The 108,046-nt window shown below is 27.8% G+C and overlaps 6 protein-coding genes across 7 annotated transcripts; 3 read left to right on the plus strand and 3 right to left on the minus strand.

Annotated features, from left to right (window-relative positions):
* Positions 1–361: 361 nt before the first annotated feature.
* LOC132931682 (uncharacterized protein CG3556) lies at positions 362–14,632 on the minus strand. Its single transcript, XM_060997612.1, has 8 exons — positions 14,414–14,632; positions 4,240–4,560; positions 3,983–4,120; positions 3,140–3,300; positions 2,073–2,256; positions 1,657–1,927; positions 1,044–1,269; positions 362–959 (listed from the first exon to the last, which is right to left on the minus strand). The coding sequence occupies exons 1-7, from the start codon at positions 14,529–14,531 to the stop codon at positions 1,053–1,055; spliced, it is 1,410 nt and encodes a 469-aa protein (XP_060853595.1). The 5' UTR covers positions 14,532–14,632; the 3' UTR covers positions 362–959; positions 1,044–1,052.
* Positions 6,305–14,154, plus strand: LOC132931683 (uncharacterized). The gene is made up of 3 exons (XM_060997613.1): positions 6,305–6,474; positions 10,345–10,506; positions 13,714–14,154. The coding sequence occupies exons 1-3, from the start codon at positions 6,424–6,426 to the stop codon at positions 13,894–13,896; spliced, it is 396 nt and encodes a 131-aa protein (XP_060853596.1). The 5' UTR covers positions 6,305–6,423; the 3' UTR covers positions 13,897–14,154.
* A 14,075-nt stretch (positions 14,633–28,707) lies between the features above and the next one.
* Positions 28,708–38,166, plus strand: LOC132918092 (uncharacterized). The gene is made up of 3 exons (XM_060979178.1): positions 28,708–29,069; positions 36,501–36,707; positions 37,808–38,166. Exons 1-3 carry the CDS (start codon positions 29,040–29,042, stop codon positions 37,994–37,996), a joined length of 426 nt encoding a protein of 141 aa, XP_060835161.1. The 5' UTR covers positions 28,708–29,039; the 3' UTR covers positions 37,997–38,166.
* A 2,868-nt stretch (positions 38,167–41,034) lies between these two features.
* LOC132917591 (SWI/SNF-related matrix-associated actin-dependent regulator of chromatin subfamily A-like protein 1) lies at positions 41,035–46,514 on the plus strand. 2 transcript variants are annotated; one of them, XM_060978396.1, is made up of 13 exons: positions 41,035–41,520; positions 42,313–42,690; positions 42,750–42,865; positions 42,933–43,042; positions 43,100–43,234; positions 43,350–43,527; positions 43,642–43,811; positions 44,543–44,704; positions 44,866–45,027; positions 45,562–45,669; positions 45,751–45,925; positions 45,987–46,172; positions 46,241–46,514. In XM_060978396.1, exons 2-13 carry the CDS (start codon positions 42,357–42,359, stop codon positions 46,373–46,375), a joined length of 1,971 nt encoding a protein of 656 aa, XP_060834379.1. In that variant the 5' UTR covers positions 41,035–41,520; positions 42,313–42,356; the 3' UTR covers positions 46,376–46,514. The 2 variants fall into 2 exon arrangements, with proteins under 2 accessions (XP_060834379.1, XP_060834380.1); XM_060978397.1 differs by lacking the exon at positions 41,035–41,520 and adding an exon at positions 42,198–42,215.
* Positions 46,515–46,727: 213 nt separating this feature from the next.
* Positions 46,728–66,314, minus strand: LOC132917590 (dynein axonemal heavy chain 5). Its single transcript, XM_060978395.1, has 31 exons — positions 66,277–66,314; positions 65,501–66,196; positions 64,965–65,136; positions 64,763–64,908; positions 64,219–64,591; positions 63,946–64,151; positions 63,654–63,874; positions 62,963–63,248; positions 62,759–62,897; positions 61,727–62,131; positions 61,417–61,653; positions 61,060–61,311; positions 60,294–60,488; positions 60,048–60,207; positions 59,667–59,980; positions 59,474–59,596; positions 57,686–58,380; positions 56,987–57,232; positions 56,492–56,810; positions 56,000–56,226; positions 55,501–55,723; positions 55,253–55,429; positions 54,936–55,103; positions 52,647–54,857; positions 52,330–52,522; positions 51,860–52,121; positions 51,555–51,794; positions 51,262–51,429; positions 51,024–51,165; positions 50,240–50,551; positions 46,728–47,070 (listed from the first exon to the last, which is right to left on the minus strand). The coding sequence occupies exons 1-31, from the start codon at positions 66,312–66,314 to the stop codon at positions 46,777–46,779; spliced, it is 9,840 nt and encodes a 3,279-aa protein (XP_060834378.1). The 3' UTR covers positions 46,728–46,776.
* A 12,452-nt stretch (positions 66,315–78,766) lies between these two features.
* LOC132917374 (EF-hand domain-containing protein D2 homolog) lies at positions 78,767–99,218 on the minus strand. Its single transcript, XM_060978092.1, has 4 exons — positions 98,736–99,218; positions 81,313–81,460; positions 79,396–79,530; positions 78,767–79,302 (listed from the first exon to the last, which is right to left on the minus strand). Exons 1-4 carry the CDS (start codon positions 98,948–98,950, stop codon positions 79,171–79,173), a joined length of 630 nt encoding a protein of 209 aa, XP_060834075.1. The 5' UTR covers positions 98,951–99,218; the 3' UTR covers positions 78,767–79,170.
* Positions 99,219–108,046: the final 8,828 nt, after the last annotated feature.

A 108,046-nucleotide genomic window follows, 5' to 3' on the forward strand; every position in this document is an offset into this window, starting at 1 on the left:
TAAATCTTGCTACAGTTTGAACAGGTTGATATCGGTTTTTAAGTAAAAGAATCATTTTGTCAAAGTTTAAACTTTATAAAAATTCTGTTGTTACGTCCAGTGTACCACTTATGTTAGTTGCAACACTGCGTGCATACAATTACTACATATTATGTATATTAGTGTATTATCATATTATATTTTTCTCTTAATAAGAACTAAACCTGAAAAACATTGATAAAGATTGTTGATCCAGTCGTGCAGGGAAGTCATGTAGCTACAGCACAATTCTATTGAAGAAGATTGAAAAATTATGCAGGAATTTAAAAATAAGACAGGTAAAATTATAATGTTTTCATTTAAAATAAATAAAAGCAATTGATTGTGTATTCAGTATAACTATAAATATTATTTTATCTTAAATATTGGAAAATTATTTATAATAAGTAAGAGAGGATCTTGAAAGATAATGTTTTCCACAGCCTTTCAAAGTTTTCGGTTATAAATACAATAAGTTATGCATTATGATATTATGCTTATACAATATTGCATGTATATTATATATTAAGTGACGATAAAGTGACTAAGGCAATATATTTATATGGTTAGTACAGTGTATGTATATATAAATATATATAACATATATATGTACGTAAGCCACATTTGGCAAAATACAATTAATTATATCATATCTAATAGGTAATCGTATATAAGAAGCGTATAAACAGTGGTGAGTAGGTAAACAATTATAATATTAAAGTAGTTTGCAGAAAAAAAATGTTGTTAACTTTTGTTTTTATAAGCGTAGGTACAGAGAAAAATAACTTTTGACACATAGTTTTCAACAAGTCTAAAATGAATATCACTTAATCCCTAGAAAAAAAAGATATATTTTATTAAAAATTATTATTTCTGTTAATTATTGTCGACCATAATATTTTAAATGTTGTATATAAACATCCGAAATCCCATTTGTCGTCCTGAAATAAAATGATTAATGCGTTATTAATTATTAGATAAAAATAAAACAAAAAATAATATAGATTGTTAAAGATAAGACAAACCTTTAAAATTTAGAGCTTCTTATACCAAAATAAGTAGTGTTCGCCATTTTGCACGATTAGATCGTCAACACCGGTCGGAGCTACTAGTTGATTGCTCGGAGGATTTTGCGGGTCAGGACATGATCTCAGTTTGTACAACAGCCAAAAATGATAACTCATTGGTTCTTCTTTAAGTCCCGATAGGGTGTGCACGTAATGACCATTTGGCCATTCCGTAGCTGAAAACCTATATAAAAATCAACTATTATGTATCCAAGTTTTGATAAGTAAATATTTCTGATTAGTTTAAAACAATTTTTTATTTTAACTTTTAAGGTTAATAATTGAAATTAGAGGGGTTTATTGTTGGCCAATGAAATAGTAGCACACAAACTCAATCAACTAAGTTTAGTAGTTCAAATTCTGTTCAATTTAAATGTTTAATGTAGCTTAACTATATCTTTCAATATTCAATATATTATGAAGAATATTATTTTCAGAAATTTTAACTAAAATAAAAACTCAATACATTTTGAAAATATTTAAGTGTTTCTCTGTATTTAAGTACCTCTATATACACTATAGCTAGGTATTTTTGGCATCACCTACATAACGGTAAATTTATATAACGTACGTGAAAGCGCTGTCTAGGTCAGACGCTCTTTGCATGATCTCGTAAAACGTGACGTTATGATCGGCTGTGATGTTAATTGATCGTTTTTCCGTGATGTTGCTGCCGATCCACAGCGAATAGCTGACCGTCACGTTTGTGCCGCTGTCCGAAATCTGTGGCAGATGGTATTCGTCGGTGGCAACGGGTTCGCTCACGTTGACGGATACCGGACGTTTGGTGTCGACGGCCGACGGGTGAGGTATGATCACCGCGGTACCGACGTTGTCCTTATCTATATATCGTTATTCACCATATATTATAATTAAAGGCGTATTGCTAACCTAACAGACGTGTATAATATGAATTAGGACGCCGGCTCATCACAACCCGCGACTAACCCCGTCCCCCTCCCGCAAGCAGACTTCTACAGCACTCACCAGCTCCGGGTCGGACCTCGCAGTGGTCGGCTATCCCCTCGGCGACGCCCGACACGCGCGCCAAGGCGATTATCACTTCGGCCGTTGTTGCGATGTCGAAGAAAGCTCCGTCGGGTCCTTGATGGTTTAACAGCCAATCAACTGCGTTTGTCCGGTTCCACGTGGCTTTGCCTTCTTGTAACGCCTGTATATCAGCAGCAGAACGGACAACGAATTGTAATTATTATTTATGAACAGCAATTATTTATTTAGGTATTATATCAATAATAATATATATAAGCAAGTTGATCCAGTCGTCGACTGCAGCCATAGATACGTGTCCGTATACATTGCAGTGGCGGATACAGTTGGAAGGGGGCTTAAAAAGTGATAGAGTGCAAAGAGGTAGATTGACCACTCCAAGCACGCTATTTTTGTTTTGCTTTATTTTCCCTTATTGCGTTCATTTGGAGATTGATAAATGATAATAATACAAGTTAATGAGCAATATAATAGTAGACCAATAAAGAAGACCGGAGCTAATGATAGATACACTCTTCATGTTTTTTTTCACACTTATATAATTCTGTTTCACGTTTATCTAATGTCCTTTATACGTTTAATAAATATGTAAGTTATTAAATAGTATCTACTCAATTATTATCTATATGATTAACTAGTAGTTTGGTACAAAAGTAAAAAATGAAAAAAAATTGTTCTCTCAACTACACCCAAAAGTTAAAATATTTTGATTGAATATTTGAACCAAATAATTTGGCTAAAATGTATTTTATTTGATATGTATCAACTTAATCCAATAACCAACTTGCCCCCGCCTCTATGTGACTAAGTTTAAAGCTAACATGTATTACGTTTAATTATATACATACAGTAGTGTGCTGATACCAATAATATGACAATATAAAATATTTAATAATATAAGAAATGTGCAGTTTATTTTATAGATTACACATCCTATAGGAACATAATTGTATAAGTACAGCTTTTGGCACTCTTCTCTACATATATAGAATGAATATCTTCATCTACTTCTGAAATTTGTATAGGTTATGATTTATAGTACTCACTCGGATTGCAAGTGCAGTCGTGTGAAGACTACCAAATCCTCCGTCCGGTTGTTGTAGCGCTATCAATGTCGCTAATGGTTTCTTTAGTAACGGTTTCACGTTTCGGTTGCGATGATCATGTTCTACACACTGAAGGGCTAATATAGCCACACTCAATGAATCTAAAAATAAACATACATCGTTATTCGTTTATTTAGAAAACATAAAATCGGCCTATTAAAAATCAAAATAATAATATTCAGTGATCGTTTCACAAAATGTTAAGCCAAAACGTATGATCTTATAGAATGATATTACTACACTGGGACTGGGGTTAGATACTTAGGTAACGATAATGAATTTACAGTGATAAAAATAATACACTTGTTACTTGCATTGTGTAGTATAAATGATAGGTGCAGAAAAGGTATAATGTCTTAAATCGTGATAGTTATTATTTTACTATATAAATATAAAATTCTTGTAAATAATAACTTATTATAAATTAATTTTTACATTTTAAATCGTTTCGTACTTTGATTTATATCTTATTTTACTCAATTTTATAATAAATAAATTTGTAGGTAAGTGCACCGGTATGTTTATTGTGTTATTCAAATACTTTTTTATTTTTTCTAATCGTCAATCACTACGGCTGCAGTTATTATTATAACTTGAAGGCGGTTTTCGGTGTCATAATTGAATAGTAACCAAATTCGATATACCTATATATATATTGGCTAAATATTAGAAAATTCACACTTCTATTATTATTTTATGATATAGGTACGGCTATAATAATAGGATTATTAAGCTTATGGACGTATAGTTATTGTTTTTCTATTATATTGTATTGTAACTGACCCACTGTGTGCTTAGTATTGGCTATCTCCATTAGTCTTCTAATATGTCTTTTTCTGACATGTGTACCCGATTCACACGCCACTAAGGAGCTATACGAGAAATCCAAATCGGATATAGTTTCATGTTGTAGCAACGAGCCTGAAAAATAAAACTGTTGAATTAACACCACGTTGTACGTTTAACATCAGAAATACGATTTCTAGAATCGATTACAACTTTTACTAACTACCAATGGCAATTTTTTATATAGTTTTTACCAATCAAATCGTGTCCGTGGAATTGTCTTGGATCGTGACAAGCACTAGCCAACGCCATTGAATACGTCGCAATGTTGGCTACGGTTAACGCTTCGTCTTCGTCGTCTTGTTGTTGAAGAGTAACTGAATCTGGGTCGTGGTGTTGCCATAGTCTGGCCAAAAGCTCTATTTCCAGTTGTTTGGCGCTCAGTTCCCGTTCTAGACGTCCCCCAGTTTTCGTCATCTCCATTGCCACGATGGCCTGAGCAGTGTCCGTTCCGGTTCCCCATCCCCAGTCTTTGCTCCGTTGTAAAGTAAGCCAGTCAATAGCTCGTTGTAATTCTGTAACACAATAAAATATATTAATTTCCGTTCAAACAAACGTGGTTTTAATGAAAATCCAATGACCGGATACGATTAACGCTGAGGGTACAACAAATTACTGCACAAAGCGTCGATAAACATACAGACTAGTGTATTATTTTATTACTTGATGATAGCTTTGTTTAGCGAGTATTGTATTTTTTCATTTTCCAAATTAAAACATTTTATTAAAGTATTGATTGTTAAAATGGATTGTAAACTATAATGTATTAATTGGATTTTGCTATAGCATAATAAAGGATTGAAATAACTAATAAGTAAATAAAATTGCATAACTAGTGAAAGCTCAGTTATTTAAATTTGTATTTTATGGTAAAACAATAAATTTATGAGGCTATAAATAATATTATATTATTATATTATTAGGTACATTCATTTGTACACAAAATATTTTCTATTATATTCGATAAACATTAAATAATTAACAATATTTAATAAACAACAAAAGATAAAATCATACAGGAGTACTTAATAAAACCCAATTAAATAAATATCGACAAACCATTACTATTTATTGTTAAATTTTCGAATTTATGAATATAATATTCTAGATTGCATTTGTAAGTTTGAAATATTTATTAAATTAATATTATTAATTAAGTTATCATATTTTATTAGTTGTTACATATATTATATGGTAGAATCTATTAGAAATAAATGTGTCGGTTTCAAAAGATGTATCTCTAATTAACTGTTGTGTTGTAACTATATTTTATACATTTATGTGCGTGTAAAAAGTATGTTAGTAAATGATTAGAAATTGTTCTGAAATATGTATTAATATATCTTCAGAATGTATTATAAGCAAATATATATAAACAGTATTGAATTTATTTAGTATTTAATTTATTATTCATCATCAAAACACGAAGTTTCGAGTTAAAATTGACTCATACTAATGTTGGACTGAATACAAACCATTCAGCAGGTGTATATAATATATATGTATGTATATATAATATTATTTACTTAGTTTATCAACATCAGTGTAGTTTGTATTACGCAACAATGATAGTATAACCCACTTATGTGTAGGTAACGTTACCTCCGAATCAACGTAAATTCTAAGGATGTAAAGGTCTAATATAACATATCAAACGTCAATATTGCAGATACGAAATTATTTAGCATTAATTGTCATGTTAACCGCATTGTCCGCAACCACCATCATCTAAAACTACCTAAATCAATGCATACATAAATCACTCCTGTCACTCTCCGTGTCTAATATTTGGCGATTTATGTGATGGATTACTATTGTGATATCACACTTAAGTCTTGTTCAACTCTGTCAACACAATATATGCCCTGAACGATCGTTATATGACTACACAATTCACTTTAATTAATTTATTGATTACAACAATTTGGGAGCTGTATTACATACAATGCGCGTGCGTGATTTCATTTAATTGTATAGTTGATCGAGTATACAAATTCTGATTATTCGAACTATTTAAATTGATAGTTAATATGTATTAGTATGTAAATTACCGGTTTCTTAAAATTTAAAATAATTAAAGTGGTTTAATATGAGTCATTTTTTTTATAATTTGCACGATAATATAATATGTTTAAATTTATCATGTTTATTATAACCGTTATAATACACTATGACATTATGATGCACTAACTATATTGTAGTCTACAACCTCGCCCATAAATGACATAGATAAGTAATGTGTGAGCATCGGCAGAGTGCTAGTTTTATACCACTCATTAGTTGTTAATATTGCTATAGTGAAGAATAATATTGTATAGACTGTAAATTGTAATATCAGTTGTTTTTATATTTAATTAAAAAAATTTTAAAATTAAATCATGACTTCGTTAATTTCATCTATAATATTTCGTCTTAAACTGGCACAAGTAGTGAGTATTGCATTAAAAAAAAAAATGTACAATATATATTTGGTTCTGGTTTGATTAAAATAATATTGAAACTCAATTTTGCGATACAACCATTGTCCTAATACTTTTATGAATATTATAATTATTGTAGGTTTATAAAATTTGATTTTTTTTAAATATTATATAATAAGTAATAAATTATGATACTTGATAATTAATTATAGTAATATGATACGTTATTTTACATAGGTAAAGGTAATTATCATTTGTGTAATAACTTATTAAGGTAATATGCTGTCAACTATAATACTATTGTCTATTTAGCCATATAGGTATTATAATATATTGTATAGGTATAGGTATTGATTATTAAATAAATTAGGTAATACAAATATATTCAGTATTGTTAGTAACATAATATACTTATTTGCATTAGGAAACACGAAGATTTAAGAACTAAGTGATACGAGTACATTCTTTATGATTCCTACCAAAGTCTTATTACATTCTTAAATTCTTAATTAAGAATATATAAGAATTAAATAATAAATTCCAACCATCGGTAAACTATTCATGAGACATGTATTAATTATTGATGGTTATATTCACACCTAGGTAGAGAAATAGATATTATACAGTTTACACTTAGATAAAAGTATGAAACACGACTAAATTTATGGTCTTAGCGTTTATGGCCAGGGTTTATTTTCTTATCAGTTATCATTGTTGTAAGAGTCATATGGTGGTTCTATATATTGAAAATATATTTTTATAATTATTCAATTATTGTTTGAATTTTTTTTTCGTTGATTTTGTTTACTAAACTAAAAATATTATTACGATTTATTGTGATCTGTTTTTGTTATGTATTCATGTATCTAATGGTTATCTATAATTCAATAATTGAATAGCTTAACAGATATTTTATAAGTAGGTAAACATTTTTTCGCGAATACTCCAATAATTTAGTTCCATTCAATGTCTAAAATTAAACAAAACATGAAAATTTAAAATTTGGTTGTTATAATTCATGATAATAGTTTTGTCTAGCTTATTTAATTTTGATTCTCGACGATATTGTGTGCATATGTGTGTTGAGAAATTGCATGGACAATTATTATTGGACACAAAATATATAATTTGTAATGTATATAAAGTATACATCAATACTGTATTGACAATAATGACAATACATCATAATATATTAAGCTACTTAATAATATGCTTAATTTAAGAATAGTACCTACACAAAAAACAGTGAAATATAGTTTATGTAATATTATTTTTCACGTATGTTGTATTAAAAAGAATTATTTTTTTAGAAAAATTATGTTTTTGTATGTAGATATAAAAAATATTTAATGAACCAATATATTTAATATGCGTGTATTAAATTATTGTTATAATTTTTGTAGGCCATAATTTTATAAAATATTAAAATGTACATTGCTCATAAAAATATCGGAGTATGATAATGGTTTTTATGGCAAATTTAGATTTATAAAAATTGTGTTTTCAATTAATTTCTTTTTAAGATATGTAATATTCAATGACCAATCGGTATTTATATTTAAAAATACAATAGTCACAGTTATAAATTTAACTTGCTTCATAATGCTATTGTATAATTGTATATTAAATTATCAAGTCCAGATAACGGGGTAGAGGTATGTCTCTGGGCTCCACGTTTGTAGCCACATATTATATAGTCACGTGGTCACGTCAGCTTAAAATATTATCATTGAAAAATTTAAGTGGTTGTTTGAAGACTATTAATAACACTAATTTTTACAGATTTTGTAAGATAATTTTATTCAAAATTACATAATACATACCTATAGTATATGATATATTGATATTCGGAAATATAGATAGAGAGTTCGGATAGTAAAGTTGTCCTAACGTCTAATGTGGGGACTTGTATACTAGAACAATTACCATTTATCATATCGTTGTCAGGCAGTCTATTCGACTATTTACTATTTTCAAAATATTCATACTATATTTTTCCTGAAAATGATGAATGTCTTCAATGACAACAATATACATAATATTTTAATAAATATTTTTGTAATATTAAATATTAATATCATGTTGGTGATTTGGTCAAAGTTAATTAAGTCATATTTAGTTATATTATATACCACTAATAGTATCAATATATATAAATGCGTATATATTTAAATATATTAAAAAAATAAAATAAAAATATATACTAATAGTATAGTTTGAAATAATAGAAACATCTGAGTGGAGCAGAGAATAAATATGGGAAAAGCATAAACAATTTCATTGCTTCTAAAAATGGCTAGATTTTTGAATTTTTCCAACATTTTACTTATAAATTTAAAAAAATTGGAAATTTCAAGTATATACAGTTATTTGTTTTTAAAAATAGTTTAAGGAGAAATATATTATCATTATAGGCTTAGAAGTAAAAATTTGAATTTGAAATGAAAGAATTTTTTTATGAATTTTTATTACGAAATAATGTGTATACATGTCGTTTTCGTGAATTTGACGAAATTTTGTTAAGATTTTAACTTAAAATGCTTACAAAAAAATGTTGTAACTATACATTTTTGAATATTGTTTTAATTAGTAAAGGTAAATGAGCAATTTTCAAGCATTTTTACGTACATTTTCTAACGGTATTTCTAGAAGATACTCAACACAATTTATAATTTTAAATTTCTATAAATATTTAAAAAGTATTAAAAATATTTTTTAAATTTTCTCATACATAGAAATTCATGATATTATAATCATTTGGTGATAATTTGAAGTATTTGGAGTTATTTATTTTTGAATTACAATAAAATAAAAATCAATTTTGTCAAACACTGTCGAATAATTTCCGTTTTTCCACAATTTTCAGTTTGTTTATCCCAATTATTTTGAAAAGTAGTAGAATATCTTTCTTTTGAAACCCACAAGGTATCAACTAAGATCTAAATTTGAAAACCAATGTATTTTTATTGCCCAAAAGTTGATGACAGATAAAAAAAACATACATAATTGTAAAATTAGTATATTAATCGCTCCTATAAAAATTCAAAATAGATACCAAACGGTGAAAATCATAATGATTATTTAGTACAATAATTAACTATAGTAATTTTAAAATAATAGAATTTTTTTTTAGTAATTTAGAGAATTAATAATTGATTAATCAATAAAAATTAAATGTATTTGTAGTTTTATGTAAATTTTAAATTATTTTAAGAATAAAATAAAAATGTGATATAATTAGAAATAATAGGTAGCTTTTATTTTAAAGTGATCGTGTTTAACTATTAAATTATATATTTTTAATGAATGCAACATTTTAGTATTTGACTTTTAATGAAATGAATGATAAGTTATTGATGAATTTTATAAATTAATTGATCAATGGTGATATTACTGATATTATTATTATTAGTGAGTACCTACCTAATTCTAAAGTTAGGTGTACATCGATTTATCTAATATCGTAATGTTCAATCCGGGATAAGAATAGGAAATTAGGACTGCATTTTTTTACATTGGTTGCGAGGGAGGGTTATAATAACAGATCATATTTTACTAAAATGTGTTTGAATAGATTTATCATTTCACAAATGTTAAGTGTTCGAGAAAGGGTTGATGATTAAATAAATAGAATTATGTACAAGTATACTTGTAGGTATACAATTAATCGAGTTATCTTAATATTAATATTTTAGTAATTTAATATGACTCGTGTGAGTTTTATACGTCAACATTATTTTTACTGTTTTCTATTTTATTTGTATTAATAATTCTTATTTTTAATTGAACGAGAGTCTAAGAAAAAATTAATAAAAAATTTAACTGAAAATGTTAACATACATAATAAATTATAATAATATATTTATTTTTATTTTTTAGATCCTTTCTCTTGGAAGTATCATACCAGTGTTCGCGGAATTGTCTGTTACCTTTTCACAGTTCACTTCAGATTTCGTGTACCTAACGTTGTACAGTTATCTGGGCATTAGTATTATCACTCTAGTGAGCTTATGTATAGCAGAACCAATCTCCGATAAATTGGTAAATATAATATATGTATACATTACTTAACGTACACATTTCTCAAATAACCTAAAAGGTCAAAGTTTATATTTATACAACCTGCCCTTAAAGACCTAACCTTTAACATAATACACACGCATGTAAATTACTGTCATTGCAGGTTTTATGGGTACCCCGGAAAACTCTGTTGAAAATCTTTAACTCTCGTTAACTCCTTCCCCATTTTCCCCATTCTGTATTTCGTCTCTTTACACTTTATACGATGTGCATGGTTTAAAGTTCGAGTATATTAAGTATATACTCGGTAAGTAAATAGCCCGAAGGTTTTATCATAAATTTAAACTGAAAACCTCATGTGTAAAGAATTATTAATGAACTCGGGGTCACAAAATCCAACGATTTTTTTTACATAAATAGTGTATATCTACGTTTTGAGGTAAAGCTTCAATAACATAGAATTTAAAAACTTGATTTATCGTAAACGATTATTGTCTATGACACTTATTATAAAGTTTGAACTTATACAAATAATATATATAAATATAATATGGCTTATAACCTATATTTTTTTATTGATGCTTTGTTTCCTAAACAATACTAAAGGTACTATACAGTAGGTATACATATAGTAAGTATTATTATACATATAATATTGAAAAAATAAAGTTAAACATTTTAAAATTTTATTTTATATTTTGTTTTGTCGAAGGTCTTCTTTTTTCATAAAAATATATTTGATTAATGAGAAATGTTTATCATCAATACTATTGAATCTCGATATTTCTTGAGTTGACATTATGACATTTGCAGTAAAAAAAAGTTTATTATAAATATAATATTTAACATAAAATATTATTTATAAAAAATAAAATAAAATATAGATAACGATTGTATTTATCATTGAATGAGATGTAGGGGAGGTTGTATAGAATTTAACAACGCCCTTAAAGTAAATAATTTATTTTATTATTTTTTTATCACAATATTATAATTGTCAAGTATTTATCTATATCGGACAATAAATTGTTTAAATATTAGGAAAGAAATTTCCGATTGACCTCGATAACATTTTATATGACCTATGAACGTTTAAAAGCACATGTGTAAAGTCACACAAGTCCATCCACTACACCCCATAAATAAAATACTATGAAACATGACGTATTATAGGTCGTAATAGTGTAATACTATAATAGTCATGCATATACGAATAAATATTTAGAATAAATGTAATACTAAACATTTCTTTAGTGGGATAGTAATTTATAATGGTGTCCATTTACGGAATTCTTAACTAAAATATAATATAAACTATTAGGTATGTGAAATAATTATCCATTTTGCGAGTTTACTAATAATTAGTTTTCCTTTTCCGCTTTTGAAACAAGTGAAATTCTATCATAGTTATTCATTAATTGCAATAGCTCAAAGGGCAAAAAAATTATATTTAATTAGACATAAAAAATAATTCATCATATAAGATTGTTATTTTAGTGTTATATATGTTTTATTTAAAAAAATTGACTTTAGGTAGGTACCTTTATTGTTATTATTAACGGCTCTATTTTGACCGTATGATTTATTTTCAATGTTAAATCTTATCAGATTATAATTATTTATATTTTCATAATTCGCCCCTTTTGGCGATAAAAATGTATGACCCCCGAATTCATTGCTCCATTAAATTAGTATGTATAGAATTTACCCACCACTCATGATTTTTACATATTAAATAATTTTATTTTAAGCCGTAGGAATATAGATTTTTAATGTATTTTTACAAATACTTTTATTATTTTGTACCTATGCATTGCAATTTTTTATATCTTTTACCGATTGTCGTTTGATGGTTATAACCAATATTTCATATAATAATAACATATCTAATATTAGTATTTAGAATCAATGCTATTATATTTTGACAAAACAGTAATAATATAATGGATTGTAATATTTTAATAGGTGTACGTTTTTCAAACTAGACATAAGTTATGTATGCATTTATTTTCTATGTAACGAAATTCTATAAATAAACACGCCGTAATACGTCATAAAATTTTCACACGTTAAATTGTTTAAAGGCGCCCGCTTTAATAATATAATAATCCGGTTAATTCGACGACGTTACTTGCCGCCACCGTAGTCAACGCACACGCACACACAGGAAAAGGGATGTCGAACACATAACGAAGGGTTAATATGACCCTATATGGTTATTGATATATATATATATATATATATATTATAAACACGCACATACACACATAAATTACACGCGTCTGTGTACAGGGAAAATTAATGAGCCAGCTATATTGGGTGTAAAAAATTCATTGTCACATGCTGCCGAGGGAAAAACTCGCGTGTTGAACAACCAAAGTAGAGGAAGGAGGTCCGTTATAATTTCGTATGTTATTATTATATTTTGCCGGCGTGACAGAAAATTGGATGCGAAATATAATAACAACACGCGCGCGACCCACACATACACACACACACATACTATAGCTAGCCCGACGATCAATATCACCCGGCTGATTGTTGTATGTTTCGCAAAACACACCGCGGGCCTCTGCGGTATGTTCGATATTTAATAAAATTATGTGGGTATACAGTTAGTACTTGAACGAATCGAAATTAAACAGAACTTATGTCCCGGAACGTGTTTATATATAATATGTACCTATCCGCCCAGTCAATGACGTATTTATTGGGAGGCAGTGGGCAGTGAGTATCAGTCAGTTATATTCACTAAAAACGTGATATAATATACGAGTATTATTAATAATACACCAAAATAGAAAAATATGTTTTTTGAAAATGATAGAATTTTTAATTTTTTATAAGTATTTAAAAGATATTTAAAAGACATGCATGTGTTTGTTGGTATATATACAAATTTTATGTTATATATATATATGATTAAATGATCTTATTATATTAAATCAGGGATGACTGTTTGGAGCGAAAGTCCGTTGTTTTATGAAAATTAAACCTGTCTCTCTCTCGAGTACTTTCCTCCACCCTCTTAATTAAATATTCTTAAATACGTATTTGAGTCACGTCATACTGAAAATCAACTGTCCGGATATGTTTTTAGTTTAATTTTCACGGCCCTCCCCTCGCCCAAGTGCGCACGTGCTCGGACGTTGTTTCACAATAGTTATGGTTATTATATTACACTGTCATTGTTTTTGTTGTTGCTACACCGAGTTTTTTCATTTCTAGGCTCTATACTCTTCGGGTCTGGCCGTGATCCTGCACCTAATATCGGCATTCTTTATCATTAAAGACGTGTTCGGCTACGAGGAGCTATGGGGACTGCGGATCATCAGCGGACTGTGCACCGTAGCGAACGCCGTGGCCTACGGATGGGAAGTTTTGTACGCGACGAAATTTATCCATCACTGATGATGACCCGCCGATGACGGCTCTCTACGCCGGAAAAAAAGAAACGACGATCAGTCGAAAATTCAATATATTTATATAATATGTATCTTTTTTGTTCTCTCCTATATAGGTACTATATTATTTAATTCTCCGTCGCCACGTTATCGTATAGTATATATGATGTATATAAGACAGAATAATGAGTGTTGCTATCGTATTTGTACAGGTATACCAATATATATTATAATAATATACTATTTATAATACGTTTCCTTTTAATGATTAACATAATTATTTATTAATTTATCACAAACAGCTGATGCAGCAAACGTTGTTTTGCCCCAAAAAATTGTTTTATAAATTATAACTGTATACGCCGCATTGGCCGTGAAAAGAATATTACGAGTTAAGACCTTCAGAAAATTAAAAAAAATTCTGTTGAACAATGAACATCATATATTATTTATTGAACGAAAAAAAAAATAATGTATTACTCATGTCATCAATAATAGTTCATTATTAATACTGTCGACCTTACCTGATTTGTCTTTGACTGCATTTTGGGCGGCGGCCAGATGTGGTACGACCGCAATGACAACGGCGGCGATGATTATCGCGGCAGCCGGTGGCCACCGTGGTCGTCGTCGTGTAGCCATATGACTACGGTGGTGCGACTACGCGGTGGTGCCGGGACATTGAGCCGACGTACTTCGCGGCGTCAGTGGCGGCGGCGGCGGCGTCAGTGAGGGCTCCCGACCAGTTGCGCCGCGTGCGCGTTCGATAAGCTGCCGCCGTCGCGCCGAAGCTGCTGGCCACGCCTACCCCACAACGGTCAACGCGACGCCACCGCTAGGCATCTGTGGCGCCTGTACGTCGCCGCACCGATCGACAAGCGGGCGCGCGCTCCTCGCGGGGGTGAGTGAGTAGTAAGGGGTTGTAAGGGGGAACATAACCTAGATCGCATTACTTTTTATTTCTTATACCCTCATCCCCGTCCGACGAGTGGTAGCCGATGCCGTCATATACGGTGCGCACACCTCTGCTCGTCCACCGCAGACGCAGCAGCGAGTGGAGATACAAATATGATAAGGTTTGCCGGAGGGATGTCTGCTGTACGACCGACGCACTTGCCCGATGAAGTAAATATATATGTATAAATGCGGTTTGGGGATGTGCGTGGTGGATGAAGGAGAAATGAATATTTCCGGCACGATTGAAAATCAATTTGCCCTCCCGCGGTTAGGTCACAAATGCTGCACGGTTAGAAGAAATGCCAAAAATGCTGTAAAAAGAAAAAAACGAAGATTATATTAATATACGCGCATTTCGTTTATTAAATCGTATATATATATTTTAGGTACACCGACGATAATGATGAAATATATACGATCTTTGAAATATTACTGGCATAATGTCGTCGTTTTAATATATATTATATATAAGTAATGCAGAGGTATACCTATAGGCACTTGGTCGAAATTCCTATGAGTATGAAATTGCTCTTATATCGCTAACGCGATATTGATGAATTCTGCCGCCACTGCACCATATATATTGGTACGAATATACAGAAATACTTATACATACATAAATTTATGTCATGTATATAGCCGTTGTTGGATAACATACCGTTGAGAAAATAAAATATCGACGAATATCGTGAACAATAATATACAAGTTTAAGTTATGTCTTATACATATGTTAATACTTAATATATTATAGTGACAGGAATATTGTATACATCTTGTACGTAATATATTATATAGTACATGCGTATTCAAAGTCATTAGCAACAGTTGTATTTAAATATATATTAGGTATTTGAAGAAATACTTAACTATACCATATATGTTACTAAAACTCTGTAGTCTATATATTATATAACCCCTACATCAGTCTGAAGTAATATCACCTTCGCGATTACTTAATATGTACGAATAATATTATTTATTTGTGAAATTGTACGCTTTACTTTTATGCTTTTACTTTTTACTGAATTAATCGTAAATAAAAAATACGACAACATTGAAAATATATCTCAAGATTAACACTCATCATTATCGATCATCATTCACTGTACATCAAACATTTTACCGTTGTGTACTGGTTTTAATGCTATTTATGTATCAAATAATCAATAACTTATCCATTAATTCAACGTATATATTATACGACTATTTACGAGCCGCGAGGTATCATTATATTATAATATGAAACACGTCATCAACTTTCGACGCCTTTGCATTATACAAAATAATCGTAGCTCGATCTCGCCCCGAGGATTTTCGGAGGATTTAGCCTTTTAAGGTAAACAAAACTTCGTGGGATTTAAACTTTTGGTGTGTGGACTATTTGATGTTGCTATAAAAATATCAAAATATAAGTATTTATCTGGCACCAAAATGTCAATAATATAACGATCATAGGCGTAAATCGGATACACTTATTGTGGTAGGGTTAGGATGAGCCATAACAACCTAAATCACTATACTTAAATACAATACAACTGTTTTTCTTCGCTTGAAAACGTATAGAGGTACTTGTATAATGCGAAATTCTTTAGTTTTTTTTTTAATTTTATTGGAATATGTTTAAAAACAATGAACGATTTTGTCGTTTAATCTTTAAAAAAATTATAATATTTTCGATTTACATATCTAAAGTCTGATAATATTTAATATAAGGACTTTCAAAAATTAATTTTATTGAAATAGGTAAATAAAGTTAAGAGTAAATAAGACAGATTAAATTTGTATGAGCATTTGAACAAATCTTGACATAATTGGTTATTGAAATAAAAAAATAAAAATTTCTATCAAACAATATTAGTTAATATGTTATAAACTAAAATATTATGGTATGATAAGATTTCAAACTTTCTACCATTATTTATAATATTATTATCATTTATATTTTTTTTTTTGCAATTTTATTTTATATTTTAGATAAATTTTAATATTTAGGTATCAAAAATTGTTTTTTAATTTGTTTAGGGATTTTGCAGTGTTAAGTCTTGTTAATGTGATCAATATTCCTTATAAAATATTACTTAAAGAAATTTAAAAATATCCAGAAATTATGAGCTTAGTTTTATTTATCAATAAAAGTAAAATATTATTTATTTGTGTTGTCACGGAATTTTTTTTCGTGTATACCTTATACTATGATTCTCCCTGTATAGTTGTTAGCTGTATAACGGACCACATACAGAAAATCACTCACCGATTATTCTAAAAATTATTATTACTATTCACGTAATATGCAAGTAATTTATATGGAAATAAATTATGAATTATTTTTAACAAAATATTTTTTAATTTAAAAAAAATATTCTACATACCTATAACTTTTTATATGGAAATTATTATTCTATGTTTGTAAAAGAAAATATAAGAATTATTTTATTTTTGTCCATTTTCAGAGGTTAAGCCTCCAAAGCACTATTCCTGATTTCCACCAACAATAACGACAAGAATGCAATTAATTGTGCATGTGCTCAATGTAAAACAAATTACAGTGTATAAAATCAATATTTTAAATTACAACTACCTATAGACTATAATTTATATATTACGTATACATGCAATTTGTACATGTATTATGTATTTATGTATTGACCAGTATTGGATAAATAAATAATTAAACAATGGTTGACATTTATAAGTAGGTATAGTTATTATTCAATATTGATATAAATATGTAAACTATTCTACATATTTTATACATCTAATATAATTGAATAATAATATTATATGCGGGTACGACGTCTTCTAAAGGACTAAAGAACAATATAAAATTATTTTTTTTAAATGAATAGAACTATTTTTTAAAGATTGTAAACGATTATTTTCCATATTACAAAAACATAAAAAATGTAAATACTCATTAACTATTGGTCTGAATTTGAATCTAGATACATTAACTTAAAAAAAAAAAATCATATTTACTTAAAAATGTACAGTATGAGGGAGGGCATCGTTTTAAAAATATGTGTGTTGCTCGTGTCACTTGTTAAATATGATATAGAAAAATATAAGTATTTGGAAATATCGTTTTTAAAAGTTATAAAAACTAGAATTTGGATAAATTAATTATAAAAATATGAAAGGGGTGTAAACATGGACGCATAGTAGACAATTCACTCTGTAGATCGTGAACTTCGCATGACTGGTAGGTAGGTATAGTAGGTATGTGGTTTAGTAATTCTTGTATAGGAAAGAGCTGTGTAAATATGCTAATTTGGTCGGTATTGATCGTATTTAAGCCTTGAGTCATCGGTCACGACAAACACAATATTATGTATAATTATTTATTGATTAAGTTATATATTTTATTATATATCCCGTTTGATTGTACAACAAGTAGACATAAATATATTATTAATATGACACAATAAACAGAAATCATGTCCATACAAATTACATTAATATTATTCTTATGTATTTTTTTGATTGAACGCATATCTTTGGAATTGTCGTTGACGACATTTATGTATAGGGAAAATATTGACGATAACACTTAAATTGAATATCGATGCATTTTACCGAATAATAAAGTGTATTGGATTACTTTTAAAGTTTAATGTAACTTCGATGTGGTTCAAAGTTGCTCTAGAAAGCGTATGACATGGAACTTATTAATAAACTTTTAGGACTCATTCATACAGCACGTTACCTGTATACTTGATATAGTAGTAATAGTTGATAGTCGCGTGCGTTCGCTTTTACTTTGGCGCTGTAGTGCATTGGTACATAATATAATAATTTGTTAGTTATATATATATGTCTAAATATGTTTTATATACATGCAGTTAATTACTCTAAGTGTTTATATAAAAACCAATAGTGCTTGGATATCGTTGTGATACCGTTGTGTAGTATACCGTTTGTTTTCTGAACATCGCGAATTTATACAAAATACCGTCAATGCTATAAATTAAAACAGTATTATGATTTATAATAATGGTTCGGGAATTTGTCTCGATGTTTACAGTTTTAATTTTTATAAAACATTAAAACCGCTGAGAACAAAAATACGATTATAGCCTGCCTAGCCTTTAACACCCAGCTATATTGTCGTTGTACAGTATATAACATGTCGACTCATTGATAAATGTGGCGCCAAGAAGACCCGAGCTAGTGTAACGAATCGGATGAGTCAGCTTTACGAAGGGGACCCAGAGATTTTAAGACCTTTTGTTTGTTTGTCGATAATAACGTAAAACCGTACAGTTTGCAAATATTCAGAATAACCACAGGTTTAGCTTACTTTAATATTTTAAGTTAGCCGTACTATACTTACTTTTTTATAATATTATACAATAAAACTAAAATTAAAACAATAAAAACTTGACTTATATCACGGCTCATTGCGACGGAATGTTAAAAATTTCACTTAAGAGATTGTTAAATTAAGTACAAAGTACAACTACTTTTTTTTAAGAAAATAAATTGGTAAAATTATTATAACAATATACATAATGTTTCTACACAATATATAAACATAATTATTCTACAGTTTTTTTTTTTTTAATGTAATTAGAATCTATTTTTAATAATTAAAATAGTATGTATTTAGTAATATTGCGCTAGTCAATAATGGATTATTTTAATAATAAAACCTGTCAAACCTGATATTTATGCAATAAAAATAATTTAAACGTTTTTTTACTTATTAAAACATTGCAGGTTTGTTCTTAAATATATATATAATATAATATACGTAAATTTTGATTTATTTACAGTGAAACTTCCATACAACGAAGTTGAATAAGCAACAAAAAAAAAAATCGTAATATGGAGGAATTCGTTAAAAAGAATACGTATTCATTAACAATGAAGGTCATAGTTCTTAAAAATATTTCGTTAAACAGGAAAATTTCGTAAAATAGGAGTTCGTTGTATGGAAGTTTCACTGTAATTATCTTAAGTACGATTTTCAGTATTAGCCTGAATTTCAATGGAGTAGATATAGAATGTATAGTATTTTAGGGAATTGAAAATTATTTTTTGTGTGTAAAGTTTTCTTCAAAAAAATAATATATTTGCATATAGTTTATGAATTGTGGTACACTACTATAGTTCTGAATCTCCAGTTTTATTAAAAAATATATTTTGATATAGTTTATTTGTATTTTTTATCGTTGTAATTTATGCATATATTAAATTATTTTACGTTGGTTTAAAAAATATATTTATACAAATTCTTTAAAGTTAAACATATTTAAAATTTAATTTTAGACACAACATTATAGCAAAGTGCACCTTATGTGGGCCTTATGTGATCACACATCCAACTACACAACTTTAACGGATGTCTAAAATACAAATATGTTCCCAAGTGCTAAAAAATAATCATTCAAACTATTATAAGCCTAATAAAAAACACACGGTGTCTCTTTTCAACTTCTGAGTCCTGATTAGTCCATCATGTACAGTGTGACTCTGTTCTTTATGGATTTATCAATTTCAAAAAAATTAATTAATCTAAGAATGAAATATTGTTTTCAACATTTTTTCCAATCTTACTTCATTAATTAACCCTTCTTTTCCTTCCTAACCATTGTATTACATGTAAATCATAAAGAAATAATAACGTAACAAAGTATATCATATTATAGTCTATTATTTCTCTACCTCTGTACTTTTTATTATCAAAGTGATTTCATTATAATACTTTATCATTGTACCTGTATAGTGTACACATTATCTTAAATGGATTTCGATGATATAATTATGATATTAATAACTACAATGATTAATTAACATACATAACAAAAAATGTCATCGATGTGTGGCTTCATTTATCATTTTTTTTTTAAGTTTTTTCCTGTCATATTTTATATCATCAGTTTTGCTTTTTTTACTAATTCTATGTGGATAGTACATTGTTTATATAAATAAACAATTAAAATTAATTTATAAAAAATATTAAGAGTAAATGTTAAATAATTTTGCAGTATGTATTATAGCCCGTAGCTACATTTATTATAACAATTAAATTAATATTGTTCCTCGAAAACTAAAAAAATCCAACCCTTCATTGCGTATCACGTGAATAATAATTTTAAATGTCAAAAACATGACATTTTCCATTGTCCAGAAAAGTTAATAGAGCAATGACCTTTAGTGTGCACCTCAATGGTGTAATATTAGGACACGACATTGCAATATTATTACTCACTCATCGTGTTTAAAAAATAATTGTGTAAAAAAAAAAATGCATATTAAACGGTAGTAATTATTTTAATTATAATAAAATGAATAAAAAAAACCCCTCCATACTTCTGTAGCAGTAAAATAATAGTAATTACTTTATACCTGCGATTGCATTTTTAAATTGTTACTATAATATATTATTAAATAGCGTAGATATAATATTAAACAAAAAAAAAATTAATTAATCATTAAAATAATTTTCGTTTTTATCAAAATGTCAGCTATAGAGTAACATTATTTTTATTTTATACACACCGACGGTATTTCTATTTTTAAACCATCTGAAGAAAGTTGTTAATAATTTTTGAGTTCACGTGACATTATGCAATACACTTATATAGTTTTACCAGCAGAAATAGTTTTTATACTACCCTTAGTGGTTTGACGTAGTACTCTTTTCAACTATTCGTTGCAAACTTCTCACAAGTTGTTAAATATTTGTGAGTAATCTGTATATTTCTCTGCAGTCTGCAGTATATCGTGCTTATAGTTATAACTATTGTTTTATATATATTTATGTGTTACACTGTGAACTATACTTTCACCCTAATAGTAATCTTTTTAAACTTTTAGATGAATAAATAAAGTTGCAAGTCGCTACAAAATGGTAGATACATTTTCAGGTTTAATATTACACAGAACAAGTTAGAAAACTGTTTGTTGCAATAAATTTCAGCATTATAAGTCAGGTCACAGTACCGAGGAAAAAAGTAATTTTCAAAATAATAGGGGATAACTAAAAAAAAATATGAAAATATTTATGCAACACTATATATTCAAAATATTAATAATGATCAATATTTACAGTAGAGTTTTCTAGATATTATATTATTTGAATAATATTTTGACTGTTTTGAGTTATTTATTGATATTTGATATATTTCGTACTTTTATCGCTGTTTTAGATTTTTAGTGGAGCGATGAATGTGTTGAATTTAATAATGTATTTATTTCTTTATTAAATTATTTCTTAAAGATATTTTAAGTTCAAAAATTGGACGAAATTACATGTTTTATTAATAAATAATATCATTATAAATTATTGAACAACATTAATATTATTTTACTACAATTTTTAAATAATATATGAGGACATCTTAAACGTTTACGCATATTATATGCATTTTATTATATGTTCGCAATGACATTTTCAAAATAATATGTAGATTAACTCTTAGACATTATCTTTTTATACTATTAGCCTGTCCACATTGTTTTACAGTAAGGTGTTAATAACTAAAAAGTTAATAACAAAAATAATATAAATACACGAGTATAATATGGACAATATGGTATAAATATATATTATTATTATAATAATTATATATACTAATTATATAATAAATGTAATTTTTTCGATGAAAATTAAATATTTAATTAGCAATATCAAAAAACTTATCATAAAATATACTTAACGATATATAGGTTAAAATCTTTGTTTTCGTATACGAATACAATCGACACCTAATATAGAGCAAAACAGTATTTATTTGCCCAAATTATTTTTATTCATGTCGATAAATTTTTTTTTTATTCAAAATGCACAAAAATTTTAAATTATTCCTCATAATTTTTTTTTACTGTAGCTTGAAAATATCTAAAATACATAATAGACTCACTTTTTACGCATGTTTAAATTTTGATGAAATTTGATATTTAAATAAAATAAAGTTAATAACGATTCTTCTTTAACAATTTTTTTTCAATAAATCATTACATTATTTGATTAAAATTCAAAAATCCATCATTTCTGTATCTTACACAATTCCGAGGTACATTCGAAATATTTTGAAATTCAATTTCGTGTATAGCATTGTTGGTGAACGAAATTCAAATTAATTTAATAAAATGAACAAATGACAGCTATGTAGCTAAATTGCCTATCTACACCGCCGTGTAGTTAATATGTATGGATAATTTTTTTTTAACTAAGACAAAGACTATGTTCTGGAACAATAAAATACAAAATTAATTAATTGAAGTATCATAAAATTACAACATGTGAATAATATCTATAATATACTAAACACTTTTTTTTAAAAAAAAAAAAATGTTTAAATACCTCAATGTAAAATAATTAGCATGTGTCATATACAAATACATTAAAAAAATTAATATATAAATATTATATTAAAGAACTTAAAAATTGTGATATTACTATGTAATTATTATTAATATAAATTATTTATGATTTTAATAAATATAATTATTTTTAAATATGAATATTATAATTAAACCAAGGACATATTATTATTACACACAGTCAATTTAAAATATAGTTATATAATATTATCAATTATTTTTCAATATCACCTTTTGTTTTAAAATAATTTGATAAAGATTTTACAAAATTAAATCGGGTTTTTTTTCTATTTTATTGTATTTTTATATTATATTAAGAATTTTATCGTAATTGATTTGAATTAAAGTCCATTTCATTGTCTTCAATGTATTTATACGCTTTTAATTTTATCTTTTTTTTTTTTTTTTTTTTTTTTTTTTTATTTAGAACTTTCAGTATATAACTATTATAGTTCGACAGTTATTACAATATATAATATATGTATAAAAGATTTACAATAAATAGAATCTTAATTATGGCATAATTTAGATAATTTGGTGATTAGATAACAATATAAAATGAAATGATACAATATATTATGGTGGACGTATAACGGTATATGGAATTACAAATTACCTTTATTTAATAAAGCCGTTAGGAGAGACAGGAGGGGTTTTATGATTGCACTGAATTCGGTAATAAAAGATGTAAATAAAGTTTCTATATTAGGAGATAGGTGGGAATGGTTATGATTGGAGGAAGTGGCTTCGGCATATGATGGTTTATCGGTATTGGAATTTAAGGTGGATTTAAGGAAGTTTGTATGAGATTTGGGAGTAGATATGAAATGTTTACGACGAGGTGGTCTGTAATTAAGTTTTTTATAAACGGGACAGCCTTTGTAATTGGCAGGGTGGCTACCTTGGCATAAAGCACACCTGGCCGGAGATTCTGGTGACATAGTGCATACGTCGGATCTGTGTTCTTCGCCACATCTGATGCATCGTGGAATGTGGTTGCAGTAACTCTGAGTGTGCCCGTAAGACAGACAACGATGGCATTGAGGTGGGCCTTTACGTGGATGGGGCTTTTCGACAACAATTTTGGTGTGCAATAGATACTCGATTTTATATAAATCCATGTTGTTGGTGGCTATTTTGAGGTCGACGAAAAATAGAGGTAGAGGTGATTTATCGGAAGAGCGCTTAATGTTATGAACGTGGGTAACCTGGTGTCCCAGTTCCGATAGAGAAGTAATTATATCTTCAGTAGAGGTAGAAGGGTGGAGATTGCGGATCACCACCCGTAATGGACGCTTATCATACTGCTGGTATGAATGAAAACAGATGCTGTTTTCAATTAGATATTTAATGAGTAGTCTGTAATGCTCATAGAAATGAGTATGGACGATCAGGTAAGAAGGTGTGGTTTTACAGATAAATTCTGTTGTATTGAAAATTTTCTTCAAGTTTGAGGTGAAACTGGAAAAATTACTCACGTCTTTGATATAAACTGCTGGTGGTTTTGGTAGGATATTTTGAGTATGTGTTTGAGTTTTGTTTGGCTGTGTGTTGTCGTTTGAGTCTTTAAGTGTGGTGAGAACTGAGTACCGGTTAGGAGTTATGAATATTTTTGATTTCTTATCATCTGGCTTGGGTGAGAGCGAAGAAGACGAAAGATTTCTTTTGCTTGAAGTTGAATTAATTTTAGTTGTGACACGATTATTCGACGATTGGGCCGCCATATTACGTAAACGTAAACGGCAGAAAGTAATAATATAATATTAGCGTATGAAAAACAGATAACGGAGCGAGCGTAATGACCGTGCGTTCATGATGAACGTTATCGCCGGACTGAATTTTATCTTAAAATTCTGTTTCGATTTTAGTTTAAAAATATTTATGGAGCTAATATTGCATCATAAATTTTAAATATATAATCAGAATATTCGAATTAAATTAGTGGCCCAATTACTTGGTTCAATAATAAAAAATTGTTAATTTTATGAGTACCTATATTTTGCCCAATAACCGGATAGCCTTTTTTGTAAATGTAACAAAAAATAGCCACGCATTGAACATTTTTTTTTTAATTGTTTAATAAATCGGCTCACATGGATTTACGAGATGCATTATAAAAAGTAGTATCAAAGGGCACAATATTATTAATATTTATTTAACTATTAACATAAAAATAAAACCATATAGTTACGTTGGAAGTTCAACTACGTTCTTTGAACTTTATCGGATTAAAAATGCATGGATAAAGGATAAAGTATTAATAATGGAGTTGGTTCTAAAATGTTTAGCTATGGATTTATGTGTTTTTTTATCCTTTTAAAAGTTTGGAAAAACTGTGTACATATTATTAACATTAAAGGACGTGATCAGGTATTCGCGCTCTTTTATTATGACTCGCTCTATGTATACAATTCAAGTAAAAATCATTAAAAAAAAAATCTTCGAATTAAATTTAAATCCTGAAACCCTGCTTATGTATAAATTACATAAATGCATATATTATATAATCGTGTAAACACTCTCAGAATCTTATTTTGACCGCGGTGAATAAATCATTTTGTATTTAACTTGATAATATCAATACACATCGTGCGTCTTATTTTGATCAGAAATCTTATTTATTATAGTAATTGCATAGTATAGTATTATATATTGTACATATCCATTATTGTTTAGCGATAATTCGTTGCAATATTAGTATATTTATATTTAATTATGATGATTTTGTGCCAGATCTGCAGAGTTATGTGCAAGTGATGTTTTTGCAGTTTTTTTTCAGGGTGTATGAATCGTAAAACTACTTACTCATCTATTATAATCACATTCAGTATAATCAAACACTAAAAAAAATAAAAACAAATGTTATCGCTTCGTTTGAATTTTTACATCATTCAATATTAGGTATATCAAATTACAACACTATAAGCGTTATTTTATTTTTCTGTATTTTATTTCATTATTATTCCTTGTAACAAAATATCAATAAAAAATCAATTCAAACAAATTTTTTAGTTATTAACTTATTGAACAATAAAATAACTGAAATATGCCAAATCCTAAGTATATAGGTAAGTATTTGCTAATTATCTATTTTATGGATATGGACAATATCTTTTACATAACTATTCAAGTATTTTATTACTTAATACTTTTATACTAAGTAGGTATACAAAAGTCTTTACGAGGTATACACTAATTTAGTAAAATAGTAAATTGGTATACGTCGTAATCTAACGTACACGCCACGTATATCCTCCAAAACACGTATGTTTATACACATTGAAAGTAAATTATTTTATTGTATTTCAATTGCACGTATGTTTTATAATACGAGAATAAGAACGAACATATTATGTTAATATTTAATATATCATAGTCATAATGTATATGTATTCATATGATTCACGCGATCAAATTTAGCTTATATTATACACTAGACAACAATGCAAGTATAGATAGATACTGAAGTATTGAAATCATATATTATAATATACATATACCTAACGTATACCTACTTAACAATTTCAAATAACTAGATAAGTACTTACCTATATTATATTGGAAACCAAATAACTGCAACAAATATTACGATCGTCGATCCGCCGTATTGTTAGTTTTGATGCGCTGAATGGCATAGAGAGAAATAACAGATAAAGATGGAAGAACGCATCTGAAGCGTCGTTCACTCCGAGTTAAATTATTATATAATATATATATATATATTATATTGGCTGTATGTTGCCTGCTTACCTTAACATAGTTCATTAGTTCGGTGTGTATTACAGTTTCTCGCGATTTTAAACAAAGCTGCGTAGAGGTTGTAAAACATTAACTTTTTATACGCGTTTCTCCGTGTAGCGACTTAATTAAGGTTGTTATGTACGTTGAAAAGAGCATTAAAATAATATGTAGGTACGTAAAATTTAACTGCACAAACATATTTTCAAACAAATAATGCATAACAATTTCTTATAAATAAATACTTATTCTGTTGTGTTCAAAATGCTATAATGATAATATGATATTATATTATGTTACTATATATCTGTATGATTAATATTTAATAAAAAATTAATATTTTTAATATATAGAGTGTTTGAAATACGTTATCTATACAACAAAATATAATTTCATAACTTATAGTTACATGTAAATTTATTTTATCAGTAATGCGTTGGTGTGTCAGTGTTTTTAATAACATTTATAAATTGTTTGATATTTTAATTTACATAATTATAAAATAAATGAATAATAGTAATAAAATAATGACAATTATGACAATAAGTATATTAAATATACTATCGATGTTTTAAATATTTTCTATATTAAAATACCAGTCAAGGGGGAGAATAAGCGTGGTTAATTTTCTTATTAGTTTTTCTACATACATAGTAAATATATTTTAAAATTATTTTTTTTATTATTATTTATTCTAATATGGCAATAAAATTATATTAAAATATTAATGTTTTTTAATATACCCTAATAGTTAACGTATTTACTCTAGTCTCTAATCGAGCATAAAATCACATAACTCATCCTATCGATGGTGTAGGTTTTTGAAAATTGTACTTAAATATCAAAAAAAATATTTTGCACCGACTAATTTCTTATTCTGTGAAACCAAAAATGGTACCAAATGAAAGACAAGATCACGTACTAAAGAGAAGTAAACTACTTTTATTTGAAATACAATTTTAAAACATTTTAATGGTTTTATGTAATTTTAGGATATTTTACATTTCAAGTATATATTCTGTTGAAAATGTAATTGGAATTTTAAATATTCAAGGACCTCGAAATACGAATATTTAAACCTATCTTAAAACGGATCTATAGCTGTGAAGGGGGACGATCTCTATTATGGGCGCATTATGGGGCTATATATATAATATATAATAGTTTATAGTTTTCAATTTTTTGGTACATTACCGCCCGGGGAGATCTTTCCTACATAATAGAATATTATTTATTTCGACAATCGAAAATCACAAATCATTATGCCGTGTGTAGACTATATAAACCATAATATTATTATTACAAGTATTCTGCTTAACGACGATAGTTACGCTATCTATAGTCCTACAGTAACGTTTATCATTATCATATTGGACTATTTCATGCGTTGCGTCTCCCCCCCTACACACTCGATGGTTTGCAGAACAAGGTCGACACGTCGTGTGGTGATTGCGGTGCCCGAACTATACACTATCTTCAAGTGCCGCATTATTATACTAAAATATAATATTATAACGGTTGACCTCAAAACAAAAAAAATCTTAAACAAAGAGCAGAATCGGAGCGCACATCGATGTTTACGTTGCGATATCGCAAATCCTACGCGCCGACATCGTGTATATAATATTATATGTATATAGGTGCGTGCTGCTCACCAATACGAACGCGTGCGCGCTTCGCCGAAATCGATTGTACACTTACTGTTGTAGCGAAATGACGATGTTTCGAGTGTTATTTATGTAGCGATAAATGTACGATTGCAGGCTGTAAGGTGGGTGGGTACCTACTCATAATAATACTTATTACGTGCATATTAGCACATTAAGTGGTATATCATATGTAACGATCGATGTAGATCTTCGTGTAGGTATCGATATTATCGTCGTCGTCGTCGTCGTCGTCGCCGTTGCGTTTTTGACGTTTTCGCGCTTTTTACAGATCAACGTGGTTCGATAATTCGATCTGACGGCCCGGGAACATTCGATAAACTCATAATATAGCGGAGTTCCATCATTATATGGTCGTATATCACAACGGCGTCGTATTCCATTAATATATAATATTACATTTATTATAAATTATACATACTTATCTACATCACCTTCGTCCACCGTCCATTGGCCAACATGTTGATGCTGTTAAGGATCGCCGAAATGGTAAGAACACGCATTGAATCGTTTAATAATAACATTTGACAACGAAATTCGTTTGAAATAAATCGTTATAATACCTAATATTATTTACTTTATTATAAATTTTATTAATTATAACGTAAAAGACCGCTTAAATTTAAATTTTTTCTACTTTTATGAGATTTTAAATTCTGATCGGAATAATGAATATATTATTTTTACAATGATATGTATTTTTTTCTTGTGTAAAGTGTGTAAGTTAGGACACTTTTATCTATAGAAAATTTTCTTTAATCATCAATTTTGAGAGTGGTTTCTAATAAAAATGGTTTCTAGTTTGTTCTTTTGGGACGCGGAGCTTCTAGTATTTTTAAAAATAATATCTATGGAAAATCATAAAAATATACCATGTACCATGTATTGAACTTTATATAGATGTTACAGTGTAGGTAACAAAATTGTATTGTGATTATTTTAATATAATTGTATAACTTATATTTGTGATATATAATAAATCCATATAAATAAAATTTAAATCCACTTATTTATCTATATTTTTGAAAAATGCAAAATTCATATGAACTTGACATTTGGGGAATAGTGGTTCCTCTAGATGTGCAATAAGCCAATAAGAAGGGATTTAAAAAAAAATTGAATTTTAGAAATGGGTAAAATTTTTTTTGACAATGGATATTTAATATTTTTGTACACACACATACCTATATACTATATAGTATAAATTTATTTGGTAGCCGCGCTATTGGCTACAGGAAATAAGATAGTTATAGGGTTATAGCACGCAGTTTTGATAAATTGTCTCTTTTACAATAAAAAAAACATCTTATTTTTATTATTTTTTCATTTTATTTATCTTGCGTACGACTAATGAACAGTATAGATATTCAAATTATATATATGATGTGATTTATAAACGGACAAATTAAATGTAATATTGTATGAAACACGTTCAGACTTCCGATACATTTGACTATTTGTCCGTTTATCCGGGAAAGGCTCCTATTTTGTAGAAATTTTTATAGATATTTACTGTAGCACGCCAGCTAAAAAATAGTTAAGTATTATGATTGAATATAATTGTATACTTTTATTTTATGTTTTGTCAAAACAGTTCTATATAACTATGTCAAAAATCTGTGAAGTTAATATTTAACGGAGTTAAAGATGGGGTAAATTCCTGTCAATGTTGTGCAGGATCATCTAGTAACTAATAATAACTTTATCAATTTTCATTTTATATAACATGTATGATATAATACATATACTCTGTTTTATAATGATATCGACACCTTAGTTCAAAATTATAACAGCTCAAACATAAGTTATCTACGCAATATTGTTTGCTGTAATGTTATTTACTCAAAAATTAAAATATGGTTAAATTTTGATTATATATAGCAAATGCATTCAAAATTTGGGGTTTATATCTAAAAAAAAAAATGATTTATAGTACTAAATAATAGCTGTTTTGAACTGAAGCATCGTCGCGTCGATATGGCCACTTAAATCATTTAATCATTTTATGCATCATGCATCAATAACTTAGCGTTCATTGGAGTTTTTGTTTTTTATTAATTATAGTTTAATAAACATAACTACATTTTTTATGATAACGAGAACAAGCGAATGTTATGGCAATATTGCATTTTAATTCAAGCGAAATTGTGAATATAAATGATTATTAAAATCTATTCGATTCCTAAAAAAAATTAGGAATCATGTTACAGCCCAATATTCGATAGACATTAAAATATTATGATTGACATATAATTTTGTAATATATTAGTCCTTCCAAACGTTTGCGTTAAACCACAAATTCTGATCACGCGCGTGTCACACATGGCGACGACAAGTACAATACATAGGTGACAGATACTACAATAGTCAATAATATATAATATATTAATATCATATATATAGTATTATAATGATTCACTTATAATATTATTGTCATTGTTATAAATAGTGTGGTTAATCACTGCAGCAACACCAGTCTCATATCATGTCGTGTTAACGTGTTTTTGCGGTGAAACAAGAAAAACTTATAAATTTAAAGTTTAAACAAAAAAAAATGTAGGCAAGCGTATACCACTACTGTTCTACTGTACATTAGGTGTCGAGTGGGTCGCTGTTATAAGTTTAATGCTAAATTTGAATTCAATGATATATCATTGTACACGAAAAAAGATTCTGAGGGGAGACGATCTGTCAGTGTCATCCTAAATCACTAAGTATATTTCATGATATGGTTTTTGATGTACATAGCTACCTATTAAAGTCATTTATTTTACTTTTAGTATTAGGTACGGTAGATTAATATATTTTTTGACGAAAATATTACATTTATTATTATTAGTAGTAGTATTTTATATTTAATTAAAATTAAATTATTATTATAATAACATATTATACTTTTATCATATTATGTCAACTTATATAATTCAAAATTTAATAACATGTTTAATGTTTATGTAAATACCATAAAATAGTAAAATTAATTATGTTCATAATATAAATAGATCTTATTATCTCAAAATAAATAAAAAATATCATTGCGTTTAGTAAAATGCATTATAATATAATATGCACGTAAAAGTTTCAAGTTCAAACAAAATAATTATCATTATTATTAATCGTTTAAATAAGTAATATTGTACAAATTTAAACTTCTTCGAATGTTTATAAAAAATAATTTTGTTTTTTAAATTTTTAGTTTCAATTTAAAAAAATTAAAACAAAATAATACCTATATTTATTTTGATTTATTTTTAAATGTATTATAATAATTTATTTCGTTATCCTACTTCACCGTAAGAGGTTGTGTTATCGTAAGAACTAAGAATAATAACACTTTTAGATTCAATGTTATCTAAATATTTTGATATACACATACTTAACTATAAATGAGTCGTTGTTGAAGTTTCGATTATTTTAAAATAAAACGAATCGTAATAGAGTTACATAGAATACATAGGTTTTTTATAGGTATATCGTTAAAAAAAGACGTGTCACAATACTTAAATATCCTCTGATAGACTGATGTGTAGTTTTTACACATAAACCATATTATATACTATGTTTCTGAATATTTAAATACCTAATATATTATCGAATTTTGATCAAAACTATTTCATTAAATGTTAAAATAATTACTTAGCAGATATTAGATCTTCTGCGTGATGTCGAAATATTGTGCATTTCACAGAACATATAAAGAAAATAATTAAGGGTAGTATATCCATAAATATGTATGGTTATATCTATGAAATGATATATAAATAGGGCGTAATTACTTTTATTGAATAGTTAAATAAAAATAGTTCCTTTTTTCGACTATCAATAATTAAATTAAATTCACCCACTGCAGTTTCATTTTTAATATCTTGGAAAATGTTGTTTTAACATTATTTTAAATGTTAAATAAGTAAATTAAATAAGTTTTTACACATAAACCATATTATATACTATGTTTCTGAATATTTAAATACCTAATACATTATCGAATTTTGATCAAAACTATTTCATTAAATGTTAAAATAATTACTTAGCAGATATTAGATCTTCTGCGTGATGTCGAAATATTGTGCATTTCACAGAACATATAAAGAAAATAATTAAGGGTAGTATATCCATAAATATGTATGGTTATATCTATGAAATGATATATAAATAGGGCGTAATTACTTTTATTGAATAGTTAAATAAAAATAGTTCCTTTTTTCGACTATCAATAATTAAATTAAATTCACCCACTGCAGTTTCATTTTTAATATCTTGGAAAATGTTGTTTTAACATTATTTTAATAAAGATATTTATCATAACAGACAGCACCACAATTTTTCTATTATACTTCTCAAATAGTTACTGAAATAGATTTTGAATATATAATTATACATTTATACTATTAAATATAATTTTACTATTTTTTTTTTTTTTGGCGTACCAAATTTATTTTTTTACAGGAACAAACTTATGTCCAAAATAATTTTTATTAAAATGTGGATTTCAATTTATAATATACCAAATCTTACAATTTTTAGTATCATAATTATTTTTGATAATAATTTATTATTATTATTTCTATGGCCCTATATATATTATATTTATTGTAGTTTGCTTATTAATTAATTAGAATATCACACTGTTCATTACCTATAGGCTATTTATTGTACATACCTATTTTGTGGATAAGTATGAAGGTAGAATTATAAAATATCTGTGTAGCTTGAAAAGTGGTATTCAAAATATTATTAAGGTTGGCAAGAGGGGTGTGGGGGCAAAGCCTCCCCATGGGTTTTATAGTTAAGTAATTGTGCACTTGGAACGCAGTTTTTGAATCGTTGGATTGAGCTCCTCCACTTAATTTTTCCCAATTCGAGCACTGGTTATTAGTTATATGTTTATTATATGATATCATACATAAATAATTTTTACCTCAAAAACGAATAGTTTTTTTTCTGTAAATGTCGATAAAAATTATTTACCGGGTTAAAACTCTTGAAAATTTAATACAAGATCCCACAAAATTTAATATGTGTATACAAATATTAAAAATTATATTGGCGCATTTTTTTTTTATATGCATTTGAAGTTAGAACTTTGACAAATTACGTTATAATATTAAAATAAATATTCGGTGACTTAGTAGTTTATTAAATTTAAACGTGTAATTATCTCTAAACAATCTATAATTATGAGCTAGTGTATAATAAGATAGAATAGTAAGATTAATTCTTTAGAGGATTACAACACACTTTTCGTTTTCTCTCTCTAGAACCAATTCTATATTGTTAGCTTTAGTATTAGTTGAAGCGAATAGATTCTGTTTCAACATAAAAGTTAAGAACTTTTTTATGTTGGCACATTGGATTTTTTACGATGTTTAAATTTTACAGCGAGATATGAATATTTTTAAATTGTAATATTTTACATAATATATTATACTCATAACTTACATAAAAATAGAAATATCATAAATAATCTAATATAAAAAGCAGATTATATTATATTAACTTTAAGTTAAGTTTAGTAGTATTTTTTTTCTCGAAAAACAAAAGCTAACAACATATAGAAGGTTCTACTGAAACGCATATTTGCAATGCTGCATTTGGGTCGGAAGACGAAAATAAATATTAAATATATAGGTACTCGTTATAAATACATAAGTTAACAATTATTATTGTGTGAGATCAAGCTAGATGGTAATTTTATTGTTAATTAAAAAATATTAGTTACTAGTTAGGTACTTCTTTTTAACTGAGTTGGGATAATAATACTTTTCTTCATAAAAATCAAATTTATTGTTTGTTAACTATTATAACTTATACATACATAATTTGGACTTAAATTATCTGAATAAAATTAATTTTTATCAGTGTTAAATACCTAATAGCAGAGTGGGATAGGTAGTCTATTGTTCTGGATCACTGTTTTATTAATATTTTTATCACCATATTCTATTTTTGTGTTTATACTATATTTATTTATTTTTTCGTTGTAGGAATACTAATATAATGTGTGAATACTTTGAATGTTTAAACAGAACTGCACGACGAATCCTTCAAAATGACCTTTAAATTTTAACTTTAATTCAATAAGACTATCCTGCATTCCTGCATACAAAACACTTTTTTCGTGAAATTAATATACAATGCTATAATTCACCAAATATCCTTATTAGTTACTTCCATTTTTTTTTTAATAATAAATGTAATCAATTTCTGATTTCTAGAAATTTTAAACAGAATTTAAAATTGTTTTTTTAAATTCTTTAGATTTTTATGACAGGAGTTTTCGGTGGCGATATAAACTTCTATTTTTCAATTAAAAACCTCATTTTTTACTGTAAATTATTAATTGGATATTTTTTTGAAAATTTTTTAGTAGGTACCTAATTTAAAATTAGATTAATAAAAAGTAGTTTTAAGTTATTAAAATCTTTGTATCAAGAATAAATAATATAGTAGTTAACAAAGGAGTTTTTATAAAAATATAAAATAAATGTAATATCGGATAAAGTATTTATTATAATTGGACTATTTAAAAAAAATATAAATATTTATAGGTAAATTACTAAATTAGTAATTACTAAACTATTCAAATTACTATAGCCCTCATATTTATCCAACTTGTTATGCTTATTATTCTTATTTATCTTATTACACAAAGTTAAATAACTCAAAAACTAATCATTCGAATTTAATTTTATATATACGTTGATATTTTTATTTTTTGGAAGAATTATCCACTAAATAATTTGTAGTAGAAAAGGGAAAATTAATTTTAAAAATAATAGTTTGTATCACCCCAGTACATTACTGAAGTAGTATAAAAAATCTCAAGAATTTTAAAACATGCTCTATAACTTTAAGTATATTTACAATTTCAAAAAATTATATTTTGTATAATAGCATTATTGAAAAAGAAAATAAGGGTAAGCATGCTTAAATGCTTGATGAATCACTGTGTATATTTAAGTCTAAATGTTTTTAATTAGGTAATAGTTATTATTATTACTATAAATATTTTTTAAATGTTGAGACGTTAGATATTTTATCTTGCAGTTTAATATTATATTTTCCTCCAACAATTGAACAATCTATAAAAAACAATATACTCCCATAATAAATATAAAAACAATATTTATATCGACGAACTTATTTTATTAATTATGTAATTAGTTTATTTACCCAAATAATAATTTATTAGTAAACGGTCTTAGTATAAAATGCAAACATTTAAGATAATTAAATCTAAAATATGGATTTTTAAATATAAAATAATTTTCTTATTGTTCCGTTGTAACTTGCAGTATAACTAAAACAAAGTGTTCATTTCAATAATAAATATTTATATATTATACTTCACACAGCTACAAACATAACACGTAGGTACCTACTATCTATCTTGATTCTTGACCAATAGTGAACTAAAATTTTAAATTAATATACTTATACATATTCATCGTATAAAAGAACGTAGGTACATAATATGACATACCTATGAACAACGATTGCCACATAAAAGTTTTACGTGACACTATACCAATACTAACTAAAAATATGACATTGCATCACGTCAAAATTAAAAAAAAATACACATTTAATAATACATTTACCTATGTATTGTGTATTAAAATTCAAATTAAAGTATTAAACATAATTATTAATTAATAGGTACGTAATAAATATATAATAAGCATTTATCTTAATTTATTTATTAAAAAAAAATTACATTGTACTAGAAGAATCTATTTCCTGTTAATAAAATTCAAAATCCCCTGGAGGTTTCACTCACATGACACAAGTGTAACCCCCTCCGAACCTAGAAATTTACTATTTGTAATTTACTATATTTAAAAATATAATTTTTGGAAAATATTATTTACAAAACTTTTTTATATAACAAAGAAATTATATGTTGTGATTAATTTTCAGCTTATCCCAATTATGATATCCATTTGTATGATGGGATTCAAAAATAAAAATGTTACTGATTATATCAAGTTGCTCCAATTACAAAATCACGACTCGCACTGGTTTTTCAAAATTATTTTCATCCAAGTTTCTATATATGTAAGTCTGTTTTTTACCATGCTTGTCATATGTGGATTATTGATTAAAGAACAAATTCCTAAAAAATTGGTGAGTAAAATATATTATATTTATTTTTATGTATTAATATAAAAGTTGTATATGTACTTATAAAATGTAACTATAGGTTAAGCGTTATGGAATTGGTGATGAATAATATAAGCTAATTTTATTATTAAACGAATAAACATTAAATTAAAAAAAAATGAAATTTTTGCGTTTGGGATTTATTTGGCAACAAATCCGATTAACTGTTCGCTCAATTATCTACTGGCTCCCTTTAATGCTTTAGTCTGTTCGGTTCTTGAATATAGGTCCGTTGTCTAGTCATCATATACTGCCGCTGACATTCGTCGGATTGATCGTGTGCAAAACTGTTTTATGAGCTTCGCTGGTTTTTGCCTCGATATCCCTCACCCAAAACTTGATTACAGGCCTATTAGTCAAGCTCTAAATCTCAATTCCCTTTCATCTATAGCTATAGGCATGATAAATTTGGTATCAATTTCATTCGAGGTCTGATCGAGAGTCGAATCGATGCCCCAAGACTTTTTGAATTACTTAATATTCGTATTCCTAATGGATAATAATACTTGGCTTCGGGGTTTTTTTTATCCCCTAACTATAAATTTAGTTTTTCCAGGAATGCTATACTTTAAAAAATAATACACAATGCAAACTTACTTTAATATTTTAAGTATACGGAGGCACACATTTAATTTTTTTCATCCCTACAAGGCTACAACAGTTTACATCATGTTTGTTTTTATTATGGCTCAAGTTAATTAAATTTAGACTTAAGTTAAACTACTCTTATTATATTATTACTTTTGTATTCCTGTTCTTATATATATTATGATATATCTTAAAAAGCCGATTAACGTTAATTCTATTAAAATAAAATAAAAAAATTAAATTATAATTAATTATAATTAAACCGGTATGAATTATTTTCACCTATTATAAAAATATAATAATTGTTAAAACAATTGAAAATTATATAAATATAAAAATACATATATATTGCTGTTAATTGTTACGATTATTTATATAAAATATATTTTTTTCTCGTGAATTATTAATTAATTAACTATATGTACCTATGTTTATGCATGTTACACGTTTAATGTATATATTATAATTTTCTGCAGGTACTTATTGGCTCAATCGTACAAGTACTTTTATGTATTGTATCCTCATTTTTTTTACTGCAATTTCATAAAGATATGGGCAAGTTTGAATTAATTCTATGTTCATCAGGATTTGGATTTAATGGCTTGCTATTTACAATTGATGCGATAGTTATGTTTCAACAAATCGTATTTTCTCGTCCTCGTTAAATTATAATCCATTTATTATCTTAAGGTTAAGTTTATATTTATTATTTATGTATACCATATTATTATTAATTGTATTTGTTTTCTACTGAGTTAAAATGTTATAATCATTTTTATATTAAATGTATATTTATTAAAATAAATAAATAAATCAAAATTTGAGTAAGTATTCATTAATGATGTTTTACTATATCCTATATAATATTTTTCATATACGATCATATAGCAGTATCTCCTATTCGGTTCATTCAATTCTACAAACCGACCAAGAATTTCTCTCTGCTTACAACAGGAATACAGGATCCGTTACGATTATTAGCTGCTTTAATCAATACTCAATGCATGTTCATTTCATATTTATGCGGAAAATACATCAGATAAGATTTCTATTTTCTACGCCTATGAATTTACATCTATAGCTTCATATAAAATAAATAACGATTTTTATAAACCTACTTAGTTAAATACTGCCATAGTGTCGTATTATTATTATGTTGTGCATTTGCATTAAGCACAAATAGTGTTTGATATTTGGGAGGAGGGGCTGAACGCTGAAGCTTAGGTCTATATTGGATACTCTTATGATGCTTTATCTTTATGACAGGATCACTTACGTCATAGCAAAACCTCTAAAAAAATTTTTGGGGGGAACTAAGCCACCTAGCCTCTCCCGTATGGCCGTATTGAACTTATGTACACTTGTGTTCCATATTTTTATACTTACTCCACAGTTATAGTTGTTCCAGGGTAAACAATTGTATAAAAAAAAAAATGGGGCAAGCAATTTTAGTTTATCTCAAAGAATGATCCGCAAAAATTGTATGATAATTTATAATATAATAGTCCGAAAAACACTTGAATAAACAAATTGAACAGAAAATAAAAATCTCAAAAATGAACACACCACGGTAAACAGCCCACGGAATTCAATGCGAGTGTCATATGTTCATGCATCTAATTTTACTATATACTTACTTACCTATAAATTATAATATATAATAATACAATTTTGACATAAAAATAACATTTTTACATCGTTTTATGTTGTTGCAAAAAATGTAGGTATAATTAAAAAGTCGAGTATTTTTTTTGATCTAATGTGGGTTAATCACGTGTTGAGAGTATGAACAGTGTTCATTTCATTGTACACCATACAAACATGCATATTATGTAATAATATGTAGATATGAATGCGTAATTTTAAAACCTGTAAATTTATAATAGGTAGATCATAACTCATAATCTTATTAAACATCACATTTTTACTGAAAAACTACCCCGTGTTAGATGGTAGCCTCACATACGACCGTAATCGTCATACAGACTACAAATATTACATAACAGATTTAATACTATTTTATTCACAACATTATATACTATTATTATCATACACCTTGAACGGCTTGAACGACTTAAACATAACGATTTAAGTTTTGGATAGAGCAAAATGATTAGTTTCCTTTAATCGTCCATATCGTGTTTGTGTATGATTATACAAAGGCGTCTCCAAGACTAAAATGTAGGACAGGCCCAGTTATAATTATTTTAATTTAATTAGTAGTCAAGTTATTAGCAAAATAACGAAAAATGGATTTGGGTTATTCTAATAGTGGGGGTAAGTATTGTACAAACGGTTCACCCCCAAGAGGCGATAGCACAAGGAAAAAAAAATATTAATACCAAAAAATAAAATTTATAAATCATATTCATTATCTTATATCAACATCGTCAAATTCTTAATAATTGTCGGCGGTGAACGGCCAGTGACGAACTCTATACTATTTTTTTTTTTATAACAATCATTTCGAGAATATTGTTTATTATTTACTATTTTTAGTCCTCGCCCGATAGGCAGTAGGTACATCAGCTGTGGCCATAATTATTCGGGACGAAGGAAAGAATTATAAACACGTATAAACGCTTGATATAAGTGAGTAATAAATAAATAATCGGAACTCGCGTCGTATGCTATCTACATGAAAAATGTATCTACCAAAATTGTGTGTTGGCGTTGTATGTTATCTACAATTTTCCACCCCGCAATTTGTAGATTGTTGGTGTCGTCTGTGCATCTAGACATTAATTACATTAAAGAACTCTTTTTCATGTCTTCAAAAAACTGGTCAAAAAGATTCTTTGATGCATTGAGTGAACGTCACCACTCTTCCATCAACTGCCGTTCCAATAAGTTAGTGGCACCACGTGTTTTTATGCCATATTTTATTTTGAATTAACTTTTTGGCATACTTTAGCAGTGGGTAAGACACCACATTGTTTTAAAAAATTGGTGCAAGATTCATCATTGTAAATAACATGTCTATAAAAGTCAATAAAATGTTCCATTTTGATTTAACAAAAAATAATTACATAAATAATTTAATAAAATAATTTAATTTGAAAATAATTTAAGCATACACCACTTTTACAAAAGTCATATGTCTACTAGCTATGATATGTGTAAAGTGTAGACTGTAGAGTGTATTATTGATGTTTATAATTATACGGTTACACCTGCAATATTAGTCTCCGTACAAAGTATTAAGTAGATATCAACCGAAAGGTAGATAACATATAACGCGATCAAAGTTCAGGTAGATAGCATACGACGCGAGTTCCAAATAATCTTTACTCCAAAATCATTTTATTTCGTATCTTATTATGAAAAAAAAAAATGATAAAATTATGTAAAAAATATTAATAATAACTAGGTATTTGGAAACAGGATAATATGCTAGTGTCTACCAGGCCTACCTGTTGGGCGCGCCACTGTATGATTATATAATTCAAGAGACTTATCTTCTAAAATCGTGATCAGTGTGAATGCGTGATCTAAATTCTAAGTATTAACATAATTAACCACTGTCAATGAATTATTGAAGTTTAAAATTATGAATAATTTATATTTAATTATTTTCATGATTTATTAATAAGTTAAGTTATCATATAGAGTTCAATGATGATAAGCCACTTCTTATCAATCACGTTATCAAATCTTCGTTTGGAGGGAAAATATTAAATAATGTAAATTCCAAAGTTGTGATTTGAAGAATTTGAGATAACTGAGAAAGAAGTTGCGAGCCGTCGTTCGTCTTAACTTGTTTTTATAATAATTCTAAACTGGCATGTGACATGACGTCTAGTGTGCTATAACTTATAATAATATAATAATATAATATATAATTTAATATATGTGGTTTACCTAATGAATATTCTTACAGTATCTATTCTTCTAGTATCACATACAATTATCATTTTCGATACCTAACGCATAAGCTATTAATTTAAATGATTCCGATAAGTTTTGAATACTGGAATACAGTATCCGTGTATTACCTAATAAATTATTAAATAGTATCACAACAATAATTTTACTGTTATTTCATTACATATGTTAGTCAATTTGTTTCTGTCAAATAACTTAACATGGAACACTTTGTATACACAATTAATTGTGACGTTGAAATGCCTCTAGAAGTACAATTGAACTAAAATATGTACCTTTTATCAGAATATTTAGTAATCGCTAAGTAAGTATACTAAATATTATTGATTGTCAATTTAAGTTTTTGAAATTTCTCATGGTTTAACTGCTTAGTTAAATGTTTTTAATAAATCGGGTTATGAATTAGGGAGATACTTCTCATAAATACAATGTCTATATGCAATACATCTTCTATTTATAATTGTTATCATATATGATATTACTTTAGATATCCTATTCGACTTTTTTTAATAATTTGTAAGTTATTGTTTAAATTAATGTAGATCAAAGAATTGATTATATTTTTAAGCCTTTTCTGTGTTGTTTGGAAAAGAAGTTAACTATTTTAGTTGCATATGCCATGAGTTACCAAAGAGAGCTGCTTTTCGCATAAAATTGAAATTACTTCCCCATATGACTTGTACAGACTTATTTTTTCATCTTATCAATATTACTACAGAAATGGTGATAGTGTTTGTGATGGGGGTGCCTTAGTCTGACTGTAATCAATAATTAACTGTTCTTGCCATTCTGAGGGTTTAGATTTTCCAAAACTCTTCATAAAACAACACAAGAGTGACCCACCTACCAGCTAGTATTTGATATATTAAACAAAATTTATTAATAAGTTCATAATATATATTAATGCTATTATCCGATTTGGACAGTAAATTTTCCACCAACCATGTTGAAAAAGTAATTTTCATCCCTCCAACATCAAAATTTAATCTTTTGTTACAGGTGTGACAAAAAAATATATTTATCTATTAATTTAATGTAATATATTTACAATCTAATATAATATATATATATTATATTATATTAATTTGTTTTACAGATAAGTGAAGTTAAACTTAGTTATTCAAAGTTAGAAGATTCAACATGTCAAGTTTAACCGACGAACAGCGTAAAATGATTGAAACGAATAAAAAAGCTGCACAAGCAAAATTAGCAGCAAAATTGGCACTTAGAAGTATACCTCAGCAAGCTATGAGTAATAGTAATCAATGCACATTATCAAAAACTGGAGTAGTTGTATTGCCATCACCTAATGGAAAATCTATCCGTATAAATTATAATAATATTTCACAAAATTCTAAATCTAAACCTGTTCATGGTACTTGTGAAATTATATCTAAAGAACGGTTTACTGTACATGTTACCTATCATCAACAATTAATCGATACATTTAAAACAATATTAAGTAGAAATTATGGTAAGGAACATTTTTTATAATAAAATTTTACTTAATTATTAAAAAATTTATCTTTTTAGATTCAAAAACATCAGAATGGTCATTCCTTATAAAAGACCATGATCAACTTATGATAAGTATAAAATCTCTTGAGCCTCATGTCAAAATAGAAAAATTACCTAACTTTGTTTTAAAAGTACTGAATTTCTTTATGAAATGTTGTCTATATCAATATAATTAATATCCATTGTTATTTATTTCAGTTGTTTAAAACTAAAGAAGGTGTTGAAACACATTGGTCAAAAACTGACATAAGTAGTATTGGTGATGATATGCTTGATAATCTTTATCCATTTCAAAAGCTTGGAGTCCAGTTAGTTTTCTATAAAAAAAAAAATTATAAATTTTATAAATGCTTTGTTTAATTTAGGTTTGGAATATCCAAAAAAGGTCGATGTATTATTGCAGATGATATGGGCTTAGGAAAGACCATACAAGCTATAGGGATTGTAAAATATTACTTAGATAATTTTCCTTTACTCATTGTTTGTCCTTCAAGTATGAGGTAAATAAAAAGAATCTTTATTATTAATTTATACTGTTATTGCATTTAAGTATTATTACTCATCAATTGTTTATTTATTTTGACTCAATAAAAACTATTTTTCATATTATATTAGGTACACGTGGGAAGAGGAAATCCGTTTAAGAATGCCAAATGTTCCTGTAACTGGGATTTGTGTATTATCCAAGATTAATGAACAATTTATTGATCCAGCTGTTGTTATTACTTCATACGATTTGATGACCAAAAAAAAAGATATGCTTTTAAAATTAAAATTTGGGATTATTGTATTTGTAAGATATTTTAGTTAATATATTAATATTGTTAATGTTTTTAAACATTATTCAGTTTCAGTTTATCTAAACTAAATGTTTTTATAAATTCTGCTATTTTTTTTTTTTACCAAGGACGAAAGCCACAGTTTAAAAAGTGATAAATCAGCCCGGACAAAAGTAGCACTTTCTTTAGCAATGCAAAGTAAGCAGTGTATATTGTTAAGTGGTACTCCTGCTTTGTCAAGACCAATTGAACTTTATAGTCAGATTAAAGCAATAACACGAAATAACTTTCTGACTCCGTAAGTTGAAGATTGTACAATTAATATTTATTACTAGCATTGTACATACTACATATTATTATGAAATTAAAATATTATTTTATAATTTTGTAACTTAAATAATTACATACCTAAGATTATATAAAAAATGTTAAGTACATTTTTAAATTGAGCTGCTGTAAATCATAATTTAATAATTGAAAACTCTTATGGGTGTGCATACTATAATAATAATAATAATAATAATAGTATTTAAATCTAAATATTAAGTATATTAGTAGTTAAATAATATATAGTTATTGTTTTTGACAATAATATGACAGTAACTGCCTTTCATTTCTGTCTTCCCATTATTTTCTCTCCGGAATAATAGGAATTAAAACTTAAGGTTTTGTTAAAACTTAAAAGTCATGCATACAATTTAAATAAAATCTGTTGTGTAGTTGAATGGCTTACCTCTTATACAATTTGTAGATGTATTTTGTATTTTTGTACACTTTTTTTATGGCTCATGTATGCCCCTAAGAGCTAGTTTATTCTTAATTTTTAGTTTTTGATTAGATGAACTTAACAATACTATAATATGTATAATTATTTAAATGTATTATCCATCAAAAAATAAAAAAAAAATTTACTGTATAAATAGTAAACAAAAAATTGTAAAATTTAATATCATTTTTGTATTAAAATTTACATTCAATTTTTTTATTTTCAATTCTGTAAATGTTCAATTAAAATTAACATGATTTTAGAATCGAGTATGGTGTTCGTTACTGCAATGGACAAGAAACAAATTATGGTTGGGACTTTACAGGCGCTAGTAATATGAAAGAGTTAAAAATTGTTCTAGAAACACATTATATGATTCGTCGTTTAAAAAGTGAAGTATTAAAGCAGTTACCACAAAAAATTAGGTATTTATAACCTCGTATTTCAGTTTTTAATTATATTAGGTTTTTAAAAATATTTCTATTTATTAAATAATTTAATTGAATAATTATTCTAATTAAGTAGATATTAACTTTTGAACAAGTAAATTATTTTGTGTACAAATAATTTAAAATTAAAATTATAGGAATGTAGTAGTCTTGAAACCAGAAAATATCAAAGCTCGAAGTCAAAACATGGATGATTTAGAAGTTATGATGACAAATAAATCCCTCAAGAAAATGGAAGTTCGTGGTGCTTTATTAAAATATTTTAATCATACTGGAGAAGCAAAATTGCCTGCTATTTGGTGAGTACTAGTAGTAATGCAGCTATATAATAGTTCAATCAAATGGCAATTTTGTTTTGTTGACTATTGTTTTTAGGTTGTGTCTTGTAAAAAATTATAATTTATTTAATCTAAATGATTCATAAGCATTATAATTGAGTCTAAGTTGCATAACTTTTTTTTTTATGATTTTATATTTTGATAACTATAGTATTTAATTCCGAGAATGTTTATTTGTATCAATTTTTTACTAGAATATCATACTTTTGAGAAAATTTTAATAATTTCATTGTGAAAAATTAATTTGCTTCAAACAGTTTTGTACAAAGAATATATTATAAATCATAATATTATATTTTAAAGTGATTGACAATAAATTATTGTATATACATGAAAATAATTTTATAAACATAATTTATGATCTGTGATCTTTGTTTTGTAGTATTTGTATTTATTTTTCAAAATGATTGTAAACTATAACTTTTGTGTTCTGTTTGCCATTAAAAAAAAAAAAAATTATAATTAAAATAAAAAAAACATCATTTTGTTGTTTAGTGATTATATTCTGAATTTGCTTAAAGAAGGAAAAAAATTTTTAGTATTTGCTCATCATCAAAAAGTTATTAATGGTATATGTGATGTCCTAGAGAACAATGAAACTTAGTGAGTAATACACATGATGCATGTTTATTCTATGTGTTTGTACTATTTATTTTTATTGTTTTCTATGAATTTTGCTATTAGTTATATTCGAATTGATGGTAAAACATCATCAGAAGAAAGAAAAAGCGTGTGTGACCAATTCCAAAGTGAAGATATGTATAGAGTAGCTGTTCTTTCAATTTGTGCAGCTAATTCTGGTATTACATTAACTGCAGCAAAGCTTGTTATATTTGCTGAACTTTACTGGAATCCCGGTGTAAGAATAACTGACTAGAATTTTAATGTAAAACTAATTATGAAAAAAAAAATGTTTTTAGATTTTAACACAAGCTGAAGATCGTGCTCATCGTATTGGTCAAGCAGAAGCAGTGACTATACAATATCTTTTAGCAAAAGGTACGGCAGATGATCATATTTGGCCATTGATTCAGTCCAAATTAATTGTTTTAAATAAAGCCGGTCTCAGTAAAGATAATTTTAAAGATGATAGTACTACAGTTATTGTAAGTATTTAAGCCTGTTATTTAATATAATTTGGAGTTTGTGTATAATTTTTTGATACTTTAATTAGAATTGTTCAACTAAATCAATTCAAATGAACATTCTCGATTTCTTAAATGACGATGATGCTGAACTAGATGAAAATGATTTGAAATTTTTGGATGAAATTGAAGAATCTCAATGCAAACGTCCACGCAAATGTTAATTTTTTTATTTTTATATATCATCACATTTTTGTATCAAAGTGAATAAAGAATTAGTTATAATATATCACTAAATGTTGAATATATACTTATGTATACAATTAATGTACTTACCTAGTGAATAAAAATAATTTTGGTTTAGTAATGTATTTTAAGAATAAAATTTCCATTCTTATATATTACAATACCTAGGCATTATTTACATTGATAGTACTTGAGTATTAATGAGTTATTATCCAATGCAGAATTTTTTACTCACTATCCTGTACTTATAAATTGTTTAATTATAACACTGCCTCAAGATCTATAATCGTCACTTCAGCATTGACGAAAAGCCATTCAAAAGCAGGGTGCTTCTATTGATTTAGTCATGTTTATTATAAAAAATATTGCAAAATATACATTATTTTATGTCACACAGAAGAGCAACGCCTCTAGATATCCAGTGGGCCTCTAACGTACCCTTTGGCGACTTGAGACGCAATTCGCACACGTACGTTAATCCTGTTCTTGATGGCTTTTTGTAAACGGGACACTCGTAGCCGGGCATTAACTTGTTTCCGATCGTATTTATCGCATATATGTGTATGACGGGCATTTCCGTGAACATGATCTTGTGGAGCGATTCCTGCAGTTCCTTCTCCTTCCTGTTCCAACTTGCCCCGTCCAAAAATAGCCCGTACACATAGACGCCTTCCTACGGGTCGGGAAAAACGGAAGAACATAAATGATCAGTGGGTTGATTACTAATTTGTTGTGTGTTACCCTTTTTTTTTTGTGTGTCCGTCAAACCCATTTAGCGCAGTAAAGAATCTTAAAACTTTTAAAAATGATCAGGTAAAGAAAAACAAATTTGGAGAATAGCGCCAATTTTTACTTGAAACTAGATTTTGAAAAAATTGATTTTGTTTTTTGATACTGTTGCATTGTATCTATGGGTACGGCTATACAGGACTGCCAAGTGCGTACTTGCGCACCGGTCACTGAGAAAATCCCGATAGACCCTCTTAAAATTATAAGATTTGAGGGGACCTTACCATATAAATACCCTTAGCCTTCCAAGTTAAATTCAGTACCTAATTTTATTATTTTTATTTTTTAACAATTCGATTGATTAAATTATTAATTTATTTAATCAATGACAATTCTAATTAATAATAGCCATTAGCAATCTGGTATTATACGCATTTATAGAAAATAGAAAAATTCGTCAAAAAACAACAGATAACGATTTTTGTTTAAAATTAATTACTGATAATGAAGTTTTTAATGAATTACTCTATGTGGATAGATATATTAGTATGCGTGTACTTGACGAAAACAGATATTTCTAATCAAAATTCTTAATTATTATAAAATTACGATAAGAACTTAAGTCTAAATAGTAATAGACAAAGCGTACACGGTAATACGATATCTATACACTGACCGTGTTTCTGTTTGTAATAAAGATATTTATAAAATGTTTAATAATTATCTATAATAATTTAGTATGTATTTTTTTTTTTCAAATTTCGTCGTCGGGATTTGTTATTTCCGACAATTTGATCAAAATTACCATAAAGTTACTGTAAGTTTCGGATGTTTTAATTTCTAGTATAATACATAATTTAATATTTATTACAAACTATTAAACAATAATTTGAATAAATGTATAGTAGTAAATATTTTGTGTGAAATATTGAATTTTTTTCATAATTAATGATACTATTAATGCATCAACGGTTTTAGTGAATATATCAAAGTACATATTACCATACTTCAGCATTTAATGCTATATTGATATTGCAATGCAAATATTCTAAAGTTATATTATTATATATGATGTTGACGTATTATATCATGTAAAATTGTTGTTTTTTGTCAATATAAAAATGTAAATACTTTTATGATAAAAAAATACAACCAGTCATGAAAAATGTACCTTAAATGAATCTTTTTTTTTATATAAATGGAAAACCGATTTTATTAAAATATATATTGAAATGTATGATAAATGTTCCAACGACAAACATTCATCGTAAATAATATAGACACTCGCAGTCAGATGTTAGGCGTTTCCGTCAAGACACTTGATTTTCGTTTCCAACAAACCCATTTCTACTTGCCTGTCTAAACTAAAGTTTAACAAATATAATATATATAAATTCCAATAAATACATATAGTATTCAAGATTCACACAGCTACTATCGTAATAGATATTCATAATTTTGTCGTTGTTGTCATAGTACTCACAGGATCCGATCTCGATAACACAGAACTATCTACACGTGATATAGGTTAGTTCAATTTATATTTATTTACAATGGGTGTGAATTACTAAGCGTAAAATCAATTATATCCTATACTGCTATACCTATATCTTGAATATCCAATGTGTTTATCCTGAAACCCTATACATACATCGGTGATTGATAGGGGGGAAATACACATTTACCCAAAATAGAACACTTTTTCCCTTCATATATAGCAAGTTTGGGCACATATATTTGTTTGCATATATATTAGTATATCATCCTAAATCTGAGCCTATTAGCTTAACACAAAAGACACCCCGATAAGGTTGGCTCAATAGTCTTCCAAAAATATTAAATTTTGTCCTAATTTAATTTTGTACATTACTAATTTATTATTTACTAATACTATTGGATATTATGTATCTTTTCAAAACGTAGTCCTAAATTTTTTTATGTAATTTAATATTTTTTTTCAACTTTATAAGTTTTTCAACATTTTTTAACTAACTTTTGTTTTTTCAGATTTTATTACACAAGACTTTCGATTATTAGTTACAATATTCAATATTATGACCAAACGTGTTAACAATTTTCATGTATTTTTTTTAAATTGAACCCAATAATTATTGTTTAAGCGGGTTATGCCCGATCGATAGCAATGTAGATAGACTATGGGTGCTCAAACTCCATCTCAATAATGTAGGTAAAAATAGATTTGGCGAAACGAACATCAAACCTTTTTCGTTTTGGCAGAAATAAAAATTACATTTTTGACGGAAACGATGACCACCCTCGCAGTTAGGCAGATAGAAATAGGATCATAGACTACAGTATTTAACATTATTTGCCGACTGCTGTTATGTTTTATGCTGTTGTATTTGTAGTATTTAATATTTATAATCAATAATATATATATCATATATGGCAATATCCGGATGATATTTTTCACTTATAAATAAACCCATAATGGGAATAATGGATCTTATTATTCTTATTTGTATATAAAAACAAAGAAGACTAAATTATACAATTTTTATTTCATCGTTTCGAAATTGTAATTTTCCGCAATTTAGATTTCTTATCCTCCCTTATGTGTTTTTTTTTTAATGAACAACTACACACCGCATTTATATATTTATTTAAAATTTGACATTACTAGGTTCTGGTATAAATATATAATATTTTATAGAAATAAATAATAATACAAATAATCCGAATTCCCTATGTTAGCTGTAATAATTAACCTACCTAAACGTATTACCTAATAATACTCCGTAACAGACTTACAAGCACTATTGTACAAGTGAAGTGTACTGTGGTTTGCGATACAAAAAATAAACCACAAAGCGGCCGAATAGTATTTTATCGCAGAGCGACGACGCACATCAGCAATGTCGTATACCTACTAGAGTACTACTTATTTATATCAATTGTACGCGAATATTTAAATATTGTGTAATTATTTGTTTCCATGTTACTTATCTCTCGCGTGACAAGGTATCAATTAAATTAATTTAAATTATACTGCAGAATATCTTAAAAAACCAACGAGTACCCGGAGTACCCAATAACGGACATTATGCGCGGAGATGAAGGAAGACATTATGAACCATAAATTTTACACTCACCAGTGGTGACTTTTTGATGTCATGTTTGTAGTACAACGTTACTTCGTTCTCGAGCACGATGTTGTCCAGCGTCCAGCCTTTGTGTGCCCTGGATATTTCTTGCTTCATCGCCGTGAGGAATCCTTGTGGGTTGAAGAAACCAGTCATCCAAAACTGCGCCGGTTTTTCTTTGAACACCCACGCCGTGATCTGGCTGTGTCGGTTCAATAACTCATTGAACCAAAAACCGATGTTTGATGAAGTCCAAGAGGACCTCAGCCAATGTGACGGGATGCGACTGTCATACAAGTAATCCAATGTTTCAGATAAAACCTGTAGTTACGAATCGTTAGATATGACATTATGTTATTACAAAATACATACAATATAGAATAAAATAAAATCGATAAAGAATAATTTTCGATTGTTATTCGATGAAAAGATTTCAATTAAAATTGTAAGTATCAGATTAATTTATAAAAATAATATTGCCCTAACACAATTTATATGGATATTAAACTAGTGCATGAAAAGTGATAATACAATATTTATCTACATGGGTTTTGATCGGTATTTTGGAGTGTAAAAATAAAATTGCAATAATTTTTTCCCACGAGTAATTTATATGTTATTTTTAAATATTTATTTCACTTTTTTTCTAACATGTATCTTATATTACACAAATTTATAAAAATTAAAAATATGGTCAAATGATAATAATAGAAAACAATGATTTAAAAGGTAGACATCTCGGAACCTGATATCAATACTACCCTCTTACACATAATTATTGTAATCGATTTACTTCGTTCATAATGATTATTCCGTCAATCGCTAATAAAAGGTCTTCCAATGTATTTTTTACTATTTCGGTAACCTTTTGGATGCGGTCGATTTCTTGTCCCAAGAATATATTCATAGGTTGCGTCGGACCCATCAACGTTAACCTATTATAATTCGAGAATATTTATTTGTGTATTTAAACAATTGAATTTTTAATGTTATCATTATAATTAAAAAAAAATATTTTTATTTGTATTTACCTTTCTTTGATGGTAAACATATTGAAAGCTAGGGGCAGCTTGTTCAACAAGTCCGTACTCGTATTGTACACTTTTTCTTCGCGGGTCACTTCACTACCACCGCCAGAACCTTTTGGCTGAATCATTATTATAGTGTTAAACATCTCTTGAACCACATTAGTTTGGTACCTAAAAACTTATACTAGTTATTGTAATATTGTATAATATATAATATTATTTTATTTGTTATTTATATAGATATAGTATTTTTTGGTATATCATATTATCATGTACTGATAACATTTAATGCTCACGTAATATCGGTGTTTGGATGAAGTCCGCACGCTTGGGGAGGATCTTTCAGTGGCATTTCATCGATTGCTGATAGATATTCAGACAGTTTATTAAAGACCAACACGTTGTATCCTTCGTAGAAACAAAACTGTTCGCTAAACATTTCATTTGTAAACCAAAGTTCGGTAAAATTATTTAATAGTCGTCGGTCATAGTCATCGGTTACCCGGCCGCCATAATGTACTTCGGCTAACATGTATCTGTAACCATAATATATCGTAATGAATATTATGTAATATTTAAATTATTTTTAAAAAAAACCTACCTTAAGGCGACCCAGTTGATTTCAGAGGTGGGTTCCATCTCATCAACCATTTTTTGTAAGTATAAAGTTGATGAGTACCAATCTGATGTGTTGAATTCGTATGGTATGTTCCAACCAACGGACCCAAACTTTCTACGCTCTTGAACGACAGAATGGAGGAAGGAAATCACATACAATATTGGTTTGTATTGTGTTATGCTGGAGTAGACCAACGTATCATCTCCCATATTGACAAAAGTTCTCATCAACCCGGCTCTTAATCCTAAATATACGTTTGCAATGAATTACATAAATTACCTACAAAATAACACTCCCCTAACAAATCGCTAGTGTATTTAAATCGGCTGTTATAAGTTTATTCGTATAAAATTGTGAATTGGAAATAAAATTAATTGATTTTTCTGATTGAATTATTATTTGTTACAATTTTATCTAGGTAATTTAGGAAATTTACTCTTGGATGTTTTTACCTTCTGGGGGCTCATACGTAAAATGTATTGATATTTGTAGAAGTGATATCGAAAATTTAGGATGCACTTCTGTGGTTATCCATATTCTAAAGTTTTCTTGAGTAGACATGGCCACTTTTGTGTTAATATACGTAAACGTTTCTTGCATGAAGTTCAAACACAAATGACAATTTTGAAGTAATACCCATCCACCCTAAACATTTATTTCATGTATATTAATTAAAAACCTATGTATTGTAAATAGACAACATAGATAACTAACATGTAAAATATATATGATATATTTTAAGTATTTTATAGAAATGTTAAATACTCACATTGGCTGTACATTCCTTCATCAACCTCTCGGCGTGAACTTCTTGTCCTTGACCCATAGACACGGAATAGAACGGTATTTCTAATTTTTTTGCAGTATTCTCAATAAGGTTACTAGGATCAGAACCCATGCTCAAGAAACAAATCATTGGCGTAGTACTTTTGGATTCAAGATACATCTCTTCGATATCGAACATCACAGTTTCTACGTATTGAGGCCCTAAGGATTCTTCGACGTAGGCAAATGCTTGGTTCATTGTCCTGTCCGGACACCACGCTCTTACCATTAATAACCTTTCGAACACGTCAAGCCTGTCAAATCCATCTGGCATTTTTTCTTTTTCCGGACTACTCTTCTCATACCATTTTTTCCACGAGCTTCCATTTATTTCAACTGCGGTCAATATTGATTGGAATGGTGGAATGGTTTGCAATAAGCCTAAGTTCATCCAACAAATATCAGTCACCCAATCAAATGGTTTAGGCTTGATAGACGTTATATCAATTGAAGCGCCACCTTTGATAAAATATTCAAACTGACTTCTAGTAATTTTTCCTTTGTCTAAATCTATTTTGAGTGTCATGAGTATAGTAAAAAGTATTTTGTGCTTCTCGTATAAACCACGGCACTTATATTTAAATATGGCATAAGTCAAATATTCAATGATGTTATTTATTCTGCGTTCGAGCATAACAGTTTTTTCGGAGTTTGATAACGATATATCAAACTGTTCTAGGAATTGTTGTAACGAGTTCTGATACATGGGATTAACCATTCCCATTTCTACGATTAAAAAGTATAGAACTGAACCTCGAGTGGCAATCGGACGGTATTGTTCACGCATCCTACTTATTGAAGCTTGTGTTTTGTTCGCAACCTCTATTTTTTCACTGACATCAGTAGCCGTATCCTTGGTTTTATTCAACGTATATAAAACTGATTCGTCGTCTACTAATGACCCTTTAACAGTAGTTAATTTTATCAAAAGGTCGTGTTCTAACTTTTGCATTTTTCGTTTTTGTGAAGTAACTTCGGCGATTAATTCAATACGCTCTTGTTCTAATTCTTTTTTCTCGATTTCGATTACTCTACTTAATAATTGATCTTCCAACCCTTTAATAGTTACAGTAAAATCGATGATTATGCATTTGGCGTAGAGTTCTGGAGGATACGATGGATTTCCAAGTTTTGAAGTAAGATATAATCGAAAATCGTCACTCACATCAATTTCTTTATCTCCTAATAATACATTAACGAATTTACCTTTTGTGTAATAGTTCTTCTCTAGTACGTTATTTATTATCGGGTCGACATCTTGCTGTATATCATGAATCAATAATGGTTTTCCCAAAGATAAACTATCTTCTAGATAATTTCTGAAATATTTATCATCAAATGTAGTAACAACCATGTTATTTACCGATTCTTTATTTTTAATCCAAGCTATTCCTTGACTCTGTGGATCAATCATAATTGGATATTTTGACGATTTTGTTACAATAATACCGTTTTGAATCGATAGTTCATCATTTGGCAGTCCTTGGAGATTCCATTCGCTAATAGTTGGAGGGTCAGCCAATTTTTCAGACACATTCAGATTTGGGGAATTTGGAATGTTCCTCTCGTTCAATTGATCATACCACGATTGCAAAATTTTTGTTCTATATTCTTGGTTGAATGGCCCAGAATAATTTAAAAATGCTGTCAGTATGACGATATCTCCTAGTGAATATTTTATTTCCAAATTAAAACCAGCCAATTGATGTTTCCATCTCTTTCGTTCTCCTTCTAAACCTTCAATAAGTGCTGTTGCCGACATCATTTTATTCTTACATTTATTTGCTTCAGTTTGAATTAATTGCTGTGAACCTAAAGCAACATTTAACTTTCGTTTTGCTTCTAACAACTCTTTATTTTTTTCATAAGCTATGGTCTCCGCAGCTTTTAATTGTTCTTTAGCTTGGATATGTTTACCCTCTTGTTTAGCTAAATTCGAAATCAATGGAAGCACTTCTTTGTTTACATTATAAAAATCTGACATGGCTAATGTCCAACTAAGAAGCCCGGCTACATTTCCACATGCCAATTTTGCTTTGTCATATGTATAGTCATGATACTTAAAATATGGTTGCAATAGATCAATTGTTTCTCCATTGATTTGATTTTTTGGATAATTTTGAAGGTTGAATAGAAATCTTGTGTCAGACATTAACTAAAATAAAATAAAATAAAATTATTACTTAAGTATTATTGTACCATTATTATGATATGTAGCATGTTGAAAATTTACTTTTAAAGATTCCTTCCAATTGGGTTCTAAAAACATTTTGGTTGTATCCAATATGACTTTCGGTAATTTTCGTTGAAAAAATATGAGTACGGAATCCATAATCACTGTAATTAAGAAAGGTGGCTTGCCCAATTTCCGCACGGTAGCTATATCAGTTGCTGTTAGAGTCTAGAATTTAAATTTGGTTTATTTATTAAAAAATTTAATATTTTAATTTATCTATTTATTGTGTACTTAATGGTGAAAAAATGAATATACCTATTATAAAACTTGAAAAAATATTATGATATTTAATTAAATTAAATTATTAATTTTACCAATAAAGCTGCTTCGGCAGCATCTAAAGCTGGTTTAGCTTTAGCAAGTTTAATTTCAGCGATCTTTTTCTCTTTTGAAATGCTCTTTAATAACAACTCAGCTCGATCTTTCACGACTGCTACTTCGGCTTTACTTATTTCTGCAGCTTTAACCACGATGTTGACTTTAGTCGTCACCTATGAGAACCAATTTAATGTTTAAATTATTATGTATCGAAAACATCAATCTATTGTCTTCAGAACTCTACCTCTGTACTGGCTTCTGTTGCGATGGCCATTTCTTTTTCTTTTTCTGTCAATTCTTCTTTCAGTCGTCCCACTTGTATCGAAGCGTCGGCAAGTTTCTCTAATCCCAATATTCTTTGCATTTTCATTTGCTCAATTTCATGTATATTCTTTATGTACAAAATCTTATAGTCATTTACAAACGAAAGGAATGACTTTGGTGTTACAAATATTTTTCGACGAAACCTTGAGAGAAATTTAATAAATAAATTGATTTACGGATAATAACACATTATATCGTTGTTAATTGTTACGTGTAATTTATCAATTTAAAATTGTAGTATTGTTGTACCTGACAAAAATTTAGTTGTAAGTACGTTTTTGAAAGAATGGTTATAACTCTGAAGAGCAATAAATTTACAACTTGATGTTGTTTTGTATTAAATTATGATTTTCAGGCTTGCAGCTATAGGTATGTGTTATAAAAAACGTTTTATTTAAATATAACACACTGACACCTACCTTTGGAAGTAATTTGTACAATCTGTTGCCACGTTATCGTGTATAATTCCCAGCAATTGTATCAATGAAGTCTTTTCCTCCATTGTACCGACCACTGAGAAGTTATCTAGAAAATGATGAGATACTGCTAATAATGCATCTGTGGGCCATGCGGTATACCAATCGATAATGCAACCAGATATTATACCAGGAAACTTTAATGAACGTAAACGAAAACTTTCTCCGATCTGTAAACAAACAAAAACACAATTTAATACAATTCAATTAATTTTGTTCTCCTTGACATTAAGAGGTTGAATTTAAAAGGCCACTTCAAGTCAAACAGTTTTATAAATATTAACATCTATAAATATTAAATACTATGTTAATAATTTAGACATAGAAATCGGGTTTATTAAGACATTATAAGTGAATGTATTCAGGCGTAAAAAAGGTGTATGTATAGCAACATTCTGACCGAAGAAGACTATTTATTAGTTTATATATACTTACTGGTGAAAAACATAAAACTAAATGTAAATTGTTCATAGCTTGTTTAATGAAAAATTGGTATAAATTGTCCATAGATGGATTTCCTCTGGGTGATCTCTTTTTAAACAATGGAATTATACTATTTAACATTTCTTCGAGTTCATCTTTGGGAAACAAGTTAGCAACTTCTCCAGAACTTAATATGTTGTTAATATACTCAAGAAAAGACTCTTCTTTGATATCATTATCTGTAAATACGAATGTGGTTTTCACATCTTGGATTCCGGCGAATCTATAAAGTATTCTGATATCGTCCAAGAAATTATTGACATTATATGACCTAAAAATTTTAAAATAAACAGCTGGTTTTATGATTAAAATTAATTAGAACTTTAAATGCATGGATAATCGCATGATAACAAGTAATAATATTTAATATGATAATAATACGATTTATATATAATTATATAAAATACTACAAATCGAAATAGTAATTTATGAGTATTCAATAACTACCTTGTTAGAAAGATTGAATGTTGCTTATATTTAGCAATAAATGACGCCAAAGTGGTCACCGATCTCCGACCAGAACCTCCGACGCCTACAAGTAGACCGTTTCCACGAGGTATCCTCAGTATACGAGATATGATAATCAGATGTATCATACAGTCTCTGAAAAAGACTAAATCTACTACAGAACCACGAGTCGCTTCTTTCATCTGACCCATAAACATCAGCATTCTATCTTTTAATACTTCAAAACTATACAATTTGGAATAAAATCAATATTAAAAGGCAATATATATATATATAACTATTTATAGTTTATTAGCATATTATATTAATATTTATTATTATATGTACGGATATAAAAAAAAAATATGTGTATATTTTATACCAACGGTTCCTAACCTTATTGAGACTATTACCCATAAATCAGGTTAGATATCAACAAATACCTCTCCCTCCCCAAAAAAAGTCGAGTAAAAAATATGTATAATGATTATAGCTATAATTTATTTTAATTTTTCAAACAAAGAAAACAAGAGTTATTACAATTACATTTACAGTCATAGTAGTATAGTACACATGACTAAATAGATAATAAGTACTTAAAATTAATATAAATAGTTTAATCTTTACCACTCAAAAAATCGTTTTTAACCCCATTGGAGGTAATTACCCCCAAGTTGGGAACCGCTGTCTTATACGTACTCTTCAATATTCTCGTAAATATTCGGAGTCTCGGGTTCGAAGTCGTCAGGCTCGTCACCAGTCGGGTCGACCATGTCCCGCATAAAGTCAACAAAAACAATCGTTTTCATGTTTGCTGGCATCATTTTGTAAGTTTCGTGGCCGAGGAACTTCTCGGCCGAGGACCGGACCGTCTTCAAAAACCATTCCTTGTCCCGTGTGCTGGTCAGCTTGTCATAGACTATGCGCTGCAGTTCATGGCACCACAACCGCAACACCATTTGGACGTTTTGACACTCAGCGGAGCATACCTGCAACATACCTTCCCAGATTCGGGACAGGTCACGCAAGTTGAACACGTAGTGAAAATTGGCTGGCGTTGGTAGTAGTTTTTGCTTCGTCTTCTGCCACACGATTCGGGTGAGTTCCACCAGCCTGGGTAAGAACCGAACGACCTGGTCGTTGAATCGCTCCACACAGAAGTAACCACAACCTAAGGCTCCAAATATCTTATCCATGGACGTGTCCGATGGTAACGTGCAGTTAAATATACAGAACTGCCGTTTCAGCCTGGGTGGCACGTCATTCCGGCCGCCACCAGGATGTATCATGGCACCCAGCATATTGACGCCCACAATATTGATGTAGTCACCGGGTTTTGTCAGTGAGTAGAATCCTTTATTCTCAAGAAGTTGACGCGTGATCTCGTTCGTCACCTAGCCAGGTATAAATTAAGGAAAAAAATTAATTTATAAAACATACCTTGTACAAGATTATTGTGACCAATAAAATATTATGTTAACGCGTTTTAATCTGGTACCTTAACCACTTACGAATTTTGGTCCACCGAGAAGAAATATTTAAATTTATTTAAATTCTGAAATTGACGAAAAAAAAAACTAATGAGAAGCGCTTTTAATGGAACACTAAAATCCGAGTAGAGTATTATTGGAAACCTAAAATGGAGTTTATAAGATAATCTGAAGAACTTTGGATTCGAATCGTTGAACAAGATTTCTATTGGGAATTTTGACTGGTTCCCATAATTGGACGTCTATATAATAGTAGTAGATGTAATAGTAGTATACAGCAATAGATTGGTAGATAGTTTTCTATTTTTTGAGGTTAAGATCGGACAAAATAGGTGGAGTTGGTACTTTAATTTTTATGTGAGGTAACCAAGTAAATCATCGATCGCTGTTGATGTTGAAGTATCAAATACATTAGGAAGAAGTTAATTATTGAAAGAATGTCTGGCCTGCTATCTTTCGGAGTGAGATTGTACTATGAATGGATGGGCGCATAGGCGCACCAAAATTAATCAATCTTCTAGTTAGGATTTTAGAACAAGATAGTAGTGACAAGGTAAGAAAATTTCAAGTTTATAAAAAATGTCTTAAAAAAAAGAGCCAGTAACCATTGCGGCTATTTGTAAATACGAAAAAAGACACCAGGTCAGCGCCGTGAGATGGACCGTGCAATAGCGATGTTCCCTAGCCGTGGAATATGATCGACGCAGTAGTGTCATCTTACGTCAAAATTCGGCGGGGTTCGGTATTACTATAGAAGAGACTGTTCAAAACACCGTGTTGTTACCTATAATACCTATATTATGTATAATCCGATTCGTATACAATTGTCATTTAAAATCAAATTTATAGCGAGAAAATACATCAATAATTATAAAAGTCAATATGAATCTATATACTAAAGGTATTAAGGAATATTTTTAACATATAAAATAAATATCACATGCTAAGTCTTAAGTCAAAATGTATGTATCGTAAATGGTAAATTTTAATAATTTACTTGATCTCCCCAGTCGTTAATGATCGGCATGTTTATGTCATCGATGAATATTGTCATTTTACGATTACCTGGAGGACCATAGGTAGTGCCAAATCTTTTCTCCATATACCCTTCAACAGTACTCTAATTGAAAGGAAATTGGTTATTTTTTAATATTTAATACTGCTTTCGTGTAAAGTTCTCGTTTTCTCACTTGAAACATGTTAGGGGTGGTAGCCGAGGAAAAGTTAAGCATTTTGCTCATTCTCACTTCGGGATCAAACTCTTGCATATAACTTTTGATCATTACTGTCTTTGCAGTACCTTGTTCGCCGATTAATAGAACGTTTTTTTCTTGATTTGCGATCAAAGTAATCAGAAACATGGTACGCACGTTGTCCAAATTCGGCACCAGTATATCACCGTACACTGGTATATAATCGCTGGGATACGTGTATGACTCTATCAACGTTTCCCAGTGTTGCCATTGTCCATCTTTTGAAATAGTATAATCATAAATTGATTCTCCTTCCTATGAAAAAAATAATATTGATTAGTTTTTATCGACAGTCAAGTCACTTTTCTTCGAATTGACGCACTTTAAGTTTTGGGACTTTAATTTTCCCTGTCATGTCTTTTAAGATGAATTCTTCCAGTAATAATCTGTTGTCTGATTCTAACACGGCAGCGATACTCCACATTATCGCAAACGTATATAACCGAGATAATATGTTAACTGATAAATCTATTGAATTATATTACACATTAATAATATATATTATCATTATTTATTTAAAATTATATATATATATATATATACCACATCCGGCATCCAGTGATATTTACCTTCGTTTTCGGGGAACATGCTTAAGAGTCCATCAAGTATATCACATGTTTGATGAATGTAATGGGGTTCCAATAAAGCCATCTTAGGTGAAAGCCTAGATTGAAGCATTTTTAATAATTCGTTGTAAGAATTATCAAATATATCTTGAAAACAATTGGACAAATGTGTTGATTTAGTTTTTCCCCATCCCTGAAATAGAATAATTTAAACTATACAATATAAAATATAATTACACATACACACACACACACACACACACACACACACACACACACACACATATATGATATATATATAATGTGTGTGTATTTAAATTGTTTATAGAAAAATTAAATATACTAACAAAGCTTTCGGACCTTTAATATGATCGAACAAAACTCCTATAATTCTTTAAGAATTATAAATATTATTACATAATTTAATATTAAATATATGTATAAATATAGTAAAAATTAAGCATTTTAAATACGCTTATACTATATTTATAAGGAATGATAAAGGGTGACCTAAAAGTTATGTAAATGTTTCACTACTTAAAAAAGTATTTTAGTAGTTTGATCAAATTACATAAAGGCATAAAACACAAGACAAATAAAGTTGTGTCTTTTTTATTATCACCCTTTTATGGATGATACTATTCGACAACTTATCAATTTATTTGAGACAATAAACTCTTTATCAGTAAAACTTATAAGTATAAGTTGGTATTAGTATAAGTTAAATCATCAGATTTAAAAAGAAACACAATTTATATACTTACTCCGAATATCACTCTCCATGACAATACGGTGGCCGAGAAAAAAGTCATTCCCATCCTAGATATGGTCGCCGGAGAAGCATTGTCCACGTTGTCCGGTTCGAAACAAAGTTTAGCATTGGGGGCCATGACAATCCGATCGCCATTTGCCAAAGTAAGTGTTTTGTTATCATCCAAGACTGAGTTCAAATTTTCTATCCAAACCGCATCTACAGGACCGTCTAATACTAGCCAACAGTATTCGTCTGGACTTAGCTGTGATCAAATTATTGTACCGGGTATAATAAATTATAGTGTGGTAACTTGCCACAATAACATGAAACTGATGGAATTTATTGTTTAAAAAAAACTAAAACGTACTTTTAACGTTCTCCTCCAGAGCGTCGAAAATATACCGTCAGTCCAATCGTTCGTAGCCACGTCTAATCTCCCGAACATCTGCGATGCCGTAATTGCTTTTGGATTCATTCGATATTCGAAGTGTGTCAATCCAGTTTTGGTTAAAGCTGATAAGAGGCAATGAATGGCAGTGGTCTTACCAGAACCGGTGGGTCCCAGTATCATCAGCCCGTGACGTACTAAAGACGTTTCATATACCTTAAAAACAAAATAAATACGAACCACCATACAGAATAAATAATATATAATAGGCCATTAGGTACGTTAGTACTTGAATGATTTTTAAATTCCAAGAAGGATGGTTAACCAATTGTTTCTCGTCACACGAGCTCAGTATAGATGTTTGTAAGTCTTTGTACGTAGACGAAGTAGATTTCATGCCAACAAACAAATCTTCAATCAAAGACAAAAAAATAGTTTCATCCTGATCGACTAACTTTGAAACGTTCATTCCCTTTAAAACTCTCATGAGTATCGTTTCTTCGGGTTCACTTGAGTTGCTTCTCCTCTGAGTGCCAAGAGTACGCAAAACAGCCAATATATTACGCAGACCAAAATCATAGTGCACCTGTTTACTCAACTGCTCTTCGCATAACTGGTATAGTATGAAAAACTTTTTTGATAGGGGTTGGTTGTTTTTAAAACCACAAGCTGCTAATTTCACGCGTATTATTATCTAATAACAAACATGCAATAGACCGTTATTGATACGTTTAGTAAAATCCCATTAAAAATGTCTGTTTTAATTATTTGTTGATGATTATTATAATAATAATATTCGTGTAAAAACAACAAATTAAGTAAAAATTAAAATATATTATAGTAGTAATAAATATAATAATATATATATATATATAAATATATAATATATCGTTGATATATGTAAAATATTCAATAAGTTTAAAGTGCTCATTCATGTAAACTAAAATATACTTTATATACACAATATCAACAACTATAATATTAAATATGTATAAGTTTAACACGCGTGTTTGTACAACCATTTCCTTAAGAAATGATATAATACCTATGATATTTAATTAGGATTCAATGAGGAAATCCAACTTTAATAATAAAATAATTCATTGTACATATTCAACTCGGAATTGGATTCGTTTCATTAAAAACAAAAAAAAAGTTAAATAGGTAATACCATCATAATGTTATTATTATAAATAAATGTTATGTGCGTTTTGACTATTAATGTTTCGCTATGGGTATGTTCATAGTTACTGAATTTCCAGTAATAATATTAATAATAGTAATATAGATAATCAAATTGATTAGTTGATAAATAAATTACCAATCGGTCGGGTACCATCATGGCTACACTCCGAAAAAGGACTTTTAAGTTTTCTGGTAGTTCTTGGCGTCCAGCATATCCAGGATTCATGGTTAGGAATATAGCAAATTCCTGATTCATGGGAACTGTATCTCCATCGCTAGAAAAAGAAAAAAATCGTTATAAGTCATCATTACGCCTACCAATACGCTGAAGTTCAAATACCTGAAAATGAATGTTTCTTTGTTGCCTTTGCGAGCCATAAACACAATGTATACTTGCTGTGCGGCCACCGAAAGTACAGGAAGTTCAATCCGGTTGAACTCATCAAAACAACCCCATGTACCCGAGTGCACCAAGCCTTTGAAAATACGACCGAGTCCTCGGTAGTCCATTTGATCTGAACAATTAAAAACAACTACATATTTTCCGAGTGATTTGCCCATGTCTTTTGTCGTCTCCGTTTTCCCTGTTCCAGCCGGTCCTGCTGGCGCACCGCCCATATTCATTCCTATGCATTACCACACATTTTATATATTAAATATAATTCGTAAAAAGACGTATTGCGTTTAAAATGTATTTAGCTCAATGTTTTTGGGTAGTAAAAAATATTTATTTTTCATAATTATAGCACTAGCATATTTAAAATATTATATTATTTATTTATTTATTTATAATAATTATTATAAATATTAAGTCACTATATGACTATAGTTATTTCTTCACGGATTATAACATATAGGTACAAATAAAATCGACTTTTTTAAAAACTGGTGTAACGTAAATATTCTTGTATGCTTGTTGTAATTTGTTAATTTTTCACAATTATTAAGCAGTAGGTTTTTTCTATTTTACACCCTATGTAACAACTAGAAAAAAACTATGATAGATGTGTATGTTGTCGCCAATTTCTTACCAACTGCTTGGGCTAAGGTAATGTAACAGCGATCGGTGAGTGGAGTGATCACGAGCCTATCCGAACAACCTAGGAACTCATTTTGGTAGAAAAATAACACGTCGGTTATACGAACTTCACATCTATCAAATTCTTCCGTGTAATAAAATCGCTCTTGTTTCAACCATTCAAAATCAAATAAGTTCGTAATCTTCATTTGGTACAATGATTCGAAAATGTCTCTGAAATATTTACATGTATATTTAAATTTCTGACACACAGAGCAATACATGTTCATGTATATTTTTGAAACCTTTGGTGAACATGGATCGTAATTAAAGTCTCGTAATTTAATCTTTCATTTTTGGTTAGATTCTTAGTAGTAGCATCAATAAGTATATTGAGAAGCTTAATAAATTCTTGATTAGTGTCTTTCATAATTTTTTTCATAGTAACTGAGTTTTTAAGTGCATATTCTGTACGAATTGTCCACAGCATTTGTAAGCCGATGAGACCCATCTGAAAGTTAACTGTCAGATAAATAAAATATAACCTAAATCTATGATATTTAAAATAATATTCGCACTTGAGCAGGAAATTTTTCAATCATTGTTATGATTGAGAATTGTGTGTCTGTCATAATATAGTTATCCACGTTCGCTATAAGTTGATTTACGGAAAATTTCGATTCGATAAGCAAAACATTTAGCCAATTTTCCACACCTCCAGAGCACAATACCGGGTGTTCTAATGAAATTTTTTCACCTTCTTTAGATACAATCTGTAGTACTTTATCATATTCGCTCTCGCTGTATATTAATTTTGCTGTATTATCAAAAAGACTAAGTAAATGAGGTCCAATTTTGTGCGAGTTCGAAGCTTGACCTAAAATTTCCAATAGTACTGGGTCCGAAATAAAGTAAAACCTTGAAAATATGTTTCTTTTTTGGTCCAAGTACCTAATGGATTAATCGTTATTAAGTATATTTTTATTATTAACTGAACACTTGTCTCAAAAACGGTCTAGCCATGCAAGAATACGTGAATTAAAATACTTCTCTTAATTCTTACGAGGCTTCCCGCAATAATTAAATAAGTATAAATTCGCTTAAAATCATATGTTTTAATACCCTGCTAATGACTTTTGACACAATTCCAACTGTTCAAGCATATACGGGAGTAAAATTTCCATTGACCCATCTCCGGTGCATATCTCAATAGCGTTTTCGAGAAACCGTGCTTTGGTCATCAAAGTTACCCACAATTTATCTATAGCCTAAACGCAAACCATGTAAATGCGGCGTTGATAAAAACAATGATAAAATAATTTACAGTGAAACGTTTTGTTTCTTGTGGCAATTGCTTAGATATATCACCACCCATAAACACAGCTTCTAGATACATCCAAAGATTTTGCACAAGGATCCAATTTTCTAAGACTTGGCCAGTTACGGCAAATTTCTTTACCCAATCCATTATTTCTGACTTGAACGCGATATTATACCTATAAATATTTTAAAATCGAATATCATAATTTTTATTTACTAGGTACTAAAAATATTTCGCTAGTGAGTAAATAAACTTTTTTTATTTTGTTTAAAAGAAACTAACAAATTTTTGTTAAAACAAAAAATAAAAACATTATTTTTTTATTTCCAATATGAACTATTTATGCAAAATATTATATTTTTTGTAAAAAATCCTCAACTATAAAAACTGAAAAAGGTAATAAAAAACAGATAAACACACTCATCATTGTAAAATCAATACATTCATCCTTCCGTTCATAATCTTAAACATTACAACTATGTACACTATACCTGTCTTGTGTTGCATAGAACACATACACTATTTATTAAATGTTTTACCTATTGGACGCTAATGAGCTCATAACCATTTGTGAGTCTTCCAGTATAGCCACGACTTCCGCTATTTCTTGTCCTTTTATAAGTAAAAATCCTCTGTTTTTAAATTGAGCCATTTCTATTTTTATAGTTGACCAATCTAATATAATCTGTCGCAATTTTGCTTCTATGTCAATTTCTTTGATAGCTGTCTGACATATGTCTTCTAGCTCATCTTTATTTTTTAATAAAGGAGCAGACATAATATCCTTGAGCGCGAAATCGCGGTTGTTTATAGGAAATAGCGTACCAGTAGCCTTTTCTATCATTTCCCAATGCCTTGGCTTTAACGAATTCTTAAACATCATTTCTACTAGAATCATTTTATCGGACCATTCGTCAATGTTGTTTTTTAATTCTTCATATGTTGGCCATGCCTTTAGACCTTTTGGTAGTTTACGACACTTTGAAGTGTACTCTGACAAACTATCAATAATATCGTCTACTTTTAAACGGTTCCATAATGTATTCGACCAAGTTTGAATTGAACGATTAACCGAACCATACAGATCATAAAGTCTTTTCAGTAAGTTAAAAACTCGTTTAGTTTCAGTCAACGTTGGATATGAAGTTACTGGCATCTTAAATAAACGCTCTCCTTCTTGATAACGGTCCATTAACGAGACTAACTCGTCGAAACGGTCTTGAAATAGTATAACCCTAAGAAAAAATCAAACAAGTGTAAGTTTAAAAAACTAAAATAACAGCACTATAATATTAGATATATATTTGTGCTTTACCTCTCAGCGGCTTCAAAAGGCATTAGGCCTTCAACCATAGGTCCTCTTTCGACGAACTGTTTATCGAAAAAGAATATGTCTGATTTAAGATGTAATATGCCTTCTTGCAATTCTATGTTCAAAGGTTTGTATTTATCCAAAAGTCTTTGCGGTGCGTTGCACATCTATACAATAATGTCCATATTTTTATATTATTATTACTAATTATTATAAGTGTGCTCTTCATATTCAGTAATATATAATTATCAAACCTCCAATTTGAGTTTTTTATATATTTCTGTGAGTAAATTCAACTGTCTCTCATCATCAGCTTTAATCGGGACTCTGTATTCACTTAATAAATCATACACGTCAACAGTCATTTCTATGTCATTATCCAAATCTGTTAAATTAGATTCCAGTTCTTCTAAACATAATATTATCTTTCTTGCATCGACCAAATCATTGATTGGAGATGCGATTATATTGTATTTCTCCGCTATGTATTTACACAAATATTTAAGTTTAGAAGTTTCTAGCACACCATTGGCAAATAAAATTTGCCATCCTTTGATTTCTTCGTGTAGAGACTCTTTGAATTCGTCTAAAAACAGTATGATTTTAAAAAACAATACTTAAATATTATGTATAATGTTAACAAAAAATAAGTCTCAATATTAATTTCAATAATCACCTAATTGGATTTCCAAAGGACCGATCTCTACACTCGAAGGTTCTTCGTAAATAGTATCGATTGTTTGTTTCATATGATCAAATACAAATCGAATTGAATCCAATTCGGTTTGTTTTTCTAATAACCAATTTATATTTTCTATTTTATGATGATATTCCACCCAAATGTCTTGAAATCTACTTGAGTATTCCTGAAAATAAAATTCGCTTAAAAACATATATATATCATTATAACTAGTAAACAAGTTACAGATATGACTTTTTCTATTTCCAATTTCAATGGTCTTGTAGCATTTTCTACTTCTTTGGCTGCAGCAAGCACGTCTTTGTTTTTAGATATAATTTTTTTGTAAAAATGATCGGTCATCTGTTAATTGAAAATCTTAATACTTTAGTATAATAATTACAGCAGAAGATATGAATAAATAGAGATAGATATGTTTTACTTCGTGGTCTTAACTTTAAATGTTTACAAACAGAAGAAGAAAGAGAGAGAGTGTGAGAGAGAGAAAAAGAAATTAACTAGATATAAATTGTAGATACTAATAAGTGTGTGTCTAAATAATATTTGAAATATTGGAGATAATAATACAATTTTTTTGGTGTGAAATTTAACCTTAAGTTATACCTTGAAAATAAACAACATAGATATAATGGATTCATTAAAATTTTATTAAATTATCAATAACTAATAAGCACCAAAAAATTATGAACTCGAATCGCCATCGCGTTGCTGCAACACTATTTCCAATCGAATATTTTATCAATACTACAAAAATATAGATATAAATAGTATAATATTAAACAATTTATTTTACCTTTATATGATTAAAACCCCAACGTGTAAATGTCGTTGTCACATTCAATGCATTTGAAGTCACATGTTTCAATGCTGAGCTAATCCTTCTCCACGATGGTTCAATTCCAATTTCAGAATCAATCAAAGTTAATTTTATTTTTAAAATTGGTGCTCGTTCCGAATTTAAAATACGTCTTTAAAAATACAATATTATTGTTGTTATTAATAACAAATTCATTGAAAAAAAATCAATCTGGTACTTACTGATAATAAGACAACCCGTCAATCAAATGATCAAACGTACTGCGCATCGTGGTTACCAGTGACTTGGTGTAAAAAAAATTGTAGAACCTAAAAACACTCATGCACCAATCATCAATTTGTTTACTAGTTGGATGAACGGCAGCAGGAAACTTTTCGTCTATGTATAAAAATGTTTTTGTTTACATAAAACATGTGTAATTACAAGTAAGCATTACAAGCTGTATTTAAAAAAAATTCGGATATCAGGGTAACCCATACCGTTACGTTTTGCTTCTCCGTCCGTATCTTTAATATCGTCCAAAGCTCTGTTCACGTTAAAAAACTTGTACATTGATTCTTCGTCTTTGAAAGAATATTTATCGTTTACTCTATAAAGAATCAACTTAATCACATAATTGAACACGTCTTCTATGAAAATGGATTTGTCTGAAATGTTTTTCATAGTATCCTCTAAATAAATTTTGTTCAACTCTTTAAATTCATGAGGCCACACCGGATGGTCTGGCAACTTGATTAACAGATATTGGGCTATATTTTCGATCTCATTTTGTAAAATATAATTCAAATCGGCAAGCTAAGTCAGTAAGAATAAATTATAAATAAATATATATATTATATGATTATTATGATTGCGAGTCTGAGTATACTGTTTTTATAAACGCCTCGCTGTAATTTAAATTGCACATCACGTCATGCATTATATTCATAGCCCCAGTTGAAGACCATTTTATCGTATTAAGCAATGGTATCAGCAGCTTATCCATTTTCATTAGTTCGAAATTAATTAAATTATAGAATACATCTGGTACCATTTCTCTGTCAACGCGAACAAATTTAATTATATTCTTTATTTTAACAATATTAATTAATAAAATGTTTTATACCTCAATTGGTTGTATCGTTTTACGATACCTTCGGCATATATATATCTTTCGTACATCATGTCTTTGCGCTGCAATTTCAACTGTAGTCTCCGTGGTATGGGAAGTCGGTGATAAATCATAAGTTGAGCAACATCGACTTTTTCAGTGATGTACTTCGAAAAATTGACACTATATTTTCTCGTTAATTGATCTCTGATTAATAATGTGCCAGTCCTTGAGTTATTATCCTTTTCGATTTTAGAGCAAAAATCAGTCATCATATATTTATATTTTTATAGTTTTAAATATTTCATATGTTATTATAGTATGGTACGTACTACGTATAATCGCAATTTGAACTCTGTACTTACTTTTTCGGAAATTTGGTCACACCATTCTTTGTGCAGGCTTGCTTCATGGTTTGTAAGTGCGGTGCACAGTGCCTTATATACATTGATATTTTCCCCCCACAGATTGTGGCTTTTGCTCTGTAAAAAACGAATTGTGAATTCATAAACGCACGATATGGAATATATTTTAAGAACAAAATAAGTGTTTTGAGTTTTTACCAAAAAAAAATTCATCGGCGTTTTAATTTTTTCCTTCAGCATTGCTATCCACATAACTTGGCAAGCAACCGTGGGTAAGTGATATGTAAATGGTACGTTATCTCTCACCTCAGAGTATACATTTCTGTAGTCTAAATTAAACATTATTATATTATCAGTATTTATTGATGAACCCTTCGAGAGTAATCATAATTATGCCACGTTATTTACAAATATTGAGATTTTTAAATGTACGAATGTACACTGTTTCGAGATCCAAATCGTCCATTTTCAGTGTGTCGCACTTCTTTAACAATTCAACCTTATTTACAAAGTCTGGTGTTTCTTCGATCACAATTTTCAAATGTTCTTTCAGACGAATTTTCAAATCATTGACATCCGAATCAAATTGGTCACTGTCTGTTTTAAACTTTCGATCATCAATTAGTTTTAATAGGTCTTCTCTTTTTTTTGTAAACATTTGGAACTTTTCTTCTAGCTCAGCATAAAGTTTACGAACCATTGGGATCGATGATTTTTTCAAACCACTATACGATATATATGTTTCTATTATATTTTTCATCTATAAAATAAATTTAGATACAATAGCGTAGGTGTTTTATACAAAACTCAAACATTTTTATGAAAAAAATAACACTAGTTTTTTAAATAATTTGAGAAATTATTAGAAAATTGGGAATTTTTAAACTGCAATATTTTCAACAAAAACCAACAAACAAGATTTTACACAAGTAACTAAAAACAAAATAATATACAAATCTGTAAATACCTACATAAAATATGTCAATGAAAAAAATTAAAATATATTTTTAGATAACTCTAATGTAGTTCTTGTTGTTATAAAAATGAAAAATATTCGCTAATAAATTCAATACTTGAAATATTATAATAAGAAAAAGTCGAACAATAAACAAACATGCCTTATTATTTAATATAGAAATGCTCAATTGATAAACTAGCTCTTGCTACTTCCTATTCATTATTAGTGTACTTACTTTGTTGAGCCGGTTGGCAAACTCAATGAAGTTTCCAAAAGACGTGATGTATAATACCAGAAACGGCTCTCGGTCTTCAATTTTTATTTTGTTAATCGATTTGTTGAGACAATTTAACGCGTAGTCTTTGAGTTCTATGCACATTTCAAGTTTCTTGAGTAATGTGGATTTGGGTTGGCTCCAAAAAGCCACAGTGAAGTCGTCAGTCAAATACTGAACACAGCTTATCAGTACCTGATTCAAACATGTCAATAGCACCTTGGTCGTGGACCGTTTGTCCAACGCGCATTTGGAAAAAAATTGTGCCATTGGCATAGCGTCGAAAACATTTTCAACTGCACATTTCAGACGACTTATATTGGGCTGGTACAAATCTTCAAACTTATTCTCAAACATGTTCAGGAAACCCACAGTTTCTTTTATTTTTTTGTATAAATCCATCGTTCTTTGTTTCACGATAATCCACGGCTATATCATATGTTATCAAATGTATTATAAAATTATAGTTTGTTATAATATGTTATAATTGTTATGTAATATTATGTATATTAATTAATAAATAATGTAACTCGGAGTAAAGTTTCGAGAGAGAGAGGAGTGATTATTTAAATCCATTTTGACGTTTTTCACTTAAAAATATGGAGAAATTCACTCAACTCCAGGCACGTATACAGGGGGGTTCAACCACCCCCCCCCCCGAAATTTTTTTTTGTGTACGTGCCTGCTCAACTCCATCCCCTAAATTAAAGGTTTATATAATTGGAAATACTTAAACACAAAAAATTATTAATCTAATTAAAACCGTTAGAAGGTAGAAAATGATACATTTTCCCATTTTATCTCTTTCTGATAATTGAATTCTATGTATACCTATAATATATAATATGTGTTATCGTATTTACTTTAAGTAATGTAGAATTAGTTCGCTCCATGGCTGTTTCGGCGAATATCACGAAGTTACTCTTGAACAGCAAACACACTCGATTAAACTTAACGCACATTTTTCTCCAAAACTCAATTTCTTTGTGAGGTCCGAATAAAGCTGGCTGTTTTTTTTCCAACTTATACTGCTGAAGCATCTGTGCATTACATAATATTATATTTATTAAAGCACACGGCGTTGATCTAATGTATTTTGCATTTTATAATAAATATTGCACACAGCACGATTAGACCAAATCCGATACCTAGTCAGTGACGGGTTTAACTGTGGTGACTACTTCTAATTACGACTAAGTATATTTCTGATTTCATAATATATTATTATATTTAATTATTATAATAATATATATTTACACCACATAATAATACACACATAAGTTTATTTTTAATGATATCTCGTCTACGAGTGTAAATATTGCCATTTGTGAAGAATTAATAACAAGAACAGATTGCAGACACGAGACTTCCAAAAACTATTATTCACGAATTTCAAATTATTAATTTTCAGCAATAACGGGTAATATCATAATACCTATTATGTATAATTTTAATAATAATATATTCGGCTTACCTTCCGGAAATTATACATCCAGTTTCGAATCATTTCTTCACATTTCAAAACCAAATCTTTGGTTTTTGTCAATACATTATAATCGTTAGACTCGATTATCATGTCATCGAACAAATTAATTGGTGATTCGAATTCGATATCATTGACGATATTCTCGGACGTATCTACAATTACGAAAAATAGTATATAATATACAAATAAATTTTAAAATATTAAAAGCTATAGTGGTTAATCAACAAATAATATTTTGTGTATTGACAGCTTCAATAGTTAAAAATATTACAACGAAACAATCCAAAAAAATATATGCATAGCATTATACAGAGTAATATATTATTTAACAAACCGTCTCGGCTACACCGCCGATTTATTCGGTGCACATTTTCAATTTGTCCATTTTATAATAATATAGATTATAGAGGGTAAATGGACATTCCTCAACCCCCCCTCCCCCACGACTGTTTTTGGTGTAATGGGAAATTTTTCCTACAATATATTTTTGATACAGACATTTTACATCATTTGTTTTAAAGTTTAAACTATTTAATAATATATTATTTATTATTTTATATAAATTTTTTTTTAATAAAATATTATATATATAATAAATTATAGATGTATATTTTTAATAAACTGAACTAATAAAAATAATAAATAAATATTATAGCAGGTAGATAAAATATAATTGATAATTAATAAAAATAGCTAAAAATTTCGATTTAAAAATGATGTATTCTATAAAAAGAACATTTGATCTCTGATTAAAATTAAAAATTAGATATTATTTTATACTAAATAATAATATAAAATTATTAAATATTAAATTTAAAAAAAAAAATGGAGTGAGGAAATGTCCGCATCAAAAATATATCGGAAGATAATGTCCACAATTCCTACAAAGAGGATCTGAAAAAACATTCCTGGTGAGTCCGGAGTTGGTAGTCTTTAAAATCAAATAAATAAATTAACTAAATTAGAAACATCGAGCAAATTTACAAAGTGCCAGCTGAAAATGTAATATTATTGCAATGTTAGGAAAACTGTCCTCCTTTTATGAATCCCCCTTCGGTCTTCCCTTCCTATTATATATTATATAGTGGTATAGTGTATTTACTATATCCTTTGCTGCAACTTCTTCGATAGCTTTTTTTTTTTAATTAGACTTAATTAAAAAAGCTGTCGAAGAAGTTGCAGCAAAGGATATACTATATAATATATAATATAGTAAATATACCATTTTTTTTAAAATAAAGTCTAAGGGGGTACAAAGGTAATTCGCTTCCATGTACCCCGGGTAACGTCCTAGACGGCTAAAGAATTACCTCCATTCGCTGCTGTACTGTTCTTAGAACCTAACAGCAAACATGAGCAACACCTCCGCCATACGAAATAAATAAATAAAAATAAAATTAAGTCTATTACACAATTTGGAAAAAACCCACTATGCTCATAAATTATCGTAGATTAAAAACACGCTATTCAGTCATGGAAGTGAACAACTCACCTTCCATAAACGTTGCGATGTTTTGTACAAGTTTTAAAAAATTTCGATGTTCCGCGTTTGGTTTTTGCATCTTATTTGGTTTCTTTAACACAAGCGCGTACACATTGTATAATTTACTATGCTTGACCAATTCCGACATATCCGACATGGCTATTGGCTCGGGTTCTACAAGTAACATATAATATAGCCAAAACTATAAATAATATTTATTAGATAACAGTCACCAGTCGACACCGCAACTGAAACATTTTTGTTCTAGGGGATGACTGCAATATTCTTAATTCAAACCATTAATCAGCATAAGCGAAACTTGATTATTATTTAAACGTATATACTTTTTTATTTACAATAAAAAAAATAGTATACCTTATGTCTTATAGGTTAGGTTTGATACTTTAATTATTATTTAATATATTTTATGGGAAATCATAAGTATGTAATATATATAATTAAATAATAATTATAATTTATAATTATTGTATATTATAAATGTACAAAATTATAAAAAATATAGTGTAAGTTAAACACCTTCTAGTAACACTAAAGTTGCAGTAAGGCTAGTAAGCAGAAATGGGAAACGTTTTTAAAACAAAAGAAAATCAAAATAAATTATATCATAAAAAAATAAAAAAAGGATTATAATAATAATTCTGTTATCGAAAAATTGATGATTCTAATAACTAATAATTATTGTTGATAATAAAATATATTAATAAACATTTTTAGAAAATATAATTATTATTAGAAGCAATAAGTAACTTAAAAAATGGTTTTTTTTAAAATATTTTATTTAATAATTATATATATTATATACAAATAGTATAGTTATACCTATTATGTACTTGACATTTGTGATATTAACTAACGTAAAACGTTATTCCTGTAAGGTTGTTCCTAAATTTCTGTTATAATTTAAAAAAAATACAAATTATTATGTTTAACAATGACGAGCATTAAGTGATAATTTATAAGAAAGAAAATGATTCTTGGTTATAACTTAATATTACATAAAAATATTAAATTATTATTATTTATTAAATAAAAAACAGCTTATTTTATTTTATTTTTATTTTTTATCAGTGTTTATCTTAATGTCGTACTTACTATTTAGTATTTCTGTTTCAACGCGTAAGAGCAAATTTTTAATTTTGATGTTTAGATGTATTTTTTACCTACAACTGTATGTTAAATTTCTGAGTTCAAGATTATTTTTATTATTTAATCAACAAATAGTGTTTCACTTTACCTATACACTTTTAGAATGTAAAAGTATTTTAATTTGAAATTTTGAATTTTCTAATTTTTTATAAATTATAATTTAAATTAAAATACCTATTTAGAACAATTTATTTTAACTATTTTATTTTTTGTATCTACCTTTATTGCGCAGTAATATAATAACTTATAAGAATATAAAAAATAACTTTTTTGAAAACGTTAAGCAATAACTATATTTTTGAAATCAATAAACAATAACGAAAACGGAAATAAAAAAGTTTTCTATCTCTGTTAGTAAGCAAATGTTCTCAAAATTTAAAAAATAACTATCACTTCCAAAATATCTGTACCATCTGATAATTTATTGCACAGACAACGGTCGTTATCAGCAGTCAACTCGTACGTGAAGAATTAATGTTTTAAACCTTAAAATAAAACTTTTCCTACCAGTTTTACCGAGTTCTGTCTGTTTATATAGGTATATAATTGGTTAAAAACGTACAACTCTTAAAAAGATTGGAAACGGTAAATTTCCGTGTTTTTTTTATCACATATAAAATTATAAACGTGTTCCATTACCAACGTACCGATTGATATAATGAAGTGAAAAGAATTCTAGGAACAGATTTGAATTTGTTGTCAAGTCTACTTTAGATCAACTTTCCAATATTTTTGATTTTTTGATTTTAACTTCAAAATTGAAATATGTCAATTTTTTTAATTACTCTTTTTTAATATAACAATTTTAAATGGCTTTTTTTTAAAATGATTAAAAACTGGTTTTTTGGTCGAAAAACCGAGTGTCGGCGAATTGGGAGTCGGCAAGCTGGAAACAAACCAATTTTATTTTGTACCTAAAATCATTGGAATTCGTTACATATGTACAGACGTACAGAAATTATCAGTAGATAATAATTGTAAATTACGCAGCTCAACTGAAATGTATCGTAATAAATACCTGTGCCATAAAAACAAACATATAATATTAATTTTTCACGAACAGTATTGTAATATATAAAAAAAAGGCGTTGTATTATAATGGAAGCAGCCAAACATTCACGCGCGTATGTGAAATTTAAATAAACTTTTTAAAAAAAATAATATTATGTAAGACATAACAGAGACGTATGAATAGCGGTTTGTAGATATCTTATTACGTAATAGCTAGTATTAGTAGTATTGACTAAACGCGACGACGTTCGAATTCGTGTCGAAGTGCAGAGATGGTTGTTGGTGACAAATCACACACAATTTTACGTCGAACAATAATTAATCGAGTTCGTTTCACATGACATTACTGTTCCGAATCAATAAATGTATAATAAATAGATTATAAAAATATATAGGAAATGATTACTTTGTTATAACCTATGAACTCACGATATCGCTTGACAGTTTTTTGTACCGCTTAAGATTTTACGAAGTACAGTGCTCTTGCAGTATATCTATGTGATTAAGTTATTATGTGACAGTAATGACTAACTATAATGTAAACAAAATTTACTTTTATGAGTGATATTATATTTAATGTCGATAAGTTCGTATATTAAAATAAAACACGTAAACATGTAACAATTATTTTATAATGTAAGTATTAATCTTTCGAACAACAATTTACGGTCTCTAAGCAATAATGCATTTGAAACGCAGTACGTTTTTATTTTTCGTTATTATACAAACATTTGGAACATTTATTAATCAACACGCATTCTAATCAAATAATATTTTAAACTTGGCGACTTGAAAACTTATTATTTTGTCATAACTCATAGCTATGCATTTATGATGAAACATTAGTTTTAGGAAAATTCACATTACTATATAAAACATACCATAAACGTGTAATATTTAAATAAAAACAGATAGCCTTAATAATTGTTTTACTCTTGTATCAGTATTCAGTTGTATCTTATTATAATAAAAGATTAGAAAAATTAGAAATCTCAATTATTAGATGAAATAAAATAAATCTTTGTTAAATAGTCTTTACACTATCCAAAATTCATTTTTATTATTGTGTATTTTAATCTCTTATAATAGATAATAGATATTTTCCACCGGGTCCGTATACTTATAATATACAGTATACGTTATAACTTATAATATATATTATAACTTTTATTTTAATGGTCAAAACATGTTTAGTTTTTCTCGTTTTTAAAACACATCGTATTCAGTAATTATATTTTATTTTCTATAACTGCAATAATAAATTATAAATTCATATAATAGTTGCTTGTAATAATTCTATAATATTATATATTCATTAATTAAATAGTACCTAGGTTCCATCGTATTTACTGGTCGTTTTTTTTTATATAACTGACAAGTTTATATAATTTGCTTCAATATACTTGAGGATCGTGTGTTTTCATGTATAATATATTATATACATTTTATAATGAAAAAACCTACCGTTATGCTTGATAATACTGGATAATGGATATTATATTATAGAATAACTTCAATAACTCTCTTTACGACTGCAATCACATGCAATATTACAAAACACCAAAGAAATTCTGTCGAAAAGATAACAGGATTGCCGGTATAACGTAAACAAAAAAAGTGGGAAAGTGTTTGTAGGTAACCGCTTTGGTGACAGCTGTACATTAGGTGTCGAGTGAACCTTGTCATTGAGTAATGAGGAAATCACCGTAATGATGGATGCGTTCAAATTGAATTCAATGATAATAAACAATTGTATATGAAAAGCCATTTTGAGCGGAATGTCTGTCAGCCAAAAATAATAAATATATTTTATTATGTATTTATATTACCTACGCTGTATAGCAATTGTTTAACTATTAATAACACTGTGGGTTGATTTATTTTTTTCAAAAACAAAGCTTTAATTATATCGTAATTTATTATTATAATAATATAATATATATATATATATTTATATCATATATTATTATTGCTATTACCTAACTTTAAGCTAATATCGACTTTCCGTAGAATGGTGTGACTATAGGTATAATAAGAATGGTACGAATAGGTAATACTTTTAAAAAAATATTTTGGTATATAAATAAATAAAAATAAACAACTTAATATTTGGCTAAATATTCTAAAAATTTCATCGAATATAAAAAATGATAATTTTGGTAAGTGGAATATTTATAGTTTTTACAATTAATATTTTATGAATTATAATAACTAAATGACAATAGATGTTTTCCCTATTTTTTAATTGTTTTTCTTGGTTATATTAAAAATGTTCAGAATTTTTAAACTTTCAAAAGTACCAATTAGATCTGATTTACCTAATCAAAAAACCGAAATTATTTCAATGAACTAAACATTTTTTTTACTATAATAGATGTACACAGACAAAAAAAATATCACATCATACATTCATATATTATATGATCATTTTAAAATTCAATATAATATAGATTTTTCACTCCGCTCAAAATTTAAATAAGTATAGGGTTGGAGAATTGTTGCTGTGCGTCCCCACCAAATTCCAAAAAACATATAGTTATAATATTATGTTTTATAAACATAGTTTTATATAAATATAGATACCTACAAAATCACTCAACACCCGCTCCATCCACCATAAATTATTGTTTATTCACCCATTGCTTATTTCTCACTTATGGTCTTATCTCGTATGAGTTGTTATTAACAAATATCTCACGCCGAAACGGTCAAGCCCAAACACCTCATTCCTATATTATGCATAATATAAACATTATAAAGTGATAAACGTTCACCCATAATCTACCAAAAAGTATTTTTCCATTTTTTTTATTTCTATATTTTTCTCTTATCATAAATTGTCCAGTTACCGCGATATCATAGAATTTTTTACATACACATACACAACTCTATAATAATACCTATACTCTATAACAATACTATTGTAATAAAATCACATAGATTATTGAATTGAATTTATAGTTATGCATTCGCATACCAGCACTTGGAAGTTACCGGTGTTACTGTTTATTGTTTATGTACGTAATTGTATAGTGTAATCACACGAGAAACCAATGAATGCTGTTTAAAACACATATTATTATAGTTAATACTATATGTGCATAGTGCATATGTATATCACCAGCTTTAAAAAATAACGTGATTATTGTAGGTTATACTTACATATTTTACATTTTATTAAAATTCAGTTATAGGCGTAAATTATATAAAGAAACATTTACAAAACAAAATTATACAATAATATTACGACAAAAATAATAATAATAAAAAAAAAAAATCAACAACAATTTTCCTAAACGATATCAGAGAATAATCGATTGTTTGTACTTAATGTATATAAATTATAATGTAGGCATAGGTATAGTGAGTTTTTAAATAATAAATAATGATGATTATAAAAATTAATATTTAAGGTAAAACCTTTACATCAAAAATATATTATACATAATAATAATATATGGGTTAGGTATTATACACAATCGTCGCCGTGAGGGTAGTTAAATAGGAAATTGAACGGGTAGAGGAGAAAAAGTTTTTCCAAAGGAGTTATTGAAAAATAGCAGTCTTCTCCTTGAACGCAATTTTCCGTTTAGACATCTCGTCCTCTGATCGTTTCTTCTCTTCTATCTCCTGTCGTAGTTCGTATTCGAACCGGTTCGCTATGCCTTGATACTCGATCTGCAAATACGAGTGAAACGCGTTTTAGCACAACAGCAACAAAAAATAAAAACAATTATCATGTATACACAAAACTATTTGATCGTTTTATACCTTGGCCTCGAAAAACTCTTTGGCGCCGATCACGCCAACTTCGTCAACGTTGATTTCCGTCAGTCGGGCCAGCTCGTTGAGGCCGCAGTCCAGGGGCAACGAACCGTCGTACGCTTTGCGGTATATCAGCAAAAACTGTACACAAACAAACACGAAAAAATTATGACATAATAATCGATATATGTTTTTATTTATACAACATCATTCGCAATAAGTAGGTTAAGCTGTGTAATCTAACATATAAATGTTGGAATCACTCGTTTAATATGGAACTTTGGTGAAAATAAAATAAGTTTTGAAGTTATATTACCTTTAATGTGCAATATGCATTGTACCTACGAATACCTACATAAAAATTATTAAAATTTTAATTTTCATAAATCTTTTTAGCATGCACTTGCAGAGTATAGGGCCCTATATAATGCTAATGATGGAAGGATTACGAATTTAGATTATAAGTTTTGCATATTTTAAATGATAAATAAACAAACCATATAGTGATGGCCAGTACATTTCGTAAATAACTACTCGATTTTGAATGTAATTTTAATTTTTAAGTTTTTATTGATTTAGTTCTGATGAAAAGGTGTACGTTGTATAGTGATAAGTGATATACCTACGTCATATTATATTAGTATATATTATATTATGTTGCTATGTTGGTGTCAGATATGTACAGAGCAAGTAAAAGAAATTAATTATAATATTTTCATTTTTTCACCACCCTCATCAGTCATCAGATATATTAATTTAAATACTCCGCAATACATCATAATACATAAATTGTATCTGTATCCCAATAGAACTCGAACAAGCTGCGTCCGTGGAGAAAGTCTTAAAAAACGTCCAAATTTCATAAACTCTTAAATATATACATTGCATTTATTAGATTGGTAGGTAGGTATGCATTATATGATTGTTACGATAGATCATTATTGTTGTCGTGTCATAGAGAAGAGAATTACAACATTTATAGACAAAATATACACGGTATAAAAAAAAGAAACAAACGCATATATACCTACATAGACATTTATATATATAGATACGAATTATTCGTATAAAAGTATATTATGCAATAGGTAATGTTTATGAATGTTTTGTGTTTTTATTTTACTATTACTTTCAAATAAAATACTACTTATTTTTTCGTTTTAAATTGTTAACTGAAAGCAAAATATTTATGTATAATATATATAATATATATACATATATACAATATGGGAAAGCTTATACAAACAAAAACGTTAAAATAATAGTGTAGTAAATAATAATGATATATTGTATGTATAGAATATAGAGAAATTAACGTTCTTGCGTGGCTATAGTGTTATTAAGTTCTTTGTATTTATTTTTCAAGCGCATATTATAATTTTTGTATAATATAATTATCATAAAAACGTGTCGAGTGTTTGGCAATATTATTTTATTTGCGGATATCGCACTACTGCAGACGTGCCCACGGCTGGTAACGTTTTTTGTGCATGCTCTAGTGCTCTCACGCACCCCAAAACGAATCAGCTAAGGTTCCTTTATGGCTTTATCTAATATTGTTTTAATTTGTAGCAAATAATTATGATATTTTCTAAAAATTTCAATTTATGGAATCGTTTAAAACTTAAATATTATACAATTACAAGTACATTCATTATACTATATAGTATATACATTATAATATAATATGTAATTATGGTCATTATATTTGAAATGTATAATAATACATAACATACGAGTATATCATAATTCATACTATATATTATATTATTTCTTGATCATTCGACATTTTTATATTTTATGCAATCATATTTTTCTAGTTATATATCTTAGAAATTTTCGAAATGTTAACATGGATAGTAATGTCCACTAAGTTGTTACTTATGAGTATATATTATGTATGTCATATATGTTTATACGTACTTCTCGAAAACTTATCTTATCGTCACAGTCTTCGTCCACTTCTTTGATCATAGCTTTGAGCGCCAGGTGAGTTTGCGGAACACCCAACTTTTCCATCATCCGTTTCAACTCTCCCAAGTCTAAGTATCCATCTTTACCGGTATCGAATCTAAACAAAGGATGAGAAACATCTTTTAACACCAATATATAATGCGTCAAAACGTATAAAATAAATTTAGATAATCGAGTACACTATAGCTGATTTGTAAGTATTTTTACTTTAATACTATATTTTTCATCTTCCTAGAATTAAATATTATTTACATTTTTTTGGTGTTTTTGTTTCAAGCGTCCTCTTCGACCGTCAATTAATGCGGTCTAGTTACGCTAATGATTATTCTTCAGCCCAAGTAGAATTAAGCAATTAATATACATCTTACTGTGATTTTTCATTATAATAGCGGACCACTTTATTTATTTATAGTCATTTGATAATTGTTTTTGTAATCAATTGTTATCGTGACAAAAAAAAACAGACAATTAGATATATTTTTTTTTTTTTTTTTTGGAAACTATGGTATATTGTAACCGATTAGAAAAAAACAAAATTTGTTACAGAACGGCTATTTACAATAATCGGTCTGATTTATGAATTTGGAGTAAACGTATTTTCCCGTTAGGTGTGAAGCACAATGAGCTCTATGCGTCTATGCACTGGGTAACAAAATACAATATAATATAGTTTACCCGTTCACGGGTGCTTTTACTTATTTATATTGATCATGCGATGAGATTATTGAAATAAGGTCAGATAAGAAATAAAAAGAAAAATGGTTAGATCGTAGGTCTCCAAACCTTTTTATAAATATATGTAAAATTATTTTACATGTACATATTTTTTACTAAAATTAAATATACAACTAATAACGAATATATTAAGAGCGTTTTATCAATATTTATTGTTTAAGCATCCCAAAAAACATCTCCGAATAAAAAATGATACTAAAAACAGTATAAGAGTAATATTTTCATCATTTAAGAAAACACATCAAACATATTTATCTAATCTTTCTAGTCTATGTCTATCATTCGTAAAATTAATTAAATTGAGACGTCGTAATCAAAGATGTAATATTTTTATTTTTAAACATGATATGATAATTATTAAAAATTAATTATTACACGTCCTTAGAAAGATTTCCAAACTTTCGTAAATCTATTTTTATTTTTATATAATAACGATATACCTACAACTTACAAGGCTATAACTATGGTAACTAATATCTTGTCCAAAACTTATATAAGTATAGTATCTATCAGTTACCTCGCACATGCAGTCTAACTAGTCTATAGTTACATATTGTGTACACAACAATACTATGAGTATATATAGAAATCGGTTATAACGACTTTCTGCAATAAACCCGGAAAATTCGTTATCATAACTGGTACCAAGTGTAAATCGCGTAACACAAAAAATAGCAAATGAAAAATATGCATTCATCATTTATGTACGACTATTGTTGATCAATGAATATAACTAAAATAATAAGAATATTGACGATAATAAAAAAAATTATATATAAGTGTACCTTATACCTACTAAGTAAAAAAATTATTTATATTATTACGCACATGCATTTTATTATAGGTACCTATGATTTATCTATTGCGTTGATTTCTTAAATTCAAGTTTGAACACTATTTCTCATTCTGATACTGTTATCAAATATATAATTTCGCCTTGAAAAAGGTTTTTTATTTAAATGTTCTAAATTGTACACCTTTTATACAAACATAACACTGGCGATCTCAAAACAATGACCACAATTGGGCCATGATTATGATAATATCTATATCGTCGTGAAATCTGTTTCGTAAACACATCGTAACAACGTCATAGAACTGCGTAATTATCAGTGTTAAACAATAGTACAGTATGCACATAATTCGGACTTTTTTTCAATGTCTCAACCTCGATGCAGTCGCTAAAACCGATTATTTTTACTGTATATTATTATACGAGTATTATATTTTCATCGTTATACGCGCTTAATATAAATATAATAATAATAACAATAATAACATAATATCATCCGTCTCCGGTCGTTGCACCAAAAACAATCTCTCCGCTGCACACGCCGAATGGCCGTAAAAGATAAAAAAAAAAAGTACCTATACAAAAAATTGAAGGATTTAGAAATTAGAAGTTTATAATTGTTTATATTAATTATGATTGTTGTTATAATGTTATATCGTTAGTTCCGTGATGTCGGTTTCTCAGTCTCGATAAATGGCGTACTACGTATTATATTGTCCTGTTATATGTATAATCTGTATACAATGTATACATCATACACAACAAATAGTCTAATTATTAACATCGTTTAAAAGATTTTGAAATCAATTGTAAAATACGTTTATTAAAAAGGAGTGTACTACACTATTATTATAGATTGATCGATATTCAATACCGCCTATAATACTCAGTCATCATAAAACTTTATACAGATGTTGTTTATTAGTATTAACGTTATAAATGCCTACCTTTATTATATTGATTACTATATTTTTACAGAACCCCAAGATTTGGATAAGTTTATACTGAGAACCTTCATCTTTTGATAAAGAACCTGACTGCAGTAAATGTAAAACCAGCATACTTTATAGATGCAGATATACTTAGTAATTAAAGCGTAATTTAATTCCTATGTATAATTAAAGTTTTATTCGTACATGAATAATAACCCTTGAATACTAGGTATATGGTTTAGCTAAAATCTATACATTATTACACTGCAGTTATTGCAATTTAGCATATTATTATCAGTACTTATGCCAATAACTATTATCATCAATAAATAATAAATATAATAACTATTATTAATATTAATAGCTAAATTTACCAATCTATAATGTCTTAAATACATTTTATCTCATAAAATTTCTAGCGAGATGATTGTTTACTATAATAATTGAGTGAATTAACAACTATTTTAACGATTTCACAAATACAGCATACCATTTTAAATTATAATCTAAATTATATTATATATAAGTTATAATAATATTACACATATATTAACTATTGTTTATATCAGTTTTGTATTGTTATTAAAATATACTATTATAAGTGAATATAGGTGTAATACATTACAATTTACATAATATGGATATAGAAGAAAAAAGGTGCCATCCGTTGCAATTAAAACACAGATTCGACTAATTCGAATCTTGAAAAACCAAAAAATAAAATGACACCTACCCCCTATAGAATAAATCCACGCATAAATAACGCGTGAGCGTATAAATACGAGTAATAATTTTTAGTGTGTATCATGTATACGTGTATTTTGACACCGAAAACTGAAATGTGCGTGTATATAATACCTATATATATTGTGATGATCACAGGTGCGCGTACGATTATAGTGCATAATATTTATATATAGGTAGTTGAATATATTATCTATATATATACACAGGATAAACGTCTCACCGTCTTGGCTTTCAAGAGCACATCCGCCTAGTGGTTAAAAATATAAATAAATAGAAACCTATATAAGCATCCATGACCACACACGGAAGACACCATGCAGGAAACATGTATAATGTGCATGTTAAGTACGCATTTAGGACGTAGGTATAAAAGCGCTTAATTTGCGAAAAAAACTCGGGTCCTTTACTAAGTTTTAAAAAAAAATAAGAAATCTTCGCTACCTACATATACTGTATTTGTAACCACGCTGATATGCAATAATCAAGGTTAATTCAAAATAATCGTAATTTTTTTTTAAAACAGCTGTAAAATAAAAAAAGTTACATAAAAAGATTACAACTATGCAATATATGCAGTATAAGTCTTTCTTTTATTACCACAACAGTGTTTTTTTATCCAAAAGCATAAATGGTTACCTTGGAATATCGATTATTGATATGGTTGAATTTTTTTTTTTTTTTAAACGATTATTCGTAGTCTTACCGTTAAAAATACATTTTATCGGTATACGTCATCCAACTTCTGGCGGCATTGTCCTAATGATATAAGTATTTGATGATATATGTTTTCAATTCTATATAATATACATATGTATTATGTATTTCTGTTTGTACCATGTATTATTTTATATTTTTATCGATTTTTAATTTTGATCAGTCATACGCCACCTCATACAGTAAAAAAGTGGTTAATGAACAAAATAATTTATTGTTAAAAAAAACTTTTTTATTTACGTTCTGCTAAATAGAGCAATCAAAAATTTTTAACTATCTTAATAAAATATTATCACTTATTTTTAATAATTAAAAAATCATAAAAAAAAAAGATTACTACAGAACACATCATGTACATTTTAAGCTATATATACTATATTTGATCACTGTGATTTGAAATAAAAAAAATAAAAATTACAACAGATATTTAGCAGAATTCAAAAATATTTAACTTTTAGGTTAGTACCTATATTTATTTATTATTTTAAATTACATAATACCTACTACCAATACTTATTACCTATAAATTATAATATTATACGTATAAGACATAAATTAAAAATTCAACTTATAATAGATAATATTATAATATATAGTTTTGACTCCATTGACTGTTACAACTCGACTAATTTTAAGTTTAAAATATTGTAACAAAATTTCAAAATCAATAGAATAGCTTGAAGGTAACTTAAACATAATAGCTCATACATTTTTTAGCAGATCAGAAATATATCAGTCATAAAAAAAATAAAAATAAACTTTATATTATAATGTATTTTACCAAAACAATGATCATCATGATCAGTTATCGGTTATACAATTGTATATAGAATATTTATATGAAGCCTAAATATTTGAAATTTGTTCGAATTTCAAACATACAATATTCAATAATATTTGGTTGTTGTTTTTTAAGTAAAAAATATTTTAATGTTAAGCCAAGTCATATTTTTATACTTTATTATTTTATTATTTAATAAGACATGTATTTACTCTTTATACTATACATAATTTTTCTTTGATATTATAATGTGTATCAGTTTTTTTTTATCTATTAAGTCAGTGTATGCAAAACCGATACTATTTGGTATTCGAATATATGTTTGCATATAAATCACGTATAGCTTGGTTAATGTAAAAACATTAATTTAAGATAAAATATATACGGACATTAAATAAAGGCAAGTATAGGTTTACTGTGCTTATAATAAATTATTTATTGTATTTAATTGTTCTGCATTGTAGATTTGTAGTGTTAAGTAATATCTATAAGAAAATATGATATAATATCAAAGTGTATGGCGTGCGTCAACGTTTTAATGAATTTTTATTTTATTTTTTAAATTGCATAAATACAATTTAGCATGTATGCATGAGCAATACTGTGTAATAATAACATAAATCGACTAAGTATTAACATTTATAAATATTAAAGTTTAGCCATACGGTAACAAACTGTAAAATCTGATCACCTTGTTTAATTATTTTTTTAAATTATTATTGTACAATAAAAACTATTTGTTTTCATTAGATGAATCAAGTATACTTGATGTGAACATTTATTTTATACGTAAAAGCGTTTTTATATTAAGTTGATATCAGTGTAATATTTGTATTCGATTTCAAACTCACGCGCAAAATTTAAATAAATCGAAATTTCATACACCTATTATTTTTAACTTTTGTAATAGGCAATTTTCTTCTAAAATAACTCAAATACCTATAAAAAAAAAAAAAAATATTGCGTGAAATCGTTTTGTCTGTGTTATGCGTGGGTTGGAGAAAGAAAATAAACTGCTCTAATATGTTCTTAAGAACCAAACCAAAACATTAATGTTTTACCTAAATGTTATCTTTATTTATATGCAAGTCAAAAATGTAATGAACAGTAACAATAACAATAGTTATAATATAGTCATTACTTACACAATAAATTAAATTACATGTAATGGGATTATCTGACAATAATTGTTGTTATTATAATTAAATAATTAATGACTATAGCATCGATTTTAAGACTTTTACACACATGTAGATAAAATATATACTAAATTGATTACTACTAGCAAGAAATTACTATCTATTCGGACTTTTGTTTTTAGATGTCATGTTTAAACGTAATCGTAAAATAATATTACTGTGTTAGGTTCAACATTTTAATGTACCTAGATGTAATAATAAATAGAATATGTATAATATGACTAATAAACTATAATGAAATAATCGAGCAATTTGCATCCGTAGACAAATTAAATAATTTCATGTAGATATATTCCGTACATAAATGTATACAATCGACCAATAAAATAATATTATTATTATTTTTATATTAAGTATATTATATTTGTAATAAATAGGTAATAATATTATTATGTAAGTATCTACCAAAATATTATTTATTATTATATTGTTTTATAATTTTATCGTGAGATTTTAAAATAAGATTTGGTGTGTATAATATAGACTACGATATTGTACACACGAGCATAATATACTAAATATATGCAGTGAATACAAATCATATTCTGATAAAAATCTGTGTAGAGTAGAACACTCTTAGAAATATTATGCAGTTTTACTATAGTACCTACTAAATATTATGCATATCCCACTCGTACAACATTTATAAGAGGCCACAAAAAAATATTGAGCAATTTGTACTCATAATATACAAATGTAAGCACACCTATCATATATATATATATATATATATATATATATTATATATTAAATTGATAATGAAACAAAAATGCATAACAGCTGGTATGTACCGTATATAGCAGTGGCGCGGCTCTTTATTGCGTTCCTATGATATGTTTTTGTAAAACCTACACGTAAAACTGGAAATAAGGTTCGTCCTCTAGAATAAGTGTATTTTGTAGTCGGACAAGTAATACGTAGGTATACAGAAATTAGCATAAATTTCCGTGTTTTTACGTTTTAACGAAAACACAATTAACAGGAAATTCGCTTTCAACGGTGAAATTAGCTTAAATAAATTGCAATAACAACGTTTTGTTTCCAAGTTAACCTTCAATTTCCCTTCATTTATTCGTTTTAACGCGAAAATGTGCGTTTAATGTTCACATGATAATACTTTATAGAGATTACAGAATATTCGTAATTCCACAGAGGTTATTAAATATATATTATACATCTTACGCAAAATACATACCTACAATAAAATCTCACGTGTTTGCGCAAGAGATCAGCTGCAGCAATATGCCTACGCACAATAAACTTAAAATATATATTATTATCTTATTATATATAAGTAGTAATTGTAGTTAATATAAAGGAAGTTACCTTAGGTAGGTACCTCAGGTAAGTATATCTATAGATATTTTTAAATTGACAATTGAATAATATTATATTATCGTAGAGTATATTTATATTAAATGAGATATTAATCATTTAAAACGAATAGATATGTGATGTGCTCAAAAAAAAACGTATGATAATAAATTAATCACAATAATTGATATTATTATATTCAGAATAGGAGACGATAGTGTTACTTGAATACATATACACTGAATGGGTCGGGTCAGTGTTTTTTTTAACGGATTTGAAGGTCAGGCGGAGGTTTTAGATTAATAAAGAATCGGTATAATTAATACATCGACGGGTCCGCAGTCCGTATACCATACAATGTAATTTTCGACGAGTAAATGCGTTGACTGCATAAATACGAAATCCGCATATAAGTACGTAATAATACATATTAACCGACGGCTTTCGTCCCAAACCATTTCACACGCGCACCAGGAAAACAGTTTCCATAGACACGAATTTTTCAAGAATCGAATTTTTTTTTAATAGCCATTGTTTTTTCTTTCACCCATTGTTCATGGCAGTAGTGTTTTCGCTACGCACAATAATATTGTTATTAATGTTATTATATAATAATATACACTCAAGTACGAAAGAAACATAAACGATATAAACAAACGCACATTATATTCTCGCGTGGCGTGAACAAACAATGAAGCGCAAAACAAAAAAATATATAAATTCTATCTATAATACCTATAATATGAAAATATCATAGTATCATACACATGCTCACGTGACACATATAATAATACATCAATGTATTTTATTATACGATTCGCAATCAAATGTATATCATAAAGTTGTGACCCAAAGGCCAAGGGGTATGAATATACATTACTAATTAATATCAGTAAAATTTAGAATTTATCGGTAAATGTCTGAATTTTAGACTTTTATCGATTGATTTTGGTAAATTCTAAATTCTATAAAAATGATTTCGGTTAAATTCCGAATGATTACCGTAGTTCGGACTTTATCAAACAATAAATAGTAAATCTAATAAACAATAGTAATAGTAACTATAGTAATAGTAAAAGTAGGGAATATGTGCCAAAAACCAAAATGTCCTAATTCAGTACTTACTTACAATAAAATTTAAATTAGTATTTCAAACCTGTTGTGCATATATTTTATATATTTAATTTTAAATTATTTTTTAAAGAGTACACTTATAAGTGTATGTATTTAAAATAATATATTACATTTTTTATACAAATTATTGAGTATACAGAAATTATAAATTTTCTCAAATCTCATGACAAATTCAATTTATAGACTTAATATTATTATATTATATAAATAATACATTTAACCAAATTTTTTAGTTGTATATTTTTTATTTTTATTTTTTCTTATATGTATAATAATTACTGATGACAGGAATTTCAGCAGATTCTAATACTTAATACTGTAATAATTTTCTATTTTTATTTTATATTATATACGTTTCAGATTTAATTCATAAGTAATAGTTTAATAATTAAATTTATAATTTTAAAAATCTTATAATAATAGTTAAATACAGATGAACTAAAAAAAAATTGTTATTAATTACTTAAATATATCTTACTGCGTTAATACACAATTTATAAGCAAATCTATAATTTTATATTTTTATACAATTGATAGTATTTATTCAAATAAAAACATTGGTTTTTAAGCATTTATATTAATTATTAAAGGCAAAAATTAAATTGAATTAGAATTATTTTTCAAACACTTATTTCACTTTCATCACATTCGATTTGGATATTTTGTTTTTAATATATTTCGAATATTTACCATAATAGATAGTTTTTAGATGCACCATTTCTCGTTTATAAAAACCTAAACTACAATAATTATTTGGAGGTCGACCGGAATATTTTAAATATCCTAGAAAGTAAGATCAATTGATAAAAGCCCAGAATTCGGATATATCAGCAGTAATATAGTGTAGTGTTATCGGTATTCGTACTTTTACTATACCTAATAATTAACATAATTTATTATAATATACATATGTACCTATTGACTATTAAAATATATACAAAATCGGCTAAATAATGTTTACATAATATATATTATAGCTCGTTTTATTATATTGTACTCGTATACACCTAAATATCTTAACGAGAGAAGAAGGACAGCTAAATGGCAACCATGACGTCATTCCGTTCAAATACACGTGTAGATTAAGTGTATATATTAAATATCTATATCTATGTTGTTGAATGTGTGTGTCATGTGTGCGATTAATCATATTTTGTATTTGAGTGGTTAACTATAATGATCAAGGTAAACCCGAATATGAATGCACGCGATATAATGAATAATAAGTAATATATTATCTATAATTATAATAAGTATAATGTTATGACTGTAACGAAAAGTTTGTTAAAATGTACCCTTTCTAGTTTAAAGGGATATTGTTTATATAGTCTGATGACGCAGTCTTGGCCACACACCAAATCCACTTTACATACATTATACATTTTGTAGGAACAAACTACACAATATGGATTATTTTTATAATTATATATAGTTAGCTTATACATCCACACCCCCACATCATATGGGACACTAAATAATACTACGATTTATCGAAGGAAATTTTTTAATACGTCTGAATATGACATGTGATATAAAATATTGGATTTCGTGTTTACACTAAAATGTCGATTCGACCTACATGAACGAAAATTGGAATTGCGTGTTTTGTTCTGCGAAACATTCATAATATGTAATACATATAATATTATGATATGTTCTGTGAATGATGAATCAAAAATCGATAGGCAACGATCATTATGTATAACATTATATATTATAGTAAATATACATCTGAGTATCTGACACGTCATGTTTCCGTGCGAGAGAGATGTAATTTTAACTATATTCGAGCTACTTGAGTGCATACTGTATACTATATTTATACATATATTATATTAAATTATAAAAACCTGCTTGACACGTCATGCATATAATATTATAAATCGAAAAACCAATGATGTTTAGCTATGCATTTAATGCGAATGTGACTAAGACTTTTAAAATATTTAAAACCCGCGAAAATAGGTTCTACATTCTTTATACAATATAAAAGTATGGTTTTAAACATATTTTATCAATAAAAAACTGAATATCGGGATTGGGATAAATATTAAACTTTATGCATAAATGTAATTAATATATTATACAGCAGTACCTACAACCAATTTTGTACTACTATGACGTTATCCTGTATCAATTGTAATGTGAGAAAATGGAAAAATGGCTCGGTACCTACATAGTTAACATCGATTTTATGTTTAAAATAATATTAAATGATTGATAAGACGATAGTTATTAACAATTATACGTTTGCAGTGAATATTTACGAACTTACGATATTTAAATTCATAGGTATACCAAAACGAAATAAATGTATAACGATATTGATTTTCTCGACATAAATAATATAATAATATCGTCATTACGACACACTGATTTGCATACACGCTTGACGTGCCAATATACCTACCTAGTATCTACGTAAATTGTACATAAATAATGACGTGAATTTATAATCTCTATAATGATATTTGATTACCATTATTGTATGCATTATCCGCTCGTTTTGACTCTGAGCCTATATAATGTACATAAAGGCTTTTATTATTTTTTAATGCTCTGTTCGTGAAATGCTTGAGATTAATTTTTAAGCAAAATAATTTTTTAAAAATTCGATGTACTTATAAAAACTAATTTTGAAATAATAGTTATTTAGTTATAACTTAAATATTTAAAATAAAGATATTGTAGTAGTGGACTAACTCTAGGTAGAAATTTAGATGTGTTAGGAAGACTAATCCCCAAAACATCATTAATTTTATATTATCAGAGTAGAGCTTTTCAGTTATACAGCGTGTAAAAAATTGAGTTCAATACTTCAAATCATTTTTACACATTCCCCATGTTACATATATTAAAAGTCAACAAACAAAAAACTACTGAGAACAATGCAATATTTAATAGTTTTTAAACAAATATATTATATTATATTTAATTTTAATAATACCGTTGTGTTTGTTTAGGATAGGTTATTTTATGTTTAAATACATGCATTTTTAAATTTTTTGTATTTTCTAAGCTAAAGTTTATTGTTATATACCTATACCATCAAACCATTCATGCAATGATGAATTCGAATAGTTACATATGGGTATCTTAAAATTAAGAACATTATTTTCATAAGATAATTTCACATTAGTATATGCCGTAAATGATAAACCACAACAAAACATTATTTTTCGTCATTCGAAACAGTAAAAATATAACTCGGAAGATATAGCACTTAAAAATATCAAAATAAGCGCAAAAATAACACTAAAAATTAATAAATATGCAAAATGAAGTCAACAAACTTTTTTTTATAAAAGAATTTTTAAAATTTTTTTTAAAATACAAATTTTATAATTATATGTAGAATAATAGAAGTAGGAACTAATGGTCAGGTCTGGAATATAAATACGTCGAATCCGATAATTAATTGCAGTGCAGTGTCTGACATAAATTTTAAAAATTATTGGAATTGAATAGAATAAATTGTCCGATATCATCAGTGATAACAACCGATAATGTACCTACTATGTAAAAATCAAAATTTCGTTCACAATTTTGTATAGTTTACGGGAGTTTTATTGTTTATTTCCTTTTTTTTATATAAAATATAGTTATAAATAGTACTTAAAACTCTAAAATAAAAAAATAGCACTCTAAATTATATATAAAATATAATCACTCATAAATTAGCAAAATAAAATTTATTATACATCAGAAAAGTGTAAATCAAATTTTTATTTTACTTTTGATGTCTTATATGACTGCGCCAAAAAAAAATAAGGATTTACTAAAACTTCTTAGTTCTGCATAAAAATTAAAACGATAAAAAATAGTAAAAAATATAATATATATTTTTTTTAATTTTTGTTTTTTGTTATAACTTCAAATTATGTAAACAAATATTTCCATAAAAATTTATATTTTTCAACATAATTAGTAGGACTGCGAATTTGTAGGAAAGTAAATTTTTTTTTTTGTGGTTGTGAAACGTAGCTTTACAAGTATATAATTTGAATTATGTAACAATCAATCCATTTACGTAACTTTTATTTTGCATTTTTTGCCTTTTAATTTTTAGGTAATTTGTTTGCTTTATCTTTGAAAACCTTTTGAAAAAATTTAAAAATGTTCCTGGAAAAAAACATTAATAAAGAATCAATACATTTCAAAATCAAAATTCAAATTAAATCAACTTTTTATTAAATAAATAAATCTTTATACATATAATATTTCTTTATTCATAAATATGAATTTGTGTTAATGACCACTCTAAGTGCATTTTGTACTATAACTTTTCACATTTTAAATGCATTTTTTGCATTTTAAGTGAATTATATTTTGCATTTTTTAAGGTTTTTTATTGCATTAAATTCACAGCCCTAATAATTAGTTAAAAAAAATCAGCATAGGCAATTTTAATAAGGTATAATATTACACAGAGTGTAAGCAACCAACAACGTATGTATATAAATAAATATAGGTATGCATATACATATTATATATACATAAAGTTCTAATTATAATAGTTTTTTTTATAAGTTCAAGTTTATCGAAGGATTGGATAGAAAAAATAAACAATTTTGTTCTATATCAAAAAATGATTTACTAATTTAATTTAATGATACGTTCGGTGACTATCAAATAATAACTATATATTATTACCATCAACATGCATATTATATACTAGACACTAGTTATAAATAAGTTGACTAGTATTAGAAATTGTACAATTAGTGTATTTAATAGTTAATATTGTATACACTATACACGATACATCACATAAGTATAAAAGTATAAACCAATATACTATATAGTATATGGTATATTCCAAGTACAATTATACAAATAGGTATAACTGTATACGGTATAATATTGTGTTTTACTTAAACACTGCATGGCCTACTGATAACAAAATGTGTAAACGTTTAATAGAGATTTATTCTCCAACAATTATGTTTTTCTAGTTTTCCCGAGTAAAATATTGTATTCTTAATTACTAGAAAAAATTAAACCAAAAATATAATAAATTACTTCTACACAACCATACTACCATTATTAATATTATCACACCAAAATAAAATAAAATGATTTAATTATTAATATATATTAAATATAAATGTGATTCGACTCGTGTGTACGCACATTATCGCATATAGACTATATAGTCATATATAATCATATCATATAATAGATTACTCATATAGATATAGTATTATAGTTATAATATTGTAGTCTTATCGACACACGTCTAAACTTTTAATCTCCGACAAAACACGACATCATCCATCACCAGCTATAAAGGTTATACATTTTGGAACTTCCAAACAATTTTTACGGACTGAAAAATATGGTAGTCTTTTTGGTGTAAATATCTATGTATATAATAATATTCGCATCATATTTATCGGACACAATGTCTAAGCATTAATGTAGTATTAGGTATGTTATAGCAATATATTATGTGTATAAATGTATAACATAATACGCATGCCCCAACAGCATAAAACTATATTATGTCTGTATACATAATATTATTATGCAGTATAGTACCTATATAAATGTACACGATGTCGATCCCCCATGCTGTATACGTGGTCCATATATACGCAACGAAATACAAGCGTCTAAATGAGGCGTTATCACACGAAGCCTCTCTCTCTCTATATATATTTTTCTTCGCTGGAGTTAAACGAAAAAATTCTCATAACAAGCATTGTTGCAGTATACACGTGTGCGCGTGTATAGTGCATATTATATTATAAGCTTACGAGTTTCAAAAATAAAACGCAATACGCATATTAGTATTATAATAACAATATAACGTGTGCGGCGTTGTGACCACAAATGCGTAGGCGTATCGATATACGAGTATAGTGGAACTTGCGATTATAGTATGGCTGAAACCTGGTACAGGAGACGCGTATATTTCAGTGTTTCTTTTTATTATTATTGCTATTTTTTGGATTGGATTAATATTTGCAGATGTGCACGATTTCTCAAGGTTTAAAATATTTTCTACAATACTTTCGTAAAAACTATACTTGTACACGTGACATATATTACATAAAACGATTACGAGTGCAATAACCTCGACCAAAATACGTATAATGATTCTCAATATATTAATAATATATATATTATTTATAAACGATAAAAAAAATTACGCTTGATACCGTTCTTTTCTTTCTTTTTTGTTTGCAGACCGATGACTTTGGTTATATTAACGTTCAATTAGACGGTAATGTCGTCGGTTAATGCATTGGTTAATGATTGAAATAATTACTGAGTAAAGTCTTTTGTATAATAGTATATACCAACTATATAGAAAAGAATCATTCACGGCGGACGTAATTTTGTAATATATACATTATTTTATAGGTATACCTATAAACAGTATAATTTGAGTTTAAAAAACGAGTATATATCGGCATTGACATTATGAAAGATAACTAAGCGCACGTCTATAACGGTCAATGGAGAAGTTAGACAGGAAAAAAAGTATTATAGACGTGCCACGGCAGTCGTAAGTAGGAGAAATATTTTTTTTTTCAAATAAAAATATTATTGTATTGATAAAATAATTAAAAAAATCTTACAAAATTAAACGTAGAAACATGTTAGTCTGACTAAAATATTATAAGTATAAACTATAAAGTATTAATAATCACTATTTTCACTTTTTTAATTTTTATTTATTCATTTACTATTGAAAATATCTTTGTAAAATCTAATTTATAAACTATTTTTTTGTCCTCGGAAGATTTCACGTTTGAATTTATTATTATTATACGTATATATAGTGAAACTATTAGAAAAATAATTTGTTCTGACGTAAATAAAAACATTCACTTTATGATTAATTTCAACATCCATCTATGTTCACCATCAGTCGAAATAGTAGTTGACGTTGTTGGTAAACAAAATTATAATCAAGTTAAAACGCTAAGATTATCATTTATCACATTTAATATTTTCATAATGATAGTAAAACGTGTGCAACATAAAATTGAAAAATGTACGTAAATACAACATTTATGTAAACTAAAAAAAGTGCAAACTTTAAAACTAAAGCCATTTAGTCCAAGCTATACAGTCTACACAGCAAAGATAAGTTGATAAGACACGTTTCATAAGGAAAACATTAAACAAACATAAATAATACTAACGATTTCTTTCAGTAAAAACTATTAACACCGTTGAGCCTTTTATAGTTTTATTGCATCCAATATACTTAAGACGAGCCTTTTTCCGCGTAGTAAAATACTATTCAAAGTAATTAAACAGATAATAATAATAATAATAATTTATTGTAAAATCCTAACAGTTAAATTTATTACTATAGTAGGTGGTGTTTTTTTAACACCGTGACTTATTTTATTCTAAATTTAAAATATGCAATTTTTTTTTTTAATGCTAAGATTACTTCGGTTTGACTCGATTTACAAAATAACAACTAATGTTGATTGTATAACTACATTATGTATAGGTATTTTATTTTCTTATTTTTCAAATAGTTAATTAAAAACCTTCACTAATTAAATTTTAAACATAGGTACCTAATGAGAAGTGTATCGTATATTAATTATTCAAACACTCTTATTCTATTCTAGATAATAGTTATGGAAATTTAATTTAGATACACCTCTTAGTAATTCTACATCGAGGATGATTAAAAAACGTATACAATTATTTTAAATTACTTAATGATTATACATAAGTTACAAAGAAATAAAAATTTAAGAAAATTAAATATTTAAAATAATATTCTACACAGTAGATGCGTCAAAAAAATACGGGCGAAAAACTATAAAAACTACCTATAGGTAATTAACGTTATTATTATTTAAAACTGTAAAATAAAAATACTATATAGGTTACTTATTAGTACATACTTACTAGTTATACTAGTTACTTCCAAATTATAATACGTTTTAGATACATTAGAATAGAACACACTCCAAAAAAATGAATTTAATATGGAACATACTCTGATGTACGCGATTATCGTTGCTGCAGTTAGTATACATGGCTATACATACATACAACATTGTAATTTATAATGATTGTTTATACACTGTTCGTGTTGTCGAAATATAAATAATTAATATTGGTTTGTATCATGTGTGACGGAGCGAACTGTGCGTAAAGTATTCGCATAATAACAATAATCATTAATCATGCTAAGACAATATTATGAAAAGAATATAAGACGTAATATTGTGTTACGACGATTTTGGTTTACAATTTAGAAAAGACTCAAACGGTAATCAGCTTGCGGCAACCGTTCCGGAAAACCGTTCGGAAAGTTATTTTCAAACGTTCGACGGCGCACCGCAATCGCAAAAACGATAACTTAGGTAATGAGTAATGACTAATACTAATGACTATCTCTATTCGTTGTACCCGATATGAGCGGTAGATAAATAGCCAAATAGGTATAAATCGTATTTAATAACAAATATTATTAGTCCATGTGAAGATAATAATCACGGGATTTTGCGACCGTCAACATTTGCGAGCATCAAAGGGGAAGCGTAAATGTGCGGACAATAAAAATGCATATATAAATCGTTATCACCCGCCACAACCCTTTACCGGAAAGGGATGCGGAGGACGGACAGGGGTAACACGCCCTCGCCACAACAGAGACAGTACGAGTGTATATGACGTATAAATGTATATAACAACAATTATAATAATATCATATTTGCGCAATAATAAATGCGTGCAAGTACAAGCGAGTACCTAGTCATCTAGGTATACTTAGGATTATATAGCTAAATATATAAAGTGGATTCTGCTTAATGTGGGCACGCCGGGACCAGCCCTGTTTGCCCACCTTAAGCGGTTGTCCATAAAAAACCGAAATTAATTGAATTAATTATTTGCATTGTGACCAGACTATTTTGCCCATATTAACCGGTGTCCACATTAGACGGAATCCGCTGTATACGCATAACGGACATGATTCGTATACACTCGTACCTGATCAAATAAATTATTTTACCGTTTACGACGAAAAAACTACTCACTTTTTGAATGTCGCCTCGTATTCGTTGATCTGCTTGCGCGAGAACTCTTTGAACTCGAGATACACGTTTTTAGTAGACGGCCGCCTGTTGAACTGAGGTGGCACCGGTTTTCCGTCTTCCAGCGCCTCGTTGATCTTCTGCCGGCGATTGAGCACAGCCGACAGTTCGTCGCCGTCCACGGACGAGGACCCCGACGAAACCGAAACGTTGTCCATCCTACAAACGAATTATACCAAGGTAACGGCGACGAAAAGCTGGTAGAAATCTGTCAGCGGTCCCGCAAACCTCTGCTGCAAGACGGTAATAATAATATTTAAATCGTAAATTCGTAACTGACGAGACGCGCACTGTATCGATGTTGAACGTCCGACAGTCGTTCGCGTAGTATTGCGCCGAGTGTGCGCCGTGTAAACTGTTTTATTTTATCGGCATTCAGCGACCGGGTCGCCGGTCGTCGTGCGCGTGGTAGTGGTCCGCCGCTCGCTCACTCGCCCCGTCACGGACGTTTTTGCGCCGCCGGTTGCTGTACGGCCTATGTGCGCGTGCGCGCATCGTGACAGCGGCGTTCTCGCGAGCTCAGTCGATACGGTTTTCTCGTACGCCCTCTGCTGCCGCCCCCGTCGCTCATGTACAAGTCAAAATTTAAACGATTGCGATAATAAGTAATAACACACCGTTGTCGTTGTGCATGACCGTAATAGTAATATTATTTGTAGGTACGCAAAATTACATATTTTATGCATAATATTTATATATTCTATTTTTATATATTTTATATATATATTATTCATTATATATTATGTAACGCACTAACGCGGCCACGCGGGTGGCATCGATTATTGCCGCCCGCGAGACACGCCAATGACCGATGACGAGGTTTTCACCAATAGTGTCACAAATACGTCACGTAGCACTATTAAACGACGTTGTAAAAAGGTTTTTGAACAAATCAGTATATTATTTAATATACATTATACATGCAATGTATAAGCGCTTAATTATTTGGACTCGTGGTGGTGGTCCAGAAAGCCCTGGCCGACATTGAACGCAAAATGTGTTATGTTGATGTTTATATGATTACTGACCCATATATTATGTATGTATGTATATTCATCCAGGCATTTGTTCGGTTAGTATCTCCCTCCCGTCTTCTTCCTCTGCGACTGGGACTAGGTAGTTAAGTTTAGAACATTAAACTATGTATAAATACATTAAGCTGTTAAATATCGATTGGAAGATTCCAGATCACCCAAAACTACATAGTTCATATACATTGTGTAAACAATAAGCGTACGACAAACAAACGCCGAAACACTATGTAAATATTTACATTTTTTGGTCGGTGTACGAGTGGGTGGTCAAATACTCGAATTTCATAGACCTCTCAGTCAAAGAGGTGGGTGATCAGTATAAATTAATTATACGTGTATACATGATATTTGATTATTTAAATGAATCATCGATGTACGCAACCTAATAGTAACTAAGTATATTTAGTGCATTATTTTGAATTTGGATTTCTCAGAACTAATCTTATAGTTAATATTTGTTAAGTCTTATATATAATTATCTACCATTTACCAATATATTAAAATGCATCATATTTAAATTTAAATTTCCATAAACTTCAACAAACAAAATTCTCCAATTCTATATTGGCGTTATTTCAAATTTATATAATGGATTTAAAAAAAAGGCATTGACAGTGTTTATAATTTAAGTATTTAACAATTCAAATTTAAAAGCCCATTTCACATTACTCAAATTATTTTTCTATTGAAATTATATCCGAAATAAGAAACTGTTCCTACTCAAACATTATAACATAATAATATTTTGATAATTTTATAACATCCAAATAAACCAAAACTGATTATTCTACGACTAAACCTTAATTATGTATTTTATTTCAACTTCAAACTTTGATTGAAAAAGAATAATTATAATTAATAAATATTAATTAATTATAATAATATTATTATAAGTAATAATCCAGTTGTTAATATTAAGAACTTACAAAAAAATTTTAAAAGTCGTTAAACGTAAATCGCAAATATTGTTGCAATACATATAAGATATAACAAATAAAAAATTAATATTGAATGAATCTAAAATTATTTTATGTGTTAATATTTATAAACTTATAATTTATAATATTTAAATTTAAAGTTTTTTTCTTATATACTATGTTTGAAATATATCTTCTGTGAATTTCTATGGAGTAATAATAATACAAGTATAACTAATATTTATAAAAATAATAAAACAATTTTCCGACTATTCAATGAAAATATCCATGCACCGAAGACCGAAAAACTTAGATATTATACAATCACTTGTGATTGGAATCTGGTAATAATATTTTTACTTCATTAATAAAATATCAACAATATAGGTATATTATAGCCTATATAAGTACCCGTTTGTTCACGTATATATAATAACTACCAGTTTTAATTGTTCAATCGTCTACATGTATATATATTTATATTATTTTTGTATACGTTTATATGGAAATAAATAATAAAAGTGTAATCGATTATACATTTAATTTTTTAATAACCATGAAACCCAAATTTAGTCTCGTTTAATTAAAAACTAAAAAAAAATACAATACATGCCCAAAACGTAGAAAAAATATTAATATCTAGGAATATCTATAATCCGATTATCGATGAAGTTCGTAAATGGTTTTCTAGTTTTCTACATAGTCTATAGTACTCGTACTCTACACTGTATAATGGTATTTACAATACGGTCCATTCGTGCTTATATCCTTTTATCTATTTTTTTCTGTATGATATAGCCATTCCGTGGCCTGGATATATCGATTATAATCAAAAACATCATATAAGAATTTTTTCCGAACATTTTCTTTACCAACGATATTTTTCTTATATTTGTAAACACATTACTCTACATTATGTTTTTGTTTTGTTTTCATTCGCTTCTCATATGCATTATACATAAATAAAATAAACACACAGAAAACCGTAATAATGGATATTGCAGGTAGGTCAGTGAAACCAGTACGAAAAAAATTACAGGGCGTTATAACATAGTCAGTTATCAATTTTTAAAATGCATACACCGGCCGTGACCGTGCCCAGAAATTATGTTCCGAATTCAAATGGTCCATTGCACATATTATAGCCACTCGTACTTTGAGGTATATCGTGTACATTCATTTATAGGATACCTGATAAGGCAGTAATTGGAAGTGACAATCTTAATTATTATTAGGTATTATTTAATTTATACAAAGTGCAATACTGTAATACCTATAATATATGCAATGACAAACACTCAGTCAAATATAAATATAGGTAGCAAGCTCAATGAAAAATATACCGTCCACCCATAACATTTCTTTCAGAAACTAAAAATAAATGAAAATTAGTACAATAATGATTTTTTTAATATGCTGCTATTGTTGTCAAATGTATTAATTACAGTGCCTGTGTCAATTTGAGTATAATTTTTGCACGAAAATACCATTACACTCTCAAGCCAAAAAATTCAGCTAATTGGTACTCAATGTCGTAGTGAAGTTGGTTTTTGAGACTTGTGCCTCAACCATAATCGGATCGAATGGGTTGATTAAGAAGTATATGGTTGGATACGTCATACGTAATACTGTAAATCTGATATTAATGTACTATATTATAGGACATAAGTGTACTAGATACTTCTAGCCATGATGGTTCATAGCATATATTATAATGAATTTTATTATGCTTCTAAATTTTATAGCCTATTTAGGTGACTACTTGTATATATTTAGTATCAACAAATTTACATATTACACATAACCCATTCAGTTCACATTTGGCACATAAACCGTAGGTTAACATTTTTAGAAGAATGATAATGTTAACATTTGTATTATGTTTGAGTTTTATGCAATTTTTGTAGTCTAAATGAGACCGATTATGCGCAACTTAGGCGCCAAGTGCTAGAAAACCACGCGTGGTTTACGCGCTAAATATCATCCCGTCCATATGTATTATAAATTTAGTATAATTGTTTACGGAGTTCGACCTACTTATATATTTTTATTATATATCTACTGCGAAACAAAGTTAATGAATAATAGAAAAACGTATCGTAATGAGTGGTTATTCTGCTTATATGCATATATATGTATATTGTATATCGTCCTACATGAGGTATATACGTTATTCCGTCGGTGCGCAGCGAACGAACATTATATTATACTATATATACATATTACATACTATACATAATATTATATTGTTATACACTATGCCCACTATGGTATAAAGCAACTATTGAATTATACGTATATACATATTACATATTACTATTTACCTGCTACAACCTACTATACGTACAATATAGTATTATAATATTGTTACTATAAAACTCAGACATACATATGGATATATTTATATATTTATTTTTACTAAACCAAGGCACACATACAGTATAGTGAAATTCGAGTACATGTATATATTAGCATGTATTTTAGTGTTCATATATACGCATCGCACGCGCAGTGAGCTACAGACCGGCAGTATCCAATTGCACCATAATCTCATCGGTACATATACACTACAATATACATATGTTACGCATATATGGTATACAAAAATCCTTTAAATTAAAAATAAGAATAATATAATAATATCGATATCGAGATATATCATATATAAATATATATATATATATATATATATATATATGTTATGCCTAATAATAATATAATTAATAAAATTGTAACATTACGCATTTACGCTTAGACATGTCTGCAGGGGTACGAACCGGAAGGTGTACCGCCTACCGTACGTAGTATAGACACGTACAAGGAAATGTATATTTAATACGTATAATGAATATCCACGCACAGCTTGGCATCGAGGTGGGATTAGCTTTATTGCTGACACTTGACAGACCCTGAAATTTCGAGTTAATATATATATAGACTGTTGGCATATAGGTATATGAAAATTGCTTCAACCAAAATTACACTGTTGGCAATTATGTTTGTTATCCTATATCCTAAGGAAAACTACGAAATGGTATGTCAATGTCAATTATCAAAATATTAAATGAAAATATCAATTTGTCAGGTACTGCATGTTTGTTGTCACACAGTAAAGTTACTCAAAAAAATACAATACTCCCGTTGATTAAGAAAGATAGTTTATTGGTTTTAAAAAGAGAATACAGTAAAAAAAAAATTAAAAATAAAACCAACAAACACAACTGTTGTATTATACCCATAATTAAAGTAAAATAATGGTTATAATATTGTACAGATTTAAAACTACAAAAAGAATTGTATTAATCTTGTAATAAATATATATCCAAAAATACATTTTTCGTGACTATAAAATTTTTGTTTCAAAAACAATAGTAATAATTGTAAAATAAACTAAAATTCATCATTTTAATGTCAATAGTACATTGGTATTTTGGTTATATAAATGGTTTATGAAATTAAAATTATTGGTTAGGTATACAAATAGTTTAAAAATTAAAGTACACCAAATAATTATGTTATAAAGATGTATATTTAACTGAGCAAATTTTAAATTAATGTTCTAAAAGTAAGTACCACAATTAACCTATAGACCTAAGTAGTTATAATTTATGTTTTTATGTTTTCATATAGTTTATGCAAAATAAATATACAATATAATTTGTAATATAAGAATATAACTATATGTAGCTATATAACTAAACGTTTAAAATAAAAATGAGCAATTACCTAAACCTTTTCCATGAACTTACGTATTACACTCAGAATTACATTGAACTCGACTAACATGTTAAAATCAATACATATTAGTATATTACTATAGATTATAGAACATAATATTCTACTATAGTCAACTTATAACTTATAATCTATTATGTATTTTTTCTTTAAACAGTTTGTTGTTTTAGGTTAGAAACCTAGAACTAAATAATTTATCATTTAAATGCGTACGTATGTACTATTATATCATCTATTGATACCTATATTATTATTTATTATATAAAATGTTTACAATAATTATAATATTTTAAAACTATTTATACTTTATAATACATATTTATAAGTATAAACACTGTTATTACCTATGTATTATAAATTATAAAAATATTATATGATGGCAAAGTCCAAAGGTGTTAATTGCCTGTAGGTGTAATTTTAACAGTTTAATTAGGATATAAGTATGTCGTAATGTCGTATGCACTGCACAGTGTTCATACATTTTATAACCAAAATAATATGGTATATTAGTTCAGTTGTTGTTATTGAAATAGGAAGATTGACTATTACTTTCTCAAATTATAGAAAAATGAAAATAAAAATGTTATATTTTATTTTATGTTTGGTTTAAAAATTCTACACTCTTTAGTACAATAATTGATGAAACGGTATTATTCTTTAATCAAACATTCATTATTTCAAAATATTTTTTTTAAATAATTCGCAGTCGAAATAAAACGATGACATTTCTTAATATTGTTATTGTTATATATTTTTTACTTTTTTGAATGACAACACACATTTTTAACTTTATACTCTAAAGCAGAATATTTTTTGAAGTATTTTAATATATAAAATAGAAATTCGAAGGACAAGTAGTTTATGAGTTATAAATTAATAATTATAAGTATATATAAAGTTTAGGTGAGTTGAGTAAAGTGGTATGGAGATGACCCACAAAATGCTGGTTTACTACTCCGCTTACCAAAACTTCAAATACTTATAAATAATTCATAAACTACACGTCCTAATTTCAATTTTTATGTATCGAAATCCAAAAAGTATTCTGTTTCAGAATATGAAATTTAAAATTTATGTTGTCTTTCAAAAAAGTAAAAACTTAAAAAATTATAACAATAATAAATATTAAAAAAAAAGTTTGAATATTTATAAATTAGATTTATTTATAACTAAGATTTTAAGGTTTAGTACAAAGTTTCTAATAAGTAATTTATATACTGAAACCAAAAGTTCAAAAACTAAAGTATATTAAAGCATTATTTATTTATATAGACATTTTAGGTTCAAATTTAAACGAAACTACATGTTTAAACAATGAACAATGGTATTCATTATTTTATTATAGTTCAAAAACATTATTCGTGGGGACAGAAAACTTTTACGTATATCGTTATATTTTATACACAAAACAATATTTTCGAATGCAAAGGTTTTGACAAAAATTAATTCTACCTACTGTATTACTAATAGTAAAATAAATTGCTTTATCTAATAGCAATATCAAAAAACCATTACATGAAAATATTTACTTTAGTGATACAGATTATATACTGACAAACCTTCTGCACTCAGAAACGTTTTTCGTATTCACTGAAACCTATAACATTGTATTCAAATTTAACACATCCACCAAAGTAACCAACTCGACCACCTACTGTACAGCAAAGCGGTACCCACTTAACCTCTTTTTATCTATCTTAGTACGTGATCTACTGTAACATTTAACCTGAATAATTTTAACTAACCCCACACTGCCATAATGCATAAACATAATTTTATTAAAATAGTTGTTAGTATATTGACAAACTGCTTGTTTGAAAAATAAAAGCTTGGAACTAATTCAATAATTTATTTAATTAATATATGATTTTTGAAAAAAAATTAGTTCTAATAATTTAGATTTCCAACAACTTGACTGAGATTTTCGAACAAATCACACTGAAAAACCCTACTCTAAAAAAAATTATTATGATTGCAATTTCAAATGTTTAATTTTAAGAAAAAAAATAATAACGTTTAAAAACTTTGTTAAATTATTATCAACAACGTATTCACAGTTGTTTGCTACCTATCTAGTACGCGTTTTATTGTTCATTTATGGAATACTCAGATACTCTTTTCGTAGAAAAAACACAATTATTATTATATTGCACTGATGCCGTGAGTTATGCAATGTTCATAAAAAGTAAAATAGTTGATTGAAATCGAGATATATTGAATTTATATCTTAAATCATGAAAATTATATTATATATGGATGTCGTATCAAACGAGCATCATGAAGTATAAAAAAATAAGACTATTTTTCATAGTAAATAACAATAATGATTTTACTGAATAATTAATATTAATATATTAGATACCAAATATAATATTATGTACCTATTACCTTTACCTATACTCTATATAGCAGCGGTTCTCAAACTGTGGTACGAAACTGTGGTACACGGAGAACCGTTGTTGGATAATAAACCCATTCAATTATTAAATTCATATATTATTTTAAAAAACTAATAAATAAAAAATAATTATACATTATATATTGAAAAAATGTTTTCAACTGTACAATTTAAATTTTGGATCGTTCTATTTTTAGAACGATAATATACTTAAGTGGTGCGTAAAAAAAAAGTTTGAGAACCGCTGCTATATAGTGTATACCATATTTTAAAAACTGATATACCTATTAAACCTATAATATGACAATATACAATAACTTGTCCAAATTTGTATTTTAACTGCAATAATGTCTTTAAAAACTCAATTTTTTTTAATTTAAAATTTTTATTTTATTGCAAAAAAATTTAAAAAAAATGTAATATATAGTTTTGAGCTAAATTTACCAAAATGTATATTCAATTCTACATTTGTTTGAGTATCGAACGCACTACTGATATTAATCTTACTGTAGATAGATAAAGACATTATCGGCGTATCAAAATCATAAATAGAACGGTTGATAAATGATGACAAATAGTCGAAATAAAATTTTGAATTGCCAATTAAATTTTATCTCGAAATTCATATAATTTATAAATATACACTAAGTAATAAAATAAACAAAATTACCTATACCTATAAATAATAATCATAAAACCCCAAAACAGTTAAAAATTTAAAAAAAAATGTATAAAATAAATTAAGTTTTGAATTCTCTGATATATGAAATAGATGTTGTATTTGAAAAGTATTTGTTGGGACTTGCCAACAAATCATCCATTTTGCATTCCACTCTTAATAATAACTATAATACGGACATCTATAGGTACATCTCATACCTATAGGTAAAATCGAACTGCTAAATAAAGAATCTACGCTTTTTTATAAGACGGCAAAAGTGATCATTATAATTTATATAAGATAGGTATAACTGACAATATAAACCAATATACGAATATAGTATATACCTATTGTAAATTTTAGGGTACGATGTAAACTAGTCACTGACACATGGTACATAGTATACTGCAGATTAATAACTATACTCTGTCCAGCGAGAGAACGAAAATCAGTTATTCTGGGCATTCCTCAGTGATACCCAGCCATAAGCGAACCAGTTTGGATAGCAT

The sequence above is a fragment of the Rhopalosiphum padi genome, chromosome 1 (genome assembly GCF_020882245.1).
Source record: "Rhopalosiphum padi isolate XX-2018 chromosome 1, ASM2088224v1, whole genome shotgun sequence".
Classification (NCBI taxonomy): Eukaryota; Metazoa; Arthropoda; class Insecta; order Hemiptera; family Aphididae; genus Rhopalosiphum; species Rhopalosiphum padi.

Excerpts from the sequence above, each read along its gene's own strand:
- LOC132931683 (XM_060997613.1), top strand. The coding sequence starts at position 6,424 with ATGACTTCGTTAATTTCATCTATAATATTTCGTCTTAAACTGGCACAA. Across the intron at positions 6,475-10,344 it reads GTCTTAAACTGGCACAAGTA|ATCCTTTCTCTTGGAAGTAT; the intron begins GTGAGTATTGCA and ends TTTATTTTTTAG. Across the intron at positions 10,507-13,713 it reads AACCAATCTCCGATAAATTG|GCTCTATACTCTTCGGGTCT; the intron begins GTAAATATAATA and ends TTTCATTTCTAG.
- LOC132931682 (XM_060997612.1), bottom strand. The coding sequence starts at position 14,531 with ATGGCTACACGACGACGACCACGGTGGCCACCGGCTGCCGCGATAATC. Across the intron at positions 4,121-4,239 it reads CCACGGACACGATTTGATTG|GCTCGTTGCTACAACATGAA; the intron begins GTAAAAACTATA and ends TTTATTTTTCAG. Across the intron at positions 3,301-3,982 it reads CAATACTAAGCACACAGTGG|ATTCATTGAGTGTGGCTATA; the intron begins GTCAGTTACAAT and ends GTTTATTTTTAG.
- LOC132918092 (XM_060979178.1), top strand. The coding sequence starts at position 29,040 with ATGTTGATGCTGTTAAGGATCGCCGAAATG. Across the intron at positions 29,070-36,500 it reads TGTTAAGGATCGCCGAAATG|CTTATCCCAATTATGATATC; the intron begins GTAAGAACACGC and ends ATTAATTTTCAG. Across the intron at positions 36,708-37,807 it reads AACAAATTCCTAAAAAATTG|GTACTTATTGGCTCAATCGT; the intron begins GTGAGTAAAATA and ends AATTTTCTGCAG.
- LOC132917591 (XM_060978396.1), top strand. The coding sequence starts at position 42,357 with ATGTCAAGTTTAACCGACGAACAGCGTAAAATGATTGAAACGAATAAA. Across the intron at positions 45,670-45,750 it reads CTAGAGAACAATGAAACTTA|TTATATTCGAATTGATGGTA; the intron begins GTGAGTAATACA and ends TTTTGCTATTAG. Across the intron at positions 46,173-46,240 it reads ATGATAGTACTACAGTTATT|AATTGTTCAACTAAATCAAT; the intron begins GTAAGTATTTAA and ends TACTTTAATTAG.
- LOC132917590 (XM_060978395.1), bottom strand. The coding sequence starts at position 66,314 with ATGGTTGAAGGCCTAATGCCTTTTGAAGCCGCTGAGAG. Across the intron at positions 60,489-61,059 it reads CATGGAGAGTGATATTCGGA|GGATGGGGAAAAACTAAATC; the intron begins GTAAGTATATAA and ends ATTCTATTTCAG. Across the intron at positions 58,381-59,473 it reads TTAACGACTGGGGAGATCAA|GTGACGAACGAGATCACGCG; the intron begins GTAAATTATTAA and ends ATACCTGGCTAG.
- LOC132917374 (XM_060978092.1), bottom strand. The coding sequence starts at position 98,950 with ATGGACAACGTTTCGGTTTCGTCGGGGTCCTCGTCCGTGGACGGCGAC. Across the intron at positions 81,461-98,735 it reads TACGAGGCGACATTCAAAAA|ATTCGATACCGGTAAAGATG; the intron begins GTGAGTAGTTTT and ends TCCTTTGTTTAG. Across the intron at positions 79,531-81,312 it reads ATAAGATAAGTTTTCGAGAA|TTTTTGCTGATATACCGCAA; the intron begins GTACGTATAAAC and ends GTTTGTGTACAG.